General features: G+C 42.1%; 6 protein-coding genes across 7 annotated transcripts in view; 4 read left to right on the top strand and 2 right to left on the bottom strand.

Moving 5' to 3' along the window:
* LOC306977086 (cytosolic phospholipase A2-like) overlaps positions 1-10,972 on the bottom strand; it is a 16,344-nt gene extending 5,372 nt beyond the window's left edge. Inside the window, exons 1-13 of the mRNA XM_079575257.1 lie at positions 10,842-10,972; positions 7,810-7,899; positions 7,279-7,360; positions 6,651-6,799; positions 6,454-6,567; positions 6,135-6,172; positions 5,602-5,746; positions 3,591-3,727; positions 3,125-3,347; positions 2,887-3,001; positions 2,169-2,306; positions 1,986-2,075; positions 619-684 (exon numbers count right to left, since the gene is read on the bottom strand). Coding sequence (XP_079431383.1) covers positions 619-684; positions 1,986-2,075; positions 2,169-2,306; positions 2,887-3,001; positions 3,125-3,347; positions 3,591-3,727; positions 5,602-5,746; positions 6,135-6,172; positions 6,454-6,567; positions 6,651-6,799; positions 7,279-7,360; positions 7,810-7,827 — 1,315 coding nt within the window. The 5' untranslated portion in view covers positions 7,828-7,899; positions 10,842-10,972. The remainder of the gene's footprint in view (positions 1-618; positions 685-1,985; positions 2,076-2,168; positions 2,307-2,886; positions 3,002-3,124; positions 3,348-3,590; positions 3,728-5,601; positions 5,747-6,134; positions 6,173-6,453; positions 6,568-6,650; positions 6,800-7,278; positions 7,361-7,809; positions 7,900-10,841) is intronic.
* Positions 10,973-11,823: 851 nt separating this feature from the next.
* On the top strand, positions 11,824-15,499 carry LOC306977120 (prostaglandin G/H synthase 2-like). The gene is made up of 10 exons (XM_079575295.1): positions 11,824-11,955; positions 12,242-12,358; positions 12,438-12,581; positions 12,671-12,814; positions 13,136-13,317; positions 13,419-13,502; positions 13,591-13,837; positions 14,141-14,427; positions 14,513-14,660; positions 14,995-15,499. Exons 1-10 carry the CDS (start codon positions 11,895-11,897, stop codon positions 15,405-15,407), a joined length of 1,827 nt encoding a protein of 608 aa, XP_079431421.1. The 5' UTR covers positions 11,824-11,894; the 3' UTR covers positions 15,408-15,499.
* A 25,218-nt stretch (positions 15,500-40,717) lies between these two features.
* On the top strand, positions 40,718-42,397 carry pdcb (phosducin b). The gene is made up of 3 exons (XM_079574559.1): positions 40,718-40,777; positions 40,877-41,028; positions 41,620-42,397. The coding sequence occupies exons 1-3, from the start codon at positions 40,732-40,734 to the stop codon at positions 42,133-42,135; spliced, it is 714 nt and encodes a 237-aa protein (XP_079430685.1). The 5' UTR covers positions 40,718-40,731; the 3' UTR covers positions 42,136-42,397.
* Positions 42,398-48,273: 5,876 nt separating this feature from the next.
* Positions 48,274-63,610, top strand: tprb (translocated promoter region b, nuclear basket protein). 2 transcript variants are annotated; one of them, XM_079575421.1, is made up of 51 exons: positions 48,274-48,435; positions 48,740-48,844; positions 48,923-48,996; positions 49,070-49,166; positions 49,256-49,359; positions 49,432-49,596; positions 49,672-49,764; positions 49,865-49,945; positions 50,020-50,107; positions 50,184-50,324; positions 50,409-50,509; positions 50,603-50,800; positions 50,891-50,998; positions 51,097-51,323; positions 51,407-51,570; positions 51,655-51,800; positions 51,877-52,025; positions 52,088-52,250; positions 52,329-52,463; positions 52,535-52,675; positions 52,755-52,920; positions 53,167-53,333; positions 53,422-53,574; positions 53,756-53,872; positions 53,944-54,147; positions 54,392-54,579; positions 54,657-54,804; positions 54,951-55,088; positions 55,185-55,316; positions 55,398-55,501; positions 55,929-56,139; positions 56,222-56,359; positions 56,498-56,696; positions 57,529-57,722; positions 57,802-57,875; positions 58,082-58,275; positions 58,773-59,069; positions 59,173-59,324; positions 59,398-59,478; positions 59,686-59,868; positions 59,959-60,105; positions 60,689-60,782; positions 61,230-61,381; positions 61,786-61,842; positions 61,980-62,065; positions 62,141-62,250; positions 62,324-62,410; positions 62,668-62,815; positions 62,978-63,096; positions 63,192-63,278; positions 63,435-63,610. In XM_079575421.1, the coding sequence occupies exons 1-51, from the start codon at positions 48,285-48,287 to the stop codon at positions 63,461-63,463; spliced, it is 6,987 nt and encodes a 2,328-aa protein (XP_079431547.1). In that variant the 5' UTR covers positions 48,274-48,284; the 3' UTR covers positions 63,464-63,610. The 2 variants fall into 2 exon arrangements, with proteins under 2 accessions (XP_079431547.1, XP_079431548.1); XM_079575422.1 differs by having other exon boundaries at positions 55,992-56,139.
* A 29-nt stretch (positions 63,611-63,639) lies between these two features.
* prg4b (proteoglycan 4b) lies at positions 63,640-74,608 on the bottom strand. Its single transcript, XM_079575423.1, has 18 exons — positions 74,494-74,608; positions 73,848-73,927; positions 72,302-72,405; positions 69,678-69,901; positions 69,533-69,606; positions 68,632-68,748; positions 68,429-68,551; positions 67,404-67,484; positions 67,243-67,311; positions 66,465-66,524; positions 66,150-66,389; positions 65,518-66,078; positions 64,942-65,028; positions 64,679-64,815; positions 64,438-64,594; positions 64,245-64,361; positions 64,020-64,148; positions 63,640-63,768 (listed from the first exon to the last, which is right to left on the bottom strand). Exons 5-18 carry the CDS (start codon positions 69,597-69,599, stop codon positions 63,647-63,649), a joined length of 2,067 nt encoding a protein of 688 aa, XP_079431549.1. The 5' UTR covers positions 69,600-69,606; positions 69,678-69,901; positions 72,302-72,405; positions 73,848-73,927; positions 74,494-74,608; the 3' UTR covers positions 63,640-63,646.
* Positions 74,609-76,380: 1,772 nt separating this feature from the next.
* Positions 76,381-121,579, top strand: fcho1 (FCH and mu domain containing endocytic adaptor 1). Its single transcript, XM_079574425.1, has 28 exons — positions 76,381-76,494; positions 83,458-83,517; positions 85,919-85,972; positions 96,303-96,394; positions 102,705-102,779; positions 104,025-104,166; positions 105,492-105,644; positions 105,821-105,925; positions 108,006-108,104; positions 108,186-108,282; positions 108,382-108,499; positions 108,584-108,608; positions 110,069-110,211; positions 110,472-110,697; positions 110,777-110,801; positions 110,871-110,927; positions 112,273-112,324; positions 112,768-112,892; positions 114,183-115,223; positions 115,695-115,801; positions 115,893-116,085; positions 116,164-116,278; positions 116,480-116,635; positions 116,797-116,929; positions 117,655-117,851; positions 119,469-119,533; positions 120,836-121,003; positions 121,537-121,579. Exons 3-28 carry the CDS (start codon positions 85,946-85,948, stop codon positions 121,563-121,565), a joined length of 3,765 nt encoding a protein of 1,254 aa, XP_079430551.1. The 5' UTR covers positions 76,381-76,494; positions 83,458-83,517; positions 85,919-85,945; the 3' UTR covers positions 121,566-121,579.
* Positions 121,580-121,896: the final 317 nt, after the last annotated feature.

Here is a 121,896-nt window from a genome sequence, read left to right on the forward strand (position 1 = left end):
ATTTTTGCTAGCACCTCTTAACTCTTCAACGATTAGGACTGCATGAATTAAAAAAATATATATCCCCAGAAATCAACTCTCAACACTCTAACTAGGAAATGAGGCCCCTCAAAATTCCTGAAATATCCCTTTAAAGGTGCATTATGGACCTTTCAGTGTTATCAGTACATATTTGATCTTTTAGTGACCCCTTGGCTGTGTGAGAGGTCTGCATAAAAAGTTCCATAATGGACCTCAAAGTTCATTTGACTTGTTTTAATGTTAGAAGATTGAATTAAGCGCCTGGATGACTGATCATTAAAAAACTAAATATGATAAAGACCTAGGTTTGGTTCAAATGGCGGCATTTGAACCACACTGATGGACCTTGTGTTTAGCATAAAACCGTTATAAAAGTGTAAATGATGGAATGATTAAAGGGAAAATAAAGGGATGGGTACATTTGACCGCTGTATCTGGCAAAAGTATCGAATGCAATGTTTAAGTCTGATTGCATCAAAGTAGTGGAAACTATTATTGTGTGCCTATGAGATCATTATGTTTCAACCTGACAAACCACATATTAGCGCTGTCAAGTTGCTCAAACGTACGTATACTGAATCACACACTTGAACTCACCTTTCCGTGGCTCGTCGTCATTGTCGAGGCTGTCCTCCCCCACGATGTGCCGTGGTTTGATCTGCTCTGTAAAACATGCCACAATTTCACTTTTCACTACACAAAGCAGGCACATCTATCTGGTTATCACTCAAACAGAGAACGTGAATTTAGTTTTTAAAATGGACGACTTGACTTTTTTTTTTCCAGTTTCTTATCCGCGCTAAAAAAAAAATGCAGAAACACAAAGTACGCTGCATGCTTACGTAAGGAGTCCACATTCTTCACACCTTTGTAACCATTTCAGATTGTGTGAATGGAGAAAGGTCAACAGCAAAAAAAAATGCACTTAACCAGTACAAACATCCGATGCGAGATGGATCGTCTTTCACTCACTGTGCTGCGGTAAAACTGATGGGTTAAGTTTAGCCGGGCTATTTTTAACCCATAAATACAAGTGACAAAGACTATCATACAAAGAATACAACAATGAGGGAATATCTGTTGTGTGCAAAGGGCGGAGCAAAAGGGCTTTTCTCAGTGAAGAAAATCTAAGGTTACACATAGCAACCAAACAAATATTTGCGCAGAGCTTTGAGGGAAAATGGTTCGATCGTTCTAGATTTAACCACATTGGCCACATGATATTAGGTGCTTTTGTTGTGGTTACGCCGGCATTCCTCTCAATACAAGGTGCAATCGGATAATGTTGGTGTTTATCATGTGTCTTATTGGATTACGAAGACTGTAGCAAACACTGGGAAAACCTTGGTGACTATATTTGTGTTGATGGGCTTTTTAGGCATCTTGACTTGAATCGAGAAGAAGAAAAGATTCTTCAGGGTTCTTTACCATACTTGTGACATAAGTCAAAAGCGGAACCGAAACTGTAGGCTACATTAGCTTTTTAGGATACTGTACAGCTTAAAGAAGTACTAAGTAACTCATGCCCCTAGAGGCCATAAGCGCCACTGCAGGTGTCGTAGCATGTTGCGTTTTTTTTTTACTCATTAATTGTCCGTGAGAGTAAATACTAAAAAGGGAGAGAGGGATTTTGTACATCCAATGACACAATGGAGATCATTTTTTTCACTCAAACTTGGCTGCAAATACTGTTTAAGTGGCGCTAGCCCGCAGTTAGCTTTACCCGTTAGCATGTTAGCTTCTTCTTCATGATTCTATTAGTGTGTATTGGGGCCTCCGACCCATTGGTAGCGAAGTTGCAATGTGGTTTTCTGGCCAGAAGGACAACAGAGATGATTTAATAAGGTAAACAAGTTACTTAATACTGTTTTAAATGAATGCAATGAGAATGACCCAGGCTAACAACTCAAGGTTCACTTCTACAGCGATATCCCAATGAATGAGTTGATCCTGTGATAACTTACCGAGCTCTTCCTCCATGGTGCAGCCTCCTACGGTGTCCTTCACCCCCAGCACGCGGTTGAACAGGATGGAGAAGGCACTGCCCCACACCCCTGTCGCGATCACAACACACAGTCATTCACACTTACACGGAGGCGCACAGTCTGACAATGCGGCGCAACTGTTGTGCGTGAAAACAGACTCACCCATCAGAAAGTGCAGAGGGTTCTCTTCGTATTTCTTCACGACAGTTCCCATGAAGAACTTGCTCCCAAACAGGTCGGGGGTCATGAAGGTGCCGTACTTGGCCATCCCGATCTCATATGGGCTGAATTCCACCCAGTCTGCAACAGATCAAACATGTATTTATTACGGACGCTTAGCACAACATTTCAGAACTGACAAAATCATTTACCAAGACATTGTTTTTTATACTGAAATCAGCTTCGACTGTGAAAAAAAAACTAGCAGCCCAGAGCAAGTTTCCATGTGTAAAGTGCACAAACAATAGAAATACTTCAACATGTAAGCCAATACTGACTTCTAAGAAGCTTGAGCTAAAAAAAACTTGAAGTGTAGGAAGACTGACGTTTCAGAGCTTAAAGGAGGCATTCTTGCAGGTGGAAAATCTTGGTCTACGCTGTAGTACAGGTTTGAACTGCCATGTTAGTTTGCATGTTGTCCAGCACTTCTGCTACTTTCTATATTATGAAAATAGATTTGCAAGGGACAAAATGCAAAATCAGAGTGGTTAGTGTGAAAAGTGCGTTTTGTATTATCAATGCTGTGAAGGAAGACATAACACAAGCCTCTCATGAACATATATCGAGAGCCAGAGAGTTTTTACCTGTTAATCAGATCAAAACGCTTTGACGATGAAAGAAGTATGCAAGTGATTTTCAAGAACAGTGAAAATGTGTTTACCTGCAAACATGAGCTCGGACACATCTGGCTTGACGTGCAGACATGTAAAGAGAGGGAGAGGGCTCTGGGCCTGGTCAACTTTGTCCTGAATTTCACTCAGCTTGATGTCCATTCTCTAGTCATGGGGATGTGAAGCAACGGGAGTGTGAACGATTAGCAATCATTTTTACTTTTGTATTCTGCAGCAGCCAGCACGGTCCCTGAAAGTGACCTGACACCGACCCTCCGCAAGTCTTACCGCAGGTATGAGCGTCTCTCCTATGAGCATCCCAAACACATCGGTGAAGGTCACAGGCTGTCCCGTGGCCTTTTTGGCCCACAGAGCCTGGATGTAGTTGGTGATGTGTTGGGGCAGCAGCAGCCTCAGCGGATTACCGCTAACTCTATTCATCAGCTCTGAGTTGATTTCCTTCGGGCCCTTATTTGGAAAGTCCGGGTGTGAGTAGAGAGTGGACATGTACCTGCAGGTATGCACAAAGACAATGCGAAAGCGCTTTAATGAAAGGGAAAGAACGATTAAATACCTATCAGTGTGATCAATGGGGCAGAGCAGTATCAACCACAAGAAGTCACTCGGTAAAAATGCTATTCACTGATGACATCTTTGTACTAGTGGAAATCGAGGGACTCACCAGGGCAGGGCAGCAGCAAGTGAAATGTTATAAATGTTATAAAAAATGACAGAACCGCAGTTCAATACTAACCATGTGGACCCTGAGAGTCCAGCGACATACGTGGCACAGTCCAGGACCCCAGACTCAAACAGGGCCTTCATGACACCCGAGAACCCCACCATGGCGCGGAAACCGCCTCCAGACCCAGCTATGGCTATTACCGGCACCTGGAATTCACACCCACAAATTCCACTTAAAAGATAGATGACCTGCTTAAGCACATAATTACACATTACAAAGGATGAGACATTGGGTTCACTTTTATTCAGGCATTCTTGCTGCTTGAGTAACTTCCCCCTACAAATTGGGATGGCATCGGTTGCATAATTTCTTTTCACAAAATAATCCAGGCTTCGGTATTTACACGGATTTTGTAATGCTCATTGCAATAGAACTTCCTCCTTGTAGTTTTCTCTTTTTTTTTTTTTTTTTACTTTTTGCACTTTCATTCATCAAGTGGTGCCCAGTAGCTTGAGATATGCGGAGGGCGGTAGCTGGATATCTCATCAGCCGAAGCTCTTGGCACTTGGGGAAGACAAGCGTAGGCCTGGGTGGGAGATTACAGCCGTACTCAAGGGCGGGCCGCCAAAACCACAGTGTGAAAATGAAACTTGCACAGGGTCATGGTTCTCAGGGCAGCTGTGGGCTCAAGCTAGAGTAGGTACAAATGATCGTTTTATTGAAAGGCAAAAAACTGTTTGATTCATTTTAATAGAAATAGAAGAAAACCTTGGCCAGTCAATACCTATCGCATGATACCCAAGTTCTTTTTAGGTATTTAAGCCAAACATTTTCAAAGTAGTGGGTCACGTGACAAAGGGTGATTCTCAATTATTGACTTGTTTCATGCTCATTAAAGTGATGTTTTATTTATTTTATAAAATGTGCAAAATCGACCACCTGGGCTTGCATTTTGATGTAAAGTAAGCGATAATAGCGATAGTCCCTCCTTCCCAGATCTCAGCAATAAGTTTTAGAGTTTAGTATCCTCCGACGTTGACCAATGAGACAAGCTTTTCTGTGAACCAGCCAGCCAGGTCCAATCAGGAGGGAGGGGGAGGAGCTTGACCTTTTTCTTTTCTGTTCCTTCCAGTGTTGCCAGATGTACGATAACTATTGTATTTGTACAATCATTTTGACCCCTGTATGACGTACGATAAATAATTTTAAAAAGCCTGAAATGCTGGGTAATTTCAGAGCGCCAGATAAAGTCTGGGTAAATTCACAGTCCCCTCTCAGCTTTGCTTTCGCTCTGATCTGGAGTCAGACTTAGCCTCCGTATTCACGTAGGCGCAATATCTGCTCCTGTGAGAAGGAGAGACTGTCGCTGGATCAGTTTTACATTTCCTCTATCTCATATTCTCCTGCCGTCTCACCTCTCGCGACGTCGTAATTTCATTGATATGAGCCATAGATTGCGCAGGTGCTACAGCGCTATTGGCATATTCATAGTGTACGATAGTTTGTGCTGAAATATGATCCTTTTGGAAGCTTTCTACGACAAAATGGTTTTAAGAATCTGGTAACCCTGGTGCTCTCATTTTGTAAACATGGTTAAAGAATTTGATAGTTTACTTTAAAATTTCACTCTTATCTCTCCTCACTCCTCAAACTTACAGACTATCACTTTAAGGTTGCCAAAAATTATAAATCTGGGCTCGGTTTTTGTGTTGGAGACATTCAAACTCTCATCTACAATTGCAGAAATTCAAATTGAAATGGGATTTGGGTTGATTTAAACAAAACAAAATTGGATAAAATACATTCAAAAGTAAAGAAAACTATAGCTGTTTTGACAACACAATCCCAAGCTCTGAAGTCTTATGGATGAGATGTTTATATTTTCATCTCCAAGAATAGACAAAAGGATTATATAGGGTCCGGCAGCTGATGGACCCGTATGTCATGTTTACACAAAAACTATGTGTTACTCACATGACGTGTCGACTTGTTTTATTGTGGAAAAAACGTAAAGTGCTTTTGAATCAATAGGACTGAAGTTTCTAACACAATAAATCTCCTATTACAGTAAACTGGTCACCTCTTCTGGGGAGCTGGGCAGGTAGCGCGGCTTCTCCATGTCCAGCAGCTTCTTGATGCCCAGCATGACCCTCTCCCTCCTGGTGTGTCTGAACGCCTTCTCCTTGTCGCACAAGGCCAAGTTGAAGCGTAGGTCCTGGTTGGTGCTGCAAATCAAACAATAATGGGTCAATCTTTATATCTGTAAGAGGAGAGTCTGCCAGTGCTTACATCTCTGTATCGGAGGAGAGATACGATGTCGGGGCGGTTAGCAGGCATGACCTTTCTGCTACAGTAACCACTCTTCTTTCCAACCATAACAAATCCCTTAAGAATGACCAGTATTTCAAATGTCCTCGTTAAACCTTAAGCGGTCGCACAACATAAAACGTTTGGCTCATATTAGTTTACATTACTATACGCGTCATCACACTAAGTTTAACCAAGTTTAGCTCCTCACTCTACCCAACATAAATTCTTGTGAACTTGGTGACGGAGTTGAGTTTATGTGGAAGCGAATTAAGCAAATGTGAAATAAAATGAGAACTTGGTTACCAGAGCTCCAAAGACATTTCCAAGTTGACTTTGGTTGCCTGTCAAAACAAAGGCAAAAGAGAAGTTTGAATCGTGACCGTGGCGCTGAGATACACAATACCTCAAAGTCCTTAATTATGCAAAATCAACTTTAGCCATGTCGCACTGATGTTGCCCCAGTGAACACCTTTTCAGACTGTAAAATATGGGGAAATGCGTAAACCTAAATAAACACCTTTAACAAGTAGTCAATGAATGGTTCCTGACTCCATTTCAACATTTGGACTTCCTTAAAAAAACACTTTCAGTATATTGCATTTGTACTGCGTTTATGCCTTACTTTGCCAATGAGGAGGCTCTCTATCTTTGTTTCGCCCATCTTCAGACTGCCTATCTCAAAGGACGCCGTTCCAAGAGTCTCGTCCATCACGTAGTTGGCATCCATTAAGGTGATCTGCAAGTATGAGCAGTAGTTTTGACATGATAGAAGTCGAAGCTAACTAAGAAAAGAGGCTAGAATGAACAGCAGGGCCATACCTCCAGGACGTTTGGCTGATTGGGGTCGAGGATGAACTGGAAAGTCTCGTTCCATTTGGGGTTGATGTCATTGTCTATGTGTTTGGTCTTCCTTCGGCTCTCGGGGGCAGTGGGGATAAACAGCTCCACATAAGGGTCTGGGGTGTCCACTGGGGGAAAGCATGATGTCGTTCAATGGACTTGAAGCAATAAGGTTATATAGATAGATGTGCTTTCTTCTGAAATAGTTCAAGACCAAATTCTAGCTTTACATAGTCCATATGATGCTGTCAAGAATTTGGATGCAACATACTGCAATGGAGTAAAATAAATATCACCATGAGAAAAGAAATACTGTATGGTATAGCCCCAAACTGGTTTACAGTAGCCGTAACAAATACATGTATTATTTATTTGTGCTGTGATTGTCCAGTGACTTTCCATACAGTAGCATTATCTCATGATCCACCAGGCATCTTGTTATTATACTATATATAAATATGTTCTACCTGTGAATTCTAAAAGATGATTTTAAATGTAATTTGACACGTGGCACTGACGTAGGTGAGGCCTCAAGGCGAGCACATTCTTGGCACTTGACAAGGCTTGATAAATTCTTATAAAATACATAGCCTACGTCCATACTCACACAAGTCCCCCAGCGCTCCTTTGGTCACATTCTCTGCTCCGACTACGGTCACTCTGAACTTGTGAGAAAACTGTTGTTCCACCTGCAGAGAAACACACCTTGGTTTTGGCCTCACTAGTATGTTATATATCACAGGAAATCTGCTGATAAGGAACACATCTGTGCTTTAGGCAGGTTTAAACATGTCACATGTTCATATGTTCTCTATAAAACGTGTGCGCTGCCTGCCAAAGTCTGTTAAAACAATCCTGGTTACATTTGCAGAGAAATATGAGACAGTAATTCAAACAAGCCTCTCTTTGTTTCTGCAGACACTATTATGTATTCTATATGTTTCATGTAAAAGGTTTGTCCACGATCACAAATCTTTAAAAAAAGGATTTCTCTGCTTTAGGTATGCAAACAACAAAATAGTTTCTGGTTGCCTCTTTTGCATACTGGCTCCAAATACTACAAGTGTCTCCAACATGGTGAAAAAGGACACATTTATAAGAAGATTTAAGGCAGATACAGTGTCTGAGTGATACTTACAATAATACTCGAGGCCATTTTGAGCAGGCTGTTCTTCTCTATAGGTGCTTTAGGGGGAACTTGTCAGTCAAGAAGAGTAGCATTTACAGTCTGCAAGATGAAAAGCATTGTTTGGGTTAAAACGCTGAAAGATGGCTGCCTAAATGATCCATTTAAGACTATAACTACTACTTTATCAAATATTTGTGGGTTTCTTATCTTTACAACTGACATAATAAGCTATTTCTATACATGCAACACACATTTCAAGATTACTGTCACATTAATGATAAAATATGAGTTGAAAATATGTGGCTAACATTATAAGTATGATCTTGTTGTAACAGAGGTGCCACAGCCACAACAAGCAGGCGTGTTAATACAAAGCGCTGAATGTGATGTTGCTTTAGAGATATCAGTAAAAACCTTTTCTTTCCTGGCACAACCAAGGGGAAGTGAGAGGCCACAAAAACCATGATAAAGCCACGGCTTAGCCAATAGTTCAACAGTCTGGCAGGCAGAATATATAAGAGGTCAGAAGAGTATGTTCAGTGTGTTTCCCTGTAAGGATAACTACCGCAAGGGATTCTAATTATTAAGTACAAATGATGCTCTATGTTCTGCAGGATTCTGGTGGACCATGTGGCAAACTTATTTCACATTTTTGTCATTTTTCTGCTAAACCTGCCCACCATTTCCTCAACTGAGCCAGGTACAGGCAGGTATTTAGCATTCTGAGGTCACATATGATAAATGCTGAGACCACACACTGCCTGTAAGAGCAGCACTTGGGTGGCACTTCACCCTGAAGCTCTTCTGTGCTCTAAACCAAACAATAAAAGGAGAGGTCCTGCTGTGCTGACTGACCATCATATCAAGTTTTACACACAAACTTCTGCTTTTTACTAAGGTTAAGAGTATTTTTAGAACCCTATATGAAAAAAGAGAAAACAATGAGAGATCCATCCAGACTCCATACATCTACAAATCCATATCAATGGATATGGCTGAGCCTTCATAAAGTCTGTAAGAATAACAGAAAATCAGCACAACTGAATGCTTAGCAGCTTTTTTATTAGCTCACCACAGCCTGCGTGACGTTTTGGGCAAGTAGCCCTTCTTCAGACAATAAAAGTGCACATGTGGTTAATCCTTTCCTTTGTCATGGTTTTGGAAAGACACTTATTATTACTTTGTACTTTATTTTTAGAGCATCCATGTAGCGTGTGGTGTACTATGACGAAGCATAAGGATCCCACTCATTGCTGTGCACCTTCTTAATCAACATTACACACAATGGTTTTCTGTTTTGGCAGAAGTACTCAAACGGTTCAGAAATGGGAGCAAAAAAATTACTCGAGTAGAAGAAGAAGTATCAGCTGAAAATTGTACTTCAGTAAAAGTATCCAGTCAAATGTGTAACACTTTATTTTACATTACCCCTGATACATTGTACCTACAACATTTAGAGCAATGAATGTGCTGTAACAATGTGTAGTAACATGTATCTATATATGTATCTGTAGTTTGAAGGTACGTAATGTAATAAGACATAAAACCCTTAACTCTAACCCTAACCTTAGGCCCTAAGGGTCTTAATACATTATGTACCTACTAAGTACTGATAAACATCATGCTATTGTTGATGTACTACATTGGCACAAGTTATTACAGACTCACAAAGCAGATTTCACTGCACTAAATTGTACATGGTCGTGTACAAATAAATTGTGCCCAAAAAAGTATTTGGCACATATTTGAAAACTGTTAAAAGGCATAAAATGTGCATCATTTTTATTGTAGTAAAAAAGCATTTATGATAAACTTTAGTAAAAGTATCTCAAACTTTAGCTGTACTTTAGACTGAGTTACTTTTGACCGCTGCCGTGCATTATGTTTCTTTTATACTGAACACATTCACACTTTTTGGATATCTCTTTTTACAACAGGGTAATTATCAATACAACTGTGGCCCGGTTTGTTAGAGATTTGGCATGAGTGGGATGTGAGTGCGTGTGTGGGTGATATGAAGCAGATCAAGGTCATCAAGCCCTTTCTCAGATGCCCAGCAAAGCGTATTCTAAATGAGAGGACAGAGAGCACGTATCCACAGCCTGCACGCGTCCAGTCACGTACTGTGCATCAACGGGCCAACTTTTGGAGGTGCCAGCTCCCCCTGTCCCTGTTCTGGACAGAAAAGATGATGAAGGAGGCAGACTGTGAATAGTCCAGACCGAGCCAAATAAATCCACTCTCTGTGCTGAATAGGCGCATTTTTAAATGCGCATTAAAAAAAATGTGAAAGACAACAGACTGATGCAAAACAGCTGCAGGAATGACAGCTTTGGGAGCAATTCAATGCAGCTCTTCCTGGTGTTGGGATGTGGACATTAATGACTTTCATGAATGAAAATTTACGTTGTCATTTAGTCCTCATTTTATCTGAAATTATTGCCTAAGTACATACAATCAGAGGGTATCGTTTTACTTGATGCCAGGGACCAAATAAAAGCTATTGAAGAGGACAGTATAAACAGGTTTTGCCTGATTCTTGTTGCTCCTAAGACTCGGAATATAAGGTCACATCCGAGAGGTGAGACAGAGTTTCAAGTTTGTATTATTATTATTATTATTATTATTATTATTATTATTATTATTATTATTATTATTATTATTATTATTATTATTATTATTATTATTATTATTATTGGAAGCAGAGAAATAGCTTGTTTGTTGTTTTGTAAAATATGCATATTAGTTTGAATCATACGTTGGCATTTAATCATTTATCAGCAGATTGGAGTTAACTCAAGATTAGTAAAGTCTGTCAAAATGAATTAAAAAGCCCGCACTTTACTCATAAGGCTACATTCATGGGTTAGCCGGGTTTTTTTTTATGTTCCTCGTTGTATTAGTTCCGTAAAACAAGTAGTTTGAGAGACTTGTGACACTCCCGTTGCAGCGAGGCTAGGTTTCCTTCGCCTCTCTGGCCGGTGCTTCTTTATGTTCAGATTTACCTGAACGCCAAAAACGAGCAAAGTGAAGAAACTTACCTTTGCATGGCAGCGCTGTACAGTCGCTAATCCGGAGAAAAGGTGTCATGCTGTCCGCGATCATCGCACCACCAGCCAGCGGCGCTGAAAAGGAGGAGTCACGCAGCCGGGGATCGGAATATGCGCACCAAAAAAGTTCAACAAACAAAAAACGAAAGAAAAAAAAGTTCACTTCACCGTGGAAAAGATCTCAAATCTGAGTTAAATCGTGCAGTGGTGTAAAACAGCGACTCAGGAAAAAGTTCGCGGACAAGTCAGACGGCGCGTTTCCTCCTCCAGCTGGCTGCGGCTGCGGCTGCCATCCTCCTGCTGATCCCACTGAGCTGCACTTCCAACTGCGTCCGCCAGAGGGCGCCAAAGCTGCCGATGCAATATACACAGCGACACAACCGGAAAAGCTTTAAAATAATAGTTCTAGTTTTGCTAATTATAACTTGGTCAAATCTTTAAACGCAAACATTAATGGAACATAGACAGAAGGGAGCAAAGTGTGGCTTGAATACGGAGGAAAGTGCGTGTTGTGTGTCTCCTTATGAAGACAGTTCATTTTTCAAGTCCAAATAAATTAATTTCATATACAATCATTTATGTCAGTCCATCTATACTCGTGAAAATTGACAGATTTATTTCGCATATTTGTCTTTGACGCAATGAATCCGCATAGTCGTATCAAACCCATCAGCGCTCAGTCATAGTACAGGCATGACCTAATAATAATAATATGACAGTGCTACAGTGTTACTGGTACGTTCTTCGTGTCGGGATCAGTTCTAGGCCAACAGAACCTGAAGCGGAAGTAGGATCATTGTGAAACATAAAACATTCCTGGTGTGTGTGTGTTTGTAGAATGAATGAGTGAGTGAGGGGGGGGGGGGAGGGGGAAGCGCAGCATCCAGAGCGAGAGGGGGGGGTCATGTGACGTCATATGCGCCCTGGATAAAGGTAGTGGCGCGCACAGGTCGGGCACACACTGCGTAGAGCGATCCCAGCGCAGAGAGGAGAGGAGGAAACGAGAGAGAGAGAAAAAGAATCACAAGAGAAAGTATTTGGAGCATGTACAGACTCACAGCGGCGGCTCTGCTTTTAGCACTGGGCTTTCTGGTCTGCGAAGGGGGTAAGAATCACCACTTTTTTGTCATTTTGCGCATCATAGAGTGAAACTGCCAGTGTTTTTCAAACCTTTCATATACATGTGCAACTTTACTCCGTGTGCTTTATGCATAGAAATGGGGAATTGTTTGATACACTGACCATTCTGGAGATACTTTAACTTTGCATAATAAGACAAACTTTCAGAAGCCTACATTTTAGAGCTTGTGCTTATAAAGGACATTTCTTCATTTTCATTCACTGATTTACATGAATGGCAAGTGATGCTGAACATCTCTTTTTATCTCCAGGTAATCCGTGTTGCTCACAGCCATGCCAGAACCGAGGCTTCTGCATGGACCTAGGACCAGACAACTATGAATGTGACTGCACACGGACCGGCTACTACGGAGAAAACTGCACAACACGTAAGCATTTGGCCGGCAGTCATAGTAGAATGAATTAACAATTTTGTTAAAACTCCTCTGCCTTTTTTCCATCCAACAGCGGAGTTTCTGACCTCGCTCAAACTCACCCTCAAACCGTCGCCCAACACGGTCCACTATATCCTCACGCATTTCAAAGGATTCTGGAACATCGTGAATGGCATATCGTTTCTACGGGACGCCATCATGAGATACGTCCTCACATGTGAGTCCTCTAAGATCTAGCCAAGCTTTATTCATAAAAAAGAAAAAAAAGAAACAAGTGTATGAACCCGTTGTACTTGATTTCTCCAGCTCGATCCCACATGATCGCCAGCCCCCCAACCTACAATTCGGTGTACAGCTACAAGAACTGGGAAGCCTACTCCAACTTGTCCTACTTCACCCGGACACTCCCCCCCGTGCCGGAGGATTGCCCAACACCCATGGGTGTCCTAGGTGAGTGCAGCGCCTGTCTTACGTTTCTGCTTTGAAAACCTGTTCTCTCAGATTCTTCATATCTTAACGAAGAGCGTCTCGAAAGTGTGGCATAACGTCACAGGAAGTGCTCAACCCATAATTATCTGTCTGGCCAGATTAGGATGAACAATGTGGTTCTGCCTCCAAAACAGAATTAGAAAACTGCTTTTTGTTTACATTAAGTAGTGTGTGAAGTGTTTAGTAAATAGATGTTCAAAGCCTTTCAGTACACGTGACCACATCAAAATGAAATAACGCCTTCTGTATTGTGGCTGATCATGATTATTATTCCATCCACAGGTAAGAAGGAGCTGCCCGATCCTAAGGTGTTGGCTGAGAAGCTTCTGGCCCGGAGACGCTTCATCCCTGACCCCCAGGGCACCAGCCTCATGTTTGCCTTCTTCGCGCAGCATTTCACTCACCAATTCTTCAAATCCGATATGAAGAGGGGCCCAGCCTTCACTGCCGCTCCAGGCCATGGGGTAGGTTTAAGAGTTCTTTAGACCTTAAATGTATTGCATAACATGTTCCTTTACAGATAAATCAAACAAAACATCATAGTAACAGTACTTTTGGTTTGCAGGTGGACCTTAGCCACATTTATGGAGTTTCCCTGGACAGGCAACACAAGCTGAGACTTTTCAAAGATGGCAAACTCAAACACCAGGTACGCCTCCGAAAAGTCTCCCTTAACCAATACATGTTAATCTTTTGCTACATGCTTCTTACAAATCTTTCTTATCTACCTCCCTTAGATGCTGAATGGGGAAATGTATCCCCCCACGGTCAAAGATGTGGGAGTGGAGATGCACTACCCTCCCCATGTCTCGGAATCGCAGCGTTTTGCCGTGGGACACGAGGCTTTCGGCCTGGTCCCTGGGCTCATGATGTACGCCACCATCTGGTTGCGGGAGCATAACCGAGTGTGCGACGTTCTCAAGGAGGTGCACCCGTACTGGGACGACGAGAGGCTCTTCCAGACCGCGAGGCTCATTCTGATTGGTAGGTCGTTGAAATGGGAAGCGTTACGGCACAATGATGTGAAAATGTTTTAGCAGAGGAAGTGGTCAAAAAGATTCTGCACTCCGCCAAAATGTCTTGTTCTCACCATGTTTTTTTTTAGATACGTCTGAACTGAGATGTTGTCAGTTTGTTAAGAGGTCTTTAGCACCTCCTGTGATGCTATTTTATCTTTATGTATAATTCAGCTATATTTCTTACATTGGACTTATTGTAGGCAGTAGCGTCTTGTACAAAAACGGTGCCTGCATATTAACAATTTACCCTTTTGTATTCTTTCTGCAGGAGAAACTATCAAAATCGTCATCGAAGACTACGTGCAGCATCTGAGCGGCTATAACTTCAAGCTCAAGTTCGACCCGGAGCTCCTTTTCAACCAGAAATTCCAGTATCAGAACCGCATCTCGTCCGAGTTCAGCACCCTGTACCACTGGCACCCGCTGATGCCCGACTCCTTCCACATCGAGGAGCGCGAATACAGCTACAAGGAGTTTGTCTTCAACACGTCCGTGGTGACCGAACACGGCATCAGCAACTTGGTGGACTCGTTTTCCAAGCAGATCGCCGGACGGGTAAGGATGAGCAGAAATCTATGTTAGAATGATCCAAATAAATGTACAAAACTGGATATTCATGAAGATGACTTTTGGTTTTTAGGTTGCCGGTGGCCGAAATGTCCCAGGACCAATTCTGTACGTGTCCATCAAGTCCATTGAAAACAGCAGGCAAATGCGCTACCAGTCGCTGAACGCCTACAGGAAGAGGTTCAACATGAAGCCCTACAGCTCCTTTGAGGACATGACCGGTGAGTTCAAGTACAGATAAGACTTGATAATTGCTACAAAGTGTTAGTGCACCTTATTAAAGGCAGGCACATTGCAACAGATAGAAGCTCAGCGACATTAAGACAACAGATGGGTCCTCCATCTTAGATAAAGTAAGCAGGTTGTCAACACACCGAGCAAGGCATAAACATGCGACAGAGGTCTCCTGCTTTCAAAGACAAACACGCTATGTCACTTATAGTATTAATACACATTTGGAAACAGAGATCGAGAAAATGAAAAAAAAAGAAAGATTATAGTGTAAGAGTATATTTTTTTACGACATTCAGCTCACATTCTTTTCTGTTGATTTAGGAGAAAAAGAAATGGCTGCTATTTTGGAGGAGATGTACGGACATGTCGATGCCGTGGAGCTCTACCCGGGTCTGCTGGTGGAGAAGCCCCGGGAGAACGCCATCTTCGGGGAGACCATGGTGGAAATGGGCGCCCCCTTCTCCCTCAAGGGGTTGATGGGAAACGCCATCTGCTCCCCTGAATACTGGAAGCCCAGCACTTTCGGAGGCCAGGTGGGCTTCGACATCATCAACACGGCGTCTCTGCAGCGGCTCGTCTGCAACAACGTGCAGGGCCCCTGTCCTGTGGCGTCCTTCCACGTGCCTGATGTAGAAGAGACAGGCTCGGTGGTCATCAACTCCAGCACGTCTCACTCAAGCGGCAGCGAAATCAACCCCACTGTAATTCTGAAAGAAAGGACTACTGAACTCTAGTTTATTTCTCTATGACTTTATCTGGAATTTTATTTTTCTATTTATTTAATATTTATTTATTTTTCTATTTATTATTTCTATTTAGAATAAAAGCAAAACTGTTACACACCCTTTTGTACGATGTTATGTATCTTATGTATGTATTGATGTCAAACGTGCTGTTTATTTTATTTATTGAAAGTCTAATGTGTCGTAAGTTATTGTTACAGTAATGACCTCAGTTGGTGTAATTTGATACTTGAAGGTTAGTTTACAGTTTCAACTGCACTGTCGTCTGTTACTATGTTTCTTTTGTTTTCATTGTCATAAGTGCCTTTTGTAAAAGAACTAAAAGTGAAACCACAATAGTACTTCTTCATAGTGACTGCTCTGTCTCACTGTGTTAGCCTCAGCTCATTGTAAGGGATATTTCCTCGGTGCAAGACAATAAATGCAAAAAGAAATGGTTTACATTTCAGAGAAAAAAATCACCTGTTGTGTCTTCACTTGCAACTTAACACCAAGAAAAAAAACATTAATAACATACAAATTCTGATACATTGGGTCCCCAGTTGTTGGCTTAACCCATACGAAGAGACTAAAATAAATGATTCATGACACTCTCATTCAGCATGGTTGATGTGATCAGAGTTCTGACAGTTGATAGTTGTTGTAGATCCAGATTTTTGCTGTTGCGTAAGCGTAAAAGTAAAAGGGCAGATAAAGCACTCTATTGTTCACAAAGGAAATTTACAGGGAAGCTGTTTGAAATAAATGATAAGGAAGTTATCCACTTGTAACTTGCAAATCAATAGAAGGCTTGTTACATAAGAAACAAAATTAGCTTATTTCTTTTCTCAATGTCAAAGCTGCAAACAGAGAAGTTTTGTAGGACTAGTTGTCCTCCATCCATCCATCCATTTTCTCCCACTTTTCCGTTGCCGGGTCGTGGGGGCAACTGTTGGAGCTGCCCAAATCACATTGCACCAGCCTCTATTGCACGGCCTCATGGTTCTAACCGGGCCTGTTGGTCTCTCATAAGGGGCTTCTGAACCGCTCTTTGTCTGACCCGTCACCTCGGACCAGTTTGCCATGGGAGACCCTACCAGGGGCATGAAGTCCCCAACAACAGAGCTCCAGGATCATTCAGGTTCTCAAACCCCTCCACCGTGTTAAGGTGGCGGTTCCAGGAGACTAGTTGTCCTATATTATCCAAATCAGCCGACTGGTCCTCTGGTTTAGTTAATGTGAGTCAAATAATAAATGTCTGTGTGCCTTGGTTGTGTATTGGTGTGCCTCACACAGCACCGAGCGCATTCTGCCCCTGAAGCACTTTAACTTTCTCTCAGATGTCATAAAACATGCAGACACTTGCCCGGCATTTGCATGTGGTGAGGTAACACGCCATGAACTTAGGATTTATGGAAAGTTCCTCTGGATATCTATGTTTCCTAGCAACAATAAAGACAGCAATGTGAGAGGATATTTGAGACTATGTATGAGTGAACTTCATGTTTTGGGTTTTTTTCCATTACGCTGTGCAGCTCCCTCCGCTCCACAACCTTCTGGGAATAGTTTAGTCTGTTTTATTCTCCAGGGAACGTCCATTAGCCAGAAAAATAGAAGGCAAGGCAAAGGGTTTAGCTCAGGAGTCCCCGACTAAATCAGCTCAAGGTCCGCAAAATGTTCTTTTGTTACTTTCGACACATGGATGAGGATGAAAAGGCTTTGGGGTCCGGACTAAAGCCTCTGAAGGTGGATCTGGACCCAGGTCCGCCAGTTGGGGACCCTCTCAATGTCTCATCATCAACATCTCACAGTGGTTCCCAAAGTGGGAGTCGGGACCCCTCAAGGGGTCGTGAGGCCTTGTGTGGGGGTCCACAGATGATTTTAAGATGAAATAAAAAGTGTAAATCAGCATATAATTTCTCAAATCCTTTCAAATATCACATTCACTTGATTTTAAAATGTTTTTTCTTCTACCCTCGTAGCATAAGAGTGAATAACTTAATAGTTGTTTACATGTCACCATATTTTAATCAGGGGTTCCCAAACTTTTTTGGCGGGGACCTCAAAAAGTTTGGAAACCCCTGATTAAAATATGGTGTCATTCATAGATCACGTGGTACAGTAGTACAGCGGTCAGCACTTGTGCTTCACTGCTAGAAAGTCCAGGTTCAATTCCCATCAGGGACGGGGCCTTTCTGTGTGGAGTTTGCATGTTCTCCCCGTGTCTGCGTAGGTTTCCTCCGGGTGCTCCGGTTCCCCCAACCACTAAAAACATGTACAATAGGCCAGGATGTTTGAGAGTGTGTTTGAAAGTGCGCATGGTGACAGCAAATGGAAATTAGCCCAAGGCTACAATCCGGTGTGGCTTGTTCATTAACATGCACTGTCCCTACCAAATAAACCAATAAACCAAACCCGCTTCCCTGTTTTTGTTTTTCTAGCCTTTCATTTCTTGAGCTTTGAAGCTAAAATTTTAACCAGATGTGCAAGCTCTCATTTGTAATGAGTTTGCTATCATATATAGTTGTTGTTTGTTTATGATAAACAAGATTTAAAAAATCTTCTTTGAAAACATCTTTGTATCTAATATATATATAATGTTTAATGTTTAATGTTTATAGTATTTAAACATGTGTGTGATGTTTGTTAAGTACAAATGAAGCAACCTAGCCTAACAAGTTTCCAATGAATATCTCGCCTTCTTCCTCTGTCCACTTGCAGTGTCTTGCCTTTGATAACCATTGGAAAAAAACATTAGATCCGGTCACAAAAGAAGTACCAGTAGCAGCTTGGCTTCGGTAACTCTGGGTTTTCCGGAAATGTCGGGAGAGTCTATGAGGTGTGAAAAATTGCGTTGGGTCCAAAACCAACTGCACTGAAAGGAAAGTTTTCATGCTGGAAGCCCGGGAAAATGAATAAAGCACTTTTCCAGAGCTCCTGACTCCAAAACAAACATAGTGGTCGTGGCTTACGTGACTTGAGACACATTGTAGTGAATCATCTCGCCATAATCCCGCCACCAAAACGCACACAATGACAAGGCATTTTCCCATCATGTATCACTTAATACAGAGGGCACATTTACTCAAAAGCTCTTCCAAATCAAAGCCCACGCAAAAATCCAACGGCTTTAATCAAGTCATGTGCATCAGTTGTCAGTTCCTTATGCCATAGCCTAATCGTTAAGGACTTGGCCCATCACAGCGTGAAAACGACCTGATTGTGTGTGTCGACTATTTGTTGTGGGTGTAGTTGTTCTATTACGCACCAATGTGTGGTAAGCTCAGGTCTGTGCCTTTTGAGCTGGATCAGGGGGATGCATCTCGTATTGTGTGGAGGTAATGAGGAGAGGCAGGCAGTGGGTTGTCTTTGGGACCAGATCGGTGGGATATTTTCCTTTTGTCCAGCGCGGTGTCCAGGAACACAGCCAAATAAGAATTACGTGATGTGAATCAGGTCTCAGAGACTGGGGTCGACTGGGAACCACTGAAGGTCAATTCAGCACGTGAGGTACTGTCACTGACCCGCACAAGCTACTGCACTCACACTCATAGAACTCACCACAAATTGGCATTGTCGGCAGGATATAATATTTCAACTTGGAGTGTAATTATTTTCAGAGAACTTTGTTGTATTTGTTTTGAGTCCTCATAGTTTTGCAGTCCCGTAAATGAAACGGTTTGGGGTGAATAAAGAGCGCCTTTATGAGTGTGAGTGCGAGACAAGGGATGGAAATTAGTCTGTCCAGGCCAACCAGGTCAAATAATACAAATAGATGATCAAGAATTGCTCTTACAAAATTACCCATTGAATGAACAGGCCAATATACGTAGAGCTTACTTTGCAGGACGATTTTGTGAGTAACCCAATTCGTTTTCAACTGTGCACATTTAGAGAACCGAGTTACTGAGAACCGTGCGGATTCAACTCCTCTTTGAGACAAAAAGGCCACGTACAACGGCTTTTACTCTATTCGCCAAACTACTGTCCTGATACTCTGCGAGGGACAATGAGAAGAGAGTTTAAATGAGAGTGTGGCCGTGGCAGCCCCGAGTCCGTGCAGAGAAAACATGAGAGCAGCGCCCGGGACACGGGGGACATGCAGGGGCACAGGAGGCGAGGCGAGCACCGAGAGACAGACAGACGAGCGGGGACACGAGCGGAGAAGCACTCGCGCTTTGGAAGTGCGCATTCACTTCAGCTGACTGCTCCATTTTGGTCTTATATGTGGCAAAATATAAGGAGAGTGAGTGAGCCTGGCCCTGTAACAACACGTTGATTAATCAGTGAAACAATGCACAGTTTGACTGAAATGCGGGGCCCTTGAGGCTGCGGGGGCCCTACGCACCCTGCATAGTTTGTGTATAGGAAAAACCAGCACTGTTTACGTCGGTCTAAACCAATGGGCGCTGGCTGCTCTGCTTTATGACCACGACACTGGGGGCCGCCATTGCTGTAGTACCTCCATATCGCCACTAGGCCCCCATTGAAAAGCATTGGAGTTTAGACACCTTAAAAACAACTTTAACGCCTGGTTTCAATTGTTTCAACACTAGACTAGGCTAGATATTCCTCCTGAGATAACGCTGCGTTAGTCACAATTTATGAAACCAGGCTGGTTTTCGTTAGAAGAATTTTTTAATGAGGCTCGGACTGTTAGCATTGGAGCAGCGCGAGCTACACGTCAGCAAGGGCCGAGTCTACTGTGAAGATCCCGCCCGTATGACCTTTTTAGGGACATGCTCGGTCAGAGCTGGGGAGGGGGAGTCTGTAAATCCGCCATGAATTCCCCCACGGCCGTGGTCATTGTGATAAACGGGGAGGAGTGAGCATAAGACGTCCATTATATTTTTACAGTCTATGGTCTAAACAGTTCCGAGTGCGGCTGAAACAGGTGATCTCGGAGTGGCCTGAGCCGCACTGTGGGTCAGAGCGGGTGTGGTGTGAATGCGGCGACCTCGGGCCGAACTACTCTCGCTTTGACGCCTCTTTTTTGCACGAAGAATGAATACGCGCTGCATGAGGATGTTTGGATTACTGCTCTCACAAGGCAAAATGGATCAACTTTAAATCATCGAGGTGTGCCTCTCTTTCCCATCTCTCCCTTCCTGCTGCAGTGAAACATTTTTCTTTATGAACCGATTAAAGTGCATTTCTCCTCACTTCGCGTCTTATTTCACGTAAATAAGAAACAGCTTCCTGCAGCTTGTTCCTGTGTCATATACGCCGTTGCTCTAGTTGGTTGATGTCGTCTGTCTATTACGCCCTCTGGGGAATCGCTCCCAGACTACTTTTAGTCTTTGAAAAAGACTGTAGTTTGGCAGGCCAGGCAAAACCGTTAGCATGTAGCCATTAACATGTTTCACCCGACCACCGCAGGGCTGCCAACTCTCACGCTTTCACTGTGAGACACACGTATTTGAGAGCCTTCACACGCTCTCACGCCACACTCCTCATATCACACGCTCAACTAAAAATCATCCCTGACTTTTTGCAGTGAGCGGCTGCAGACGCTTTATTTTGTCTGTGTGCCTCCACGGCTCCTCTGGCGTGTGTGTGTGTGTGTGTGTGTGTCTGTCGGCGGCTCTAGTGATGTGATATGAACGGGTTCACGGAGGTGAACGGCTCATTCTCCGCGGCCTGCGGAGAAAGGGTTTTAGAGCGTGGCTCCAGGGAAACAGCGAGAGCGCGCCCGAACGCTCCCAGCGCCAGCTCTCCCGGGCCATGGGAGAGAAAGAGGCGCGTGGGTTCCGTGAGTGACGAGGCGGCTACAGGAGCCCCGACACGAAACAACCTAGACCTCTTTACTTGAGTTTTTTTTCCCTCTTGCCCGAGGGAGAGAGAGGCAGAGAAAAAGTAGTTATTACATTGAATAATCATTCAAAGTTTAATCATCAAACATGCTCTAACATGTTGCAAAATACAGAGATCAAATTTTCATATTTTCTAAAGCTTGTGCTACTTGATTTTTGTTGGTAATAATTGGAATGACTGATGCAGAGAAACAGAGACATTGTGTCACTGTACCTTTTGTCAGGGCTGTAACGATGAAGGGGCCTCAGGGCATTTGCTGAGAGGCCCCAATTTGAAAGGGGCCCAAAAATATAATTCTTTAATACCAGTAAATAGACCAGCTACAATTATTATTTATGATCTAAAATGCACCAGATTGCAGGAAATCATATCTGAATTCTAAAAAAAATTCTTGGGGAGGACCCCCAAACCCCCCCTTCAGAGTGCCTCCCACACTTTTAATAGGTTCTGATGGTCATGTGGGGTGGAGCCAAAGCCCCTCTGATCCATCATGCAGCTCCTGATGCGCTCAGTCATGTTAAACGTAGACTTTTTTTTTTGGTTAGAACTTATTACGATTACGAGACACTGTCGCCATGAAAAAGGCCCCCCAGCTCGGGACCGACCAAAGTCTCACTCCAGAGTTTGGTGAAAAGTTGGCAGCCCTGCCACCGCCAATCACTCTCTCACACACTAGGCCTACACTCATACAAAGGCACGCTCAGTGAAGTGTCCTGTACGTAACACAGGCTGATTGAATGAATGCGTAATGCCACAGACATTTATCTATACTTGTGACAATGTGAAGTATGTTGACTATTAATAACAACTGTCAGGTGTATGTTCCATGAAAAGAGGGCATTAGAGCAGAATTAATGTGAAGATCATGTCAATAGATTTTGAATATAGTGGAAAGTCATGTCATGCGTCGTGGTTGTTAGGTGGCTGCTTTCGCCACTTGTTAGTCACTAAGATAAACAGTGCGGGCATTTCACTTGCCTGTGACACATTCATTTGAACAGCAATCATTCATATCTCATTCACACAGTCATATTAGTTTACATCATGGGCACAGATTTTTTTTTTGCATAAGATTTCCAAAATCCCTCTGTAATGAATACATATGTTGTAAATAAAATGAATCCCAAATTAAAAACTCCATTGAATTTCCCTCACTTTTATGTCAGTAATCCACACATATAAGACATTTCTATTAAAGCACCTATTGTTCACTCGCTTTTGACTCAGCGTCACTCGGCTTGTGTCATACAAATACTAGATGGGGAGCCCTATAATTAAGCTGATCCTATGGGATAGAGTAAACGCTGGGATGAAGGGAAGGGCACTGAAAAAACAGAAAGCGTGAGACATTGTGCAATAGTAGGAAGAATATTACCGGTGATTCATTGGTGTTAATGCCCATTTCAGGAAACCATTCTCTGAAAGGCTGGGCACTGTGCGATTCCAGGTACCGCTATGAACCCACATTTAACACGGCAGCGCTGTATAAGGTCACAGAACATCTTTTGTCATCACTAAAACAATGATGACAAAGGATGACAACAGCCGGTGAATGTGCCTTTACCTCGTGTCAGGTGAGAGGCTTGAGTCAGATATCATTGTGCTCATTCATACCTCACACCGACACAACACCTGTTTAATCCTATACAGAACCATTTAAAGGTCTGAAGAGAGAAACAGGGGCAGTTACGTCACATACCAAAAGTGTTAGAGCACGGCGTTGTTTATCGAAGTCCATTCTCAGACCTGCTTCTGTCTGTGAGAAACGCAGAAGCCCTTCCCGTTATAAGAAAGGAAGTCAGACTGGAGCCTATAATTAAGTATGACAAATAATGTATAGTCTATGGCAGGGGTCACCAACCTTATTTCAGCTGAGGGCTACTTTAAGAGCATTAAGTTGTTCGAGGGCTACCAGTTAAAAACAAATCCTAAAGACTTAAACGTACACTGTTCACTTATAGGATATTGACCCCACATTATATTAAAATAGCTTTATTTTAAACTCATACTGAGTCACAAGAACCAAAATAACTGTAATTTTAATAATTAGATTCAAGAAAAAGTCCCAAAGGCTACTGGACATGCCCCAAAGGAACCCTGAGTGCCCGCGGGCACCACGTTGGTGACCCCTGGTCTATGGTATGTGCTTTCTTCTGTGTCACGTTTTAACAAAGACAATTCAATGCTTCATAGCAAAATGTTATTGAATTGTGTAAAATTGCATAAAAACCAGGTTGATCCAGTTGAACTCTTCAATCAACCTTTATTTGTGTAGTTTTACAACTGTCAAAAACATTTGATTTGATCATAAACATTTTCTGGAAACGGTGGAATTTATGCACTTTATACTATAAGCGATAAATGATATACCCGGTTTGATCTTACGTATCAAAGCATATTCTGTGCACCCATATATCTCTTTTGACATGACACAATCCCCCCAAAGACCTTCACACAAGGGGAATATTCTGGGTGGAAGTATGCTACATATGTTAACCACTCACCAAGCCTTCCTGGTTTAATAATCTCCGATCCAGGTACTAACCAGGCGTGACCCTGATAAGCTTCCGAGATCTTATTTATGGATAGGTCTGGGGAAGAAGCAGTGCAGAGCTGTCCACGTGTTTCATAAAGCAGTAATCAATAATCTTAGACAGTGAAAATATCTAAAACAGTGGTTTTACTAATAGTGACGAGGACGCAGGTGCACCTTTGCAATAAAGATAAACTATATTTACACACAGTACATTTTATACACGTTTCAAATTAAAAAATAGTTGTGTAACCATAGCTTCAACCTATCATTATTCTATTTAATCCACGATTGTGAGACCAACAACACTGTGTTATGATGACACTGCATCACACCGAATCGGAATACTGTATTTGTATATTAAACACAAGAATCAGAGGTCCGGCTCTGTTACTGGACACTTGGCAACATTTTCCCTCTCCCACACGCCCAGGCGCTCTGTGGCCCTCATGATAATGCAACTATTCATTAATGGTTACTTTATGTCAGTTTATGATCAATTTGTGAGATGCACGTCTATCCAATCGGTGAAGCAATATTACATATGGGAACTTCTCCACAGTTTATTGTAGGATTTTATAGTGTGTAGTGTGCCTTTCCCACCACATGCATCATAGAATGGGAATTTATAGACCTGTAAAATGACAGAATCAATATGTATCTTCTTTTGGACGGCTTCATAACATACATAACATTTCTCAACTGTCCTTTCATGAGCAAACAAGTCAGGAAAGTGCTTTGGACCCAGACAATCATTGAGTCAGTGCAGGTTCACATGCATTTCTGTCAGTAGGTGACTGTCACTGGTTTCACTGTCGTCACCTTGTCTTATAATAGTCACCTCTGTGAACTTTAACTATTTAGTGTGAAGAGTTTTCCCACATTACTAACATGCTCTCAAACCATCGTACCAAGGAACACCTTACATGTCTCGAATAATTCAAATAGCTATCATTGTAGGAGGAACTAATGGTTTATTTTCTTCAAGAGGAAATGATTTGAAGTGAAGCATTTGCATAAAGTGAGCGTAGCAAGAATAATACAATAAGTGCAAATCCCTTTTCCCACACATCTGTTTCACATTGACCACACCAAGGGCCAACACAATAGGCCATTGTGATTTTTGGACCCTGTTCCTATAGAGACATGAGCATGTATCAAACTGCAAGGGAGCACAGACGAGACGGGAAATATGTTTTATTGGTTTAACATGTTGGCTTTTCTGAACTAATTTGTATAACCCTGGTCAGGGGAAAATAATTGCGTAATCATAAAATGGGCTGAGGCCTAGTTAATTTAGCCAATACATCCATAATGATTGTTACCTAAAGCATTTCTTTCAATATTTATCAACTGAATAAGTACTTGAATCTGAATATGAGTCTATATGAGTCTAAATATTGGACCATAATTTCCAATGTATTAGTTTGTAAATGCCTTAAACTGTAATTTAAGAGGTTCAGCTTTATTATTTAAAATACGGGGAAAAGAGAAATAGTTAAAAGATAAAGACGATGTTGTTCATGTTAAGACGAACATGTGGAGGCATGAATGACAAGCCTGTGTTCAATCATGACTTAAAGAGGGGCAAAAAAAAAGCTTCAAGGGGAAGTTTATCGGAGCCAGGAACTCCAGCCGCTATTTCCTTACGGTTTCAGGAAGAAAATGGCCACAATAAATCCATTGTTAATGTTAAAGTCTATGGTAGTAGATTGTCATGCTCAGGTGGCAAAATCAATATGTCTGTGTGTAAAACACCTGGATACATCTAAAACAAGCGTTCTCAATTACTGCCCCCTTGTGGCTGGAGATTTTCTACAGTCTATGGGCTGGAGTCATCATAATAATTACATAGCTACAATTGGATCTTATAGGCTATTAGGCGGCTGTTGTTTGGTTAATATTTTCTATGGATATGAGCGTTGTAAAAGGTGATGACTATCAAGTGCAGTCCTGTGAATAGTTCCTGTTATCTCAAGTAAATTATGAAGACTGTAACTTGATACAAGAGTGGCAGGTGAAGTGTTTATAGGGATTTCTTGTGAAAGTGAGATACAAGTCTGTGATGGCCGTGAGAGAAAGACAATTTTCTGTTCAAACAAGTTTTGGAGTGTGGAGTGGGGCTGATGTAACAGAAGGAAGCTGAGTTAACATGATAATGACAGTCAGCATGAAGTTTTCTTGTGAAGTCAACGCAAATGTACGAGGTGCGTTTTGCTTATCATTTCCATCGCTGTATGTTAAGCTGCTTCACTGTCAATGGCTCATTCATTCAAACAAACTATTTTAGGATACTAAAAAAAGTTTCATAACGTTGCGGTTTATTGTCTTGCTTTTCATCAGAATCACCAGTGCCAATGACTGTCATGTGAAAAGTGCTGGACCTAATAAGTTTAAAGTTCAAGATCTGAAAAAAATGACTTATATATATATATACACCGAGAGGTGTGAATAGAACCATCACTTGCTCAATGACATAGTGAACATGTTGAGCGTGTGCACGTATGTAGTTTAGCTATGCAGACGAGGCCCCAGTCACTGCTGTGACTTCATCTCACCTGCGGGAATATGTGTGAGTGAGTGGGTTAACTGTGAAGTGTAAACTGTCACTGACTAATAAATAATGGTTAAGTGTTAGTATGACTGGAATGTATCGTGCTAACGTTAGCCCATCGTTAACTACTCATTTGTCTGCTTCATCTGAAGTGCCCTTTTCAGTGTACAAAGTTTCCATGACATGACGTGTGCCGACAGTGTTGTCACAACAGGTGACAGACCGGCAGCACAGCACAGCGGGGGGCATTGTATGTGCAAGTACTTCCTGAGAGGACACACCTGTGGCTCAGATCCAGACAGATCCAGTCCTGAGCAACATGTCGTACCATTCACTGACGACACTTTAAACACGTAAAGGTAGCTTTGCTCTAATTAAAAAACATATAGAGCACTTTTCTACCTTCATTAGGCCAAAGCGCTTTACAGCAAGGAGCCAGCCACCCATTCACTCTCTCATTCATGCACCAATGTACACTGGAGGCAAGGAGGGTGAAGTGTCTTGCCCAAGGACACAAGGACAGTGTACATTTTCAGGAGCTGGGATTTAAACCACCGACCTTCTGATCATGAGACGACCCGCTCTACCAACTGCACCACTGTCGCCCCATTCAGCTCACAATAAATAAACTAAATAAAAACACTTTTTTTTTATCCATAAATAAAATTTGGCCATGGTCCCCAGGCTGCTGTGCAGTTCCAAATGATTTGAGCGCACACAGCAGCATGGTGTTAGCCAGGCTACTGCCTTCTACGGACCAGTCGCCTCCAGGTTGTGCGGAGTTGTCCTAAGCTGCATAGTATTTTGCAATGCAATGATCCATATTGATATGAATAAACAGAAAAAAAATATATATATATATATATATATATATATATATTTTTTTTTTTTTGTATATATATATATATATATATGTAACCCCCAAATTAGACACTGTAACAATTAACTGCTACAATGATATGTCATAATGTGTTAGTAAAGCTCATCAGTTTCATGTTTTATTGTTGCAACCCTGTATATAATTCAAACTACATAGAGGATGTGCCTCACATGATGCGACCCCCACGTTGAGACCACTGTATTAAAGCTGGGGTGCCTGACTTTTTGTTGTTTATATTTTTGCCATCACAGAGAATATTGTAAACACAGCAAAAAACAGACCATTGCATTGTCTTCATCTAACATTTTATTGAGCGTTGCGAGATAGAAATAGAAACAAGGGTTGGTCCCCCGCTTCACTTCACCACCGCTCAAAGCTGTACATGGACACTTGCTCATCGCAGTATGAAGTGGATCGGAGCAACACCCAGATTAAAGTCTTTGTGTTGATAAAGTGAAACTGTAAAAGTGAATGACAGGCAGGATTACGTCAGTCATGTACAAAACAACTATTGGTCTAATTATAAGTGGGTGATGTAAGGCTTTAGAGACGTATAGAGGATTCCCTTGCGGCTTGTTAATGTCAATCTCACGTACATAATTTCATCATGAGGTGAGCGGAAGGGGCGTGGCTCACAGGTGCACAGTGTTTTGTGACAGACTCTCTGGACGACTGGTTTCTATTTTGCGCTTGGCACAAAACCCACATGCTTTCGAAAGAGTTTCCAAAAAATCCCCAACACATACTGATTTTAGAAAATGTGTTCTGCGCATGGTTTTAGTTTTGTTTTCTTAGAATTGGGTGAAGATGTTACTGTAATTAAAGATCATTATTTTGGTCGATTTGAAGAGCTGCAGTGACGCACCTCTCTGTGATGGAGGTGAGAGAGCATCTGAACCACCTGGAGGGTTTCTGTTGAAAATGTCATCAGTGTTGAGTCTGACCTACTGTGTATCATTGTGTCCTGTAAGGTGGCAGAACTTGTGACAACATTTCATGATTCATTCTTTCACGTTCAGTCATAGTGCATTTCAAAAGAAGTCCTTGGAATTGTGTTGCTTAGAAATAACAACTCCTTTACCGACATGATGGGGAAATGTGCCCAACACAAATGGGAGAAGTCTTCCAATGAACCATCTTTGCTTGCTTTTTTGTTTTTAACTGAAGCAGAACGAAACTAAAGTCTCGATACACGGTGAAGTAGTATATGACAAAAAGGTGAATCCATTACAAACTATTTCATAATTATCCTTGATAGGATCTTGATAGGGGTTACCTAGAAGTTTGGGTTTTTCTAGCCTGTCATGCATGTTTTAGTGGTGGGGTAATAAAGTGCCTGGAGGAAACCTACACAGATGCAGGTAAAACAAACTCCACACTGAAAGCCTTTTTTTAAACTCCTGGATGACTGAGAGCTAAGCACAAACACTATAAAAGGGAACCTAGTAATAGTGGAGAAAATGTTTGTGTACTTTATAAATAAATCTATACATTTCAAACTGAAAAGCGCTTTAATATGCCTACTTTGTACAAGGAATGCGTCTTCATTTAGAGTTAACCCATAACCCTTAGTGTGATGCCTTTTCAATAATCACTGCACTATTGCCTTCCTTGTTCCAAAGAAGGAGCAAAAATAGTTACCGTCATGTGTCACCCCTTGTCAGTGTCATTTGCACAGTGCTCCTCTCATATAGTCAGATGAGATAACACTGAAATATTAGGTGTGTCCAGGTGAGAAAAGCCGGCCTAAGAAACCGTTTGTACAGCTACAATTATCCTGCCTGATCACAAAGCAGTGATAACAGTTACACTGGCTCCTCACATGTCTAAATTATATGTGGTTTCCCCATAACAACTACCTGCATGCTGCAGATAAAATTACAAACATATTAGTCACGATCAGTATTTCTTTATTACAAACATTTCCTTCATCAAGTGTGTGTCATTTTTTCCCCTCTCAAAGGAGTGGCGTGGCCGGGGGGACGACAGTTGGTTCAAAACAGAAACAGCGACATAGCTCAGGAATGAATAATATTTATGAATGACTGCATGGTAGTGGTGGGATTCTCTCGCTCTCTCCTCCCACGCACCACGCAACACAAGCGAGAGCCAACCTCCGGGATCACACCTTAAACAAGCATTTACAACAGTGCATACACAAGTTTTCTCATAAACCGCCTGTGGAGGGCAGGGGGCATCTAAAACCAGGACTATTAAGCAGCTTCTGTGACTACAGAAGTATAGTACACATCAGGTTAACATGACTGTACCGGCTTGAATCAGGCCTAAACTACAGCTAAATTTGAGTATAAGTTATATGAAAGCATGACCTTGTTTACAACAAAAGACCGGATGAATGTATGGATGGATGGATGGATGGATGGATGGATGGATGGATGGATGGTGACGATAATGCACCATGGACTACTCTCATTTGTGCTCATACATCTATCAACCCAAACATGCACAATGTTGAAACATCGTCCAGCTTTGTGCCGGTTGATCTGGAGATGGATCCTCAGGCACTCATGTGGCTGCCCACCATTGCCCCATCGACATTGATGGGTCAAATGCACAAAATTTGCCAATGTACACTGTAATTGCTCTTTACAACCCCTTATGTATTAGTTATGTATTAGTCTATTTGTAATGACAGCTATTGACTTCTGGATCCAACAGCCAAGTCCATCTTCTTTGTGCTTGTCCTTTTTCTATTTACAGTTCGGCATTAATCCAGCGGCTCATAGGCTATCCTATGATATCCAAGCCATGTATTTATGCATTATTTACTGTAGAGATTCCCTTTTGAGAAATTCCCCGTTCCATCCCCTTCTGTTGTGACCCAGACTCAAGCTCACAACATGCGTGGCCACATCGCATGCCCAGGAGGAATCTTTCTGCCCACAGTGAATCACATACGGCTCTTCTGAATGGTGTTTTCTGGTTATTTTCCCACCAGTTTCACTATCTCCACCGTGTTGTTCATGTGCAGCTTTCATGCAGACGCTCCGCCGCACGCAGAAATAACAGACATAACATTTAGACAAGCCACATCTGTGTTTTTAAGTTTACTGCAGGGGCACGGTCCTCTTTCCACCCAAACTCTCGTGAGCAATCTCCGCCACATTTCACATTCGGTTACTTCTTACACTATTTGCAAGCTTCTAGCAGACAAACAGTGTGACTTTTAAGTGCTTTAAGTCATGCAAGGAGTTTTTGACTTTAATTCTTTGGACTTTGCTGTGGAGATTCATCATGCAAACAGTTCCCAAAGCGCCTGGGCTTGTGGGTCATTGAGTTTGTGTTATTGTAGATTGATACACAAGTAACATCTGGCGGCGCTCCTATCCCACTACCTGTAGATCAGCCTGAAATGCCCCGGTAACAAATAATAAAATCCAGATAATGTTTATCAACAACTTTTCGGGCAATTTGCGATGAAAACGTGATCTGGCCTTTCAGCTCTAAAACATTTATCTGCAGTAGCGGCGAGAGGAAGTGTAATGTTTGGAGAGTTTTGACTGTTGCATACACAAACAGACGTGTAGGTGTGACTGAATCTACAAGACTGGATCTCACTGGATGGCTCATCTACTTGGGAATATGGGTGCACTGTTCTTGATCATTCTAAGGCGGTGGCATAGTAACTAGCATAACAAGGGATAGCGCATTTTGTAGGTTTGTTTCTATATCATTACTCCGAAAGTATCACATTTCCTGGTTAGTCATATTACTGTGAAGTAATTTGAGGTGCTTTCCATTGTAATGCCATCCTATAACTGCCCATTACATTGGAATATTATTGCCAATAATATGTATGAGTTCAGAGAGCCACTGCCTTAAATATGTGCATGGCAAAAATATATATAAGTGTGTAGTCATTACTGAAGGCTATTGTGAGCTGAAAGGATCAATAGATACTTTATTGTCAGATGGATCTGAAATTTGTTTTTCCAAAGTTCAGCAGCTCCGTAACAACACAAGACATTTCACAAAGACATGAAAAACAATATTCCAGTGCCATGACACTTTGATTTTATGACTTAAGCTCCTCATTTCGTTTCAGGATGGACTGATGAACAAAGGAGTTCCTCAATCTGACCTTCTCATGGCATGGCACACAGTACCGCCGCCCTGATGGTAACAGCTCAATGAACAAGTCAAGGGAAGTTCAGACAGGAGGGAATTCTGGATTACGCTTCTTTTCATTCCCCGCTGAGTGATCCAAACTATGAGGCCAGCAAAAAGTCTGGAGAGGACACGTGCACAATCATCCTGAAGTGGAAGTGAAATATGCTGAGTCAGAGCTTCTGAAATATTTGCCATTTGTTCCTTAAAATAAGCAAGACTGGACTTTCACAGAGGCTCATAACACAGCCGGTCCAGTGGTCTGTCATCACACTGCGCACACATCAGGCCTGCTCATATAAGTGAATCACACACAGGGAAAGGAGCAGGGTCAGAAATTGGCCATCGGAAAAATCCACAAAACCAATACGTTGGAGTTGTTCAAAAGACATATTGGATCTTTAATAGATCAACATTTGAGCAGATATTGAGATAATTTGATGTCTTTTCCTCCGCCTCCGACATTCCCTACTCTCAGGCCAGTGTACAGTGCGGAGGAGGTGGACAGGCATACAGGGAAACAGCACATGTTGTTTTGAGTTTGAAAAGTACCAATCTAATAAAACAGTTCAACTCATGAAATGCAGTATTTGACCTTCCCAGTAACAGCAACTATAAAGTGTTAAATTGGGATGAACTATGTCTAAATTGGGTGTAATTCATGTCGAATCCCGAAAAACCCCCAAAAAAAACACTTGGCTTACATGCATCACAAAAGTATTTATATATATATTTGTAGGCTTGCAACCTGTGGCTCCCTTTGGCCTTGACAAAAACACATGAAAATGAATATTATTGCTAAGCTGCAGTAAATGTTTTATTTATATCAAAGTGCGCTATAGTTTTTATTTCAATGTTACAAAAATAGGAAGTACACAAATGGACCTGCATAGTTCACTGTTTAATTAGGCTATTAAATGATCAAAGTAGGCCTACACTTGCAGACTTTTTAATTTAGCAAAAGATACAAACTTTTAAAAGTTTACAAGCTGCATTATATTTTGTGGCTCCAAATGATTTTTCTGGGGCGGAAGACGGGACAAAATGTCTCTTTTGATAATGAAGGTTGCAGACTCTTGGCCTATACAAAGGTTTAGAGCAGTATATATTAAAATATTTCTACAAGGGGATACTTATTTATGATTTGATGATTAGTCGCTGTTATGTCTCTCTTTTTCCTCCCTGGACCTGTATAAGGCGTGGTCAGATGCAACCAGGTGCTGCTTAATGGGGATAATTCTTCTTGACCATGTCGGGTCGTGTCATTGTGTTACATGTGGATGTGGATAGTGGTTTGTGGAGCCAAATAAATCAGTTTCTATAAGTGGAACATGTGTCTGAGAATCTTTCATTTAAGCAGCCACAGTGTCAGTATTCTTGGTGTATACTGCCATTACATAAAGCTTGATAAGGAAAATATCTTCGCCTGGATGGATATTAGACATCATTGAAGAAGCGATGTAGCTTCAGTGTTGGTTCATTAAACTGCAGTGTCAATCCTATGACATGTAAAGCACAGAAAGAATCAGAGTTCTAGCTGTGTGGTAGTGGTGGATGAAGCAGATGTTGAGATAATTTGATGTCCTTTCCTCCGCCTCCGACACTTACTTCTGTAAGTGTGACCTTATGAGACTCTCCCTCAGGCAGGAGTGTGGTGTCTCCCTCTGAAATAACCCTGTCCTCTCTGCTGCAGGAAGGCCGAGCCATGCCCTGTCCAGGTCATTGTTGTTGAGCCAAAACACCAGAGTCTTGCACAGTTTGAGAAGAGCATAGTCCTCTTTGATGGCTTTTGCGAATTAGCCACAGTGTCAAAAGGCCAAGGGTGTGACTCTTACAATAAATGCAACATAACATAAAGGAAAGCTCATTGTTATGCCTGAATTAAGCAAAAGGTTATTGACAAACAGGGCACACACAGTGACAAGATGAGAAATGGTGCTGTGTGTTAACATACTGGCTATCAATCAAGCTGTACGGTATTCTAAATAAAGGCAAAATGCTACTTCAACATTGACAACATTTACTGCTGCATGTAGTAAGTATTTTTGTCCTATACCTGCACTGGATACATCCTGGACCTTATCTGTCCTGGATGTGGTTATCGTGGCTTTTCAGAAGGCTTTTACCACTGATAGTCACAGGAAGTGTCGACAAATAAATCTTCCCTTTACCACTATGGTGAGGTGATCAAACACAATATTAATTGTTATTATTATATTACATTATATATTATAGGCAGTGGCAGAAATTAGGATTGGGCAATTCAGTAATGTAAAAAAATATGTTCAACAGTTTCCTTTTCTCTCGCATCTAAATAAATCTCGTCCGGTGTGAGGCAGAAGTGTGTTTTGATAAGACGAGATTAGTTTCAGATTGTGGTTTCTGTGGGAAGTCTATTCTATTGATATGGTTTCTATGTGTGCTCTCTGCTCTACACTGACGCTCTTATCGGAGGAACCTGACTCACTCCACAAAAATGCCACTCAAGTAAACCTGGCTAACACCATGCTGCTGTGTGCGCTCGAATCATTTCGAACTGCAGCCTGGGGACTATGGCCGAAATTTTTGCGTGGATTTGGGAACCAATCACAGAACGAGGAGGGACGGCAAGATGATGACCAGCTATTCGATATACGGAAGCTTGTAGTTTATTTACGGATTTTAAAAAATGATTTTTTTTTTACAGATCAAACATGACAGCAGCAGACGTGACGCTATTTTTCGATTGAGCTTTAGGCCGTGTTCTAAATAGTTCAGCTCGAAAGTTTACAGCAGGTACGTCATACGTCATCTTATACGATGATACAATTGGCTGTGGCCACGTGCAGACGCATGATAGACGTTCGTGGCGCCCCGTAAACCACACCTCTCCTACGTGTCCCCAGACTAAATATCACTTGTGATTTTAGTCAGTGTTAGCCAGGCTAACTCAAGGTACTGTTTACCTGTGGCGTGGGGGAGATCAGGAAACAAGATTTCACAACTTTATTTATTTGGAATATTAACCTCTTAACCCCCACCTGAACCAAGCACATTTTCACCAGTTTGGCTTTACCCAAATCTAAAGGCTTCTTGAACAAAGCGTCAAAAATAGAGAAGAAGATAAGCAGCAAAAGAGAGACAAAAACACAATAAGCAAGCGACAAAAATGTGACAAAAACATGGCGACAATGCAACAAAAAAGTCACTATCAGTTTTGTAGGTCTTAGCTTTCAAATGAAGCGTTGCTCTGGCTGTGAGCTCCAGTCGAGAAGCTGAAGTGGAGAAAATGTGCTCGGCAACAATTATTATTATTATTATTTTTCATAGTTAGATTTATTTTTTAATCATTTGCAATAATCAATGATATATGGAGTATCAGTACGGACATGTCCTAAATTGTTAGACTTTTCCCCCCCTTTTTTTTTTCTAATCAGGAAAGTCCCACTCAGATTAAGAACCTCTTTTACAGGGGAGTCCTGGCCGCAGGGTGGAACCTATTGTACATGTTTTATTGGTAGGAGAAACCTGGATGCCTGGAGAACATGCAAACTCCACACAGAAAGGTCCCGTCCAGATGGCAATCGATCCGAGGACCTTCTTGCTTCATCGCCAAGCTTGGTCCATATCTTTCAATCTCCTCTGGTCATTGATGTGGAATTTTGTGTGAAGTTCATTGACTTAGTAGGAGGAGGGGATTCCCCCCCCCCCCCCCTTCCATTGTGTAAATAATTTGCCAATCATTAATAAGGGCACTGTCAAGTTCCTGTATGATTTGGTGGAAGCAGGGAATAGACAAACAAGGGTCATCCAAAGACCTGCTGTTACTTTTGTCAGAAATGCAGCAACAACTTCAAAGAAAGACGTGTGCTTCTTAATGCTTCTAAACCAAGAGTCCCCAAACGTTGTACTTTTTGAGTTCTGCTACCAACCCAAATAAAGGTACTGGTGTGATAATCACGGCTCCTAAAAGTACATAATGGTTATTGATGTAAAAGTATTTCTCACTTCTTGTAAAAGCCAAATAGTTGCGTCCACAGCTTGCATATGTGGATGGGCAGTAAATCATGTCTATTCTGGGAGCATTGAGTTTGTGAGAAAAGTCCAGTAGCCAATGCAAATACTGAAAGCAGAAGTTCACCTCACCACAAACCACACACACACTCACACTCACGCTCATCTCTTCGTCCCTGTCGGCAAGTTTGGACACTGCGTTTACAGCACGGCACCAGACCTTACGGTAAAGGCAGCAGTGAGATCAGCAGACTCCAGCATGCCGCCGAGACGCATGCTGGTGAGACGTACAGCCGTATTTACACTGATAACCTGCTCGGCTGAAAAGAAACAAAACAAAAAGAAAGATTCATAAATATCAGTTGATAATTTTCCTTTACCTTTGCACCTCCTCACATGATTTTACAAGTCAGGCCCGCTTTGAAATAACCTTGAATCCCTATCCATGGGTTTCAGGTGAAGTGATAAAGAGAAGTTACGCAAAAAAGAACAAAAAATCCAGTGAATTGGCTCGTGTACACTTGGCATTTTAGACTAAGGTCTGTTTTAGGCCTGGCTTAGTGATGAATTTACTTGGTGGTACTTGAAATATTAATTAAAGTGGTATTTGGTGTGAAAAGTTGGAAAAAAAAAACACTTAAAGACATTCAAATAAATGGGAATAAATCAAGGGGATACGTTGTTAATATAAAAATGACCACCTGAATACTTGGAGGGATGTTCTCACATATCCCCCAAAAAGTGCAATCAAGTTTCAGTCAGCAGGGTATATAATTTCCAAAGGCCAAATTAAGTAACACTTAGCCATTGATCTAGACTCTTTCTGTGTATCAATGTTTTTAAGCCCAGACCCCATCACAAGGTGTTCTAAAAGTGAACCTTGCATTGTGGCAGGCCGTTCAGGCAGTAGGCTGACCTCTAGTGTCTGGATTCAAAAGCAGCACCAGGCGGCTCTCCGATCCACACTTGCCCTGAAGTCCAGCCAAGGGCCAGATCCAGTGAGCTGCGATCACGTCAGCGCTGTCTATGAATGGACTGGAGAGGTGAGCAGGGGGGCACAGGCAGAGTATAAGCAGACCCCTGGGTAAAGGTATAAAGCCTCTTCCAAGAAAAACTACGGACAACTTTCACAGAAGAATTAAGTGCTCTCATGAAAAACGTTGTGCTGATGGTCAAGTCAGTCCTTTTTGCTTATTTGCACACTCTTTTGACACTCTTCGAGCATTGGTCTAATTGTTGGATGAAATAAATCTTACTATTTAGTCTAAAAACAAACAAATATATATTTTAAATGTGCTTTAAAGTTTTCCATAATAACTGACAAACATAAAAACAGACTTTAACTTTCATCTTAAGGCGCAATGATAGACACATTTAGCCCAAAAAGGATCAAAATAATCTGCTGTGCACTTTTAGAGTGACCTGTGCTCGGCGAGAAACAGAGACAAACGGCCCTCCTGCTGACACGCACTCCCTGTGTCCAAATAAAAATGTACGGTAAGCCTTTAAGCCAATAAATAGAGAGCACAGACAGCGAGGCATGGGCAGGAGTCAAATGCTAGACAGCATGTGGTCAGGTGTGTGCCAGTCAGTCAGCAGATACTAGACCTTCCATAAACCTCTATAAATAAAGGTTGATGGAGTGATTGATTAATATACACATGCAAAATGCTCCAAATGATGAAACTATATATATATATAAAAAAAGAGAACAATGGTCAGACATGCAAAACACTACAGGGATTGGTGGTACGATGCCTGGCAAAAAAAAGTCTATTTCTGAAGAACCACCTTCAGTTTTAATCACACACGCTGTCTCAAGTTTCCATAAGCTTGTGCAATACAACAAGATTTATTCCATCCAGAGTTGCAATAATTTCTTTGATGATGGTGGAGTCGCCAATACCTGCACAACATACAATAGCCTTCTCCAGCACGTTACAAAGATTCCCAATGCACCGGAAAAGTAAACACACTTATACAGTCTGAGGAAACCCATTCTCTTCAAATGCTATTTCAAACTCAGTCCATTCAATCACAATCCAAACTTAAGGAGACTAAACTGAAATGTTAATGGGTTAAAAATCACAAGTTACATACTAGAGATGACTTTAAGTAATAAACATCAGAAAACCCATTTTTTATGTGAAGATAACTTGACATATTATTTAAATTGCACTCTATTATCAATGTACAAAATGCTGGGTACTTTTATTTAAACACATACACTTACATTACACACTTCTAGCAACGAGATTTCAAAATGTGTAGTTCAATAAGTGATTTGGAGCCGTGTATTGTTCTGCTGGTAAGTAGAAGCAGAATGGACCACAACCAAGGCGTTGCATGTTAGTTGCAATGGAACTGATATAACCACAGCCAGTGAAAATTACAGACATGGAAAATAATGCAATGCACTGTTGTATTTTTAGGTTAATTACTCGATTAGTCTTTGTTGGGTGTTACACATCTGTGGTAAGCTCAAGTAAAGGATTTGTGAAGAAACCCTGATATTGTTGCCAACTAGGCTAATGCCTTTTCAGTGGCACTTCCTCCGGACACGGGGCGAACTTGGTTTTCGCCAAGCAACATGTTAGACGTCCAAGTGATATTATGGATCCTCACGTATTCTCGCTCTAGAAATATGTACACCTCCAACAAGATGCAGTATAGACATATTCATACCTTTGAGTAATCAGGTTTTCTCAGGCTTCCGAATGCTGACAGAGAGCAGCAGGGAGCAGAGGTGTGTGAAATGTATTCTTCTAAATGTGTAAGGTGTTTTGTTTAGTTTTTTAAATAAGAACACAAATACTGTAAAACCATTTGCAACATTCTTAAAAAGTACGTTTCCCATAATTGTCCATTTATATATTTTCTAGTTAATCACCAAAGTTCATCTTCAATATCCCTTTGAAAACTAAACCTTGAAAGACCCCACGGTTAAAAGCTGTAAGTTTGGAAATTTTGGATTGTTCTGTGAAACCAACAAGTTCATAATTTCCTGCAGTAAGCTCCAAGCACATAGTAATGTTTGTGTTCTCCAACAAAGCCAGAGCTTGTGATAGAAGATGACAGTGCTAGACTCTGTTGGCCTAAAGCTGTAGATGGTTCGAGCGATTCCTGTCATGTGCCCTGCCTGCGAGTGCTCCCAGCAGGGCTGTATGCAATAGGGGGCTCACAGGGTCAAAAAATCTTCCAATAGCACAATAAATGAATGTTTACATAATCATAGGACGAACTGAAGCCTCTTTCAAAAACTCGGGCTTACGGCACTGCTCCCTACTGCAGACCATTTTATTCAGCCGCTTAGGGCGAGTTAACCCTTTGCGTAACACTGGACCAGCAATTGTCACACTTGGAATCAAGTGACGGCTGAAGTTTTCTTGGGTTTCGCATTTCGTCAGCCCTTTGGCTTCTTCATTGCTGGATCTATATCAAGAGCAGTGTCCCGCTTAATGCCTCACGCCGGACAAATCCTCTTAGGCTCTGGGCTCTATTTCTGTTGAGTCTATAGGGTCTTTTTGGAAAGCTCTGCGAGAACAAGCTCATTGGATAGAGAGGACACACGCATGACGGGCAGGAGACTGGGGCCAGGCACAGACAGCTGAGCCATTGACAGTGGTCCTGGGAGTTAACAAACAGCAACTGGTGTTTTGTCATAAGGGTAAGGACTCGTGCAATTTCTAAAATTTGGGTTTTTTCTTGGCAATTCCAGCGAGTTTATGCTTTTGTATTGTCGTGTATTGTGGATTAACGTTCTTTGCATTGTAATACTGGGCTGAAATAATCAAGTAGTTTATTGTTTTGAGGACTGTGAATCATCTTTGTTGTTAAGTTAACTTCAAACATAATCATTTGACCCAACAGCTCATCTTAACAATTCTACTTGCACAAAAGAGACTGGATATAAATCTAGGTGTGATTTCAGCATTTGGATTGAAATGCTTTTTATTTCTCACATTTGAAAACTAAACAACCAGTTTATTGAGGGTTTTAGTCACGGGTCTGTATCTAATGAGCGCCACATCACGAGAGAGGTCGGTCTACAATGACAGTTTTGTTTAGGTGCGTGTGTTTTATGGAACATAGCAAAAAGCTCGCCAAGAGGACCATGCAAACAATAAAAGATCAACTAAAGGCCAGACCGCACAGGACGTCAAACATTGTGTCGGGCTTCTTTCATTTGTATTTGATGTGGAAGATACCGTGTGGATGTTAAAGTACTTGCAAGTCTTAATTTGGCCATGCCCCGGGTGGATAATTGCCAGAAATCTCCGCCGCGTGGATTTAGGGGTTAGGAAGTTGGAAACGGAAATCAGGGAGCGGAGCACGCTAATTAAAACACAGGATAGGACATTTAATCCAATGAGTTATGAGCTCTGCAAACGTCACGCCTGTCCACCCTGACATCATCAAACACCTTATTTGGCAGACAGTAAGTAAGCCCCCCATAGAGGACAATTAATAGGATGAGGAACATAAGAACGGGAGCAAATCCTCTCAGCCTGCATTACTTTAATTGCCATTGTCTGACTGCCCCTTGTATGTACAACTATTTCATTGTTAAAACATGATCAAGGTTTCTCTGGACAAATACACAAAAGGCTAACTCCAGGGGCACCACCAAAGGGGGGAAAGGTTAGGTTGATTCTAAGGGGCCCATGGTTGAAAGGGTGCCCTGGAACACCACACTGAATAATAATAATTCTGCTGTTAAACTGAATAAATGGTTAAATTAGAATCTTAGCGCATAATGTAAAGCCACACTATGTAAAGCCACGCTACCATCAAACTATTTAGTTCAGGGGTGTCAAACTCAAATGCACAGTGGGCCAAAATGTAAAACTTGAACAAAGTCGCGGGCCACCATTGAACAAATGAACCTTTTAATATGGACCCAAACAAGATTTGCTTTAACATTGAATATGGAACAAGCAACACTTATTACTATACAATATATAACTTAACAGTCCAGATATGCAAAATCAGAAAAAAAATGTATAATACCGGTGGGTCAGCTCAAGTAGTCATTTGGTATAGCCTCGCGGGCCAAATATAATTGGGCCAGAGTTTGACAGTTGATGCCAAATGGTTATACTGGTAAGAAATGCCATTGCTTTGATTATACACCCTACAACATAAAGTTTCAATTGGTTCTTGCAAATATCTGGGAAGCTGAACATTTGAGGGCAAATTCGATTAATTCTTCAGTAATTCTGAAGGATGGTTATAGCAAAAGAAAATGATCTCTTCTATTAACATAAATATAATAATAGTTCTATTGTCAGGAGGGATGAGGGTAAATTCTGGCTCCCCTGGTAACGCTTATATGGTGCAATGATTGTTCTGCGATTCTTAGATTTTTGCCATATCATAATAGCCATGACACGTTCAACTTTCTTTTGTTCGCAGGTATCTAAAGTCAGGAAAAATGTCTGACCGACTCCTCGACATGGAAGACTTTGCGACCAAAACAGGTGACAAATAATACAGAGCTTTGACTGTGACAATAATCAAATCAAATACTGGTCTGAATGGTGTAACGGAGGGTACGTTGTACGCTGGTTTTTGCGCAGGGCCAAAGGGTGTGATCAACGACTGGAGGAGGTTCAAGCTGGAGAGCATGGACAAAGACAACCTCCCGCCGGCCAAGAGAGAGCTGCTCAGACAGATGTCGTCCCCCAGCAGCGCCAGGGACGGGGACACCATCGCCGAGCAGAACAGAAAGGTACGCGGGCCCCTGCACCACAGCGTGGAATTGGTCATATTTCAAAGGAGGAACGGTGAACGTTTTAAGGCCACTATGATTTGTTTTCAATACTGTGAATGGTTGAAATATTTGTTGTTTGTGTACTTTCTTGCTGCATCAATAATTGGCTTAAATGTTCTGCATGATATAAGCCTGTGCTGGTCATTCACCGTAACAGTCATGTTGGGTCATGCTTGCAGCAGCTGGAAGCTCAACATTTAAGTCTTACCCGAGTTGAACTCACAGCTGTAATGTGAGATTTCATCCGTTGGGCCATGGAATTGTAACTAGAAAGCTGTTTTAGGGCAGATCTTTAGGATGAACAATTTAGTGCTTTTAAAGGCCGTGTCATTGTTCCATGCAAGCTGCACGACATGACTTTTTTTCGTCAAATTGTCTCAAAACAGGGCAAAGAAAACCATGAACTGAACTTTTGCACATTTTGAAATGATCCTATGTTTTAGATTTTTTGGTTGTGTCTCTTTTGCCGGACATTGTAGCTTCACGTGAAATACAGCGATAATCTGGCGATGTTTTGTGCAAGCCTCAACCCTTCCCTCTGCTTTCTAGATGAGTGTGCAGGAGTACGAGCTGCTGAAGGAGGAGGACGAGGGCTGCCTGAAGAAGTACCGGCGACGCTGCATGCAGGAGATGCACGAGAAGCTCAGCATCGGGCCGCGCTTCATCGGCGTGCACGAGCTGGACAGCGGCGAGGCCTTTCTGGAGGTCATAGAGAAGGAGCACCACAGCACCGTAGTGTTGGTCCACATTTACAAGGTGGGCATCAAAAGCTGTGACGACCTCAATCACTGCCTGGACTGCCTGGCCACAGAGTACCCCACAGTGAAGTTCTGCCGGATCGACGCCGTGTCCTCCGGGGCGTCAGAGCGCTTCTCCGACGAGGTGCTGCCCACCCTGCTGGCGTACAAGGCCGGGGAACTGATCGGCAACTTCCTGGCATGCACGCAGCACCTAAACCAGGAGTTTTTTGCCACTGATGTCGAAGCTTTCCTCAACAGCTATGGCCTGTTGCCGGAAAAGGAACTGCCAACTGTGGAAGATGAGGAGGAGAATGACGTCGAGTGAATTGAACTCTGGGAAGGGGGGCGGAAGACTGTAAGGGCTTTGAGAGATACCAAAGACCAATAGAGGATTGTCCACTTGCTGTATAGAGTTAGTGGAGCGTTATCCATGTCCGTTTCAGGCTGGCGTCACGGTGTAGGATACGGCGGTTGCTGTGGCAGATATGGTTCTGGGAAACCACAAAAATTGAAAGAAGATAACAGCATGGCTGACCGGACATAACCCTGTTTACCCCATACGTATGGTAGCATTTGAATACAGTGACTGGGACCAAGAGGAGCAGAGCACTCTACAACCTGAATGTTTAAAGTACTATTAAGAAATGGATCAACTGCTTTATTTTTTATCTGTATATATGTATAAGTTGAATTTACTTTGTGATTTACTGGCTGTGCAGTGTGTCTGTGTTGATCTTGTGTTTTTGAGAGTAAAGCGGTAAATTATGCTATATTAAGTTGAGTGATAATACTAACATTATTTAGATTATACTTGAAGGAACAGTTTTGTTGCTCAAGGGCATCATGGGAATCATAAGATCACTTGTTTGAGGCCAGCCTGAACACTTGTCTAGAAGTGTAGTTGATTGCAATAGGAAGGAATCCTTTGAATGTCATGTTTTTGTCCCACTTAAGGTTTCTGTAAAAAAAAAAAAATTGAAAGAGAGAAAGAAAAGAACCATTTTGTGAACCCAGCCCTCATGTAGAGGTCTGTGTAAACATGCGGGTAGGCTTTTAGTACATAGAGATACGGTTGTTCCAAAGACTTTTTGCACAATTCAAGACAAAAGCCAAAATCGCAGCAACTGGAAATCTCAAGAACTGCAATACCAGCGATAGAAACAGACATTAAACACTGTATAAAAGCTTTAAAATACTTATTAAATGATTTTTCTTAGCATTGTGGAGGAGCATTCATTGATGTTTCACATAGCTATTGTGCAATACTTTGAACCATACTGGAAATGTCCAGATACAGCGACTTGCATAATTGTGAGTGCGCACATTGGCCAAATATGAAACATGATATCTGCAGACCTCTTCTCGTGAGCTGTCGGAGCCTGGTCTGGAAAAAGAATTTGTAAGAGTCTGGGCAAAAGAATGAAACATCTTTTTGACGTCAGTGTAAAGTAGATAAACCTTTTCTGTTTGGACAGCAGTGTTTTGAAACTAAGAGGAAAACGTGCACACACTCAACCAGTGCCTCTGCTAGTGCTTTGAGTCAATGTAATACTCATGGTTAAAGCAGCATCAGGAACTATTTTTAGAAAGCAACGCAAATAGATGGCGTCTTTAGATGGTTCATCATGTCAGATTTACGTATTCAGTCATTATTTATCTTTTCCTAATCGGCTAGATGGATGTCTAAACCAGAAGAACACTAAGTTAGTTTATTATTGAATAAACTCATATCACATTAAAACAAATAGTCTACAGCTGCAGATGAAGCTGAGAACCACCTGAAGATGATCTGCTTTTGTGTTTCTCAGGTAATTAAAGATCATATTAACAAATCTAGACTCCAATATGTCTGATTCAGTCCCGAATCTCAATATCCTTATGTCTGTTTTGTTGAAATGTAACTCCTATGAACCTCTGTGTTGCATCTTAGAATGATGAATTTTTTTTTTTTTAAATGGCACACTTAGATTAAAGGAATGGGCCACCGTTTTTCCATACTGAGATATGTTCTCTCCTGAGTTTAGATGAGTTGAGATGTACCTGTCTGGTCTGTGTGCGTGCCCGTGCTTGGTACCTTCTAACTTCACCACATTTGGAGCCATAGCAATATGCTGGGGGGGCAAATGCTAACAACATCTTTGGTCTTTTTTGCGTGACTGAGCAAATGCACAAAGACCAGACAGTTACACATCAACTCGTCTAAGCCCAGGGAAGAACATTTCTCAGTATGTCAAAATGGTGGCCTGTTCCTTTAAAGTCCAGAACAACTCTAGAAGTTTCAAAGTATTAATATTTTGCTGGCTAGATAGGCGTGCATTATTTGTTGAAACAACACTGCTGCACAGCAAACCCCTTGGAGTCTTGTGTCGATGTGTAGACCAGAGATCTTTAGCTTCATGTTAATCAGGATAATCTTCTTACAGGATTAAAACGGCGGCTCTACTGTCATAGACTGCTCCTTTTTGCATGCAGCACCACACGGGACACTGCAAAATACAATGATCTAAACTTTTGGTGAGACTACAGAGGAGAATAGGGGCTAAAAATAACATGAATTGACTTTATTACATTTTATAAAGCAAGCTGTTCAAACAAAAATGCACTTTGCCTTTGGTTGCTGGTCATAGAATCTTCAGACATGTCTCCTCTTAGCTAAATATCGTGGAAGCAGACTCCCATAGCCCTGCAGTGTATCGCCTGCAAAGGGTTTCCTTAATTACCCCACGCTCTTCTGAAGTGTGACACGCTACCTCATTCCTCTCCAGGATATACCCGTGCCTGCATCTCGTCTGGCTACGCCTTTTTAGCCTCTAGCTTCCCAACATCTCACAATAGCGTGTCTACAGTAAATCAAAACACTTGTGAGAGGTTTCCCCAATGATGCCCGAACTTGTATAGGATGACCCAGACTGGCAGTGGCTGCCAGTAGGTATATTTTTCACAGCATTTGCGTGCCACATGAGAAGGTATCAGGATCTGGTAATAGTAGGTGTATCAAAGCAAAGTAAGTGAAATGGGAGGTCAGGAGGTTCTGCAGGGTTACTGTAATTAGACTCAAAGATGAGTCATTAGTGTGTGAGCCAGGAATAAACACAAAACCATTAGAGAGGGCCGTATTTAGTAGAGGACATACACACAATAAAAGGCAGAAAAGATGACTGTGTAAGGTTAAATAACAGTTCAAATGTATTGGAATTGTCTATATTTAGTAGGGCTGGGATGATCCACTTTTGTCACGATCCGATGCGTATCACGATACTCAGGGGCCGATCCGATATGTATTGCGATACAATAAATGATTATGATTTGTTATATGTTTACCTTAAAATGTATAAAAAGAAAACTGTCATGTGTCTAAAGTTTATAAACTCAATGCCATTTGACAGCTATTGAAGTGTTAAGATCGAAAAGTGAATGAACACAAAAACACCTCCAAACACAAGTATTGAAAGTACTGCGATACTTGATAAAGTGTCGATGCTTGGTATTGCAGCACAAAATATTGTGATCCAAATCCGATCCGATGTTTTGTTCCAGCCCTAATATTTAGGCCTCATTTAAACAAAACAAAATAAAAGGCTTTAAAGTGATAGTCTGTAAGTTTAAATGTTGTACTGATTTAATAAAATGTGTATAATTGACCTGGGTTGACCCTGGGCCTGCACTTTGATGTAATGTAAGTAATATACATTACTTTTCTAATCAGAATCCCTGATGGCAAAACTTTGACCAATGAGACAAGCTTTCCTTTGGTCCAATTAGGTGGGGAAATTTTGGTCTTTTTCTCCTCATTTTGCAATCTTACAAACTATCACTTTTTAAAATTCATATATGTGTGTGATCTCATTGGCGGGTGATTTTGTTCTGGCTTTCCTCTCACACACCTGACACGTAACTTTGTTGGGAGAGAGATCTCTGATTTGCTTTGAATCAAAATATCAAAATCCTAAATTTCATTTAACGCATTATAAAATAGCATTTTTGGTTTCTGTTTGTTTGTTGTCTTATATTGTCCCTCATCTGCATTAGACCAATCCTTCAACCAGACCCTCAGGGCAGCCTCTCAGGAGCAGTGGCGACCACAAGCATTCGAGCTCTGAAGTGAGAGTGATCTTGTGACAAAGCAAACACATACTGTATAACCCGGAATGTTCCACAGTGTGACTTTAGTTTATTTCTTAATCCTCACCTTTATCTTTGGGCACGGCAAATGCAAACAAATTAATCATGCTTCCTAAAGTCATACCCCCATATCTCGGCTTATTGTGCGATGAGCTGACTCACCACTTCCTGTCCACTCCAGCTAGTGTTTATCTCGGTGTTTACCATGGACCACAGCACCTGATTCCGCCCACAGATCATGACGTTTGGGTTCTTGCTACTTGTTTGTACGCCTCTGCTAATTGGTGAACTTTTGTGTTGCTGAAGTCCAGCTGCCACGCTCCAGTTCCCCCTCTGAAACAAATTGGATGATGTCACAAAAGGGGGGTCCGGGTATCCAAATATGGACTCCGGATATGGGCAAGATGACATAATAGATCAAATAATGGCTTGGAGCATCCAAAACAAAACAGGAAGTTATTTATTTTGCACAGATTTTGGGGAGATTACAAAGAAATGGAAATGGTATAATTTCTAACTTGTAGTGCAAATGAATTGATCATGGAGGCCAGTGCATAACGGATATAACAGCTGGAAATTTGTAACTGTAACTGTTTTCAGTTGTAAAACGTACAATAAATCCAAATCATAATACTTTTTGTGATTACATAAAGAAAATATATAAGTCAGACTAATAATTTGATTTAATACACGTATACAAACGTAATAAAATTAGCTAAATACACAGTCTAATTATTGCTTTAAATGGAGGAAAATAGAGATCACCAACAATGCATGCAAAAGCCTCTGTGAAATGACTGTAATTAGATTTAGGTCAATTATAGTCATTTTCCTCAAAGCAAAAGCTGAAACGTAGTACTGTATAGTCCTCAATGCATGGATAAATGAAGCAGAAAACACTGTGAGAGAGGGTATGGAAACCAGGACAAAGTTCATTCATAAAATATTCAAAAGGTGTGCTGCAGTAAAAGATAGCCACCTCCACCTACACAGCATGATATTTGAGACGGATTAGATATATTTGAGTGAAACTAACGTGCTGATTAAAGGATTATAATGCTGGTTACACAGACCATTGAAATGAATGTGTAGGCACCTTTTAACCTTTTCACTCTGGTATCTGAGATTTCAAAAGTTAATAGAGGAAATCCCTTGTCAACGTGAGTCAAGGCTGAACAATTTTACTGTGATGGTGGTTTGTGTGTCCATCCACACTCGAGGGTTTTGTGTGCAAGTGCAGACAGACCCCAACATGGCTGACTCAGATCATAGCCATTGGTTGCCATTGGTTACTGTACATTGTATGCCAGGCGTGACAGTGAGGTGTAAGAAAATTGCACCACTGCCTGGAGCAACATTCTTCTTCAGTATAAAATAACTCATAACACCACTAAAAACTGGTCCACACGATTGGGACATATAGGCCTATTATCAGCGTAATATTAGTGACTGAAAACTATAGTAGACAAATAATTAAATAAATAAGATTCCAACAGGCTCACAAACCAATTCCCTTAAAACATAGACCTAGTGCTGAGCACATATATATACATATATGTTTTTTTTGTCTCTGAAATAGAACAATCATCAAAAGTTTGTTGTTCCCTACAGGAGCATGGTTTACACCCGGGACAGCAAATGGGAAAACACAAGTGTTTTAAATAAATCATATTAATAAGTTAAGTTGTTGTTTTCACAATATTTAACAACATTGTAAAATGAAAAGAGCATAGTCCTATATTTGTGAACAAAAGCAATATTACTACGCAAATGTAAATCATTAAACCAGATTTTTAAAGTTGTGCTGCTTTTAATAAAAGCACCAAAACCCATGTAAGTCGGCGTCCCGACTGACTTGCATAGAGGGCCTGAAAGCTTTGGAAACCTCTGTCCTATTTCAATCATGAGGTGCAGCAGTGCCATCTACCGGACATCACCGGTCATGCTGCACATTAACGTTTGAATTTGCGATTTCCGATTTGATAACGGTACAAATGTCATCAAATTGGTCAAAAATACGTCGCCATTGCGGAGGAACAACACACACGGCGTGTTTTCGATAGATGCATGCAAACGGAGAAATGAGGAAGATAAAATAAATGAGAACAAATCATTATATTTTTGTAAGGCTAGAGGTATTAGTTTGGACCTTAAAGCATTTTTATAGCAATAAATAAATAAATAAATAAATAAATAAATAAATAAATAAATAAATAAATAAATAAATAAATAAATAAATAAATAAATAAATACGAGACTACATGAAAATATGAACATTCGAAATACATTACCCACAATGCTCATGTGAACGACAAACTCAAATGCGCATGCGTGACAATTGTTGTGGGAAAAATGGCGGCTCTGCTACAGCAGGAGTTGGAGGCGTCGGAGCTCTCAAAACTACCAAAAAACATCCAAAACAAAATAGAAAAGATCATCTCGGACCAGCAGTATGAAATCGACTCTTTAAAGGCGCAGCAGGAGCAATTTAGGGTGGACCATGGTAAGAATCTCCCTCTAAAATCTGGTGGTTAGCCTGGCTAACTCAGCCACTTGCTCACCATGCTCACCATATTTGAATGTGACCTAAACTTGGGTATTATACGTCTTTATGAATTAAAACATTTGCAACTATTAATTCATGTATTCTTTTAGCCTTACTCCAAACCACAACGATTTCAATAAGATACTTGGGATGTTTAAATCACTAAGGCTAACGTTAGCTTGTCCTCTTTTAGAGTTTACATCACATTTCTCTCACGTTTGCCAATGATAATGCTCTAATGTTATGCTTTTACTTCCATTAGAACAACATTTCTTTGAAAAAGTGCAGCAACTTGCCCAGTGTCAGGACGAGTTTTTGTCAAAGTCGCAGGAGCACCTGAAGCTCAAAGAGGAATTTAACAAACTCGGTACAACGGATTACATGTTAAATACATTACAGGTCTGTTTACTCATCACTAAAACTTATTTGTCATATTTTCATTCAGACGAGGAACATAAAGCTCTGCGTAACAGAAACAGTGAACATGAGATCACACAGGAGAGGCTGTCATCGGAGCAGGTCTTCCCATATTCATTTAAAAAAACATTTAAATGCATGTAGTGCCTTTTCCTATAATGATTGTCTGGTGTAGGTTCTGCTGTCAAATGCTCGAGAAGAGCTTGAAGCAGAAAAGCGAGAGCTGGTGCGCACACTTGAAAGGCGGTCACTGGAGGTGGAGCATTTAAATGGTACAACTGAAAACATTTGTCCTGTAATATATCCTTTTGTTTTTGATCAGCCAAATACAGAACACGTTGTTTTGATTTCTTTCATGTAGATGATTTAAGGCAACTAAATGACAAGCTGGTTGAAGCTGGTACATCTAGGATCACTTTGCAGATGAAGCTAGACGAGCTCGAAGCAGCCGAAGTTAACATTAAGGTAAGTTCGTGGCTGGCATCCCCGTCTCATTTGTATTAACGAAATATCTAATGGGGTTTTATGAAATGTTAGTACAAAGAGAAGCGTATGGAGCAGGAGAAGGAGCTGCTTCAGGGACAAATCTCTTGGCTCAATGAGGAGCTCAAAGCCAAGAGTGAGGAGCTGTTGTCCCTGTCCCGACAGAAAGGCAACGACATTCTGCAGCTGAAATGTGGCCTGGATAATAAAGAGGATGAGGTATGTTCATTTAAATTACGATAGTGGAGATACAGTGCTTGGTTTATTTTAATAAGAGTATATAATTGATTACAGCTGAACAGGCTCCAGGACCAAATGACCAGCTGTAAGACTTCAAATGAGCATCTACAGAAACAACATGAGGAAATGATCGGCAAGCTTAAAGAGGTAACTTTTATAAGTTCCTCTCCTTTAACATTTAGAATTTACAGCATATCTTTTAATGAGTGCGTGATTATTGTTTCTTTTTTTTCTTTTTTTATTATAGGCAAAAGTGCAACAAGCTGCAGTGGAGGAGAGGTTCAGAAATGAACTCAATGCTAACATTAAACTTGCCAATTTGTACAAGGTATGTGTATATATCTATTCTTGCAAGTGAATGAGTAAAACATTTAATATATAAAGGTGATTGTGTTGTGACAGGGAGCAGCAGCAGACTCAGAGGCAAAGAGTGAGGAGTTAAGCCAAGCAGTAGAAGAGTTGCATAAACTTCTAAAGGATGCTGCAGAAGGTAAGACAAGTTCCTTCAGCGTTGTTTGTGTTTTCGCTTTTTAGTGGAGTCTAACCTTGATCACTCTTGTTTACAGCTAACAAAGCTCTTGACGAAAAAGTGCAGGAAATGAACGCAGACACTGATAAGACTGCAGCAGAGTTAAAGGAGAGGATTCAGTGCCTGGAGAAAGAGTTGGACAATGCCAACGAACTGCTTGCTTCATTTAACCTCCGAGGTCTGTGTTTGTTTGTTTTTTGTGAGAAATCCTTCCAAATGGGTTTATTTAATAAAAGTAGTAATAATGCAAATATTATTTCAGGCCCTGCTGGGACATCATCCTTGACCGAAGAGCAACTAACGACCATGTCGCCCACAGCAGCTGCCGTGTCAAAGATAAAACCCAAAATGAAACTGACTGAGGTACGTGATTATATTGGTAAATTAAATAAAATGAACAGACTTCCTAAATATGTATACACTGGTCTTGTATTGTGATTTTTTTTTTTTTTTAAGTTGTACACAGCATATGTGGAAAGCCAGGAGCATCTGCAGTTGGAGCGGCTGGAAAATAAACGAGTCAACAAGTACCTGGATGACATAGTGCAGGAGGTGGAGGCCAAGGCCCCAATTCTGAAGCGGCAAAGAGACGAGCATGAGCGCATGCAGAAGTCAGTGGCGAGTCTCTCAGCCCAATTAGAGCAAGCTAGCAAGGTATGCCGTCTCCAGATATTGGAATTTTCTGTTAAGTACAAGTTTTGTAATGATCTGTTTGAATGGTTTTGTGAATTTTATGATTTTTAGGAAGTGCATCGTCTACAAACCGAGGCAGATGAAGCCAACAAGCTCGCTTCAGTTATGGAAAGAGACGGCCAGAGGTCAGAAATGCAGCTGGCAGACATGGCTCAACAGGTTAGACATTGTATTGGTTGGTCTAAACATATGAATGTGACTTTTGAAATATATATATTACTCTTTCATTATGTTGTGTAAAAATATTTGTAATGCAGGTGCGAGTGCTGCTCATCGAGCTGGAGGAGGCACGTGGGAACCATGTGCTCCAAGATGAGGATGTGAGCTCGGCTGACATCAGCAGCACATCAGAAGTCATCACTCAACACTTGGTGACGTTCAGGAGCGTCGAGGAGCTTCAGAAGCAGAACCAGCGTCTTCTGGCGGCTCTCAGGGAGCTCAGTGACGACCAGGAGAAGGAGGAGTTTGGACTTGTCAGCAACAAGTATGTGGAAATGCACAGATGTTACTCGAGTGATTTAGTGCTTTTGATGGTTAAGTATCCTAATACAAAAGTGACCATTCCAGGCGAAGTCAACAGGATCTGACTTGGGAGAGAGTTCAGGCCGAGTTGGAGGAGTTGAAAGAGCAGCGTGTTCAACAGGTTAAGCTGACGGAGACCATTGTGAAGCAAAGGGACATGTACCGTGTGCTGCTGGCTCAGGCCACTGGGGTCAACTTTCCTCCACAGGGTAACTAACTACTGCTCAAAGCCATGTCAAGGAGATGTTTCAGGCTTGAGGATACATGGGTTCACATTTTCATCCAATTTTAAGGTTCATCACCAGAGGACCTGGCTGCTCTGACGTCCACCCCAAGACGTTCACCTGCGACCACACCCACTGCGGCAACGCCCACTGCGCTTGTCTCCATGGCAACAGATACCGCAGAGGCTCTGGAGGCCAAGGCCGCTTTAAGACAAGTAAGTCTTTTTCAAATATTACAAAACTGATATTGTGAAAGAGCATTTTCAAATTGTAATAAATAATTCTTTGCAGCTGCAAGATGTGTTTTCCAACTTTAAAAAAGAGCGACTTGAAAGTGACAAATCGATGACCGAGCAGAGTGAGAAACTGCAAGAGCAACTCTCCGAACTCCGCTCTGCAAATGCAAAGACATCCACCCAGCTGGAATTTGCCTCTAAACGGTACAGTAAAGATAAAATACCCCCCCAAAAAGCAAAAGAAACAAACTTTATTTGTGCTTTAGGTATGAGATGCTACAGGACAACGTAGAAGGCTATCGTAAAGAGATCGCGTCCCTCAGAGAAAAAGAGCAAAAGATGACCGGCTCAATACAGAAGCATGAACAGACCATTCACACTCTCAATGAGGACCTGAAGGCTGCCCAGGAAAAACTGTCTCTTGCTGAAGTATGGCTATTGATTTAGTTTCGCTCAAATTGTCACTTTTGTAAATGTCTCATTTTGCGGTTTCTGTTAAAACCTTAGGGTCAAGCGGCAAATCTCCGTAAAGAGAGAGACATGTTGAAGCTGGTGGAAATGCGGCTCACTCAAGAAAAAGAAACCTTCTTGGGTCAACAGCAGAGCCAGACTTTACTACTCACAAATCTGCAGACCATACAGGTAAACTCTCAACGTTGACTTATCAGTCCTGTGGCTGTAAAACTCCTCTAATCTCTGAATGATACTTCTAGGCCACTCTGGAGCGTTCAGAGACGGACACTCGGCAGCGTCTCAACAGTCAGCTGGAGAAGCAGGAGCGCGAGATCTCCCAGCTCCAGAAGAGGCTGGAAAGTGAGGTGGAACAGCGCCACCTGCTCACTAGAAATCAGGAGGTGTGTTCATAAAAATAGTATTCTAATCAAACCCTTTGGACACTTTGCTATAATCCCATTCTTCTGCTGTCGTACCCAGATTCAGTTGATCGAGACGAAGAGGCAGCTGGAGTTGCAAGTGACTCTGCTTCAGAAGACGAAGGACCAGCTCAGTGCATCGGAGGTGGAGTTGGCCTCTCTGAGGTCACAGGCAGGGGGTGACTCACGCCGCAGCCTGGGCTCTCCACCTACACCCATCCTCCGAAGTGAGAACACACAAACACTTTTGACATACTTTTAGTCTTTCATAGACTTTTTGTTTGTGTAGTTGAAGCTACAATTGGCCCACGGACTGAAACAGCGCTATTAAATGTTGGTCATTCAGTAGTTTTTATTAGTTTGTGGTTTGAATGGCGTCCTGCAATGTCCTGCAAATCTTTTCTTACCCTCACTTAGAACATTACTACATTGTTTACTGAGTTTTTTCCTTGCGTCAATCTTTCTGCTCAAAGGCCTACCTACATCTGATCAGAACCAAGAGGACGTCCAGGGACGCTTACGTTTGGCTGAAACACGGATAGATGAGTTGATGGAGAATCTTAGGACCGTCACCGCCAGCATGGAAATGTACAGGTCAATGGCTCAGAGTCTGGAGGAGTCCCTGGGTACAGAGAAGCAGGTAGAAACAACATTGCTCAAATTGAATTATAAGGACAGCGATACTTTGGCAAACTGTGATTTTTTTTAACGGCTGTGTTACTTTACAGATAACGGAGCAAGCGCGATCCTCTATTGAAACCCGTATGAAGGAGGCTCAAGAGCAGCACCGTAAAATGGAGGAGAAATTGTCTGAGGCCCAGAAAGGGAAGCAAAGCCTGGAGGAGCAGAAGAAAGTGGCTCTGGCTTCTTTGAATGAGAGGGTAAGTTAAAGGTCACATGAAGCGTGAAATTGTGATTAATGTTTGTATGAATGATAAGTCTATAAAGTCATTGACACAGCCATGTGTTATATAATCTTGTCTTCAATATATAAACCGCTCAGAAACTGTCATCCAAATAAGTTTTACTATCAGCTAATCGTGAACATGCATGTAATTGTAGATAAACACCCTCAAGAGGGACCTGAGCAGTGCACAGGCTGAGCACCAGGAGGCGCTGCAGAAAGTGGCTGTTCTGGAAGCCCAGAGGCAGCAGGCTCTACAAGACAGCCGGGAACAGGTGAGAATTGGATCGGTAAACTTAACGCTCATGTCAGTGTGCTAATGCTAATGTCACTGTATCCACTGAAGGCTAAACTGGCCGCTGAAGCTCAGGACAAGTATGAGCGTGAGATGATGCTCCATGCTGCGGATGTGGAGGCTATGCAGGCGGCTAAGGCCCAGGCACTGCAGGCTGTGGAGCTGCGACACCAGCTGGAGGAGAGGGGCCTGAGGGTCAGTGCCGAGCTGCTGGAGGCCCGGCTGTCCTGGGAGGAGCAGGAGAAGATACTCAAGGTTGGGCTACAAAGACTAGTGCTTATTGTCTTTACTCTGTCTAGATTTTTTTACAAGCACAAGCTGTTTTAGCGCCATCTTTCTTAACATCCTATTTGAAATCCATAATTACATCTCTCTTTCTGATGACATTCCAGCATTGGAACTGCTCTTGTCCGAAATATGCCTTCAGATGGATCAATTTGACATATGCAAGTCAAAAATGGTTTGGCCAAGTGTTTTCTCATCCCATTGTTTCTCACAGGAGGAGATGTCCAAAGCGGAGAGCCGTTGTGAGGAGTTGCAGAAGCAAAACACAATGCTACACGAACAGATCCAGGCGATGAGCAGGAAAATGGCCGAAAACCTGCAGCGAGCCACGAGCGACAGCTCCCTGAATATTTCCTTTACCGAGGAGGGCAAGTCTCAAGAGCAAGTCCTCGAGATCCTCAGGTAAATTTTACTACGTTGCTGCCGCCAGGATCAATTTTCACTGTCCATGGTCCATCATATGTGTTTGTGAATCAAAGGTTTGTCCGTCGGGAGAAAGAAATTGCAGAGTCTCGATTTGAGGTCGCCCAAGGGGAAAGTTTGCGTTACCGCCTGAGAGTGGAGCACCTGGAGAGAGAACTGAAGGAGGTGCAGGACAGCTTGAGCGCGGCTCGAGATAGGATGCAGGTAATGTTCAAGTATATAAATCACTTTTAGCAAGTGAGCAGATTTAAGTTGGATTTAGTTATGAATTGATCGCATAAATAGAGAGATTTTCATTATGCCTGTATCCGTGGTGTGTGTGCGTGTGTGTGAATGTTGGCATTTCCCAGGTAACGACGAAGACTCTGACTCAGCACGATGAGTTGATGAAGAAGACCGAAACCATGAGCATCCTGATGGAGACCAACAAGATGCTGAGGGAAGAAAAGGACAAGATGGAGCAAGAGCTACAGCAAACTCGGGCCAAGGTAACGCAAGGGCATTATTGTATTAAAATCGTTTCATAACAGACGTGTTACTCGCATCTGTTTTCAAACCCCTTTGTTTGTTTTATTGTCCTCAAGGTGCAAAAGCTGGAGTCGGACATTATGCCTCTGCAGATGGCCAACTCCGAACTGAGTGAAAAAAGCGGGATGCTTCAGGCTGAGAAGAAAATCCTTGAGGAAGATATCAAACGCTGGAAGGCTCGAACTCAGGTATGTAACATGACAAAACATTTATCATCTTAATCAACAGCATAATCCATACAGTCCGCCTTTTTCTTTCTTTTCTCGCAGCATTTGGTGACCCAGCAGAAGGATTCCGACGAGAGGGAGGCCCACCTCAAACGCATCCAGCAGCTCACAGAGGAGGGCGCTAGAGTCAAGGCTGAGATGGCCAGGTAAGTCGAGGGGTTACATAGGGCCTGTGTTTTGACATAATATCAGGGTTAAAAGCTTAAAAAGTTACATTTTGTATAACTATAATTCAGTACAGCATATTCAATCTCTTCATGATGATCCATGAAGTTTATCTAAGTTTTAATGGCGAGACATGTCCTGTCCCTGTGGCCATTATGAGCATTATTACTTTCAATTTGAACCGCTTTCCTTTTGTTGCAAATGTGGGAGAGGAGTTGCATCCTCTGCTGTTGTTTTGCAAAACTACATTTTGTAACATATTTTGTCCTAGGGGTATTTTCTAGATTAATACAACATTTTAAATGGTTTTACGAAAAATATTAAGGCAAAGATGTCCAAAAGTAGTTGCCTGAAAGAAGGCCCGGTGAAGCTTCATAGGAATGGTGTTTCCTCTTGTGTTGTTTGCAGGGCCAATAACCAGAGCACAACACTGCAGGCTCAGGTCCAGTCTTTGCGTGACAATTTGAGCAGATTCACAGATGAGAGAAATCAACTGAGGGCGGAGGTGGAGGCCAAGAACAATGACATACTGGAGAAGCTGAAAACCATCAACCAGGTCAAGAGGATCGGCCGGCGTTACAAAAATCAGTACGACGAGCTGAAGGTGGAACATGATAAGGTAATGTGCTGCTAAAGTCGCCTGTAAAAAGAAAAAAGAGGAGATGAAAGCGGTTTTGTGTAAGGTACATGTTTGTTTTTAGCTTGTAGCGGAGGCTGCAGCAGGACCGTCTCAGGATGAGGAGAGTCGTCAGGCCTCAGCTCAGGAAATGCAAGACTCCCTGAATCAGGCAGAAGCAAAGATCAAGGAGATGGAAGAGCAAGTGGAGAAAGTCAACAAGGTAAAAACCCATGTTTGGACTGAAAGATGGTGCATGAATATGGAAAATGGCATGTGGTTTTGCAGCGCCATTCATATTCCTCTTACAGCCCAAATCCAATACAGCAAACCAGTGCTTATTATGTTTCTTTTTCTTAAGGTTGTTACGGAGCGGGACACTGAGCTGCGCAACAGCCAGGAGCAGACATCGCGGCTTCAGACGGAGCTAAACAGGCTGAGGCAGGAGCTGCAGATGAAAGCTTCACAGGAGGAAACGCAGAGGCAGCAAACAGTCGAAAAAGACGAGAAAATGAAAAAAGCTCTTAACTTCGCCAGGCAGAAGCTCAACCAGCTCATTGGTATAGCACTATCCTCCATAATCAGTCCCTCCAGGATTTCTCGGATTTTGCGATTGTTGCGTTTTCGATGGCCATTTTTCCAACTTTTCTTTGCATTTTACATCCGTTTTAATCAAAGAGACTTTGGGGACTAAGAAAATACTTAAAATAGGCATATTTTAAAACGCCTTTAAAAAGGCCTCGTGGAAGACCCAGGACACGGTGGTGGGACTATGTCTCCGAGCTGGCCTGGTGTCGCCTCGGGGTCCCCCCAGAACAACTGGAGGAGGTGTGTGTGGATCGGGAAGTTTGGGCATCTCTGCTGAGACTGCTGCCCCCGCGACCCGGCCCCGGATAAAGCGGAAGAAAAATGGATGGATGGATATTTTAAAACGGAATCATGTGTGCCCCCTTCCACCCCCTCAGCGACAGGCACCTGTCTGAGTAAATCAAATCTGATTAAATAGTGGCCCGAATGAGGAGAACGCACGAAAGGACTGTTTATTTCACACAGCGACGTTGAGTTTCAGTTCAGAAATTCACTTTAGTTGCGCAGAAATTGCGGATTATTGGAATAGTTGCGAGAAAGTTCCAGGCTTTTGGAAAAGTTGCCATGCCGCAGTTTGCTTCATTTTGCGTTAATGTTTGCGATCGTGATATCCTGGAGGGACGGCATCATACAGAAGATGACACTGTCCTCATAATGCAGAAGTCGAAGGCAAACATAATGTAGGGTTGGGGTGGCTTAATAATTCGCATCAGTTCACACAACGCAATGGTCTACAATAAATATGGACATAAAGCATGTTCAAAATAAGCGCTAAATTTATATTTCATATTACAATCTCTCCAGGAACCAAAGAGCAGTTGCTAAAGGAAAACGAGGAGCTAAAGCAGCAGCGCGAGGAGCTGGAGGTGCGTGTGAGCGCTCTCAAATCGCAGTTCGAGGGGCGACTGAGCCGACAGGAGCGGGAGCTCAGAGACCTGCGAGGACAGCAGGAGCGGCAGGACCAGAGGGACGAGCCGACTGAGGCGGGTCCCAGCAAGGTACAGCAAGAGGAACAGACAATTGGAAACTACACTCTGAAATGACTCTTGTTAAAATAAAAATGTGTTGTTTTTTTAGACACAGGAGCAGCAGAGGAGCACTGAACAGAGGCAGATAAGTCTCAAGACCACTCCAGCGGCCGACAGGGGCAGGTGTGTTTTATACTTTTTCTGTTTGAAAGCAAGACAAGCAATCACTGGCTAGATATTTCTATTGTGACTGTCGACAAGTATCATTCAAATTGGAAATACCGTCATTATGTAATTTAATTAAAATAACTATTACTACTTAACATTTTCTGCAAGCTTTGTGTTTCATTAAGTCATGGTGTTGCTGTGTCCTTCTTTTTGTGTGTCAGTGCCAGCACCTCTGAGCCTCCGACTGCAAACATCAAACCGACTCCTGTGCCTTCAGGCAGTAAGCAGCAGACCATCCCTGGAAACAAATCTACACCGCGGGCGAGCATCAGACCCATGATAACCCCTGCTCCTGTCCCAACACCCACTCCCACTGCTACAGTCATGCCAACCACTCAGGTGGAGAGTCAGGAAGGTATGTTCATGCTATGTGTGAATTAAAACATGCTTTGTTTTGGCTGTTGACTACTTTGATATTCTTAGCATGGTATCGAGTTATCGGTGTGAGGAGAAAGATTCTGTCTTCCCCTTTCGATCCATAATGTTTCGAACTTGTTCTGACACTGCTGTGGTCACTCTTCCCTGTGCATTATCTCTTCCTGTATTCCAGTAGCTATCATTCTTCTAAGTTTCGTTTTGCACTGCTTCTCTTTTCATGGCAGGGGCAGATTTGCATCTTCTGGTGTTTTGTGTAATACCGTATTTAACCAATTCTAAAGTACTATTGAAGGACCAAAGAATAAGGTGAAATAAAATGTAGCTTTAAATTCAAAACAAGGCTGCATTGCGACTCGGCAATGAGCAGGACGTGCATCATAGTGAAGGCCTGACATGTCTTTGATCAAAACACAAACATTTAATGTGACTTTTAAATGAGTTTGCTGAAATCTGCTCTTTATTTTCCCCCTATAGCGATGCAGTCTTCTGAAGCCCCGCCTGTTGAGCATGTGACCGTGTACGGCAGTGCTAGTGGCTCTGTGCGCTCCGCCAGCCCAAATGTACAGACCACGTTAGCCAGCCCCATGCTCAACGTGCAGCAGGTCCAGTCCCAGTCCCAGGCCACAGCGTTCGTCCAACCAACGCAACAACAGAGCGTGAGCCACTCTGAGCCGGCCAGTCAGGAGCCCCCTCCGTTAGTCATCGAAGCAACACCCAGCAGCCAGGTCGAGTGGCCCTCAACGTCCTCCAGCTCCTCTGTGTTTGGAACAGGTGAGACGAGTTTGTAGAGAATAGGATCAAGACGATGCCTATGGTATCAGACGCGTTTTCAAGAACACTTACTTAATTGATACCCATTGCTTTTATTTTGCAGTTTCTGCCACACCAAGCACCTCAGCCATGTCTAAAAGGCCTCGAGAGGAAGAGGAGAGCTCGACTGTTGTCACTGAGGCTGAAGTACCAGAGGACACCTCCAGGGCTCCCATTTCCAAGAAACTACGCATCGTCCAGAGAGTAGGACCAGAGGTGAGTAGAGGGACTAGCCTTTGTAACCTGCATCAAGTCTAGCCCAATACGGTTAACTCTATCCTCATTTCAGGAGGAGATGCTGGCAGAAGACAGTGCTGAGGCTGAGGGAGTGGTGCCCACAGACAGTCAAGATGTTACAGAAGCATCTCAGGTCCGTTATGAGAAAACTTGCGCTATGATGGCTCTACTTAGTTTTATCTTCTCCACGAGACTATTGTGTTCACAAATCAAGCAAATTGATGCAATAAGTGACATTTTTACCCCTAAGTATTTGAAATGCATGACTCAAGTTAGTGTTGCCTGTGCCTCTGTAGTCTTGGCATAAGGTAATAGTCTAATCCAGTTGCTTTTTGTGTAGGATGAAGACTTCCAAACTCTGGATGAGGAAGAGGAGAGCGCAGTGCCCCAGTCTGTGATGGAGCAGGAGGTGACTCTGGCACAAGGTGACAGCACTGAGCTGCAGAAGGAGGTGATCGTGATAGTGACAGACTCCGAGAGCGAGGAAGGCCAGGAGGATGAGGAAGAAGAGGAGGATGAAGCGGTAGGTTTCCTCTATTTTACTCTTTTTAGTCATAACATGTACTGCAGTAAAACCATTATGGTAAAATCTAAAATATGCTTTACTTTGTAGGACTATGACGAAGAGGAAGAGGACGAAGAGGAAGAGGAGGATGAAGAGGACGACGATGATGATGGAGAAGGAATGGAGGAAGAAGGCGAGGACAGTAATGATGGCAGCGGCGACGGCAACGAGGCCTACGACGAAGACGAGCCAGAGGTCCGAATAACAGAGTAGTACATAAATCAATATAAACATTGATGTGCAGGTTTTATTTTCACCAATAAAGCCCCACCCGTAATTAAATCAATGCTTTATTGGGTTAAATGTTTTGCAGTGTGGCTTTAATGGCTACCTGCTGCAGCGTAAAACCATTTTCTCATTGAATATTCCCAAGACCTAGCAGTTTATTTTGTTTGCACCTGCGTGTCACTCCGTCCTCACGTCCGTCTCTTAGATGCTGGGAAAGGTCGGATTATTTGAACCCCAAAATCACTTTCTGGAAGGACTCACGCTTTTCCTACACATTTATTGGCATGTATGGAAATACTTCAGTACATAGACACTTTTTAAAGGGCTTTTTTGTTCTACTTAACCAAAGCCAGATGCGCGCTCTGCCCACACATCCAGACTGCCAAAGCGTGTGGGAATAAGCTCAGTGGTATTTGTCTAAACCGCATCTTAAATAGCAGTCATGATAGGTTTAATGTGAATGTAGAAACAAATCTGAGTCGTCATCTGCGCTGGGTAGTTTTGCCTCCAGTCTGACATTACTTTCATATGTCTATGTGCTGTTTTCCAGGGCGCTGATGTAACTGACCCCGGCACAGAGACGGAGGAGAGTCTGGGGGCGTCGGACTCCACCCAGAGGCCCGCTGATTCCCAGACACCCAGCTGTAAGAGCCAGGAAAACCAATGCACTTTCACACCCACCCGCCGCATCGTCTCACCGTGTGCTCACCCCAAAGTCCCGCCACCAATTAGATACGAGACGAGACACACGCTGACCGCGGCCGATGTGTTGATGTCTGTCTGAAAGGGAAAGCAGAAGAACATGCCGTCTTGAAAGGCAGACTATGGGCTCTTTATGTTGGTTTCCTGAAGCATGTATGGCCAGTTTGTGTTCTTATGTAAACATGTGTACGTTAGTCATGTTGACTTTGCTTTGCAAGTCTTTCCTAAATGGTTAAGGCAACGGTGAGGGGTGATGAGGATATGGATGAGGGGTATAACAAATTATCGCAGCATAGCCTTCATGTTATTTTTATTTTGAGCCATGTATTGTCTACCGTAACCAATCCTATGTTTCCCAGTCCTTATACAGATGCTTATTTTTATTTTAGATGAGGGCAGTGCTGCTGAGGCCTTCTCCACTGAACAGCCAATCACCAGCTCTGGGACTCGCATGCCCCAGTCGCCCAGAAGAACTATGCACCAACAAGCACGCCTCAACATCCACTCGGGCTCCGAGCTGGCTCCGCCCACTCAAGTTCAGGTACAGAACAGTTTATCATTAAAGACTCCATACCTTTTTTTTTTATTCTTTTTTTTTTTTACAACAATTGTTGAACACCATATAGTACAAAAAAATCTTTCCTTAGTGCATTGATTTTTGGTAAGTCCTCATTTTAATGGTTACTGCATTATGTAATAACGGCTTATGCAGTTTCTGAGTTTAATAGTGTATACAGTCACTTGGGGCAATCAATTAGAGCTGCTTTAGGGAAATGCATAAGACTGGGCAAACAGAATGGAACCAATTTATAAGTGACTTGATAAAAACCCTGAAAGAAGTACATCTTGGAGACTCGGAGAGTTAAGAGTTTAAACAGCCGCTGTTGGAAAACCCCAAATATGATTTTCTTCTGTTCTAATACTAGATTCTAACTTTTTCAACAGCGCATTCCTGGCCGTCGGCAGTTGGCTCAGTTCGCTCCTGGCGTTCCGGGCAGCGCTGTAAGTAACATCTGAGTGGCTTTTCCCAGAACTTTTTACTAACGGTTACCAGTACTTCATTTGTAATGTGAAGTTTTGTTGCAGTTTTTCTCCTCATTGACACTTGATCATTTGTTTTATGACCTCCCCTGCCGCAGCACTTTGACGACGATGACCGGATGGTTCCCAGCGCTCCCACCCTCGTGGCCCCACAGCGCTCGGATGGTTTTGACCAAGCCATACAGTGGGTTAACCACCATTAACCTCATAAGATCCCATTGCTGTTCATGGAGAGTTCAGAGGTCATTGTGTTTTCCAGGTCCCCTCAGGTGGCAGGCGTTCCCAGGTTCAGATTTGGAGCATCAGAAGATATTCCGCAGGCCAGCACCTCCACTCACTCAGACCTGGGAGAGCTCGCATCACAAGGAGGTGCTCAGTGGAACTAAAAGCTTTGCTTCAGTGATTTATAAGTGTCTCTTGCTAATTGTGTTTGTCTCTGCAGGGTTAGGGATGTATGAAAGCCCTATGTTCCTCACGGAAGAAGAGTCTGGAGGACGCAGTGTCCCAACAGCGCTGCTCCAAGCTCCAGGTATTGTCCAATATGGAGTTCATTTGGGTATAGTTTTAGCTAAACAAAAAAATGCAAATGTGTTTCTTTTGGGACGAATTATGCAATGTACAAATAACCAAAGTCTTTACAATGACCCATAGATTTGTGTGGTTGTTTTCTTTACTTATTTTTCAATAAATATTTGTAAAGACTTTGTGACTTTGATCAAATGTATAATATTATGCTAACAATATAATTTATCTGGCTGACAACTCTCCCCCTCTGTTCGATGACAGTGTTTTCAGAGATCGCTCCCTCGGACACGACGGAGCATGCGTCCCAGTCTGTTCCCATGGTGACCACGTCCACTCCGGGGCCCGTGGTGTCCGGGACTAGTGCGGCAGGGGAGGAGAGGGACGACTTCCTGGAGCCGGACGCTGACAGGTGACCAGCTCTGATCTGCGTCTCTGCAGTCGCTTCAGTAGAAGGAATAGTAAAATTAGGTTCAGAAAGTAGTCGTACTGCTCGACTTTTTATTGGATTATTTAGTAGAGATTACATCTGTTCTGTTCTATATTTTATTTCAAGTCTTGACTTTTCTTCCAGATCCAGTGCAGAGGTGTCAGACCCAATGGTCTCTCAAGAAGCGGCAGAACCAAGCCAGCCTTCAGCCAGCTCCACTGTCCTCCCCTCCACCTCCCAGGAGCCTTCCTCCAGCTCTGCAGGTACTGACATTCATCATCACATAGAACTAGAGAGGCTTATGAATACTTCCTGAATCTCTCACGGACCCTGTTATGTTCCCTGTCCTGTTGTTCAGACACGAGCAGTGCACCACGGAGACCCTCCCGTCCTGGGCCCAGACAGCTGCAGCGCTGGTCTGAAGGCCGAGGCCGCATGAAGAGAGGTGATTTAATGCACATTCATTCCTGTCTTTTGTCTCAATGCAGCTTAAGCATTTCACAAATAACTGGTCATTCTTTCATGTTAATTTTATTGCAGTTCAAAAAAGCTCTGTAGCTTTATAAAAAACAAGTTTTTTCATAACATTATTTTCCAACAGGTTTCACTCGAGGTCTGCACCGGCGATGAGCTTTGACAGACACTTGGCCGTGACTGAATCGTTTGCATTCTTCTGCTGCAGAGTCCAGCTCTTCTGTTCCGTTGTGAATTTTAAATTGATGCTAGTGTACTTTAAAAGTGTTTTTTTGTAACAGTTGCCCATTCCTGAACATTTTATGAAGATTGTAATAAACAATTTAAAATTGAAGCACATCATTGCATCCGAGATGTTTTCTTTGGACATCTAAAGACTTCATTGCTCTGAGACGACGTGGTGGATTTCGAGGCAGCAACGACGGGCCTTTCTCCGTCCATCCTTACTCGGTATGATTTTGCTGCAAAACAACAAAGCACTTAAGGATATGAACAATAGTATGCTGACGTGTGCTTATGAAAGTTACGATGAATTGCAGAAGTGACTGTTTTTTCGTTAGCGCCGTCCCACCCAAACTGGCTTCAATAGCTGCCCAAACATCCACCCTGACACCCCACACTTTTATTGGCTATTTCACATTATTGAGCTGAAAGTGGGAACGGTACCATTCCAAAAACAAAGCTATGCCACATTCCGAATTGGTGTGCTTACATCTAGAGAAGACATAGTAGCTGTATCCCTCGGGCTCTCTCTTATTGGGGATGGAGACGGCGGAGGTGATGGTGGTGGGGAAGCCTCTCCATGTTGTCCTGTAGCTGATGGCAGGTTCCAGACGAGACACTACAAGCAAAACGACAGTTCATTTTACGAGAGGTCTCATCCAACCCATGACTCATTTAGTAACTAGCTCTTTTAAACGGCCTCTGAGAAAAGTACCTTGTGCTGATATTTGTCGTGCTATCCTGTTTCCATGTGTGTAAATGGCATGGTGGACTTTCCTGCCGCACGATGGGTTTGTGCCAAACTGGTAAGCATATTTCTGAACAGTTCCACCTAAAGACAGGGAAGTTATTTTAGTAGTACCGTGTTGCATTTTGAATGTTGAGAGATCAAGGGCTTTGCGGATCACCTCTCTTGAAGAAATACACAGCCTCTTTCCTTTGTCTGTACTGTGGTACAGACAGGGCAGCTGTGATGTGGCCCCTGAGCCCGTCAAAGCCAGCCTGTACGACTTTCGGAAAGCCCTGGTCCAGGGCATCATTTTCATATCTCCAGTACTGAGGGCCCTGCAGAGACATTGAATCTGGTTTACACTGTCTTTCACTCAGACATATAACAACACAGTCTTTTTATTTTGGCTTTGAGCATACCTTGAAAATGTAGGTCTTGCCCTGGCAGTTGCAACGGGTGAACACTGTGTCGATGGGGGAGGGGATGCCCCACACCTCAGTGATCCCACGAGCCGGACCTGGGACTCTGTTGGGGTCCAAAACCCAGAAGTAGTGCCCTGGAGAAAGATTACAGTTTAGCTTAATACAACAGGAACCTACCCACTACAAAAACTCCTACAGAACATTTCTACTTGTGTTATCCTGTGCAATAAACGGACTCTACACTTTAATTTCATACCCACCTCTAAAGACCACCACAGTCCCATTACTGAGCGCAGTGACTCCGCTGATGGGCCGCCCACTGCACAGGTTCGTGTCGTTGCTGTCATCTGAAAACACATTATTACAGAGAGCGGTTTGTCAGCATGACGTGAACAGCAATCACAGGAGTTATAGGGTGTTGGTGCAATTTGGTGTTCCTGGAGTCCTGCGGAGGAAGACTTTCCATTTACACTTTCTTTCCTTCGCATTTTACAAAGGATTGGTCAAGTTCAGCTCCTAACAACAAAAACACCACCATTAAGAGTCATTCCTTTCCTTATTGACTGGCTTCACTAAAATTATGTTTCGTTGTAGAGATTTTCAAATCTATTCCTTGTTTACTTAAAAAAACCCTTTAAATGGGCCTCTAGCTTGTGCGTTTTACCAGTCGTACCAGTCAAAAGTAGAAGCGAAATGTCTTCACCTCAATCAACAATATTTGAAAATCATTACTACAAAGGGAGCTTCCTGGGTGACTCGGAGACCCTACACAAACACATCTTCTTTAGTCAGGCTGTCAGAACAAAACAGAACCTGGACACATATTTCTTCCTTACCAGCCTGGTAATCCGCATCCTCACCCAGGCCGTTCAGCACAGGCTTATGCTCAGGACTCAGCTCCGGTTTTGAGGGCTTTTCCGGACGTGGCTTTTCTGCTGGTTTCGACGTGGGTGAGCCCGTTGGACTCTGGGTGACATCTTTCTCTGTAGCTGCAGATGTTTCTGATTCTGCGATTGTAGTGGCCAATGTGCTCATCTCCGACACTGCTTGTACCGGCGCCGATGTTGTGGGATTTGGCGATTCTGTCGTGGTCATTTCTGGAGTTGTAGTGGTTTCCTCATTCACGGTAGAAGGTTGAATGTTCTCCGGTGTTGTGGAGGGTTCGTATTTAAGCGTAGTTGTCTCTTCTGTCATTTCTGGCGATTTCGTCGTTTCAGGGGCCAAAGTCGTCATTTCGGCAGAAGGTGAAGCTGCCTCAGAAGTCGTGGTTGGAGCCTCTGTTTGCATTGGTTCTGTTTGGAGATATGTGAAGCTTGTGGTGGGTTCGGACGTCGGCTGAGTGGACGCGATGGGAACCTCTGTTGTTGGCTCTGGAGCAATGGTTGTGTCATCAGCAGCTGCAGATAAAGAAGGATGTTAGTAATGTGGGGTGTAAAAGCTGAAGCTTAATATGTGGAAGATGACCTACCTGTACTGCCTGCTGTCGGCTCTGCAGTACTGGGGCCAGCAGTGGTAGGCCCTGGTGTTGTTTCGACTTCGGGAAGCACAGTGGTCGTCTCCGCACTGGCTGTTACCGGCTCTGGGGGGATCGCAAAGCCGTCCAGGTCTGGCAGAGGAGGCCCTGTGGTGAGGTCCTCCAGCAAGTCAGTGGGAGGGGAACCACTGGAGGCTTCTGGGAGCGGGCTGGTTTGGAAGATCTGTTTGGAGACTGTAGATGGAACGCAAATGAGTTAATGATGAGTTCTGGCAAGTGTCTAAAAGCGCCGAGCATAGAATTACCTACCACTGTCAGGATCATCTTGTAGATAGGACGTGGGGTTGACAGTTGGGAAAAATGTATCACCTGTTGAGGGGAAAGCAAAACTGCATTACTTATCTTTTGTTCTATATAAACTCTTGCTTTCTTTAACTGTCCAAAGTCAAAAGTCCCGTGAATTGGTGACTGCATTTCCAGTAATGATGCGATAAAAACTGGTGGTGACTATGGATTAGGCACACACAGGACAATTCACAAAACAAACAAAACACATCTGAACCAACACGGTCACAGAAATGGCAGAGTGAGTAAAAATCACTGGCACTGTCGGTAAATGTGCTATGGCTTGGATTGACACCTTCAGGTAGTAAAGAGCAACAGTTTTAACATCAAGTGCTAATCCTACCAAATGTAGAAATCCATAAAGCACGGCATTTAGTGACACATGTCCTTATAAGTAACATTCACAAATGACAGACTCTGCAATAAGCCAAGTCCTGTCATGTATTCCACGTTTTTACACGGATCTAGCGGCTTTTCCGTCCACTTTCATTCATTAGTCTTGGACTGGATTTAAAGCTGCCGTGTTTGGCGGTGTCCGCAATTTCCCTCTTTGTGTTGAATCGTTGCCTTTTGCCTCCTACTCCGTGTTGCTGTTGGGATTTGTACTCTTGGTTCTTTCAGGACAAACTTTGTCCCAGAACAAACTGTGCCACAGCCTTTCGACATCCCAGAGGTAGAGTGAGTAACAAACCGCAAAGTGAGGCAATAAAGTTTACACAGTCCGTGTCTTTAATGGACTGACCTGGATCGTTGCCTTCACTCAGAGTGAGCGGGTCTTCGATTGGCTGCTCTGTGGCCTCGGGAGTGGGATCTGTGAGGGGAGTCAGAAGAAATGTTCTCAAGTGAAACCGTTAAATTGGTAGTGAACGAAGTGAGTAACATTTGCCATCATAGTCTGTGTACCTGTGGGCTTTTTCTCAACATTAATGTCACATGAAGCAGGCTTGGCTGGCGCTGCTACACTCTCCACACCATCTACTTCTTCTGGATGTTTATCAGCACAAAATATGTTCAGTGCAGTCTCAATTCTAACTCAATGCACAGATTGCTGCATGCATTGTTCGCTACAGTTGACGGAACGTGCACCATAGGAGGAGACGACACGACTGCTTCCCATGCACTATGTCTACAAAGTAAGATGACGGCTGAGAGAGGTGAGGCTGACGTTCACATGTAGCCATGCTTTTTCTGCATGTAATGTCATGTCTCACAATCACAGCTGTCTGTAGGTTAGTATCTGTACGGGACTATGCCAAAATCTGTCGAGTTCTGAAGTGATATGGCCTGTTTTTCCAGGCATATGTTTTGTTCCGTCAGTCAAGTTCTCATCGCTAGATCAGCATCCACCAAGAATCAGAAGTTTAAGGTTCTTAAACTGTTCACAACATGATGTATCCTGTATACAGCATTTGGATTTCCAAGTACCATCAGTGAGTTCAAGATAAAACCAGGACTAAACTGAGTCTAAAACATCAAAATTGGCCTAAATAATGCATCAAACTGTGCATAAATCCAAATCAAACCAGAAAAGCAATGCACTAAACTAAAGCATAAATAAAATGGAATCTACTTCACATTAATTGTCAAAAGGTCATAGGTTCGAGTTTGTAATGGATTCTCTCATTGCACTTGTAATAGAGCAAAAAGGGATTTAGCATCTCCAATAGTTAACTTAAGTCTGGATTTTGAGGAGCAATCCTAGCCCATCAAAGAGGACAACTGAGAGCTTATGCAGTCATTATATTTACTTTTTTTTAATGTGATATTAACAGTCAGGGAAATGAGAAAAGTGGTATTCATTTACAAAACTGTTGGCCTGTTCAAACTCTGGCCACTGACATGCCCATAACTATCCGGCAACATTATGGGCATGGGCATGCTCAGTAAATGATACCCACGGCATGCGGGCGGTGCTGCTCGCGTCCTACCTGGTTGATCGCAGTGATCCTTGTAATCTGCGCAGCACTGGTTGTATTTGGCACAGTCGGCATCACAGTTGCACAGCCGGCCGCGCTTGAACGTCTCCCCACATCGACCCTTGCAAGAGTCCTCTGCCGGACACACAAAAACAGGAAGGGTTACCCTGTGATCGGTTTGCAGTGCGGCACGGGCATGAGGACGCGTCACTCACTGGTGGTGCACTGAGACTCGAAGTCCTTGCAGCACTCTCCGTAGCCCAGGCAGCTGTAGTCACACTGGCACGTGTTGCCTCGGTAATAGCCCATGCCACATCTCCCTTTACAAGTCGCTGAAAGAGCACACACGTTATAATAATAATACATCAAACTTGTGTAGTGCGAGACACTTTGCCTCTAGAAATGACATGCATTATTGCAACATACTAAAAGCACTGGCTGAAGAATTCTTGGTTTGAGTGCCCTGTGAATATTTTGGAAGCAAGGAATGTGTTACAAAAGTTAGGAATGAGTTTGGACACAACTAACAGCTTAATTGACCCGCTCCCACTTTCATTACTTGTAAAAAAAATTATATATTTCTTTTAAATCTTCCTTCAAGATCCCCATTAGACATTAGATACTAGATCCTGATCATAAAATCCTGTTTAATACAGTAAATTAATTCATTCATCACATTCTGAAAATATTTGCAGTTTGCAGAATATCCAAATCTAAATGCAGAAAAAGCATAAATAGATAAATACAACATGAAAATCTGAATTCTATTTTTTTTAAATGTAAACATTTATTTGATGGATTTCTCTGTTACAATGGCCAAAAGTTTACCCTGTGAGCTAACTTAAATGTGCAATTCAAATAGGATTCAAACTCACTATCTGCAAAACAGTCAACACTGTTTTTTCTTTTTCCTATAATGATTAGAAATAGTAAACTATAGAAATAATGTAAAAAATAAAAAGATAATTACTCATGGAAACGATACGCCTGTCATTCTACTTTAAAATATGGCATTGGGCCTGAAACATGCATTATCGTTACTATGCGATAAGCCATCCTATTCCCATGCTATTACACTGCACTACAATGTGTTGGTGAAATTTGTGAAATACTTACACTGAGCTGTAACAAATGTCAGGGAACCAGCCAACAAAACAACAGCAGCTAGTCCACATGAAGGCATCCTGAATCTGAAACCCAAACAGACATGTATCAACCCCCGTGGTGCCGCTTTGACACCTGGATAGTGAAAGCATCTTACCTTGCTCACTGCTTACTCGTCCTTGGCCCTTGTATGTGAATCTTGTGCTCTGCCACTCCGCTGCTTTTAAACACCCAGCGGAGGTTTGGCCCCGCTTACCGTTAATAGCCGGGTCTGACGGCGTTAAAGACGCGGTGAGGTCACGGGGAGAAAGGGAGGCTCCTCAGACGCAGCTGGACGACTGTCAACAGCAGTTTGTGCCAAGCAGACGATGACTTCACTCCCTTCGAATGGAAAAAAAAAACACATTGTGAGATTTACCTAGTCACAAACCGGACACGACAAATCAATACACCCACCGGTCAAAGTCTGTCAAGCTTTTCCCAGCTATTACGTAGGATAAAAAGTGGGTAGTCATAGAGATTATAGGAGCTATTGCATTCAAGGATGTGTCCTAATAGGATGCCTTGGGAAAATTCAGATGGAGGTAGAGGCCAAAATCTCAATATAGGAGAAACTCGCGCTCAACAATGATCTGGACACTTGAAAGGATTTCCTGCAGCAATGTTATCTGACCAACTCACCCATCTCAGCCCCTGCATTTTTTGCAGGTATTTACTTTCAGATGGCAAGTAATAAAAGCCTAAACAAGTCCAAACATAGTGAATTCAGCAATACTTTTCCTTTCCTGCTTTTTGCTGATAGAGCAAACAAATGAACTAATAATAATAGTACATACATGTTGTATCGTGCTTTTTTTCCAGAGGTGGACAGAACTCGGTTACATTCACCCAAGTAAATGTACTGAAGTAATTTTTTTAAATAACGGGCCATACTGCCTTTGGTCTGTACTTGGATGGGAGACCGTTTGGGATGGAGTGAATGAATAATGCAATGTCTTTGAGTGTCCAGAAAAGCGCTATATAAAATCGATGCATTAACTGTACTTTTGCAAGTAATAGTACTTTTTACTTACTTGAGTAATATTTAAATCAAGTATTTGTACTCTTACTTGAGTAAAAAATATTTTTTAAGTCGTGTCACTATGAGTGGCAAATATATCTTGTGTTTTGTTTACTTAATTCTTCATGATTCTTTTGCTTTTTATGGGATTTTCTTTGAAAGTATTTCAATTTTCACATTATTTCACGTTGTGTTTCTCATACTTTTTGTCACGACTGAAACATGAATCAAACTTTTACGCTCAAACAGTTACTCAGTACTCACAGTACGCAGGTAAAATTTTCTCCAAGTACTTTTTTACTCTTGCTTGAGTAAATATTTGGGCAACTACTTTTTACTTCTACTTGAGTAAATTTATCTTAAAGCAACGTTACTCTTACTTGAGTAAATATTTTGGCTACTCTACTCACCCACCTTTGCTATTTTTGGAAACTCAGAAAAGTACATACATACAGTCACTTTGCGGGCGAGCTTGTAAAAACAGTTGTCTCCACATATATGAAGCAATTAAAAATAATGAACACAGTAAAACGTTTATAGCATCTATAGCATAACACATACAATACACTGTGGGTCAGACATGTTAAATGTTCATAAAAAACGGTTGGTCTTACAATAAAATTTACTATAAAAAATAGCGACATTCCTTTGTAATGATCAAAACATGTCATTGCATTTGATGAAAATCTATACGACACTGTTTCCTGACACAAATATTTTTCCACAATAACATGTTCTGACTGTTATTACATAAGGTAAATAGTGACTTATAGACAGAATGACTGCAATCAGCTGAACGTGACTGATGTGTTTACGAACTTCAGCTCAGACAAGAAACATGAGAAACAGGAAGATGCCACTATGGGGTCAAAGGGGTTCAGGCTGGGGTATATGCTTCCAGCCTTATTGTTGGGAGGTCGAACACAAAACAGGATTGAACCTCGAGAAGGTGATGAACTGACGTAGATACATGGTAGGCCACACCACCTTTGCTCTGCTCAATCCCATCAGATCTCGGAAGCTAAGCAGGGAAGGGCCTTGTCGGTACTTGGATGGGAGACCGTTTGGGAACACCAGGAAGCCTGGGTAAATGTAGTGAGTGAATGGTTGATGGTGGTCGGAGGGGCCGATGGCGCTGGTTGCCTCGCTTCTGTCAGTCTACGCCAGGGCAGCTGTGGCTACAATAGTAGCTTACCACCACCAAGTATGGCGCGAATGAATAATGCACAAAATTGTAAAACGCTTTTGAGCGTTTGGAAAAACGCTATATAAGACTAATTATTTATTATGATGTTCTGTGTTCTCAGCGGCCGTTCAGGTGTGGTTGCATGGTCAGACATGTTGACTAACCATAACATGTCGGTGACATTTCTCCATCATGTCATGGTCCGGCCACCACAGAGAGCTCATTAGTGCGCTTACGCTAAGGCTATAATGATAACAGGATCTGAACTACCAACAGCAGTGAAAGCACAGACACAACTTCCTCTGCGGGAGCTCTGCCAAAACCACATATTATTTTGATTTGCACCGATGGCAAAACAGGATTTAACAGGACTTTGTCACTTCTCTTCAGTTACACAAGAATGTCTCAGAGACTGTAAATAGAATTCAAGTGGGATTGGTGCACCTCCTTGTGGCTGGTTGAGAGAGATCTTGTTATGCGTCCTTTTTCAGAAACTACAAGTCCATAACTGATGCCTTTTCTTCTGCAGCTTTACCTTAGTTTTGTGATTCCGTTGTTAGGGACTGGTTAGGCGGTTCTTCTATGCAGGAGTCTCCACCATCACCTCCCACTGTCTCACTCCAACTGAGCGGCAAACACCTGCGGAACAACCAAAAAACGCTGTAAAATCATCGAACAGGCCAACTAATGCTTCTTCAAAACCGGTACATGAGGTGCAGTATAAAGGAGTAAAGCAGAGAGGAAATCTTCATATTCACTCAATCATTAAGCGTGTGCTGTTTGTGAGCAGTTAAGATGTATTGTACTGGCAGCAGTGAGCGGACAGTCTGCTCAAGCCGCAGTTCAGATGGTGCCCCACAGTTGGCACATCAAATGGGATTGGGTTTAATTCTGAAATTTGGCTCATGATCTGGAGATGGGTTCTCAAGCACTGCTCTACGGGCGCCCACTGCTCCTGACAGGGTGCACTGACGAGCACTGAAGGATGGTTTCAAGTTTTGAAAGTTTGTTTGTTTCATTCACAGACATGTCTTTTCTTTTTACTGGGCATGGGTAGTACTATGAAACATTTACTCAAGAACGTAATTAGTTTCATCACACAGTATTTTTTGAAGTATTCTGTAATTTAGTTACCCTTTCCTTTGTGAATATGAATTCGAGTCACAAAAGCTCAATGTGAAATATTAAAATGAATCAAAGTTTAAACGTGCATCATGTGGAACTGGACACGTGGGGGGAAAAAGTATATGAATGCATGATCTTTAAGTGACGCAGGGGCTGTATGGGTGGTTGGCTTAGTGCCTTTACTTTCCATCACAGTCGACTCTAGAACGCTCCAGGATCAATTGTTCCATAATGCACCTTTACATTTCAAGTATATGTTTAACATTTACATTAATAAAAAAAATACTGGCAAATGATAATTAGCCTATATTTACAGAGCGCTTTTCCACCTGTGCAAACAATACACTTTGCATGAAGGAACCACTCACTTTCACACTCTCATTCACTCACCAATGTACACGGATGCAAGATGAGTGCCCAAGGACACAACGGCAACGCACACTTGCAGGAGCCAGGATTCGAAAGACTTGGTCTACCTGAGCTACTTGTTGTACCCTCAAACAGCTACAGAGTCTACAAGTAGTATTTTGTCAGACTCATATGAAGAAGGCTACATGTTGATGATGATGTCGAAAATGGTCGTGGCAACAACACACCTGCAGGGGGAGACAAACAGCAGGGTAAAGCGAGCCCTCTCAGGATAAAAATAGAGTTTCAACAGGTGTCAGCAACTGATGAGCATTCAATGGGAAAGCTCCTTTTTCATTAAAATGGATTCTCCTGGAAATAACGGTCAAAGGAGTATCGTTGATTTCAGCAGGCGATCAGATAACATTTGGATACAGTACACCGAGGGCAATCTTAGTCATTTGCATAGTGCTGACAATGTCTCGCTTTGTGGTTACATGCTCCTTCCTGTATATATGTGTTAAGCTCGAAGTAGTGACAATAAGCATCTCAACTGCAACAGGAAAAGCAGTGTACCTTTCCTGCAAATTTGAAGCATCCGATTGCACCTTGTCATTTCAAAGCTTTGCAGGGGCACAAACATCCGACGGTGGACTCCCCCTCCCCTGGTCTTTGAAGCATGCAGCATCTGAGAGAAAAGGACACGTGGATCTGAACAGTGAGTCAGAGCAGCTGTGTGTGGCAGAGGTTTCACTGCACCGCACTGGGGAGGCTCAAGGTGCCAACACATCAAACACTGAATTGAATATTTGAAAGATCTATAAATAATAGACAAAATACAGTGTTGAGGAAGTATTCACATGCCTCTGTTTAAATGCGCAACAGATCAGGTTTTCAATGTTTGTCAATATTCAAGATATAAATACATACATTTTTCCTCTTCTTGCTTTACTTTGGGGAAAAAAAGGCTTGTTTTACAGTGAAGAAGATCAGCCCTCCACCAAGGAAACTTGCCAACCCCTGTAGTATAGGGTATACAATATTTATATATAAAATGTTTCCATGTTTTTTCTATTATTGCAGCGCTTTTGTTTCCAGTAATTAAATTCAAATCCTTGAAAGACAGAAGTGTGAAAACTTTCCGAGCCTACATGCATAAGCCACCCTCTGTATTCAGCGTTGTATTTTGATGACTCAGTTGGCTGTCATATGCGTTTATACTAGAGTTTCACTGAACTGTGTGCCATTTCTCACCTGCATGAAATGTGCTATTCCCCATAGATACAAAACACCTGAAGATGAGATGACCTTTGGCAAATGTGCTTCTTCGACCATACACAGAGTCAAAGGTTGGCGAGGCAGACAGAAGCCTTGAATTGCTGTAATTAAAAAAGGAAAATAGAAAAACAAAAATCATTTACATATAAATAGAATAATCAATTACATTATTTGTGCTTCTTTTTGGCTGAGGCCAGCGCTTGATTTGATCACCTGTTTGGGAGAACACATTCCCTCATCTTTCCATCTTTCAGTGTTTTAGGGTAAAGGATCCGACAAAGAGGAGATGACATAATGGTGTTTAATGACAGTGTTCAGGTAACTGTTTTGGCCTTTTCCCCAAAACCATTACATTAATCCAAAAGTGTTCCTGACACTAAAATAAATTAAGCACTGGCTGAGACTTATGTTGAGGTGCATAGAAATGATTAAACGTTTCGGAGATGTGCCAATGAGGCATAGGATATAAAGAAGCCTGTTCTTAACAGTTGAAAGCACATTTTGCCAAATATCTCTTTCATAGAATTAGGGCTGGGCGATATGGACCAGAAGTCATATCCCGATATATTTAGGTTGAATATCAATACATGATATATATCCCGATATTTTTTTCCGCAAAGTGAGAGCTGTGTAAATTAAATATTAAGTTAAAGTCAAAGCCAGCGAGTAGTTTTATTGAAAATTCACTATGTAATGTAAACATAAACACTGTATAACAAAGCTCTGTAAGGTGCACATTTAAATAAAAAATAAAAAAATAATAATAAAAATAGCTTATATAATAAAATTATAGGGCAGCATTTATATATAAAGAGAAAACAAAATAAAGTGCTCAGTTTAAGATAAACCTTTTTAAAAATCAGCTTGAGATGACCTGTTTATTTATGTTAACTTAATAGCTTATCTGGATTTGAAATATCCCGATATACACGATGGGCTCATTCCATATCTCATTTAAAATATATTGATTGATATATCGCCCAGCCCTACATAGAATCCTACTTCATTCAAATGCACAAGGTGTAATACAACATCTGCATTTTAAAGGCAAAATTTGTAACATTTTACACAATATATGAAATAAAATATGAGCATTAATTACACCAAGGGTGCTTTAATTGATGAAAAATACCTCTAAAAACATAACTTTGCCTTGAGTGGATCCACTTCTCCTTAGACCTAACTTTACTGGGAGCGGGACATCACCAGCTCATCTCAACAACAGGTAACCAAACTCAAGGTTCAAATCTGCTAGGTCCTCTATATATGTATCTATTTTAATGCAAAATAGCATTGTTTGTTTGTGAGCAAATCATAGATGCATGTTAAATGTTGGTTAAATATCAGCATTTGAGTTTAGTTGCTCTAATGGTGTAGCAACATAACACAACTTGAAATAATCCGCAATCAATGTGTTTAAAAAGTGTCTTTAAACTTACCATTTAGCAGGTTATGGAAAAAAAAAAACCCTCTAACCTAGGAGTGTTTGCTAAACATCCACTCAGCCAAAATGATATTATGCTGATATGCACATGTTATAACCCGCGTGGCAGCGTTGTGCACTATGCAGGAAGCAAGCAACGACAATAAAAGTAGGCTGCTATCTAAAATAATGCTAAATCTTTCTTCCCTTTCATTTATCATTTTCACCACAAAAACAAAGCCAACAGCGTGAACCACCACAGTGTGGGAGTTTACCTCGTTTACCAAGTTTACCAATGAGCTACTTTTATGCTTTTCCGGGCCCGCCTTTTCACGGTTGCTATGCCTACTACTCGTTCCTCTGTGATTGACAGGTGAACTAGCCAATGGGCTCTGAGCGGGGCGGGTCCGTGAGGGCAGACTGAAAACTGCCTGCTGGAGGTTTCTACTACTACGAGTCTGCGACCACACTGTGACCAGGTCTGCCCCGTGCCATGGCTGTGGAGTCTGCAGATGGAAAAGACGATAAGAGCGACACCACCGGAGTATGTTAAGGTAATAACTTGTTCATTTCACCTTTGGAGACGAGATTAAAATCAACTGGGACGAATTGGCGCGCAGGGTAGTGTTATTACGAGTTGGACGCTGTGACATTGTTGGATTGTTGAAATTGGCAGCAGCAAGCTCCGCATGGGGCATATGATGATGTTTAAACACGAGCTCAGGAAATGTGTTGAACTCAAATGAAATGAGGGGCATGGTTTTGATGTAATTTAACAGAGAAGCCGAGCATCTGTGGAGTAGCCTACCATCAACCAAGGTGGGTCAAAGCTTGACAGGTGTAGCCTACTTTATTTTTTATATCTCTGCACTGTCTGCACCTAGTTTGCATAGCTTAATGTGTCAATACGGTCTTATTTAGGTGATAAAAGAGTAAAGATAACTTTGTTGTTGATTGATCCAAATAAAACATACAAATTACAGAGAATTGAAATTGTGTAAATGCTGTCAAACCCAAAATATGTTAGTCCAGTGTCCATGAGGCTGGTGGGGACCACTGTTTGTGACAGTAAGGGGAAGGGAGAGAGTCCAGCTCACAGCATGGTGGATAAAGTTGTAAGTAATACTATATTAATGGGTACCTTAAAGGAAAAAAGAAAGAAAGAAAGTTCATTGTTCATGGTTCCAATGAATCCACACAAACCTATGAATAGTTATTAGTTGCCGTTATTCTCAAACTTTTAACACCAAGTGCAACTGAGTTACCAAAAATGCTTAATTTAGTGATATGTGAATGTCACGTGAAATATTGAAATTGATAAGCAAAAAAAAAAGTTGACTCTAAATCCTAAATCCTGCTATGGCTATATTATGATGGATGGATGGATGGATGGATGGATGGATGGATGGATGTGCACATTTGTTGTTTCATGTAACATTGCTGATCAGAAGTGAAATCTTTGTTGTCCAAGCTGATCATTTCATTTTTTTTTTTTTCCCTCCTGGTTGGGATATACTGGTGCGCTGCATTTTTGCATTTGTAGCGAGTCAGCCACCTTCAGCTCTCGTCAAAAGTAAACCCAGAGGAATTCCCCTAAAGTTGAGTTTTGACATTTTGCTTTATTTCACCATCTGCCAGTCTGTCTGTGTGTGCCACTGCAGCAAATTTATTACTCTCTACAGAAGGTAAGATTCGCCGCGTGTTTATGTGCACAAAATAAGCAGCTTTTTATAGACCAAGGGAGTGCATTAACTTAGCAGGAGGCAGGCCTTTCCTTCTTCACGATGCTGTTTACTTTCCAAGAGCTGTTTTAATGATAAGTTACATCGGTAATGATCCACTGAGTCATTGGGCTGACTGGCAAAAACATCTGCATCATCGTGTCGTGTTTAGGCAGGGATAGGTGCTTATTTTAGTGAGCAAAATTGCAATTAGACTACTTAATAAATGTTTTGTCATGAAATGAAGAGTCAAATCATGGTTATTTTGGTTAGTTGTTTACAGAGTTGTGGCGTAGTTGACTGTACGACTTTCCACTGGTTCCTTACTGGTTCTTCTTATTAGAGGAAGTAATCCACATGCATTTACATAAGGAATTTGTGTATACGATCATAATTGAATGCCAAAATTAGTACTACAAATGAACCCGGGAAAGTCCCACAGACATACAGAATACTCTTTTTTAGTTAATCTCCATTTGCTTTAGAACGTCTTGCTTTGTATCTTTGTGGATTAGAACAATTCTTATAACATCCTCGACCTGAAAGATCTATAGTACAACTGTTGATTGGGAACCTTTCTGAAGACAAACGAGGCTCCAGCGTTTATCGGTAAGCAGTTTTGGGTTATGAAACGCTTGCTTCGCCGAACCAAGTCCTGTACTCTCTCAAACATTATATTCTCTTCCTTGTGAGCTGATAAGGACCCTGGCTTTCTCTCATAGTCTTCCAAATCTAATGACATTACTTCTTTGAAAGCCAATGAAACTTGTGTACCTGATCTGATGCGCACCTCAGCACTGAACACGGCATAAAAGGTGAGGCTTGCAGATAGAGGAACCTGTTTTGCATTTAGATTTGCTTGCACTCTGATGCCACAAGGACTTTACGTCTCAACAATCGCCTCCTATTGTGCACGCTGGACTGTCGAACTGACCACAACAATTCTACATGCCTGAGCTAATCGTCAGGAATCCCCCCCCCCTCTCTCTCTCTCTCTCTCTCTCTCTTCATCCCACCTGACTCCACTTTCCTCAGCCATCCGGATCCCCTTACTGGTCCTAATTGTCGCTCCGCGTCCGAGCGTCCCGATTGGCCAGCGGTCAACACATTATATGGAGCTGAATATGAATAATGCATGTGTAGCCTCTCGCATGTAGGCTAGGGCCCTGCTGTCGGCCCGGCCAAGCAGGGCAAAAGCCGGGAGCAGGAAATATGAGGCGGGAAGCAGGACGGCTAACCTGTTACGTAACAAACACAACACGTCTGGCTGCTAATATTAGGACCACTTGAGGTATTAGGGGAGTTGACTTGTGACATGATGAGTTAATATTTCAGATTACTTGTATTACAAAGTGTAGCGTGTTGTCTTGATAAAACATTTGCTTTTGCCTGAGGTCAGGGTTTCCAAAGCAGATGGGAGTATCCTTGGGCAGGATAAGATATGAGGCCATTTGGTTAAGCGTTGTAGCAATAAATACTGCACCCAGTTCAATGATTTTTGTTGAAACCGCTTATAGATTGGATTCTGTAAACAAAAACCTGATTGGAATTGCAGCTGAAAGCCTTGTCTCATATCACAACATTCATTTTCAGCCCTTCAAACTAAATGAATCTTTTATGACGCATTCGATTGGCTGACACATTACTCCAATGCTGTCCCGTTTGCAGTTGGCTCCAAAAGTATGCGAACGTTTAAGGAGCGAGAGAGATTTTTTGGCTAATTAGCAGCATGGGGGTTTCCCTTTTAAGATTCTTTCAAGTTAGGAAGCAAGTGCAAATAAGTGTTCATTGTTCAGTAATGACAAGATTACAAACGCAGCATCACCAATCATCAACAAGGATAGATCTGTAAACCCTAAAGTGTGGATTTACAAGAATGTAAAACAGTCACTCAGTCTGATGTACAAGGTGCTTCTCAACATGTTTTAAAAGGAGGGGACAGCGAGTATTTTCCATGCCTTAAATACGTCTCCCAAAAGGTTTTATTGCTACCTATTGTTTACAAGTTGGAGAGCACTCAATAATGGCTCGACACTCCGAAATGGGGCACAGAGGAAGAGAGTTAGAACATGACTTTAAACCCCAAAACCCTAATATAGTAGCTCCTGTTTAGGTAAGTCTCTGAGCCTGTGAGCACGTACAACAGCAGCTTATTGATTTTTACGGTCAGGCTTTTACATCAGTGTGAACGGAAAAGCACTCAATCAAGCAATGACGATTTCTCAATATTGGCAGGTCGTCTCTGGGATCAAAACAATTCTGGACTGGTCTTTTTTTTGCGCCCATATATTCTCATATAATTCGAATGGTTTTACTTTCAACCTACAGTCTTAAAATACTTGTGTCCATATCAGAACAACTGGTCACAAAGTCAACACAGTAGCTCAACATTAGCGTAAAACACTCAAACAAGTGCCTAACCATTCTCTTCATTGATGCCATTTCATTTAATGTCCCCTGTTGACGTGCTGCTGTCCACACAGTGATGGCTCAGCCCGGTGTTGTGATACTGGAAAGTGTTCTGACAAAAGCACATTGAGAGGCTGGAGACAATAGGCCTCTCTCTCCTCTGTGGTGCCTTCTTGTTCCTTGCATTGGCTGCATCTAAAAGCATCTAAAAGTCTTTCCCCATTAAGTGACTAAGCACATGGGGTAATGGTGAAGCTGCCGGGGATGCGCTCATTACCTTTTCAGCTTTGATTCCCTGAGCACAACTTCTTGCGAGGCTGAATGATTGTTGATGGCTTTATGACAAAGAATGTTCAGAGTAATTGTTATTCCTTCCATATTTCTCGATCATGATCAGGGCCCAGGTCCAGATATTAACAGTACGATCATGTTTATGTAAAGCATGTGCCGTCAGTGAGTGGGATGAGCCATGTGTCGGGGGATCCATGTGGAACTCGTATGCACGGGTCACCATAGTCACACGGTGAGATGTGTCAGGCACAGCTCGTGTCACTGTCCTGCTGTAGAGGCAGAGGACAGGTTCATTCTCACTCAGCACCACACAGGCATTACCGAGTCAGTAAGCTGTGAAAGGTGCTTATAATTTCATCCCTGTGAAGTACTGGATGTTAGGTTTTACCTCATTTCAAGGGGTTTTACTGTTCTTTTGTGTCAAAATATGTCTCCAGCTATGACCAATGAGGTCCTGTCAAAGAGTGAAATTATTTTTGTATTTGGTGTTAATTTTGAAATTAGGTTTAGCTTATTTATGGGTCTTGAAATAATATAGTTCACATTAAGCCATTCCTGACATTAAATGCAGAAAAAGGGTATTTCTTTGTTAAAGCAGTACTAAGCAACTTGTTTACCTTAATACATTTTTTTGGTGTTCCTCTGGGGGTAATACAAGTGTTAATGGGATGATTGGGGGGTCTTTCATCTCTCCTGGTACACACTAATGGAATCACAAAGAAGAAGCTAATGGGCAAAGCTAACTGCAGGCTACTTAAACAGTATTTACAGCCAGGTTAGAGTGAAAAAAAAAGATCTCCATTGTGTGTTTGGATGTGCAATATCCCTCTCTCCCTTTGTCTTTTCTGTCAGCGTAGTATTTACTCTCACGGACAATTAATGAGTAAAAAAAACGCAACTTGCTACGACACCTGCAGTGGGGCTTATGGCCTCTAGGGGCATGAGTTACTTTGTTCTGCTTTAACATTTTTTCCATGTATCCATGTACACCAAAAGCTACAAAGCTGACTTCTATTTTGTTTTTATTTTTTGAGCATTTGAAAATTGTAGAATGTCATTGACTGGCTTGAACTAGCGCCAGTCATTTTCCATTAGTTCCCTGAACACTCTTACTCATGATGCAACTTTAATTGTGAAACTTGAACTGGCCTCAATTACCGTCTATTAAAAGATGAGGTCTACATCATGTACTCAACATGTTCTCAAACTGCCTCGGATCATTGGCACTTCACTGACTGATCATTTCTACCCACTCTCATCTAATTGTCCTCTAAGCTTCACATGTAGAAGAGCATCCCCAGCAGAGACGCTGAGTCATCCCACTCTGAGGCCCGGGACAGAGGCAGGGATAATTTAGCTTGACACTAAATGATGTGTCCTCCTCCACGCTCGGCCAAATCAGCGTTAAAAGTAATGGAGTGGACAGACGATGGAGTGACCCCGCCGCTGCCCCGCGCCCTTGTCCATCACTGTATCCTCATGTGCCCCATACCTCTGCACTGCAGTGGAGTTCAGGGCTGTCAACCCAGGGATGGATAAATAGTGCTAATGCACGCAGTTTACGCAGTTATCAAGCTCAGTCAACGTGCGGTAATTGAAAAAGACACCGTACACTTGGATTTGAAGGCCACAGTGCATCTGGTTCATTAAAAAGACAAAAAAAGACATACATTTTGCCCATCAACTGTTTAAAGATGAACTTTTTAGGAGGAAAAAAAACTTTTTATTAGTGAGTATTTGACCTTTTACTTTCCATCACAGTGGCCTCTTTGATGCCCCCATCATCAAGTGGTTTTCGCTACTGACGGACCCTCTCACCAGAAAACCTACAAAACAGTTGATCCCGGAGCGTTGTAGCACCAAACAGCTGCTGGATCACAAAGAGGTCAATTACGCTCACATATCAAGTTTGTTTTTTTCCGCTTAAAAAGTTCCATAATTCACCTTTAAACAAAATTGAATATTAGAAGTCTGTATGTTGATGGAAGCTTAATAAACACGGCAATTTAAATTAAAGTACTTTATTGTAAATGATTTGGTTATGGCTGATTAGTTTCCATTGTGTTGTTTTAAAAGTAAGAAATTTACCTTAGTAGTAGTGGCTGACCACAATTTCTTCACTACTCAGTACAATGAGCGACTTCATGCCAAAATTTACCAAGAGGCCAGTTCTCATCTGTCGTCCTTTGCTCGATGTAGCACTGAAGACACACGGAACATGTCAACCAAGACTTGATCATCAACGGATCCTAATAATCTGCAGTCCAAAATAAAATGATTGAATAAAAAGAAAGGCAAATGATTTTGTGTTGATTAGGGGCAGACATTATAAGTTTTTTACTTCTTTCTGCTCCTTTTCATTCATGCTAAATGCTGCTGTTGCATTTTTAAATGAATGAAATAAATAAAAAAAATGAAAAATGAAATGAAATGAACCCGAACCGAAATCTCCATCACCATACTCGGATCCTCTTCATCTCAGCCTGTTTGCTCATTTCTCCGTCCTGATTGTGTTCTTGTTGTTGCTGTGCCCCTCTCTCCTCTCGGGTTTTGGGCTGAGCTGGCTCCTTTGTACGCCTCACCTCTGCCTGTCCTCTGCTTCTTCAGCTCAGTGCCTTTTGTTCCACTTTCTCTGCCCGCTCTGTGGGCTCTGATTAATGTGGCCAGCTGCATCATTACATTTGACACACTTCTGAAACTGCACTGCTGTTGACTTGAAACTTTGATTACAGCTTAAGGGACTTATCCTTGAATAACAATGAGCAGTAATGTTTCAAAGTTTCAAATCGATCCAAACAGCTGGATCTTCCTGACTTCAGTCTCTCGTATTTATCTGTATTTTGAGATTTTTATTGCCCTTTTCAGCTTTACGATAAGAACATTAGCATGCATGCCACATACAATATGTGATGCAGCAGTTAACCATACGTTTTCCAGGTGTCAGCTTCAGTTTTGACCTTTCATAGAGACGTCTGCGTGACATCCCGCTCTTGTCTTGTGTGGAAAACCTGGAGGGAAATACAACTGGCTGATGTGGTTGGATGCACCATTTGTTGTGAGGGCTTTTGTCTCACTGCTCATCATTCTCTCACGCAGGTCCCAATTTTTCATGTGCGCCATCTGTGAGTTGCCAGGCAAAAGAGGAGGGCCACGGAGGTGAGTGCGCGGGGCCGCGGGGGGGCTACTGAAAACCGCTGCTGCCTATGTGAAACTCTGTACACCTGCAGAATACTCTTTGGTGAATTTCCTTTGCTCATTTCCCTCATGTCCCTCAGGTCCCAGCTTGTTCTTGCTCTCACTCTCGTCTAACTTGTTGTCGCACACAAGATCAGACATGATTTATTATAAACAAAGTGGCAGAGTGAACAGCACTATGCTGCGGATGAGAAAATGTTGAAGAAGAAATATAGAAAAAGAACAGATCAATTTAGGATTAAGCTTTACCTAGTATTTACAAAGCATTTAAAAATTTACATTTCTTCCCAAACTCCTTATGACTCAAGAAAGGTGTCGCCAAAAGATATTCTGTCCTTGAATTTACACATGTGAAGCATTGGATTTGTTTTTTTATGTTATGAAATGAACCACTGTTATTACGTCTAAGAACAAAAGCATAAAGCTTTTGCCAACAATGACCCCCAAGTCTATGATATTTAGTTTTTTAAACTGCTTTTCTATGGAGACTGACATTTTCTTAGAAGGTATCATCTATTATTCATTCATACAGGGACTCCAGTTTGTCTGGCCGTTTAATTTTTCAGGTTTAAATGAAGGTCAGTCGGCGTGTGTCCCACTTCTCCCTCGGTCTGCTCCTGCGGTGTTAGAGAGACATGAAGGGAATGGCATTCTCAATCTGCTTCTGTGCCACAGGGAGCTCATCCTCATCACCTCTCTGTCTCTGTGTGAGCTGCAGCGGGGGCACAGCATGTCAGGGCGCTGCTAATGCTACCCTAACTCTCAGAGCTGCAGAAACAGTGCTCAGACATTTGTCCTAGGAGGAGCTTAGGGAGTGCTGAGGTCCTTACATGAGGGTGCTCACAAAACATGTGAAACCTCAGTGGAATTGTTATATGTCTGCCCCGTGAGAACGAGAAGCAGGTCCTCGTGAATGTGTGGCCCTGCACACTCGCGCCACAATCTCCCTTCACACCCCGCGTTCTAGAGCCGCATTACCAAGAACGCTATCACTCTGTTAGTGTTAAAGTAGAGCTTGACTCTCAGACTGATGCCCACGACTCAAAAACTTGAGACTTCAGTTCATGAGTTGAATGAGTCTCATTTTCCTGTCTAGACTTTGGCTCGCCGCTGGAGGACCCTCGTTCGTTGTGTTCAGCTGCGCACATGTCACTGCATTTAAGTGCACTATAATACCAAAACCATACCAACTTTAACAACCAGTGATTTCTGTTCAGAGCCAGTGGAGCAGTATCAGACATTTATAACATCAGCCTAACTTCAGCTCATTGATCAAGTTGTGAATGACTGTAATAATGACACTTGAGTCAGGCTCAGCCCAACTACTGCTGTCACCGAGCGAGCGCACTGATGCACAGCTGCACTTGTTGGAATCATACTTGTCCTACACAAGTTTTCATAAACAGTCTGTGAAGTCCTAGGAACTACTCTTCCTATGATTTATGGCTAAAATCATGGGGGATGCTTTGACAGATCGCTCTCAGATCATCGCGTGCTCACTTTGGGACCTCCCGGCTCTGTGGCAAAGGGTTTCTGTCTCTCGGTGTTGGGGTGCGTCCCGTGGCTCTCCTCCCACATCCCGCTGTGGAACTCATTAACAAGCCCTCGGATGTGTGATGTGTGTGCGCGTGTTTGTGTTCGTGGAGGTGAGTGAGGGTGTGAAGGTTAGAGGTGCCAGATGCCGAGGTGCAGGGAGGTCTGCTCAAAACAGCGCACCTACAGACCCCCTGAAAAGAGCGCTCTGTGAGGCTAACAACACCTCAGTGTGATAGAAGGGAGTGTCTACGGCCTGACCAGAGCATGGGGTCAGCTATGCAAGGGCCAGTTGGTGTAGTCCACGAGTTTGGATACCCGAGGCATTTGCAAATTTTTGTTTTGTTTTGTAATTTAAACATTCATTAAATCCACTTAATTTATACGTGACCTCCTCCATTTTTCCGTTCACAAGGTCCACAGCAGATGTGCGAGCTGGCTGGGTTTGCCCAATCACAGCAGCTCCGATCGGCTGTGACCTATTTCCCAGACACCGACGCTCTCCTTTGGGGGGATCATCTGCTCCCCTCTGCTGCCTACTCTTCATCCATCACTGTGTACTTCCTCCTCCACCTCCTCCACGTCCCCTGTCAGTCTTCCTCTCTGCCTCCTCATCCCCTGTCCTCTGAGGACCTCTCCCCCCGGGGCTAACCCTCCTACAGAGAAGCTCTTTCCAGGAGCTTGTTATAGAAAACTAATAGCTCACAATTTGTAGCGAGAGCCGAGAGGGCAGAGAAAGGCTGAGTGTGCTGAAGGGAAAAACACACGGGCAAAAAGTGGAGTCCGAAACGTCTAAGGCTGCTGTTTTGTTTTTTTTGTTTTTTTGCAGGTTGTAGCATTGAGTCTCTGAGAGAAGATGGCTGTCTTTCAGAACAACTTCTGGGTAAGTGCATACCTTTTACACAATTGAACATTGAATTCTCTGTCACATTTTTCAGTGCTTTTTGAGGATAACTTACTATTTTTGGAGCAATTCACTTCTCAGTCTGGTATTGTACCATTTCTAATAGTAATGTTCCTCCACAATGTCTGCTCAAATAGTTTTATGTGTAATTTATCCCAGAACTACAATATAACAGTGGTTCTGGTAGCTTTGGGAACCACCTCCTCACTCTATAAGACCAAGTCAAGACCCCCCTGAAAAACATCAGTATGACTCAATGGGGCGGCATCAACAATTGTTTTTTGAAGATGGCGGCTTTTGATCAAAATTCTTTGTTGTTGTTTTTTCTGCAAGGCACTGCTCAGTGAAATTGGTTGCACATTTTAGAGTGTGCTTCATTTTGCGATGTAATCTGTGTTTGCTGGAGCGAGTTTCTGCCTTGTTATGAGTACAGCCTGTCGCATCAAAATACCTTCGACCATTTATTTTTCCTTTTCAAGTTTGCGTATCATCTAACAGTACATTGTGGCTGAAAATTGTGTAACTCCAAAGCAAACACGTCTCCTTCCTGCCTTCGCTACAAAGCCTGGCTGTGGCTGCATAGCTTTTATCAGCCATTTTTCCTCTTTGATCGCTGTTTTGTTCCCCAAGCTGTGACCATTCACCGGTTTCCTGCGTGAGACAAGTGACTCCAAAGGTTTGAAGTTCGTTCATGCTTTTATGGCAACCGCTGTGATGCCACAATAAGCGTCCTGCTGCACAGATATACCGCAGTAATGGGTGACGCAATATCCGTCACACCGCAAGACGCCAGACAATACATTGTAACATCAATTTCATAATTTTCTTTTCTCATGTTGTGCAGCAAAACACACGTCCCCACACGTTCCTCCTGTTTTGCCTGCTTTGAGAGAGTGACAGGCAGGCTCACCCAATCACTGTGAAGTGAAGAAGCAGATAGGTTAGAAGTGTTAACTGTACAAAAATCACGGTCAAATTGAAATTGTGAAAACTATGACATGCCATAATTTTCCCCACGAAAAAGAGCGACTAACTTTTTGTCCATCCTCTTGGGTCCAAGTGCTCCATGTTTGCCAAGGTCTCCTCCACACTTGGCTCTCCTTGTTCCCAGCTCACCTGCAGAGTCTATTACAGGTGTGACCTAGTTTACATCTCCCCCTACAAATTTAGGCCCTCAGTGACTTTGTGTTTTGGACTAAAAATATCCAGCTAGACGGTAGCCATGATACAACAGAACACAGAAAACAACAAAGGAAGCTACAGTGGGCAAGACTTCACGTAAGATGGTAAGATAGTGCTGGTGCTGTACAGTATATCGTTATGGTATGTGGGCTAAGATGCTGCGCCCATACCACGTTGTGAAAGTCCGGTCACGTCAGATTTTGGAAGCTAGTACCTGGATGAGAGACCATGGGGAAAACCAGGTAGCCCCGTAATCGTGATATCCTCTAAGAAGTTTGCCGATCTATAAATGTGTGTGTGGTATTTTTTAGGAAAGTGCTCAGATGTGCAGGGTCTGGTTTGAGGAAACACGGACAGACGCAGCAGCAGATGGACTGACTGAGGGAACAGCTCGATTAAGCCTTGAGACTGCTCTCCCTGTGCTAATCTGGACTGCAGGCTTCATTTGTTTGGTAATTTCAGCCATTAGTGCGCGCTGTTGCATACTGCACTGCGTTCAACAAATCTGGACTTAAGAATAATTACAGGCAGGACCTGCGGGGGGACAGCTCACAGAGGATCGTCCTGTTTGGCCTTGGAACATTCGCAAGACAATATTGTTTTCTCAGTTATGTGTGCAGTCTTTCGAAGTAGACGATGAGCTTGAACTACTAACTAAGCCATCATACTTCAAGTGCTGACAATCAGGGAGTGAGAGGCACGGTTTCAGGTTCTTTCTTAAATTATATTACTGTTTATTAATCTAAGATGCCAAAACGTATGGCATCTTTGGTAACTGCTACTAATATGGTCACTTTCTATCACTCATTATTGAAAATCCTACTGAAATGGCGCACTTTCGGAGCCTTGCACAGTTCACTCAATTAGAAGATAACAGGATTGACTGACAGGAGGACAGAAGTGGAGAAAAGTGTCTTTGAGCGTAGAGCTCCATCAAACAGAAAAAAAATATTATATTGTATGACCAAAATGGTAACAGAGAAAATGTCACTATTTGATTTTATATCATCATTTCACACAGCCATCCCTTATAAACGTGTTCTGTTATCGAACTGCATGCCTCTTATATATTTCCTGTGTGTGGAGTGTTTTAAATCTCGTCTCAAGACCCACTTTTATTCTCCGGGTTTTAATACCGCGGGAGTTGTGTGATCCCCTGTGTCTTTTATTTATTTTATCTTGATTATATTTTTATGTATTTCATTGTTTTATCTATCAGGGCTCTTTGAATCACTGACATCAATCTCAGACGCTTGTGATGATTAGTTGTCAGGTTAAGCCCAGTTAAGGGAAAAACTACGGAAAAAGGATGTTCCACATTATTAAGCAGACCATCATTCTCAAGCAATATGGGAAAGAAAAAGGATCTCTCTGTTGATGAAAAGCATGAAATAGCTGACTGCCTTGGTCGAGGTATGAAAACCTTCGATATTTCATGAAAGATTAAGCTTAATCATCGCACTGTTTAAGGGGCTAGATGCAAGTTAGACATTTTATGCTCACTACTGCCACCTCTGGTCTTATGTGTAACTGCACCCTCTATATCAAGCTCGTGCATGACGGACTTCGGACCCAAATTAACACCTTTTTGAGTGACAGTGCAGGATTTTAGAGGATTTTAGTTTTAACATTTTTAAACACTGTATAGTCCCTTAAAAGATTTGTGGATGATTCAGAGCACACACAGGTTTGTGCAGATAAAAGCACAATGAGGACTGTTTCAGCCAGTGGGCGCACCCTTCGAGATCGGGTGAGGAGCTCAGTTTCCCGGGAGGAGCTGGGAGTAGAGTCGCTGCTCCTTCACGTCTAAAGGAGCCAGCTGAGGTGGCTCGGGCATCTGTTCCGGATGCCTCCAGGTCACCTCCCTCGGGATACTGACGGTCTCCCATCCAAGTACCGACCGATATCTGACGGGATCGGTGTCGCCTTGGGGTCCCCCCAGAACAGCTGGAGGAGGTGTGCGTGGATTGGGAAGTCTGGGCATCTCAGACTGCTGCCTCCGCGACCCGGCCTCGGATAAAGCAGAAGAAAATAGATGGATGGATTTTAAATAGAACAAATCTGATGGCAAATGCAACAACACTTCAGAAATGCGTCAGAAATATCACGACCTGATATTCGTATCTGCTAACTCACTGTTGCCAGATGATTACTGTTTAATCAATTTTCATTCCACTCTTCCCATGTGATTGAAGTATTCTATCGAGTGCCCATGAACTTGCACCCTAAGTACGCCCCGTTCAATTTTCATCTCAGACAGTGTTCTAGCATCGATATCTCAGACCCTTGTATCTCTACTTGGAGTGTGTCCAGTGCTCCTGCCGAGGCCACTACCTGATGTTATTGACACCTCGTTCTCTCTGTGTGTACGTGTACGTCTATGCGGGAGCCTCACTGGGATAGGCCTGCCCCGTCAGCACATGAGTGTGGGTGAGTCAGCACTAACAGAGCCTCTGACAGGAGCGTGTGGTGGGACAGTGCAAACGGGACGGCTTTAGGGTTTAGAGCTGATACAGGGCTGTTATTATGTGACGTGGTCATGGTTGGGAAGTGTCATTTTTTGGACAATTTCATTTATTATCGCAACGCTTGCCACATTTGTGAGGAACCGGTTGCATTTACTCAAATATGCGTAATCTTTCTTCTTTGAGTATTTTTATGACATACTTACTATTTCTCCTTGTGTAAAGTACATTTAAGGTAACGCCACTACCTTGTAACTTTGCTTAAGTGACAGTTACAGACACAGTTACAGGTACTGTTGTTAATAGACTGTACTTATAATTGATTAAAAATAAATTTGTACATGTTCATTTTTCATGAAGCTGTTTTCTCTTAGGCCCTTCTGAATGCCGTCTGTTGAGTGTAATAGTGTGGTAGTTTCAAATGACCCGCTGCAGGAATGTCCCGGGACACCGGATCTGCACTGTTGGTCCTGGGCCACATTTAAAGACGCACTTTTAGAGACAATGAGGATTACATCACAAAACATTGCTGCTCTAATAATATTTTGCATATTATTGCCAGTATCCATCTAATTCAGGGATGTTTTTTTTGCTTCAGATTGTGGTTGGAAATATTTGAAATAGCTCTTGATAATGTTCAGCAGTCCAAAGAGCATTGGCCTTTTCATGTGTCCTTTCCTGTGTTTGGCTTTGAGAGCCCTGCCCTGCACTTGACAATGCATCGGGGAAGTGCTCTCTGTAGCTCCTGCTCGGCTATTATGGCTTTTCTGAGATAAAAATATCATCCAAGAAAAGTTAAAGTATGAACCTTTGTCGGCGTTGGATAGTGGGTCGTGGCTTATTATCCGGTGCCACAAAGTGTACTTAAAGCTACACTGCATATGTTTTCCCAGTAAATAGAATAAAATAGAAGCATTATTTATTTTCAGCATCCTTACTGTGTTGGCTGTGTGGGCGGTTAGCATAGCGCCTTTATTTTCCCTCAGCATCTTTAACCCTGAAAACAAAAGCTTGCATTATTCTCAATGGGAGAGAAACGTTTTTGAAAGAAACTTCTGGCTGTCCTTTCTACTGGCCAACTCACGCACATGTTTTTGAATATTGTCACCACTTTTGGACACCTATGTGTGGAAATAATTGGTACTGGAAGAGATGACTTTGAACTTCGTGACACTTCTTGTTTCATGTGAATTGGAATTACAGAGAAATCAGCAAAAAACAAAGACTAGAAATGTGCATTTTGAGAGTTACCATCGTTACCGCCATGGAATTTTCAGCTGCCCTCCGCCTCAACGTTGCGATGTCACGTGAACGCAGCCTTTTAAATCTGGAGCGTCGTACAGGCTCAGCTCCCATACAGCTGCGTCACTGAGTCACTAAGGTCAAATACACGCTAATATCAAGGGGTATTGTTTGTTCGCATTAAAAAAGTTCCATTATGCACCTTTTAAAGGATCTGTATCATGCTATTTTAGCCATTCCAAAGTTAAGTATAGGCATTTATATGAATGATTGTACCTTTACCGCTATTGAGCACTCATTTTTGTGATAAATATAAGTGTTTTCTGGAGGTATTTTTCAAACCCGGAAGGCACAACGCTTCAATAACTCCGCCCCCTCTCTCCGCTCATACAACTTTACCGTAATATAAATAAACAGCAATAAGTGAAGATACTTCACAATGCAGTTATAAGGAGTTGACATCTGCAACACAGCTTCATAAATGGCTAACACACATGCTAATATGCTAACACACAAGCTAATACACGTTTGGATTGACTCACCGCTCTGGTCCATCGCTGTTTACATTATGGGACTTGCGTTGGTTATAAAAGTTAATCCACTTTGATTCTGGCGAAGGTTCACCAAACATCCATCAGAGACAGTCACAGAAAAACAATATTTTGGCTGATAGTCGCTGAATCCCGGAGAAAAAAACAACTTGTCCTCTTCTTTAGGAAGGTTGAATCATAGACTGTATAGTCCTGTCCACGTAGCCAAACGCGCTTCTTTTTCTCCATGACATTATCGTTAGGTAAGAATAAAGAACAGGTGTGTCCAGAATAGGTTATAACGAGGTCCATCTTCAGCTGCAGCGCAAACATGACTGATCTGTGTTTGTTTTGGCCTCAGCTGACCTGGAAGCACCTCGGGCACATCCTTTTTTTTTTTTTTTTCTTTTTTTTTTTTTCCCTTCATTTATTTCTTTCTTACAACAGAAATAATGAAAAGGGTGGGTTACGAATTAAAATCAGGCGTAAGCATAGAATTAAGACATTGCTTTACAGACGTCGAGCACTTTCGTTCCGCTGTGTCTACACAACGGAACACATCAGTCGTTCACCAGGAGAGGGCGGAGCAGCTGCTCAGAGAGCAGGATTCAGGAGGATTACTGAGAGCTGTGTGAATGAAGCCACAACATGGCTAAAAGCTCCAAAAAGTCGATTTTGCATGATATAGGACCTTTTAGTTTTGAGTATTTGCGATACTTACGCATTTACTTCCACTCTTACAACAACAATCTGAAAGTAACCAGCAAAGTGTTCACACCACCAAGCCCCAGGTTAGAAGACGACGGCTCTGTTTGAACATATTTGCTTCCTTTTAGTCTTATTGATGTCGTGGGAAATACCTCTCTGCTCATCATTCCACGCGTTGCCCACGGTCTCAGCCTCCCTTATGCCCGACGGTGCATAACACTGTCAGACCTTGTGTTAAGCTTTCGTAAGATTTCGGCCCTGCTTTGTTGACTGGTTTGTAATTATTTTTGGGGAGCAGCCTGAGGGAAGCCTGAAGCCGCGGCTAATTGGATTCAAGTGAATACTGTTAGACAGGCTCTGGAGATGAATAACTTTATGCCTGAAAGTTTTGAACAGGGAAAGCATTCTTTCAGTTTCTACTATATGCACTTAGTTTGTTGTTTTCTCAGTGGATGACAACGTTTCTCACATAACCGGACAGATCTGGGACTGGGCAGCTCTCGTTGGTCATCCCAGTCTGAGAAAGTGTCTATAAGCTGTACCCCCTCCTCGGGTCCGCAGTATTGTCATGTTAATGCGCTCCGTCGTGTGCGACCACCGCAGTCAGCCACATGATGAAGTTTTAGACGATGCTCTGAGAGGAAAAGGGGGGGCGTCTTTGGAAAGGTTTACCCTGGACACAAACTGTTCATTCTTGGTCATTTCTGGGTATTTCTTCTTTTGTTGTTGCTTAGATTATTTTCTCATTTAGTCTTTTATTGTTGCTGTTATTTTCTTATATTCATCCACTCTAATGGGGTTTCACTTGGACTATCAAATCTTGAGATCTATGGGATACTAAACTCCTAAATATAACACAATTGGGACTACATAGTTTTAGGGTATTTCTGCTTCAGTTCACATTTTAAACTTGTCCAAAAGAATCATTTCATTTCACCACGTTTGTAGAGTTCTGAACTACAGGGTTTGCAGGCTCTACAAAGCGAGGAGACCCCGCAGAGACGTAAAAAGTAGTTGTTGCAATGGTTCTTTTCTAATTTCAACCATCCAAGCTTCCTTTCCCTCCATTTCAACCTTATTGTCTTTCTCTTCGCAACACAAATCGTGCATAACATAATTCAGACAGAGGCACTCTCCTCCTTGCCGCTGTATCGACCAAACTTGCCTCACGTAGACACCAAAAGTTGCTGCCAGGGCATAAAAAGTGACTAAAATCTGCCGACACAGCAATAGTGTCGGCTATATAAAAAAAGGGAGCCGTGTTTGGAACTCATCTCAGCCCAATCCTATTATGCGGCGCTCCATGGAGAGAATGGGTTTTTGTAACGTGCCACAATAGTGCAGCGCGGGCCTTTAGCGGAGGAAGAGGTCGTCCGCGGGTCTGTATCCAAAACTCTGACAAATTGCTCTGTGGTTTTGTGCCTCTTTTCTCCGTTCGGACGCGGTTCTTTGTTTGACACGTTAACCGCGGAGCTGAAAGGTGAGCCGTCAGTCAAAGCACCTGTCCACCGGGATGTCCTCGCTCCCCCGACTGTCGGCTGTATGCAAATGAGGCCTGTCAGGGAAGCGCAAAATATTATACCACTGTCATGGTTCAGTCAACAGTAGCTTTGGTGAAGACGTGGTGTGGGAATTTGAATATTTATACACTGGAGATTCAGATGTTTTGTCATTGGTTGAAGCAGTTTCGCTTTGAGTGGATTGTGGGGGGAAAATGTGTTGCAAATAATCGTGTCATATTTTAGGGGACACTTTTAAATTGCTTTGTAAATATGAATTATAGTATTTTTGTATTAAATGTTATGCACCATCAGGCCTTTTTGCCCAGAGCATTTTGATACAGCATTTTAGTTGTTTGCTTTTTTTATTGCAGAATAAATTTTGACCTCACACTTGAAAGTGGTTTAAAGCAGTACTAAGTAACGTGTTTACCTTAATAAATCCTTTCCGTAGTCCCTGTGGGGGTTTATGGGATGATTGGAGGGTCTTTCATCTCCCCCTGGTGTCTCTGGCCAGAAAACCATGTTTGCAACTTGTCTGCCACCGGTCCGGAGCCACCAATACACACTAATGGAATCACGAAGAAGAAGCTAACATGCTAACGGGCAAAGCTAACTGCGGGCTAACGTCACTTTAAACAGTATTTACAGCCAAGTTTAAGTGAAAAAAAGTATTTCCATTGTGTATTTGGATGCACAGTAACCCTCTCTCCCTTCGCCTTTCCTGTCAGCGTAGTATTTACTCTCCAAGACAATTAATAAGTTAAAAAATCGCAACTTGCTACTACACCTGCAGTTGCGCTTATGGCCTCTAGGGGGAAGAGTTACTTAGTACTGCTTTAAAGCACAACAAAGGGGATTCCGTTTTGTCGGAGGTGGGCAAACTAAGGCCCAAGGGCCAAGTGCGGCCCACCAAGCCCTTCAATCTGTTCTGCAAAACTTGGTCTAGCGAGTTGTGTTTTCACCAATATAAAGAAAGGTAATAACTGCAGCTAATTTGTTTCGTTTTTAGAGTGAGCTTAGGTTATTACATTCTACATTTATAAGATAAGATGATGATACTTTATTGATCTCACAGATGGAGAAATTGCATTCGATGAGAGAGCATCTGGCAGCAGCACCCATTCAGTGCGCACCACTCTTTTTTCTCTTTGGTGAAAGATCGTTGTGTCGCGGCCGCCATCTTCACTGTTTTGGTCACAGGAGGAGCACTGGTTGATGGGAAATCCATAGACGATGACCACGGTGGTGGAGCTCTTGCGCTTGGCCACGATGTTCTTGGCCACACAGGTGTAGTTGGCCGTGTGGGACAGACGCGCCTGCTTGATGATCAGGTTGTGGTTTGGTCTTCCTTGTGTTGTTGTAAGGTGCTATATAAGTAAACTTTGATTGAAACTTTGGTCCACGGTGATGTAGAAGTTCCTGTCCTCGGCCGGGTCGATGATCTCGTTGTCCTTCAGCCACTCCACCCGCATGTCTAGTCTAGTTTCTTACTATTGCTTTGAAATGGTAACTGGTCAAAAACTAGGGCCCGACCGATATGGATTTTTGGGGTCCGATACCGATATGAAGGGGTTTGGCAAAGCCGATATTTTAGTAATTCAATTTTATGTCATTATTTTTTTATCTCTCATATAGCCAATAGTTAAACATGTATTATTATAGTAAAGTTTTTGTCATGTCCTTATTTAAAGGTGCTTTATGCAACTTTTATGCAAACAAAAAGAAGTCTTTCCTTCCCGGTGACCTGTAGGATGCCCCAGGATCAATTGTTCTTAGGGTTTCTGGTAGGTTTTCACTGCTGATGAATGTGTCTCCATGGTTACGTATACATTCCATCCAGAAACAGAAAAAATGAATTGGTCCTGGAGCAACATGGAGGCCACCAGGATGGAAAGCAAAGGTGCCAAGCTAACCACTCATACGCTGGATCACTGAAAGGCCAAATATGCACTCATATCAACTCTTTTTTTTTTTTTCACATAAAAAGTTGCATAATAGTGTATTTTCTTTCTACTAAAAGTCTGCGAGAAAAAAAACGAAATGAGAAACTGACTTACGGAACCAGATGGAGATGGGAAGTGGGCGGGACAGCTTCATTAGCAGTTTTGTCTTTCAGATTATGTCCCATTTTTAACTTTCTGACTACAGTATTGAATACCTCTGTGCTTTTTGCTTGTCTCCCTTGGCATTCCAGTAACTCCCCCGGTACAGGGCGAGAGCTGTCTCTTTCTGCTAAGGTATTTTTAGGTTTTTGAAGCAGCTGCCTGTCAGCCTGTCAGCCTCTTCATCTGTCCACTATCGACTGAGCAAAAATGTGGCTATACGCTGCCGAGACACTGGGCTATACCTGAAGAGCTCTACCTTTTGTTCAACAACGTAAATCCAGCCTCGGAGAAGGTGGTTGGAAATGTCCTTTTAAAAGTTCCTAATATTGAGGATACCCTAACCCTTTTGTAGATTTTGTGCTTGTAAAAGATTTAACTCACCATTGTAGATTAACGATGTGGAAGTCTACTTGGAATTCTGGGCTAAATGTTCTCAACGCTTTTTTTTCCCTCTTGGGTCTGAATAATCTAAACGCCGTTTTGCTCTAATGCACCCTGTTGCTTCTCTTTGATAAGGTAGTGTGGACGGGAAGCTGGCACTAATACATTTTTTTTGTATATTTCTGCCTTGATAGGGGGAGAAAAATGCCGGCTTTGACGTGCTGTACCACAACATGAAGCATGGCCAGCTGGCAACCAAGGAGCTCGCCGAGTTCGTCCGCGAGAGGTAGGTTTGCTTATGAATGCGCGCGTGGGAGGTGAAGCTTGTGATGGAAAATAAATATGTTGAAAAGACGAGTTTAGTGTGAGAGATGAAACAAGCTGTTCACGGGTTATTAATGATCTGTCAGAGGTTTTATATATCTGCATGTTTCAGATCAGATATTCCTGCTCCCTGCTGCCACTAACTACATACTACTATATTACTACATTGCAAAGAGAAAAAATACTGTAACTGCAGCTTTTTAGTGCAATTTTGTAGCTCTAAATCCATTTGCCTTTGTTTTGTCTACAGGGACCCCCTTGTCAAACCTAATCCTGAAAGTGATCCCGCAGCTCGCTCGCCTCTGTACAGTGCCACAAAACCCATTTAGGCATAATCAATGTGCTGGATACGTTTAATGCAGTCCGGCCAAAACAAAGAGCTTTTAGAGCTGCTGAACCACTGGCTCAGACCCATTAAAATATTGTGTTGCTCAATCGGTTTAGCGCCAGACAGTGTACAGTATAGAAATGTTAGAGCTCCAAAGTTGAGAGTGATTTGATCTGTTTTGGATTGTGAAAGTCAAGGGCATTACAGTAAACAGAAACAACTTCACCAAAGTGCAAGTCCGGGAAGTCACTGCTTGTGGCTTAAGCATTAGAATCAGTAGAAAATGGGCTAAAATAGGGACATGCTGCTGGATGGCCTAGGGGTTAAGTGGCAGTGCTTTTTTTTGGCAATTTTCCTGGCTACGATGTTAGACAGATTTTTGAGAGATAGACTGCATACGACCCTCTGCCCCACCTATTCCAGGGTTTCTGTGGAGCATCAATAAAGCATTAAAAGTTATTAAAAGAGTTGTGCCAAAATGAAGGCCTAAATTGTCATTTAAAAGCATTCAGTTAGATTGAACTGGCATTAAATGTTATTTTTTGGGAAAATTATGACATGGCTCAATTTGTTTTTATTACATACATTTGTCAAAATACAAAAAAAAATGAATACATGTATACAACATACCTGCTGTTTTGGCTGAAAATACACTTTTGTTTTTGCTTAAAAGTTGAACATTGTATCCAATTTGATCTTGAATTTCTCCAAATATATATATATAAAAAAAAGACCAAATCCATTTTTTTCTACTGATTAACTGTAAATGTGATGTTTTTAGAGTGTTGTTTGCTGTTCCCAGTTAATTTTTTCGTGGAAAGTAGTGTATTTTTCATTTCAATAGTCCAAAACCGTCTAAAAACGTGTGCGTACTTCCCCTCAAGGCCCCTCAAGTAAATGGAATTTGGAGGTTTACTATACTCCCCCATAACATGTTCCAGTAATGTGTAGAATGAGCCCAGACCTGTTCACCACAACTGCCTCTAAAGTCCTGCACTGTCACTCAAAAAGTTGTTACTTCGGGTCCGAAGTGCCGTCATGCACGAGCTTAATATAGAGACTGCAGTTACGCATAAAACCTGAGGTGGCAGTAGTTAGTATAAAATGACCAACTTGCATCTAGTCTCTTGAAATACTTACTTTATGGCTCACTCAATATGACATTTGCAGTAGACAATGGAGAGGAATATTTAATAATTGCCCAATCCTCATCATTTCTGCAGTTGCAGTGATTTTTTAAACCATAGGCAAATATCATGATAATATCATTAATCGCAATTATTTTGACCAACATTATCGTGACCCCAAATTTCATTATCATCCCATCCCTAGTAATAATGTCGAACACATTTTTATCACAATCTAACACTTTGTCTTGAAAAAGCATTATCATTCACTACCTGAATTCACACAATCTCACCGGAAGCTCCTCCCACCCCCTCCTCTTGCTCCACTTCACTGTGCAGCTGTTTCAATAAAGAGCGCGAGAGAGAAAAAAGAAAATCTGTGCTGTAGTCGTGTGGCTGTAGTGAAGCAATATCTAATGTTCTTTTACTTTGCCGTGAAAGTTTTACGCTTAGAAGAGACCGAGAGGTGAAGTCAGCATTTCTTGGAAATGTAGGACCTGAGGAGGAGATTTTTGGGAGCAGTCACCGCAGTGCTAAGAATAACCACTGGAGAAGATTCAAAGATTACTCAAAGACACACATTTTAGGGATTATCTAGTGCGTTGTATTTCTAACAAAAGAAATGTCACTTAAATTTACAGGAAAAACTCCCATTGCACTTGTATCTATTAACCCCCGTTTTTTCTTCCATCCAAGTGTGATTGAAATTGCCCTATTAAGCTCACATGTCTGGCTGTGCGGTAGTTAACTCCAGCAAATTGCTAATCAGCTGTGCCTGACAGTCCCAGCATGGTCTTCAGGCGCAGCAGTGTCTCACACGGGTTTGGGGGGAAAAACCCAGTGTCGTTTTTTTGATGGGCAGGAAATTGTCTCTTCTTCCTCGGACGGCGGCAAACAGCGATCAGAAGGAGGTAATGAAAACTTTGAAGCAGCAGGTGACACTCGCAAACTGAACCGAAGCAATCACTCTGAGAAATGACTTCCACCTTATTCTGAAAGGTCACTCCCACGCGGAAAACAAAACCAGCTCTAAGTCAGTTATTCTGAATGTGGACAGGTTCAACAAGGGGTAAAAATACACTTGTTGTTGTGTTTTATCATGATTTAAAAAGGGGGTATTTTGTTTTTTGTGGGTGTTTGATGAGAGGACAACATTGTAATTTGTTATTTTGTTCGTCTTAGGAGCTTTTTTCCCCCGCATTTTTCCTCAACTCATTACATTTTCTGTGCTGTCGCTCTTATCAAAGTGTCCAATCGGAATGGTTTAAATACTTGCCGTGTCAAATATCCCTGCCATAAATAAATGATGTTCTTCTCCACTGTTACAATAGTGAAAGCTTCATCTGCAGAACCCAATGACATTTGTTCCTTCGTTTCTTCGTTTCCGCTGCTCTGTGCCCCGTTCTGTTCGACCGGAGGACATTTGGATCTTTGTGGGGCGGCGCAGATGGTTATTAAAGTTTTATGGGCAAACATCTCCATTTATCTTCAGCCCAGGCTTATTGCGACATCTCCTCGGCCGTACCGATGCAAATAGCTGTTTGTTATACAGACTGTGGAGGAGGATTGTCGGTGTTAGAGCCGGAGTAAACCGCTCATCCAGAGTCTAACTTATGTGGCCATTAGTGGAGGGTGTAAGTGCTACTGGACCGCGCAGATTTAAAGGGGGATTCACATTTACATTGTGGCACTGGAAACTAGTACATGTGCACGTGCTTCTGTCTAGTTCAGATTCCTCCATTATTAAGTTATAGGACACTGTTTATTGTGTGGTCTTTAATATAGGCCTGAATTTCTACTATCTAGCTGGGCTGAGAAATTTCAGAAATAATAGCAATTTTCCTCAGCATTTTACTTATCTATTCAACAGTGTGTTTTATTAGAGTTGAAGAAAGTTTGCAAGCAATTTAATTTCCACCATATTTTAATCTATCTATCTATCTATCTATCTATCTATCTATCTATCTATCTATCTATCTAACCTAGTTTATCTATCTATCTAATCTAGTTTATCTATCTATCTAATCTATCTTATCTATCTATCTAACCTAGCTTATCTATCTATCTATCTATCTATCTATCTAACCTAGCTTATCTATCTATCTAACCTAGCTTATCTATCTATCTAACCTAGCTTATCTATCTATCTATCTATCTATCTATCTAACCTAGCTTATCTATCTATCTAACCTAGCTTATCTATCTATCTATCTATCTATCTAACCTAGCTTATCTATCTATCTATCTATCTATCTATCTATCTATCTATCTAACCTAGTTTATCTATCTATCTAATCTAGCTTATCTATCTATCTAACCTAGCTTATCTATCTATCTATCTATCTATCTATCTAACCTAGCTTATCTATCTATCTAACCTAGCTTATCTATCTATCTATCTATCTATCTATCTATCTAACCTAGCTTATCTATCTATCTAACCTATCTTACCTATCTATCTAACCTATCTTATCTATCTATCTATCTATCTATCTAACCTAGTTTATCTATCTATCTATCTAACCTAGCTTATCTATCTATCTAACCTAGTTTATCTATCTATCTATCTATCTAACCTAGCTTATCTATCTATCTAACCTAGCTTATCTATCTATCTATCTATCTAACCTAGCTTATCTATCTATCTAACCTATCTTACCTATCTATCTAACCTATCTTATCTATCTATCTATCTTTCTATCTATCTATCTATCTATCTATCTAACCTAGCTTATCTATCTATCTAACCTATCTTACCTATCTATCTAACCTATCTTATCTATCTATCTATCTATCTATCTAACCTAGCTTATCTATCTATCTAACCTATCTTATCTATCTATCTAACCTAGCTTATCTATCTATCTATCTATCTATATATCTATCTATCTATCTATCTATCTAACCTAGTTTATCTATCTATCTAACCTAGCTTATCTATCTATCTATCTATCTATCTATCTATCTATCTAACCTAGCTTATCTATCTATCTAACCTATCTTATCTATCTATCTAACCTATCTTATCTATCTATCTAACCTAGCTTATCTATCTATCTAACCTAGCTTATCTATCTATCTAACCTAGCTTATCTATCTATCTAACCTATCTTACCTATCTATCTAACCTATCTTATCTATCTATCTATCTATCTATCTATCTATCTATCTATCTAACCTAGCTTATCTATCTATCTAACCTAGCTTATCTATCTATCTAACCTAGCTTATCTATCTATCTATCTATCTATCTAACCTAGTTTATCTATCTATCTAACCTAGCTTATCTATCTATCTATCTATCTATCTATCTATCTATCTATCTATCTATCTATCTATCTATCTATCTATCTATCTATCTATCTAACCTAGCTTATCTATCTATCTAACCTAGCTTATCTATCTATCTAACCTATCTTATCTATCTAACCTATCTTATCTATCTATCTAACCTAGCTTATCTATCTATCTAACCTAGCTTATCTATCTATCTAACCTAGCTTATCTATCTATCTATCTAACCTATCTAACCTATCTATCTATCTATCTATCTATCTATCTATCTATCTATCTATCTATCTATCTATCTATCTATCTATCTATCTATCTATCTATCTATCTATCTATCTAACCTAGTTTATCTATCTATCTAACCTAGCTTATCTATCTATCTATCTATCTATCTATCTATCTATCTATCTATCTATCTATCTATCTATCTATCTATCTAACCTAGCTTATCTATCTATCTAACCTAGCTTATCTATCTATCTAACCTATCTTATCTATCTAACCTATCTTATCTATCTATCTAACCTAGCTTATCTATCTATCTAACCTAGCTTATCTATCTATCTAACCTAGCTTATCTATCTATCTATCTAACCTATCTAACCTATCTATCTATCTATCTATCTATCTATCTATCTATCTATCTATCTATCTATCTATCTATCTATCTATCTATCTATCTATCTATCTATCTATCTATCTATCTATCTATCTATCTATCTATCTAACCTAGTTTATCTATCTATCTAATCTATCTTATCTATCTATCTAACCTAGCTTATCTATCTATCTAACCTAGTTTATCTATCTATCTAATCTAGCTTATCTATCTATCTAACCTAGCTTATCTATCTATCTAATCTAGTTTATCTATCTATCTAATCTAGCTTATCTATCTATCTAACCTAGCTTATCTATCTATCTATCTATCTATCTATCTATCTATCTATCTATCTATCTATCTATCTATCTATCTATCTATCTATCTATCTATCTATCTATCTATCTATCTATCTATCTATCTATCTATCTATCTATCTATCTATCTAACCTATCTTATCTATCTATCTAACCTATCTTATCTATCTATCTAACCTATCTTATCTATCTATCTAACCTATCTTATCTATCTATCTAACCTATCTTATCTATCTATCTAACCTATCTTACCTATCTATCTAACCTATCTAACCTAGCTTACCTAGCTTACCTATCTAACCTAGCTTACCTAGCTTACCTATCTTACCTATCTTACCTAGCTTACCTATCTTACCTATCTTACCTATCTACAGTATCTATCTGATTTTGGGCTACTGCAGGAATGACGCTTATCTTTTGATTAAAAAAAAAAAAGGAATTTATTTAGCAAACTTAGCCCTGTTTTGAAACAAACAAAAATAGTGGCAAAATAATAATAGGCCGTTTTTCACATTTTACCACATGTCAAGTAAACAAATGTCCGCCCGAGCCACTTACTTCCTAAGTATGGGCAGAATCTGATGAGAGGGTGTCTTTTGTGTTTTCAGGGCAGCCATCGAGGAGACCTACTCCAAGTCCATGAGCAAACTGGCCAAGATGGCGAGCAACGGCAGCACATTGGGGTAAGTGGCACAGAGCAGCCTCATTTCTATTCAACCATATGCCCGATAATGACTTCAACTCAGTTCTAGATCGTATGTCAGTGTATTAGATATGAATGAGAGCCATCTGCAGACACCAAATGCCCATATTTATAATTTACACATGGCCTCACAGTGAGGGTGGGCTTCCTCTTTTTAAGTTTCTAGTAGAAGCCTAAAATGTGGCTATAAAAATACTATCACAAAGCAGTTTACATGACCTAAAGAAAGAAAATGATTTATCCTAACAAGAAAAAAATAGAGATTCCAAACTTGATCATGTTCACAACCAACTATTCTTCTCTCCCCAAAGAACTTCCTTAATCAATCTAAATCATTTTTCGATCTTGATACTGTGGAGTTTTCTCCGCTAAATGCTGAGTGGTCATGTTAGAAAGCCAACACGCTTCCCAATAGTGATGAGCTGTGTCTTTGCAGCAATTCTCAGCTATTTGGAAACACGCCCAACTTGGGATTTGCGCTTGTCAGGCTTTTTACACAAATACAGGAGCGCTGCAGCAGCTGTAATCTCAGTTTGTCTCTATGTACCGCTTTAAACAGCGGAGGCGGATGCGTTTCTCTTTATTATTGTCCTTTTGTGGCCTTGTGTTTTTTCTTAATCAAATTGTGTTGAAACAAAACGGAATCAGGAAGAAAGTAAGGTTCAAATGAAACTAAATTAGGAAAACATATAACAAAAATGTGTTGTTACCATTATCTTTTTTAGGCTGTGTTTGCAAAATAAATGTATATGTTCGCCATAGTCACCTAGTCATTTTGTCATATATTACTCGGCAGGACGATTTCTTTATTTCTTTATTTAAAGATCCCCATTAGTCTTTACCAACGCAAAGACTACTCTTCCTGGGGTCCATTCTCATTCTCATACGATATTCTGACAGAAATCTGTGCGCTGCCATTGGTGCACAAAAACCTCCTCTGTATAGTTACAGTAGACCTTTACAAACATGGTGTAAACTAGTGGTGGCCAAAATATTTCATTACTTGAGTAAGTACAGATACTTCTGGTCAAATAGTATTCTGATACAAGTAAAAGTATTTGCTGTAGAAAATACTTAAGTATTCATCTATTAAAGATGAATACTTAAATTACAATTCGAAAGAAATTCCTACCTGTACGGCAACACGATTCTTGACTTTCAAAATAGAATGAACTAAAATAATTCCGAGCTCTCACATATACTGCATAAATGTATGTACGTGTAGGACCTTTGCTCCAATGTGGGACGTGTTCCGGGTGTCTGCGGACAAACTGGCTCTGTGTCACCTGGAGCTGATGAGGAAGATGAACGACCTGATCCGAGACATCAACAAATACGGCGAGGAGCAGGTCAAAATCCACCGGAAGGTAAAGCTAAAGCTAAACATAACTCTGACTGTGCTTTCTGATGGCCGGCCTCTCTTCATCCTGTTGTCAGCCTAAACTAATTTCTTTTTGCAAAATCCAATTATTCTCGTGTCTGCTCAGGCCATTTACTTCATTTGGCATACCTTGTGTAGCCTGGCTGACTTCCTGACTTTCTCCATGTACTGTATACAGAATAAGATAGTCTGGGCCTGATTCAATTAAGTGTAATAGGCTCTGTGCGCGGAATGCGGCAGAACGACATGATGCTAATGTCCTAGGGCAGCGACTGTGTCCTGTCTGTGTTTTATGTCTCGCTGAAATAGATATATATTGAAAACGAGTGGCAGAAACTATACTGTACTGATGTACGTACTTCACAGGAGGAGATCACAGCTAATTTGGGGCATACGCCACTATTTGAAATGATTTTTAGCATGGAGCTGATTTCAAGGCTAAGGGGACTAGAAGTAATAATCAGTGACGTGTGGTCTGGTGCGGCAAGTGACGCAGTTGTCGAGATTGTGTAAAGAAGGCGGCGCTGAGGCGAGCCTCCGGTGTCCTGCACACACTGTCCTCGGCTCATTCACTCAGCACTCTCTCTCCAATTCTGTGCTTTTTTTCGCCCCCGAAAAGTAAAATACATTTGTAATTGTTTTTTATTGGGTGCGTTGGTTTTCCATCATCTGGATAAAGAATCTGGCTCAAGAATGACACGTTTAACCTGTTTATTTGACTTTAAACTGCGTATTGAAAGATTAGCCTCCACTGCACTGACCCTGACGATACAAGGGGGGCGCTGTGTCTGCGTTATACAGTTTTGCTAAAAATGTGAACTACAAGTGAAAACCGGTCTGTTATATTACTCTGTACAGTTTAGGAGGCAATTTAAACGTAAAGGAGTGAGTAAAAGTGAGAACTTAGACCAACTTTTCATGGATGAAATGCTATAAACGAGTCTGTATCGTGCAAATGCTCTACCATCCATTGTCCACGTGGCGTAGCAAGATTTTCAATAACTAATCACGCGGGCGGGCGGGCGGGTTACGAGTCCCGGCCATGGTTAAAGAACATGAGAATGTATTTTATGTTGAAATGTTTTTTTTCTTTTATTCAAAAAGGCTATTGTTTCTTCAAAGTAAGTAACATTTAAACAATTACCAGAGACTGCAAGTTGCATTTTCCTGCAGTTTTGTGGACTTTATATTGGAGTCTATAACATGTGCCTCACCAGCAGATGAGCAGATGACTTCCAAACCCAGTATTTGCACATCTGCCGTGCTCTGTTTCCTGCTTTAGTGTGTGTGACTTTTGTTTTTCTATCGTAGACCAAGGAGGAGATGGTGGGGACAGTAGAGGCAGTACAAGCCCTGCAGGCTCAGAATGGGCACCTACAGAAGTCCAAAGAGGGGTATCACACCAAGTGCATAGAGCTGGAGCGGCTCAAGAAGGAGGGGGCACCACAGAAAGAAGTGGAGAAGGTACGGTCTGAGAAGCATGTAGGCATTCACACAAGTAGACAACCATTTCAGCTTTCTTTTGACAGAGAAAGCTACCGTTCAAAGAGGATTATAGTGGGACAGAGGTGGATTCTTTCATTGGCCCCTAACAATCACTTCTTTGAATTCTGTATTTGTCCTTATATGTGTCTCACTAGGCGGAGATGAAGTCCAAGAAAGCGGCCGAGTCATTTGCGCTTTGCATCGAGAAATACAACCGAGTGGGAGGAGAGTTTGAGCAGAAGATGAGCGAGTCTGCACAGGTCTGCCTGACTGATTTACTACTGTATTTGTCTTGCTGTTTCAGTGAATCAACAATCTGCCAATCTCAGTCTGACTGAGTCATCTTCTTAAGACATGGTTGTATTTAACACAGTTTCTTGTACTAAAACTAGAGATAGACTTATTTTTTTTGCATCCATCAAATTTACAAAATTATATAAATGTTAAATATTTGTTTCCTCTATATGCGCTTTTTCCGTGTACGGCGCGACGTAACTCTCGTTTTAAGTTGCTCCTCTGTGTCTGCTGATCACCGTTCCCTGGTGCGAAACTACCCGTCAGCAAGTTTATCAAAATGGGGAAAGGTCAGTTAACCAGAGCGAGGACTGTACAGTTTGTAAGAAGATGATTAGCGTAGCACATCAGGGAGCGAGCCACAAAAGTATTATAAGCAGCCGCAAGCAGCAGCTGCATCATCTACTTCTGAGCTTCTACAGATGTGATGCCAACTATGCCCAACGCAACTACTGCGACAGGGACCTCAACACCCACATCCTGCTGCTGTGCCCAGTGACGGCTGTGGCTGTTTCTCACCTGACATCAGAGCCACTTTGGCCAAGAAAGATAATCCAGGTCAGAAACATCTGCACTATGACCCTATGATGAGGGCAAATGATACCATAGACTTTATTTTTCTATCAATGTGCTCTATCCGACAGTTTATATCCCTGCTGAAGTCCTTTTTTTCACTGTTATATTTGCTTTTTGAGGCGCTACCGCTCCCTGCCTTGAGCACAGCAGCCACACGCATGAGTGCAGGTCAGAGAGGACGGGGCGCGAGGAGTAAACTGGTGTAGTTTGTGCTCGGGACAGGCTTAAAACTATAGAGAATGTACTGCAGGCGACCGTGATATCGCATATTGGAAATGAAAAAGAACAATTGTAAAGATTGTAAAGTAACTGTAACTGTAAAGTGAATTTGAAACATTTTTGCATTCTTTTGATTAATTTAAAATACACATTTTTTATTGAACAAGTCGATTTAAAAAAAAAAACTTTATAGCTTATTTTAATCTCTGCTATTTTTTTTTCTTCACTTGTATAATTGTATTCTCAAAATGCAACCTTTTTTACCAGGTTAAGGTGTGTTGCTGTGAGGTCCTTTGGGATTTCTTGCACATACCCTGTTGTTGGATGCATAAGGTTTCACAGCCACTTTCTCTGTCTCAATCTTTGTTCCTCCCAGTTTTCATCGCTCTCTATCTGGCCGTTGAGGAATAAAATTGCGCTAAAACAGGGCTACAAGAGGCGGATTTCGTGTGTGCAACTGTTTGATAATATCTCAAATATATATTAATGAAGCCCTCATTTCTATCCCCCAAACCTTACTAAAGGTATCACATGACGACCTTTTCATTGGCAATAATCACCCTCTCCACCTCCACAGTCACTGCTGCCGTTGCCACAGAAACCGCCAGCTAAACCCTAAGAAGAGGGATCTCTGTTTTGAAATAATGACTGGAGTCTACGTGGCTAATTAGCTGGTGTTAGATGGGGCTCTCTCAGGTCTTTGTTTCACCAGAAGGTTAAGATGTTGCTAAAACTTCTTGTCTAGTTTGTAGATTCATTTTTCATGTGCACAACGAATGATTTGCGGATTTCCAAAAATGCGGACTCATCTTATCTTTGGCAATTTCTCACTCCGACCGGCCCTTTTCTCTCAAGAGTGTGCAATAAAAACAACATTTCACAACTAAATGGAGCGTTAGAGACCTAAAGCAACAGTAGACCCTTTCTGGCACCAAGCATGAGAGGTTCTGCTGACCACACAATACAATATAAAATAAAGCGGCAAAGCTCTCAGTGCTTTCACTTGTGCAACATAAGCCAGACTCTAACAGCAGCTCTGACAGTGACGAGCCTAAATTCTCTCTCTCTAAATGATCGCTAGTTTAAAAAGTCTAGATCTTTAGTCTCATATTGACAAAAACCTTTGTGATTCTGGTATGTGGTATAATGAAAAAGTCAACCCGTACAGGTGAGACGCTCTTTCTGGATGAGCATGTGTCGACGGTGCTTCCAAAGCCACATTTATGCGTTTTTCTTTTCTTATGTTTCCAGAAATTCCAGGAAATCGAGGAGACTCACTTGCGGCAGATGAAACAGCTCATCAAGGGCTACTCTCACTCCACAGAGGACACTCACGTTCAAGTGGGACAGGTTTGTCACGACTAAATGCCGTCAAGTCAAAAATCCCAAATCTGTTTCTTCATGAAAACATGGCTTTGCGCTTTACTGCAGGTGCACGAAGAATTCAAGCAAAACGTGGAAAACATCGGTATCGACAACCTCATTCAGAAGTTTGCGGAGCAGAAGGGCACGGGCAAAGACAGGCCAGGTGACTACATCATGCTGCTGGGTCATCCTCTTCTACGTGCAATGCATTTCTTCTGCTGTTGTTTTCATCTGCCCTTTGTTGCTGTGCGTCTGTGCGCAGCGCTGGTCGGGTTTGAGGAGTACATGACGGCTCTCGCGCCTGAAGGGGGGAAGAAGAGTCGGGGTAAAGCCTTCAGGATCCCTGGCCTGGGGAAGAGAGACAAAGAGCCAGACTCCACGTGAGCGCCGAAACCTACTCTTGAGTACGGATACCGACGGTGCCGTCTTTAACACAAGGATTCTTGTGTGTTTTTGTCTTACAGAGATTCAGCCATGACGGAAGCACCAGTGAGTATTTGCCTGTATGGATTTACAATGAACAATTATACATGTATTTATGCTGTTGCTGGTTGTGGGTTGTCATGAAACGCTGGTGTTCAGTCGAGCTGCTTCAGCGTGTTGATCTGCTCATGTTACTACTACTATTACTACTATACACACATACCTCATTGGACATTTCTCTTAGGACATCTGTGGACATGAGCTATTCACTGTTTCTAGTAGAAAAGAGCTGCTAACTGCGTTTAAACTTATTTTACACACATGATTAAAGAGCATATTTCCAAATAATCATAATTAATGACAAAAGTTAAAACCCAGTTACGCAGCTAACTCGACAGGTATTTTTTTAATCTGCTACATCATACAGTTTATTATGACTAGAATAAATTTAATAGTCAGCCTGAATTGGATAATGTCGATGATTCCTGCTGTAATAAAATGTAAAACACTATCAGTAGTTTGATACAACAGAAGAATGACTCGACGTACTCTAATGTCTGATTCGACAAGCAAAGAAAACTACTTTATAAGCAGTTTTAAATGAAAAGGCAGCTTGCCTCTTAGTAACACTATGCAGATCTAGGCGACATGCAGCTTTTCTTGACTGGACACTAATGATGAAGAGCTTTTTTCCATAAACTAGCGGCCCATTGCTTTGATGCCTTCGTAGGGGACTGCTCTCCTGGGTCTCCTGGGTGTCTTCTTCCTAACACCGGTGTGAGGCACCGCAGCCCGAGGAGGCCGCCCACAGCCTGTATATAAACAGAAACCTTAAGCGTGCTATCATCAGAGTGTGATAGTGACGCGACCCCAGTGTAGGATTTCCAAGGTTTATTCTGGTCTTTCTCAGAAGCAGAGCCTGAGATGCCCCTGACATCAGTGAGGCTCTGACGATGTGTCATACCTGTGTGTAGAACCAGAGCTGCCAACGCCTCCTCACAGCTCGGTGTGGACACAGCAGAGTAAACAGGCGTCCACCGAGCATGCTGGAGAGGGAGGGAGCGCCTGGTGTCATTATCAAGAGCCTCCACTAATGCACTTCACTTTATAACTTCAGGATAAACACAGAGACAGAAAGTTCTTTGTAGTACATCTTTTTTTTAGAATACTATTGTAAAATGTAACATATTTAATTTTATTTTTCATATACGGAAATGCAATTATTTTAATGACATTTTAAATGCAAGTTTTGCCTACTGTAAAAAGAAAAAAAGAAAAAAGGGGGTCAGAGGATTATTGAACAAAGCTTAGGGATCACCTGGGACCAAATAGTTTGGACATTTACTGATCTTTCTTGAAATTCAGCCATCATCAAATTCTACCGAACCTGTCTGAGTGACACACAAACGGCCTAACCTGTCTACAGCATGGTGCAACAGTAATACTCACTCACTCAGTGATTAGGCCAGTGTGACGGAGTGGCCCAGTGTCTGTGTGCTGACACAGCTGTCTGTGCTCCTTCACAGAACTCTCCCCTGGAAGTGGACGATGAGGGCTTCGTAATACGAGCGGACAGCACACAGAATGATATCCTTTTGGGGCCCCTCCAGTGTTTCTTCAGTGATGACCCCAGTGTTTGTGTAGTAGCTGCTTTTCAAACAGCTGTGGGGTCAGCTGTGAGCTGAACAACTGTTAAAACTATTATAGGGTCAGATCATGAAATCTCTGTTTGACAAGTTCACACAAGTAAAGATGAATTAAAGGTTTTTTTTTTGTCATTGGTGATTTTTAAAATGTTGCACTTTGATTTAAAAGGTAGTAGTGTAATGGTCTAAGCATTTGTTGTCCAGTAAATTATAATCACTGTGCCATATCATGTCCGGTGAAACCTCATCGTGCCCCTGTTTAAAATCATCCCTCACTACTTAGCCGTGTCATTACCTTGACCCATGTCCCTGAACGCTGTGCTGAGGAGAAAGAGCACAACTTTTACTCCAGCGACTCGGACTTCGACGACGAGGAGCCCAAGAAGTTCCACATCCAGATCCGCCCCGTAACCAGTGGCAACCGCAGCAGCGCAGCCGCTCAGGACCGCGAGCTGAAGGCGACGGTGGGAGCGCTCACTCTGCCGCCGAACAGAGCGGCACGCCAACAGGTGGGCCTCTTTATCTTTGTCTTTTCAGGACGACGTTTAAAGATTTTGCTTTGAGATAACTATCTCTCTTTACATTTAGCCGCCCGTCAAGAAGCATCTTTCCAGTAAGTCTTTGAAACTATATTTGAAATGGAAAAATAAAATGTTTTTGTTCATAACATTTGTTTTTTTAGGGAACTCGAGCACCACAGGAGGTCGTTCAGAGGACAGTGAGGGCGCGTCACCTAGAGGTAGATGGTTTTACGCTTTGTGGTTGCATAATGAAATTCAAATGTATGTTGATAAATGATTCAGGCAATATTATTTCACCTGAATTTAACTAAATATCTGGTATTCTAGAGACAATGCGTGTATGTTGTTTTACAGTTTATCTCAAAATGTTTTTTCTTTCTGCGTGTATCGCATCGGAAACCATGTGTTGCAATACACCAATCAAATCCTGCATATTAATGAGGCTGCAGTTCAGTCTTTTACAGTCAATAGTGGACAAGAATTCAGCCAGGTGAGGAGAGAGAGGTGCTGTTTGGTGTTTTAAGTGACAGACAAAGCTGGTGTTGGTATCACTATTGTTAATGATGCCAGCCTGGGTGCTGATTGGTATAAACAAGGCTTGCCATACTTCATGTACTTCATAGTATCTTATAATGTACTCTCTATGTACCTCTGTAGACTGCCATAAACATCATGAAATACACGTGATTCTAGCAGTTTATTTTTTAGTCTTGTCTCAAATGTTAACACTCCTGGACAAAAAAAAAATTCACAGCATAGGAAAGGCCAATTGCTCCCTGATTGGCCAGTCACCGACATTGGCAGCCAATGATGAGTGGAGCTCCAACCACGACGTCATCGCAACAAAACAATGCTAGTTTAAACTAATCCAAACTACAAATCTCAAATCAGAATTATTTATGTTTTTTTAATTCATACACATCATAATTTAGACTTTATTTTTTACAATCAAATCTGCGACATTTCTTTTGTTTTTAGTAGTGACAAAATGCTTTTTTTTTTTAGCCTAAAATGACGGCTAGAACATGTTGGGCTGCTGCTAATGACTCTTTGTAGAAATGTAAATTAAGCTTTTTGTGTCACTAATTGTAGAACAAGAAGTCTGAAGATGTTGCCAGACACGACTCACTTTCACCCAGCCCTTCACTAAAGGGAATCCCCTGTTTTCTCAGCCCAGTGACCCAAGCACCAGTGTAAATCTCTCCGCTGTTCGACCTCGCACGCTCTGCTGAACTCCCATTAGTCACAAGGCCCTCACCTAGATGTTTTATCATTGCCCTCTATTCTCAGCGAGTATGTTTCAATGCAGTAAAAGGTGATGCTCTCCTATATCTTCTGCCAAAGAGCGAACCGTGAGTGTCTGCCTGAAGCTGTTTGTGCAGTGACAACAGTGGATCCTGGAGAGGGTGGAGGCCTGGCTAATTGCTGGAGATATGTTACAATCTTATCTTTTGTTCACCAAGGCAGGCCTCAGCAGCACTGACAGAGGGCTTGGCGATAAGGGCTGGTTTGGGCATTGTCATCGCTCATGTGTGGGGTCTTTTCTTTTTATGGTCTTCACAGATGGGGAACAGGACGGGCTCAGGAGATCCACGTCCAGCCCTGACCCCAGCAGGTAACATGAGCGTATTCTTTTATTGTTACACATACACCCTGTCAGAAAACATTTTTGTGAGGAAAGAATCAATATATATTCATTCATAAGTCATTCTTTTATTTGATGTATTTCAATCAACGTGGCATAATATGTATATATAGTCATATATATATAATATGACTTTACTCAATGTCCACATTTTTAAAGCCATCACTGGACCCGGTCTGGGCAGTTCTGCACTTAAACTTCATTTATTACGGTGCCATCACTGCTTAGCATACCATTTGCACAAAATGTTGGCTTGAAAGAAAGAAAGGAGATGCTTTTTGAGGAGTCTATTCTATGCATTTGTTTAAATTATGAAAATGATTTATTTTGCTTTATGAATAGTTGGATTGGATTAGATATGTTCTCTTTAATATGTTCTTGATCGTATTCTTCTTTTGTTGATCATGCCCCAGGCTGAGCACCACAGCGTCTGTGTCTGACAGTCTGTTTGGACCTCCGCTGGAGACAGCCTTCAAGTCCAAGAGCTTTGATGGTCGAGAGCAGCTCCGAGAGCGCAGTGCCTTTGGTGCCTCTGAATGTAAGACTGTTCTCTCTTTTTCATCTTCATAGTCGACTTTGGTCCTGCACACTATTTAGATTGGATGTGCGTGTTTTTCCTTTTTAACGCTAAAGACTGTTACCCTGCTCTTGAAAGAGTCACTGACCATCTAACAACCTTTGTCTAACCAACATTTGTTTAAATAAGGGCATTTTATTGGAATTATTGACACTGGGCTTTGTATTTGTGAGCTGCTACAGTAACAGCACTTGTTTGGAGTGAATGAGTAGTAAATGTAAGTAAATGACAGTTTGTCGGTAAATGTTTAAAGATTAGTCTGAATTTTAAAAATATATATTTTTTTATAGTTATTATTATTTTATGTTACCCAGCCCCAAATTGCAATTAAATTCACAATGTATAATGGTGGCAAATAAAACAAAAATAATTTAAATCAGTAAAGTTACAGTAAACCTTAACCTTCTACTTTGCAAATGCTCTTTATACTCAATTGAAATGCATTTGGAAAAGTGTGTTCTTTCACAAATTGCAAGCAAAGCTGTAAATAGTAAACACTGTGACTGAGGCTGTGCCAGCACTAATTAGGACTTGATGGGCGTGTCCCTGTTCATGTGAAGCTGATTTGGGAACTCTGTGTGAGACTCAGTCTAGTTTAGATAACCAAAACAAAACATGTCATGTTTTTGTATTTGTGAATAAATCAACATTACTATTGGTCAAATTCAACCAGCGTCAATTTCTGGTCGTATTCAGCCAATTGTTATCAGGAAAACCAATAACTGTTTTGAATATAGTGACACAGATACAAACATATAAATAATAGACCTCTATTCCTCACTACTTCTTATTTACATTATTAACACTAGTCGAGAGATAATCCATGATGGCAGCTCAGGCTCCTTTTACAAAGTATCTTCCCATAAACGTCTAAAAAGGCGGGAAGCTCCGCCCTCACGAGGCGGCAGAGCAGCTGCGATCCTCCACAATTCTCTACGGCCTGTGAATCAAAAACATATGCTCAAACTTAAAAGTCTACAGAACAAAACCAGAGTGGTTAAAAATACGATACTCCCCTCAGTGCTGTCACAGGAGAAAACTCTATCTTTAGAAACAATAATATTCTTTGGAGCCAGGCTTTTAGGTTGTTTGTGGCAGATGTAAAGTCTCCAGAGGAGTCCATATTGTACCAAGCCTTGGAGCCACTAGGGGGTGATATCTCAGCAACATCAGCAGCACTCTCCATGAGGACCTAAAAGAAGTTTGGCTCCTTCATTTATAAACTACTATTTGAACTCTTTATCTTCTCAGATGCTGCCTTTTCATCTGACTCCTCGTCTCCTGAAAACGTTGAGGACTCGGGTCTGGACTCTCCTTCCCATCAGCCCCTGGGCCCCTCTCCTGAGCCGGGGCAGGGCTGGGCAGCGTGGCCCCCAGTCTCCCAGAGCAAAGACCAGCATCGGGGCCGCTCGTCTGACCCTTTCCTCTCCGCATTCCGGGACCCCTCTCCTGGACGCAGCCCACGCTTTCAGGACGACTGCGTGTGGTCAGCACCCGCCTCACGCCCCACCCGTGTCCCGCCTGAGAATGACCACACCTCCATGCGCTTTCCCAACCTCCCTACCCCTGAAATGGAGACTTCTGTATGGAGTTGTAAGCACATCCCACAAGAGGACCCCTTCCTCGCCTTTGAACGCACTGTCAATCAAGAGGCTTTTTCAGACTCTTGGACACGCCCCCCTCCTCGCCCCACCAATCAGGAGATACGGGGCGACCCTTTCGCTGCTATAGACAGTAAAATTCATTCAAATAATCCAAACAATCCTCCCTCATCTTCAACGACTTCGTCCCATCGCAAAAAGCAGGACAGGAAACGCGACCGAAGCTTGCCGCCTCCCATCACGTCAGAAGACCCGTTCGCCATCACAATGATCGGCAGCCCCACGCACCAATCGGCAATGGCCACTGCAGCTGGACTCATCCCGCCTCCCAACAGCGGACCGGTCATCAGCAGCAGATTAGGAGTGGACTCATCACACAGCTCTGTACCCACATCGCAGCCGAAAAAGGAAAAGGAAGCGGCGCATTGGAATTCGCTGCACAATCCCTTCAGCGATGGCGTCCCAGGAGCGGCGGTGAAGACGAGCTCGAAAACGCTCGAGAAGACGGGGGGGAGTGGTCACAAAGAGGGCGGCGGGGAGAGGAGGAAGCACCGGTCGTCTGAGGGCGAACCGCGTCGGAACGCACCGTTAACAAGGCACTCCGGACCTCAGGAGGACCTCTGCTTCTCCACAGACAAAGACCAGGACTGTCTGGACCTGAGCCAGCCCTGCAGTCTGGGCTCACATAAAGGTGACCGCCTGACAACATCCGCAGAAACATCGACACGTTTGCATTTATGAGGGTTCATGTGGGGCCAAACATTCAAACTAGGGCAGCCCCTCCACCAGTTACTGTATACACTCTGCACATGCGTTCATAATCTGCTACTTTTGTCTCGATCCACATCAAAACCTATACTTTAATCAAAGAGGGAACTTGTGAATTTTACATTCTTAGTTGTGGAGCAAACTCATTTGTAGCTTTCCTAACTCATATCTAACATCTAGAAATGCAATATAAATGTGACCATTTATTTATTTAGAAAAACACACGTAGAAACTGGCATCAAGCAGACAATTTTCTGATAGACTTGTGCTAATTGTGCTGTATTGTCTCAGTAGTAAAATTTGTCAAAGGTGCACACTCCAAACATGCAAACTTCTTGTTCTGTGGCTTTTTGTAATTTTTTGTAATTTTATTTTAATTTTATTTTTTTCCAAGTTTCAAAGCACAAGTACAGACAGGAAACTGCTGAGGGGGTCACAGCTCCTTCAGCCAGAGTGGCCCGGGCCAAGAGGACCTCAGGACGCCTCTGTGGCTCAGAAAGAGTGAGTCAGCATTTATTTCAATTATAAGTACATTACAAAAACCAGTGCAAAGCCTCCAAAACTATGAATTCCCTTCTTTTCCGGTCTCCAGTCCCGCTCCCTATGCTCCTCCCCTCTCCCGGAGCCCAGCTCGTCCCTCACCTCCTCCTCATCCTCCAGTCCCAGCGAGTGGGGTCCTCCGCAGCCCAGAGAAGGCGAGTGGGCCAACAGAGCCCCCAGCCCAGCTAGAGTGGGGCAGGCGTCACCCCTGCCCTGCCAGCACCAGGACCACCCCCAGAGACCACGTAAAAACTCTCCCTCACATCAGCTTTAATAATGTCATGTACAGTGTAGGCTCATTGGTGCAACAATGTTTTTCACAGTGCACCTGTCCCGAGGCCCCAGTCCCATCTCTCTCAGCACACAGGAGGCCTGGCCTGTAGCAGCCGCCATCACGGAGTACATCAACGCCTACTTCAAAGGAGGACAGAGCAATCGGTCAGCAATGAAAATGTTTGGTGCAATGTAATACAATGTGTTGAGAGAAAGGATAGCGTGAGTTGATCCTTTTGAGTTTAAACCTCTGAAAACATGTTTAGAATGAGGACTGGCGACTTTAAAACGTACAGTAAATTGCAAATCTAATCGCAATCCCAGTGCTGTATGGATTGTGAAATAATTGCTTTGGTTTTTTTTTAGTTGTCTAGTGAAGATCACCGGTGACCTGACCATGTCCTTCCCGGCCGGCATCACGCGTATCTTCGGCGCCCACCCCAACGTCCCCGTGCTCAGCTTCAGACTGGTCAACATCTCCCGCATCGACCACTTCTTACCCAATCAGAAGCTGCTCTTCAGGTCAGCTCACGCAAATGTACAGTACAGCGGCTTCCAAAAGCCTTCACACCTCCATTTGTTTTGAATTTTGTTGCACAGCTGTCGCATACTAAAATCACAAAGGCTTTTTCTACTTGTACAAAGTTTAGTACTGTTCGTTTATGCTTGTTGTGTTTGTACAGTGACCCCTCTCAGAGTGACCCAGAGACCAGGGACTTCTGGTTCAACATGCAGGCTCTACAAGTGCACCTTCAGAGGGAGGCTGAGCTCAACCCGCAGGCCTCCTACTACAACGTGGCGCTCATTAAATATCAGGTACAGCAGTAGTTCTGGATTCTACACTGATTATCCCACAGCAGGAGCCTCCAGCCAGTAGGACCAGATCTCTTTTCATGCAGCACCCAAAGTCTTTCTGCATTTCTACCGAAGCTTCAAAAGTTACATTGTATTACCGGTACTGTCTTTGCAAGATAATTCATGTGTCATTTATAAATGTATTATAATGTATTATAATGCCGCTCTAAATCATCTCCCCAACCAGTTTGCAATCCCAGATTGAATCCAGTGTAGTGTTATGGGCATTGTAATATCACTTTTATCACTTTTTTTTTTCTTTTTTCTTTTGGAAAAAATATTGTAAAAAATGAAAATAAATAAAGGAAGGACTTAATAAACACTTAGTGAACACTTCCTGAACACTTCCTGAATACTTCCTGAACACTTCCTGAACACTTCCTGAACACTTCCTGAACACTTCCTGAACACTTCCTGAACGCTTCCTGAATACTTCCTGAACACTTAATAAACACTCCCTGAATACTTCCTTAACACTTCCTGAATACTTCCTGAACACTTAATAAACACTTCCTGAACACTTAATAAACACTTAATAAACACTTCCTGAATACTTCCTGAACACTTCCTGAATACTTCCTGAATACTTCCTGAACACTTCCTGTACACTTAATAAACACTTCCTGAATACCTCCTGAAGCTCCAGCACACATCTGACCTGTCCCGTGTCTTTGGCTGTTGCGCAGGTCTCCTCCCAGGACCCCGGCCGCGCCCCTCTCCTCCTCTCAGCCGAGTGCCAGCGCAGCGGGACAGTGACGCGGGTGTCCCTGGACTACCACTGCTGTCCCGCCACAGCCCCCTCCACACAACTCACCGCGGTGCAAGTCCTGCTGCCTTTAGACCACAGCGCTACGGACCTGCAGTGCCAGCCCCCCGCCTCCTGGTCAGTCCCAACAGGCACCTGTCACTCACCGCCTGCTAGTTTCTAGAAACATGCCGGATGTTAATAATCTCCAGGAATAGTGCAAAATTACATAGAGCTTTCAGTAGAAAAAAGGACAGAATTAAGTTTTCCCAGATTTATAATTAGTATTTCGGTTTCCTCTGGTGGCATCTACTGTTGGCTTTGTAAATGTGCACGCTTGTGGACGATCTCAGTGGTCCAGGAGTTTGCCCTCAATGCAAGAATTAAAAAAGGTAATCTGGTCTGAAGATGTTTAATAATAATAATCCTAATCATAATAATGGATTACAATAGTATTGCGTTTACAAGCTTGTGTTACCAAGTTTCTCAAAGCGCCACACAGTTATTATTCATTCACTGCATACTCAGTGGTGGTAATCTACTATTGTAGCCACAGATGCCCTGAGGTAGACTGATGGAAGCGAGGCAACCAGTGCCATTGGCCCCTCGAACCACCATCACCCACTCACATCAGGCCTCTTGTACACAGAAAGACCCCGTCCAGCCAGGGATTGAACCTCGGACCTTCTAGCTGTGAAGCACGAGCGCTGACCTGACATCCAAAAAGCTTTCTCGATTCTCCAAGGCATCTGGGAGTTATTTAAAAAACAAACAAAAAAAACATTGTATTTAAACTCACTGAAATGTGTGTGCTTTGGTAATCCGCATAATTTAGGTGTTTTTCAGGTTTAGACTTTCCAGTTGGGCCATCACAATAAACTTATCTTTCAATAAATAACTTTTAACTGAAGCAAATTGAGTTACATTATATTTCATGTATATTGCAGCTTGTGTGGTATTTTGGGATATGATGATGCACTTTTAGAACAAAGGTTTACTGTCATTTTTATGCCTGAGTGTTGACAGTATCCAGTATCGTTAAAGTCAATAATATCATTTATCACAATACTTTCCTGCCTCAATATATCAAACTTCAAATTTGTTATCGTGACCGCCCTACTTTACAGCCAGTGTAGACACGGTAGTAATTACTCAAACCTACGTCTTTTTTAGACAGTGTTGTTGGTTCATTTTAAAAATAACTAGTTAAGTTCCCCCATTGCTGGTCTGAAAAAGTAATTTGATGTGTTCCTGTGCTACTTGATTATGAACTGTCCACAATAAGAGGCACAAACATGCTAAAACATCTACAAAAAGAGTAGAGTAAAAGAGTTTTTTTTAGTTGTAGAGTTTAAAAGCGTAAAAAAGAGTTTGTCAATAAACTTGGTGAGTAGCTCTTATAAACCAGACTATATAAAGCTCTGATTACAAGCAAAATAAGGTGAATAACCTATTTGACTCGTGACTTTGATCTTGATCCCCGGTGGTACTTGAAAGTTCAAATGCTTTATCAGGCAGGATGTGGTGTGAAAGCTTTGAGGACCACTGACGTAGAAGCCTACAGGAAAAAGAAAAGAAAAGGTGTATTGAAAAGAATACACGTGTATATTTTCTGCTGCTGTACACATACACGTGTGTCTTGTACGAAAAGTGTATTTGTTTAGCTTACGAGTCGAAACTGGTGCACAATTTGAGTTTCTTCTCTAAAAGCCTTGATTTACGTGAGGCTATAACTTGTTTTCTTCCTCCGCTCAGGAGCACAGAGGAGAGGCGGCTGCTGTGGAAACTGCCAAACCTTTCACCGACCAACCACAGCAAAGGTCAGCTCTTTCACTCTCCGCTTTGATTCAGCCCAGGTTAACGCTTCACATCCCGCTTCACTGGTGTCCAGTAGTTTGACGCTACTTCTTTACTTAGCAACCGAAAAGAAAAACAAGACACTTTCAGAATCAACTTTAAATACTAAAATAAAGATGTGCTCTTAGTCTAGTTTTCTACTTCACATCTTTACTTTAAGTCAAGACAACAGAGCATTATAATTAGGACTTGCATATTAAGAACATCTCCACTGGTGTATTTTTATGCTGTGTAATTAGTGTCCTAATAGTAGCTTAACCGTTCAAATATAGCAGCCGCTATGAGGGAACTGCAAATTAATTACATTTAAATATGTAGCGTCAAACAGAATGGGAAAAGCAGCTTTAAAGTGTGAAATAGAACTCCTACAGTATTGTGCGCATTCTACACAGTTAGACATTTCATCTCAAAAATCCTCTTTATTAAAGTAGGATTGTTAGTGAGAACAGAGAAAAGTAAACAATCAAGCCCTCGCCCCCCTCTTCTTCTGATTGGACCACAAAAGCACTCCTACTTTGCAAAATGAGGAGAACGAGAGCAAACCTTCTAAAGTAAACAATCAAGCTCCCCCCTCACCTCCTGATTGGACCTGACAGGCCGGTTCACAGGGAAGCTCATCTCATTGATCAAAGTGATGGCACCGGGGATTAGTTTCTGAGATTAGCAAATAGAGGGACTTTACAAAACATATTATTTCATATTACTTACGCTGCGTCAAACGTCAATTTGTAAAACATTTCAACTCACCGACTGTCACTTTAAAAATGATTGGTCACTTAAGTGTGGAATGATGTACATACTTATAAGACTTGTCCTGGAAAATGAATAGATCAATTCAAACCCTTTGGTGCAACAAGACTATCGTTAAATACAGAGCAATATGTACAAAACAGGGGGCAGCAGAGAGAGGGAAGGGGAGAGTTCAGCTTCCTGACATGGCTGTTCCAGCATCATAGAGAGAGACGATGCTGTTTCTCCTTCAGTGAGTGTGGAGCTGGAGAAGTTCTAAAGGCCTGAGTGGTTTATGAGCTATTACACAGACTCAAAGGTCATCTTAACTCCTCAGTCTGTGCCCAAGTGCTTTTTTCATACTTCTTTTTCTTCAGTGGTCACATTTAGCAGCGGCTGCTTCGATTCTGTTCTGTTCTATGTTATTAATGATTTAATGGCTTTCTGATTTCTTATTCCAAACAACTGAGAAACTAATGAATCTTTAATCTGTTTTTTTTACGTCATGCTACTGTCGGCTATGGTTTTGTTCTTAGGCTCCGGGACGCTGTGTGCCAGTTGGCAGTGCCTGGAGGTACCACGGGGACCCCCTCCCAGCCTGGCCGTGCAGTTCGTGGGCTCTGGGACCTCTCTGTCGGGGATGGATCTGGAGCTGGTGGGCAGCAGATATCGCATGTCTCTGGTCAAGAAGAGATTCGCCACAGGTAGTGCAGGTTTCATAGTAGTTAAGCTCTACACATTTAGGCCTCATTTATGGGGTTCAGCATGTAGAGGCGTTGGATCAAGGTGCAAACTACCAGCGTTCTTTCATTGTGTCCCTGAGCAAGACACTTTAATATTTTGTCAAATGTGCATGGCATAAAATAGGTCCTTCTTCATTTGGTAGAAGGTTAATGAAGAAGTGCAATATAATGAGGAAGGAATGGCACTATGCGGTGCTGCCGTGAATGCATTGCTGAAGTCCAAGAATGCTGCTACACAAGTTTCCTTTCGTTCTACAGCCTTTACCCAAGAATGGTAATCCAGTGCCAATTGATCCAGTGTGGAATGTTTGGTTAAAAATCCAAACTGGTTTCTAGATATCCAAGAATTTTCCAATAAGAATGTCATCAGCCTGTCATTTACAATACTCCGAAGAAGCTGTCATGACCTTGCAGGATGTCAGCCGCAACATTACTTGCACAAAGCCTATGGCAAATTGTATACTGTATGCCAATACTTTTTTCCCTTGTTACAGGGAAGTACATGGCGGGATGTTCCCTCTGAACCATGGTGGACAGGACACACACGCCTGAACAGCTGCTGTGAGCTCAGAGCGTCGCACTTTGACAGGAGCCGGTGCCGGTGAACCGCTGTGGTGACTTTGAAAGACATTGTGCATTTCCTACTGAGAGCCACCTGTCCAGAGACCAAGCCTTTCCTCATGCTCCTTTTATTTATGACCCGTGTTGTACGTGTCAGTCCGTCTGACGCTGTTACAGCAAATACATATAAGATATTTATTGTTTTCTATCCAGTAAGTTCTTTGTGCCTTTTGTACGAGGTTACGTTCCACAATGGTGCATTTTCTTTTGAAATATTTGAAGCATACTCCTAT

This window comes from Gobius niger (genome assembly GCF_951799975.1).
Source record: "Gobius niger genome assembly, chromosome: 17".
NCBI classification, from domain to species: Eukaryota; Metazoa; Chordata; class Actinopteri; order Gobiiformes; family Gobiidae; genus Gobius; species Gobius niger.

What these genes read in the sequence shown, in the direction of transcription:
- fcho1 (XM_079574425.1), top strand. Translation starts at nt 85,946, where the DNA reads ATGGCTGTCTTTCAGAACAACTTCTGG. An exon ending in GCCGAGTTCGTCCGCGAGAG is followed by an intron (nt 96,395 to 102,704) that starts GTAGGTTTGCTT and finishes TTGTGTTTTCAG; the next exon opens with GGCAGCCATCGAGGAGACCT. An exon ending in TCCAGCCCTGACCCCAGCAG is followed by an intron (nt 112,325 to 112,767) that starts GTAACATGAGCG and finishes ATCATGCCCCAG; the next exon opens with GCTGAGCACCACAGCGTCTG.
- pdcb (XM_079574559.1), top strand. Translation starts at nt 40,732, where the DNA reads ATGTCTGACCGACTCCTCGACATGGAAGACTTTGCGACCAAAACAG. An exon ending in AGACTTTGCGACCAAAACAG is followed by an intron (nt 40,778 to 40,876) that starts GTGACAAATAAT and finishes GTTTTTGCGCAG; the next exon opens with GGCCAAAGGGTGTGATCAAC. An exon ending in TCGCCGAGCAGAACAGAAAG is followed by an intron (nt 41,029 to 41,619) that starts GTACGCGGGCCC and finishes TCTGCTTTCTAG; the next exon opens with ATGAGTGTGCAGGAGTACGA.
- prg4b (XM_079575423.1), bottom strand. Translation starts at nt 69,599, where the DNA reads ATGCCTTCATGTGGACTAGCTGCTGTTGTTTTGTTGGCTGGTTCCCTG. An exon ending in GGATGCGGATTACCAGGCTG is followed by an intron (nt 65,029 to 65,517) that starts GTAAGGAAGAAA and finishes ATGTGTTTTCAG; the next exon opens with ATGACAGCAACGACACGAAC. An exon ending in GCAAGACCTACATTTTCAAG is followed by an intron (nt 64,595 to 64,678) that starts GTATGCTCAAAG and finishes ATGTCTCTGCAG; the next exon opens with GGCCCTCAGTACTGGAGATA.
- tprb (XM_079575421.1), top strand. Translation starts at nt 48,285, where the DNA reads ATGGCGGCTCTGCTACAGCAGGAGTTGGAGGCGTCGGAGCTCTCAAAA. An exon ending in AACTTGCCAATTTGTACAAG is followed by an intron (nt 49,946 to 50,019) that starts GTATGTGTATAT and finishes GTGTTGTGACAG; the next exon opens with GGAGCAGCAGCAGACTCAGA. An exon ending in GAAGCTCAACCAGCTCATTG is followed by an intron (nt 56,697 to 57,528) that starts GTATAGCACTAT and finishes CAATCTCTCCAG; the next exon opens with GAACCAAAGAGCAGTTGCTA.
- LOC306977120 (XM_079575295.1), top strand. Translation starts at nt 11,895, where the DNA reads ATGTACAGACTCACAGCGGCGGCTCTGCTTTTAGCACTGGGCTTTCTG. An exon ending in CTGCCGCTCCAGGCCATGGG is followed by an intron (nt 13,318 to 13,418) that starts GTAGGTTTAAGA and finishes TTTGGTTTGCAG; the next exon opens with GTGGACCTTAGCCACATTTA. An exon ending in ATGGCAAACTCAAACACCAG is followed by an intron (nt 13,503 to 13,590) that starts GTACGCCTCCGA and finishes TACCTCCCTTAG; the next exon opens with ATGCTGAATGGGGAAATGTA.